This window comes from Ranitomeya variabilis, chromosome 2 (genome assembly GCF_051348905.1).
Source record: "Ranitomeya variabilis isolate aRanVar5 chromosome 2, aRanVar5.hap1, whole genome shotgun sequence".
Lineage (NCBI taxonomy): Eukaryota > Metazoa > Chordata > Amphibia > Anura > Dendrobatidae > Ranitomeya > Ranitomeya variabilis.
This window is the reverse complement of record NC_135233.1, coordinates 462,494,743-462,638,921: the sequence shown is the minus strand read 5'-3', so window position 1 is coordinate 462,638,921 and position 144,179 is coordinate 462,494,743. Positions and strand designations below refer to the sequence as shown.

General features: G+C 45.4%; 4 protein-coding genes across 9 annotated transcripts; 1 reads left to right on the top strand and 3 right to left on the bottom strand.

Annotated features, from left to right (window-relative positions):
• Positions 1-13,790: 13,790 nt before the first annotated feature.
• Positions 13,791-24,883, top strand: ROM1 (retinal outer segment membrane protein 1). Its single transcript, XM_077287517.1, has 3 exons — positions 13,791-14,459; positions 16,434-16,680; positions 24,152-24,883. The coding sequence occupies exons 1-3, from the start codon at positions 13,879-13,881 to the stop codon at positions 24,353-24,355; spliced, it is 1,032 nt and encodes a 343-aa protein (XP_077143632.1). The 5' UTR covers positions 13,791-13,878; the 3' UTR covers positions 24,356-24,883.
• Positions 24,786-41,591, bottom strand: B3GAT3 (beta-1,3-glucuronyltransferase 3). Its single transcript, XM_077287518.1, has 6 exons — positions 41,326-41,591; positions 40,983-41,093; positions 39,605-39,728; positions 30,066-30,396; positions 28,889-29,179; positions 24,786-27,165 (listed from the first exon to the last, which is right to left on the bottom strand). The coding sequence occupies exons 2-6, from the start codon at positions 41,062-41,064 to the stop codon at positions 27,067-27,069; spliced, it is 927 nt and encodes a 308-aa protein (XP_077143633.1). The 5' UTR covers positions 41,065-41,093; positions 41,326-41,591; the 3' UTR covers positions 24,786-27,066.
• A 27,636-nt stretch (positions 41,592-69,227) lies between these two features.
• On the bottom strand, positions 69,228-97,706 carry GANAB (glucosidase II alpha subunit). Of its 4 annotated transcripts, none has more exons than XM_077287513.1 (25): positions 97,571-97,706; positions 94,255-94,353; positions 93,012-93,120; positions 92,258-92,385; positions 91,999-92,178; positions 91,739-91,804; positions 90,393-90,480; positions 90,003-90,069; positions 88,451-88,547; positions 87,995-88,175; positions 87,754-87,907; positions 84,702-84,937; positions 83,792-83,918; positions 83,641-83,720; positions 83,428-83,571; positions 83,255-83,351; positions 83,070-83,171; positions 82,529-82,772; positions 73,658-73,722; positions 72,800-72,876; positions 72,646-72,720; positions 71,753-71,866; positions 71,520-71,629; positions 71,129-71,229; positions 69,228-70,116 (listed from the first exon to the last, which is right to left on the bottom strand). In XM_077287513.1, the coding sequence occupies exons 1-25, from the start codon at positions 97,585-97,587 to the stop codon at positions 70,007-70,009; spliced, it is 2,868 nt and encodes a 955-aa protein (XP_077143628.1). In that variant the 5' UTR covers positions 97,588-97,706; the 3' UTR covers positions 69,228-70,006. The 4 variants fall into 4 exon arrangements, with proteins under 4 accessions (XP_077143628.1, XP_077143627.1, XP_077143629.1 ...); XM_077287512.1 differs by lacking the exon at positions 97,571-97,706 and adding an exon at positions 97,445-97,557; XM_077287514.1 differs by lacking the exon at positions 91,739-91,804.
• Positions 97,707-112,263: 14,557 nt separating this feature from the next.
• Positions 112,264-118,591, bottom strand: INTS5 (integrator complex subunit 5). 3 transcript variants are annotated; one of them, XM_077287507.1, is made up of 3 exons: positions 118,473-118,591; positions 116,780-116,866; positions 112,264-115,127 (listed from the first exon to the last, which is right to left on the bottom strand). In XM_077287507.1, exons 2-3 carry the CDS (start codon positions 116,818-116,820, stop codon positions 112,346-112,348), a joined length of 2,823 nt encoding a protein of 940 aa, XP_077143622.1. In that variant the 5' UTR covers positions 116,821-116,866; positions 118,473-118,591; the 3' UTR covers positions 112,264-112,345. The 3 variants fall into 3 exon arrangements, with proteins under 3 accessions (XP_077143622.1, XP_077143621.1, XP_077143623.1); XM_077287506.1 differs by having other exon boundaries at positions 118,460-118,589; XM_077287508.1 differs by having other exon boundaries at positions 118,390-118,477.
• Between the last annotated feature and the right edge of the window lie 25,588 nt (positions 118,592-144,179).

Sequence of the window (144,179 nt, the reverse complement as noted above, 5' to 3'; positions counted from 1 at the left end):
GTAATATAGTTACTGAGGTATTAGCCTGTGTACAGGGCTATACCGTGTTTATTTAAACGACCCTACTTTCTCCCTGACTCTGTGCCCATTTTACTATTTAATTCTTGCATATTGCATTTGATTGTTGTATAATATGGCGTCGGTGATGGACAGCACCGTTAGTTTGGTCTGTGCTACCTAACTCACCTGACATTTTCTATATATGTCTTTAAGGGTTTTGATACATGTGTTTTTGTTTATCTATGTAACTTAATAAATTTTATACAAATTATGGGCATGTACTCCAATTTTTTCTGGTTCTCTTTGTAGTAGGAGTGTCCTTTATCAATTATTCGTGTCCCCCATATCTTGAGGCTCCCCCACTGGGGTTGTGAGCATGTGGAGGGACAGTGGATGGTTATTTTTCTTCTTGGGTTTGTTCTATTATGTTGTTCTCTATTGGTTTACAAAGTCACAGAAGAGTATATCACACAACTTTTCAGTCCTTATAAAGCCATTTTATTCCTATATAGTCCTCCATACAGTATTATCGGCACCACACAGTCCTCCATACAGTATTATGGGCTTCAGACAATCCTCTACACAGTATTATGGACACCGCATAGTCCTCCATATAGTATTATGGGCACCACATAGTCCTCCATACAGTATTATATGTACCATTTATTCCTCCATACAGTATTATGGGCACCACACAATCCTCCATACAGTATTATATGTACCACTTAGTCCTCCATAAAGTATTATATGTACCACTTAGTCCTCCATAAAGTATTATATGTACCACTTAATCCTCCATACAGTATTATGGGCACCACATAGTGCTCCATACAGTATTATGGGCACCACAGTCCTCCATACAGTATTACAGGTAATGCAATTGTCCTCTATACAGTATTTTGGGCACCACACAATCCTCCATACAGTATTATATGTACCACTTAGTCCTCCATACAGTATTATGGTCACCACATAGTATTCCAAGGAACACTCCCTCTCCCATTATTGCCTCATAGGGGCCTCGTGCTCTGCCGCCATTGGCTGTACACCACTGTTTACAGGACTCTTACCTCCAAAAATCAGCATTCTATTGGTTTGCAAAAATTCCTGAAACACAATTTAGATTCTGAAGCCCATTGTGGACAGCAATGATAATGTAAATCGCTGTGGAATATGATAGTGCTATATAAGAAAAGTATAATTATAATGTTGATACTGAGTTTTTTTTTTTACAAGCATTTAAAATAAGATTCTGCTCCTAAATCCACATCAAAAAACGCATTAAATACTCTTTAAATAAGTTTATTACTAATTTTAATGGGAAAGCCCCTTTAGTGCACATAGTTCTGTTTTTTTTTCATGTTATTTTGAACATTTTGCAGTAAAACTCATAGGAAGCTTATTCAAAGAGAATTTGAAGCATTTGTTATGTGGATTTACAGTCAAATCCGCTTCTAAATCCTCATAAAAACTGTGTGAATAGGCCGTAAGGAGGAAGAGGGGATGACTGCACACGGCTCTCCACAATATATATTGTTTTTTTTTTTGCCTACTGACTAATAAAACAGGACTCCCATAAACCACAGTGCAGCGAGCACAGACATGGAAGACCCTCTGTCTAAGGCCACGTTCACTATTTGGTCAGTATTTTCCACCAGCCTTTGTAAGCCAAAATCACAAGTGTGTGAAAAATACAGAAGTGGTGACGTGTTTCTATTAGACTTCTCCTCTGATTGTTCCTCTCCTGATTTTGGCTTACAAATACTGATGTAAAATACTGACAGAATACTGAATGTGTGAACGAGGACTAATTCACATACTGCCTTCTGGAGCCAAATGGATGACAAACCCCTATTCTCCTGATGTGTGCGGCATCCAGAGGCGTCTACACGGTACACCATTAGTACTTGCCTGTTCCTCAGCTACTGCTCTTCTGTGTATGGCCGCTCACATATAGATAGCCTGTGAGACAAACATTTTTCTTTCCATATGGTTGACGGCCGCACAGAATGGCATCTTAGGGCCACAGGCGATAAATCTATATCTCCTGAGGAAGCCGCTCATGCTGTCAAACACAGGACTATGTTTACATTGTCTTTATGTTCTTCAGTGCTCAAATTCAATCAGAAAAAAAAAAACAAGCGTGTCTCTGCATAAGATTTCTGAAAACTCCTAGCTTTTGCCGCCTCTGTAAAATGCAGCTTCTTTTCTGCAGAAAAGATAAAGCAGCAAACAAACGCTGCAAAAAAAAAAACGCTACGTTCCCATGTTGGCTATTTGGTGTCTTTTTGATGTTCCAGATTTTCTGCAGCACTTCTGTATCTATTAGATAAATGTGGTTACTTGATTTTTTTCTCTTATATGCATTTTTATATCTTTTTGGTATGTCATGTTTTAAATAAAGCTGTATTGTTTTTTATTTTTGGGTACATGTGCTATCCGTTCTTTTTATGGATAGATCATGGATCCATTACAATAAATGCATCCTTTTTTTGCGTATTGACTGAATTGAATGCCTTTTTAGAAAACACCAGTGATTGTCTTACCGCTGTCTCTAACATCATGTCCTCCCTCTATCTTAAACTGAACCCTGTCTAAAACTGAACTCCTCGTGTTTTATCCCTCTACTAACCTACCTTTGCCTGACATTGCCATCTCCGTGTGCGGTTCCACCATTACTCCCAAGTAACATGCCCGCTGCCTTGGGGTCATCCTTGATTCCGAGCTTTCATTCACCCCCCACATCCGATCACTGGCTCGCTCTTCTTATCTGCATCTCAAAAACATTTCCAGAATTCGCCCTTTTCTTACTTTCGACTCTGCAAAAACTCTTACTGTTTCACTCATTCATTCTCATCTTGACTATTGTAACTCTCTACTAATCGGCCTCCCTCTTACCAAACTCTCCCCGCTCCAATCTGTCCTGAATGCTGCTGCCAGGATCATATTCCTCACCAATCGTTACACTGATGCCTCTACCTTGTGCCAGTCATTACACTGGTTACCTATCCACTTAAGAATCCAGTACAAAACTATTACCCTCATCCACAAAGCACTCCATGGCTCAGCACCACCCTACATCTCCTCTCTGGTCTCAGTCTACCACCCTACCCGTGCTCTCTGTTCTGCTAATGACCTGAGGTTAGCATCGTCAATAATCAGAACCTCCCACTCCCGTCTCCAAGACTTTTCACATGCTGCGCCAATTCTTTGGAATGCACTACCCAGGTTAATACGATTAATCCCCAATCCCCACAGCTTTAAGCGTGCCCTAAAAACGCATTTGTTCAGACTGGCCTACCGCCTCAACGCATTAACCTAACTAACCCTGTGTGGCCCATTCAAAAAAAGACAAAAAAAAAAAGCGTAATCAGGTTCCTCGCATCATGTTCTCATACACTGTATGCAGTTAATAGCCCTTGTTGTCTGTACTGCTACATACTTAGGCTGTTAACTGGTTCATGCAGCTTTACATGAACACCCGAGCCTTACACTATGGCTGGTCCAAATAACTAAAGCAATTGTTACCATCCACCACTCGTGTCTCCCTTTTTTCCTATAGATTGTAAGCTGGCGAGCAGGGCCCTCATTCCTATTGGTATCTATTTTGATCTGTGTTTTTGTTACGCTGTAATGTCTATTGTCTGTACAAATCCCCTCTATAATTTGTAAAGAGCTGCGGAATATGTTGGCGCTATATAAATAAAATTATTATTATTATTATTATTCTTATTAAATAACATTGATTAGTCAGATGAATCCAGATTTCCGCTGCTCCGTGCTTGTGTGGAGGTCAGAATTTGGGCCACACTACGTGAATTAAAGAGCTCTTTAACCCCTTTCTGACATTAGATGTACTATCCCGTCGAGGTGGGGTGGGCCCGTATGAGCACCGACGGGATAGTACATCATATGCGATCGTCCGCGCTCACAGGGGGAGCGCGGCCGATCGTGGGCGGGTGTAAGCTGACTATCGCAGCTGACATCCGGCACTATGTGCCAGGAGCAGTCACGGACCGCCCCCGGCACATTAATCCCCGGCAAACTGCGATCAAACATGATCGCAGTGTTCCGGCGGTATAGGAAAGCATCGCGCAGGGAGGGGGCTCCCTGCGTGCTTCCCTGAGTCCCCCGAAGCAACGCGTTGTGATCGCGTTGCTCCGAGGGTCTCTTACCTCCTCCTCCCTGCAGCAGGCCCGGATCCCGCGGGGCTGCATCCGGGTCCTGCAGGGAGGTGGCTTCACAGTGCCTGCTCAGAGCAGGCGCCGGGAAGCCTCCAGGAGTGCACGTCAGATCGCTGATCTGACACAGTGCACAGCAAAGTGTCAGATCAGCGATCTTACACTATAACATGATGCTCCCCCCTGGGGCAATGTTATAGAGTAAAAAAAAAAAAATTCACATGTGTAAAAAAAAAAAAAGAAAAAAAAAATTCCAAAAAAATAAATAAAAATATATTGTTCCTATAAATACATTTCTTTATCTAAATAAAACAAAAAACAATAAAAAGTACACATATTTAGTATCGCCGCGTCCGTAACGACCCGACCTATAAAACTGTCCCACTAATTAACCCCTTCAGTGAACACCGTTAAAAAAAAAAAAAAAAAAAAAAACGAGGCAAAAAACAACGCTTTATTATCATACCGCCAAACAAAAGTGGAATAACACGCGATCAAAAAGATGGATATAAATAACCATGGTACCGCTGAAAACGTCATCTTGTCCCGCAAAAAACGAGCCACCATACAGCGTCATCAAAGAAAAAATAAAAAGTTATAGTCCTCAGAATAAAGCAATGCAAAAATAATTTTTTTTTCTATAAAATAGTTTTTCTCATATAAAAGCGCCAAAACATAAAAAAATGATATAAATGAGGTATCGCTGTAATCGTACTGACCCGAAGAATAAAACTGCTTTATCAATTTTACCAAACGCGGAACGGTATAAACGCCTCCGCCAAAAGAAATTCATGAATAGCTGGTTTTTGGTCATTCTGCCTCACAAAAATCTGAATAAAAAGCTATCAAAAAATGTCAAGTGCCCGAAAATATTACCAATAAAAACGTCAACTTGTCCCGCAAAAAACAAGACCTCGCATGACTCTGTGGACCAAAATATGGAAAAATTATAGCTCTCAAAATGTGGTAACGCAAAAAATATTTTTTGCAATAAAAAGCGTCTTTCAGTGTCTGACGGCTGCCAATCATAAAAATCCGCTAAAAAACCCGCTATAAAAGTAAATCAAACCCCCTTCATCATCCCCTTAGTTAAGGAAAAATTAAAAAAATGTATTTATTTCCATTTTGCCGTTAGGGCTAGGGTTAGGGCTAGAGTTAAAGCTACAGTTAGGGTTGGGGCTAAAGTTAGGGCTAGGGTTTGGATTACATTTACGGTTGGGAATAGGGTTGGGATTAGGGTTAGGGGTGTGTCAGGGTTAGGGGTGTGGTTAGGGTTACCATTGGGATTAGGGTTAGGGATGTGATTGGATTAGGGTTTCAGTTATAATTGGGGGGTTTCCACTGTTAAGGCACATCAGGGGCTCTCCAAACGCGACATGGCGTCCGATCTCAATTCCAGCCAATTCTGCGTTGAAAAAGTAAAACAGTGCTCCTTCCCTTCCGAGCTCTCCCGTGCGCCCAAACAGGGGTTTACCCCAACATATGGGGTATCAGCGTACTCAGGACACATTGGTCAACAACTTTTGGGGTCCAATTTCTCCTGTTACCCTTGGGAAAATACAAAACTGGGGGCTAAAAAATAATTTTTGTGGAAAAAAAAGATTTTTTTTATTTTAACGGCTCTGCGTTATACACTGTAGTGAAACACTTGGGGGTTCAAAGTTCTCACAACACATCAACGATAAGTTCCTTGGGGGGTCTAGTTTCCAATATGGGGTCACTTGTAGGGGGTTTCTACTGTTTAGGTACATTAGGGGCTCTGCAAATGCAATGTGACGCCTGCAGACCAATCCATCTAAGTCTGCATTCCAAATGACGCTCTTTCCCTTCCGAGCTCTGCCATGCGCTCAAACGGTGGTTCCCCCCCACATATGGGGTATCAGTGTACTCAGGACAAATTGGACAACAACTTTTGGGGTCCAATTTCAACTGTTACCCTTGGAAAAATACAAAACTGGGGGCTAAAAAATAATTTTTGTGAAAAAAAAAAGAATTTTTATTTTCACGGCTCTGCGTTATAAACTGTAGTGAAACACTTAGGGATTCAAAGCTCTCACAGCACATCTAGATGAGTTCCTTAGGGGATCTACTTTCCAAAATGGTGTCACTTGTGGGGGGTTTCAATGTTTAGGCACATCAGTGGCTCTCCAAACGCAACATGGCGTACCATCTAAATTCCTGTCAATTTTGCATTGAAAAGTCAAACGGCGCTCCTTCCTTCCGAGCTCTCCCATGCGCCCAAACAGTGGTTTACCCCCACATATGGGGTATCAGCGTACTCAGGACAAATTGTACAACAACATTTGGTGTCCAATTTCTTCTCTTACCCTCGGGAAAATTAAAAATTGGGGGCAAAAAGATCATTTTTGTCAAAAAATATGATTTTTTTTTTATGGCTCTGCATTATAAACTTCTTTGAATCACTTAATGGGTCAAAGTGCTCACCACACAACTAGATAAGTTTCTTAGGGGGTCTACTTTCCAAAATGGTGTCACTTGTGGGGGGGGTTTCAATGTTTAGGCACATCAGGGGCTCTCCAAACGCAACATGGCGTCCCATATCAATTCCAGTCAATTTTGCATTGAAAAGTCAAACGGCGCTCCTTCGCTTCCGAGCTCTGCCATGCGCCCAAACAGTGGCGTACTCAGGACAAATTGTACAACAACTTTTGGGGTCCCTTTTCTCCTGTTACCCTTGGTAAAATAAAACAAATTGCAGCTGAATTAAATTTTTTGTGAAAAAAAGTTAAATGTTAATTTTTATTTAAACATTCCAAAAATTCCTGTGAAACACCTGAAGGGTTAATAAACTTCTTGAATGTGGTTTTGAGCACCTTGAGGGGTGCAGTTTTTAGAATGGTGTCACACTTGGTTATTTTCTATCATATAGACCCCTCAAAATGACTTCAAATGAGATGTGGTCCCTAAAAAAAAAAAATGGTGTCGTAAAAATGAGAAATTGCTGGTCAACTTTTAACCCTTATAACTACCTAACATAAAAAATTTTTGTTCCAAAATTGTGCTGATATAAAGTAGACATGTGGGAAATGTTACTTATTAAGTATTTTGTGTGACATATCTCTGTGATTTAATTGCATAAAAATTCAAAGTTGGAAAATTGTGAAATTTTCAAAATTTTCGCCAAATTTCCTTTTTTTTTCACAAATAAACGCAGGTAATATCAAAGAAATTTTACCACTATCATGAAGTACAATATGTCACGAGAAAACATTGTCAGAATCACCGGGATCCATTAAAGCGTCAGAGTTATAACCTCATAAAGGGACAGTGGTCAGAATTGTAAAAATTGGCCCGGTCATTAACATGCAAACCACCCTTGGGGGTAAAGGGGTTAAGGGTATGTGCACACGTTGCGGATTTGTGTGCGGATTTTTTCCGCGCAGATTCTGAAATAACCACAGGTAAAACGCTCTGCGTTTAAAATGCTGAGGAATCCGCACAAAAAATTTACAAGCTGCGGAAAATAAACCGCAGCGTTTCTGCGCGGAATTTTCCACAGCATGTGCACTTCGGATTTGGTTTTACATAGGTTTACATGGTACTGTAAGCTGCATGGAAAACTGCTGCGAATCCGCAGCGTCAAATCCGCTGCAGATCCGCAGCCAAATCCGCAACGTGTGCTCATACCCTAACAGTTTAAGCTGTGGAGGTAGAGTAATGGTCTGGGGAACGTTGTCTTGGCACGCACTCGGACCTCTAATACCTGTGAATAGATATTGGGACACTAGCGCCTCCCTAAACATTGTGGCCGACCAATTTCACTGCTTAATTGCAGCTGTTCACGCTCTCTGAAAGTCAATGAGAATATAATAAACACACTCCAATCATTGCTTTTTTGTGCCGTTTTTCTCACTGTTGGTGTTTTTTTTTCCAAATGTTGCACACTCAAGTTGTGGAATTCTTCTCTTCCAGGTTTCCCATACCCCTCTGTATAGGAATTAATATTGTTAATACTTTTGTGTTTATAAAAAAAACCCAAAAAAACAATATATAAATGTATTATAGGAGTAAAACCTCGTATTGGTGGCAGAAATTAAAAAAACAAATTTAAAAAAATTACATTTAAAAATTTCGGAATATAAGAAACTTCTGAAAAGAAAATGAAAACACAAAAAAATCCGTGAGTAGGAAGGCACAGCATGACTGAGAAGTGGTAGTGATACAGCTTAGGAAATATTCCAGGCAGATTTTTATTGTGGGAGTGCGGTGTATTTATTGGCATTTCTAACATTTTTCCTGGAGACATTTTTAGCGTATACTGACAATTAACAGAATAGCTGTGAGCTGCTCGGACCATCTGACTTCAGTAAGATAAGATGTGTTTTCCTGTCACAAGATAATGTGGTGGACAAAACTATTCTGTAGGGTTTATTCTGGCCAGTTTGGATGAGCGTCGTATAGAGAATCATTCCGAGGGCTCATTCAGATGTTGGTAGATTTCGGTTCGATCTCGCAACACTAATGCACTGACTGGTCGAAGGGTCTCCTGATCCGAGCGTTACAGCCTCGTAGAAATATATGAAGCTGTCACGCTCGGGTTGGGAGAGTTGCGGCCAGTCCATGTGTTAGCGGTATGATCCTTAACTGCGATATAACATAATTTTAGGCATATTGGTTAATCGCCCCATTCTGCCTGGCATGGGCACGTCTGTACTAATGTTGCTTGCATTTGTTCATGAAATGTGAGCAGGAAATAACCAACGGCTAGACACCTGTGTTAAGGATTGGGCATGTTGACATCCAACTGCCCAATCCTGCTCTACTCCAACACATACGATCGGAAGAGACTCAGCAGATTTCTATGCACATTAGATGATCAGTCTGATTTGCTTATCATACTTCACAAGTGGCTGCCAATCACCTCTGACACTAAGGACTGTGCAAGGAAAACTTAACCTGGCATCATGTCTCTACTTGTCTGCCAGACCCTATAGGCCAAAAATTATTTGTTAAAGTAATTTTCTTGTGTTCATTCTCTACCTCACTTCTTTCCAGGGGTCAGTGCTCTCCTGCTAGATTGACAATAAGAAAAGAGGCATCATCATGTCACTGGTCTGAGCTGTGCCCCCTCCGATGCTGCAGGAAGACGCGGCTTTACCTCTTCTGCAATGAACAATGATGGGGACGGACACAAGCCGGATCAAGGAGTTCCAACAGCTTCAGAGAAGCACTTACTAGTAGGGATGAACAGACCCATGGAAGTTCAGGTTCTGGTACCTGATCTGAACTTTATTCCAAAGTTTGGTTCGGGTACCAGAACTATACCCGAACTTGAACCAGAACCCAAACCGCCATTGCAAAAGAATGGGGACCAAAACTTTTCAGCTGGAAAATTCTCTCAACGGACGACGGGGAGAAGTCTGTGTTCGGTGTCTAGCACTGGACACTAACAATCCAGTACGAACGCCAGACTTTTAAGTTCGGGTTCGCTCATCTCTTCTTACAAGCTCTATAGAAAAGATCTTGTAAGCACTTCGCCCATTGCCTAGGAGACTGACCACCTCTAATAAACTGCAGTGGTGGCTGGTAACCTAGGTAATGAGCAATAACATTTGAAATATTTTTGTTCTTGAGAATACAGATTATATTCGTAATAAAAAGTAGATTGATAAACTGCTTGTTTTTACAAGCACTTTGCAATTTTAACTCTTTATGATGGTTAGAAAATCCCTTTTAAGTACCAGAATCTGCAGAGAAAATTCTAACGTTACAGCTTTTTACTTCCCAGCTTCAAGCAGACTCAACAGGCTTTGTAATATATATTTTTTTGTTGTTGTTGCCAGTTTCCTCCACCCCTTATGCCACTTTTGTTATGATAAATTCTTTTCAGTACGTGTCAGTAGGTCAGGTTGGCACATGCAAAGGAAACGTATGTGACACATACACTCACTGGCCACTTTATTAGGTACACCTGTCCAACTTCTTGTTAACACTTAATTTCTAATCAGCCAATCACATGGCGGCAACTCAGTGCATTTAGGCATGTAGACATGGTCAAGACAATCTCCTGCAGTTCAAACCGAGCATCAGTATGGGGAAGAAAGGTGATTTGAGTGCCTTTGAACGTGACATGGTTGTTGATGCCAGAAGGGCTGGTCTGAGTATTTCAGAAACTGCTGATCTACTGGGATTTTCACGCACAACCATCTCTAGGGTTTACAGAGAATGGTCCGAAAAAGAAAAAAAATCCAGTGAGCGGCAGTTCTGTGGGCGGAAATGCCTTGTTGATGCCAGAGGTCAGAGGAGAATGGTCAGACTGGTTCGAGCTGATAGAAAGGCAACAGTGACTCAAATCGCCACCCGTTACAACCAAGGTAGGCCTAAGAGCATCTCTGAACGCACAGTGCGTCGAACTTTGAGGCAGATGGGCTACAGCAGCAGAAGACCACACCGGGTACCACTCCTTTCAGCTAAGAACAGGAAACTGAGGCTACAATTTGCACAAGCTCATCGAAATTGGACAGTAGAAGATTGGAAAAACGTTGCTTGGTCTGATGAGTCTCAATTTCTGCTGCGACATTCGGATGGTAGGGTCAGAATTTGGCGTAAACAACATGAAAGCATGGATCCATCCTGCCTTGTATGGAGCATCTTTGGGATGTGCAGCCGACAAATCTGCGGCAACTGTGTGATGCCATCATGTCAATATGGACCAAAATCTCTGAGGAATGCTTCCAGCACCTTGTTGAATCTATGCCACGAAGAATTGAGGCAGTTCTGAAGGCAAAAGGGGTCCAACCCGTTACTAGCATGGTGTACCTAATAAAGTGGCCGGTGAGTGTATTTCTTCGCTCTAGCGAAGTGTTTTAAAACAAGACGCCTAGTGTTCACTTCAAGGACTTCTACAGCACTTGTAATAAAAAGTGACAGCCCTGCAGATTCTTCACAACTCATTAAATTCATGTTACCATAGCGTCTACCCTAACTATGTAACAACAGCCATGAATGTGATTGTTAGATTTGCCCAAGATACCCAATTCAGTAGGTCCCTGGACTTATTAAGATCTGTGAAGCCACTCGGGAGGGGAGTGAATGCCCCCCTCTCTAGTGGCTTCAGAGATCTCAATATTTTTTATTACACAGTGTAAAAAGCATGTGCTTGCTGGTAGCCCTCTGTGACAAGGACTTTATGAAAGATACAGTACTTTGAAAAAGTATTTTGTATCTTTTCCACAATTTTTTTTTCATGTTATACCCACAAATTTAAATGTATTATATTGGGATTTTATGTGATCTACCATCATTATATAAGAGGAATTTATGAAGTGTAAAGGAAATTATGGTTTTCTAAACATTTTAAAAATATAAATCTGAAAATTGTGAAGTGCAATTGTATTCACGCCCCCCCGAGTTAATACTTTATGAAACCTACAATGATAGAAAGTATTAACACAAAAAGGCAATATTTAAAAAAAATGTATATCAAATTTTATGATATAACATCAAAAATATTAAACACCATATAATGATACCGTTTGGATTGGATCAATGGTGAAGACACAAAACATACATGAAGGCAATATATGGGGTACAAAGAGAAAATAGTACAAAAGGGTAGCAGAATATTGGAAAAAATGTGGATAGAAGTCAAGCTTAATAGAACCAATAACAAAAATTAATGGATAGTCATTTCCAGTATATAGTTGCGGTGGTGAGTTGAAGGGTTTGATGAAATCTTGCCAAGACTTGGTGTTTCCATTGTAGATTCCAGATCTATGAATATAATAATAGGAATCAGGGATCATCACACCATTTTATTTTTCCTTTCTTTTGCAACTTTTAAGTGACAACATGCACGAGAAAAATGGACCGATTATGATCAGACTATGATCAGAGAGTGGCACGAGTGTCGTCCCATTTTCTCGTTCATGGAGAAATTAAAAGAAAAAAATGTCTCCATCTTCTCCTTTCTGACAGTGAAGTAAAATCGGACCACACTCAGATATCGTGTGAATGGGGTCCGACTTTTTTTTTTTATTATTTTTTTTTGCTCACCCATTGACTTGCAATGCAGATTTTGACCCTCGATCCGACTCTTGGATCAAAATCGGACATGTCTCCACTATTTTCTGTGGTCCTCTCGTTCTGCGACAAATCTCGGACATGTGAACGGCCCCATAGACTATCACATGTACGAGTGCTATGTAAACGAGACCTATTTCACATGTTGTATCGTTGCATCTAAATTCTGGAGCCGCTTTTATACACGGATGCTAATTCAGGGGTCTTATCCAGTTGGATTAACAGCCTTCACATCACTTATAATTAAGTAGATTGTTGTATTAATGAATCATAGGGACTTCCCTGAGTGGCTGTCCTGGTGAAGTGTAGCAGTGAAAGTGATGGAGGAAATGGCAATCACGGGGTGTGGTAGTTATGGGAGTGAAATAAGCAGGCTGCTAACAGGGTCATTATGGTATTAGAGAGCTGGCATCTGTTAACAAGATTGCGTCCCTGCTAATCAGGGAGGAGATACCTGTCAGACAAGCTGGATGCTTATAATAGGATGACTATAGGATGAAAGACATAATGGCTGCATGTATGCACAGTAAAGGCTAATGTAAATAATATACTATTCTGGGGTATCAAAGCGTTCATCGACATCTTTGTCATTAGTCGCCCTATCATTGCTCATGGCACAAAGGAACAAGCAAGACAGCTGCTCACGGACAGAAAGTAAATGTCAACCCATTGTTTAATTGCAACTTTTTTCCTATTTAGTTCATCCAACAATGTCAAAACTTCATCCATATCGTCAAAATAGTTGATAGCGGATTGTAGCATAAAGTTCAATTTATGGCAACTAACGCTACTTTCACACATTAGTTTTTTGCCGTCAGGCACAATCCGGCAATTTTTTAAAGAAACGGATCCGTCGGAAATTGTGAAAAACTCATGCGACGGATCCGTTTTTTTGCCGGATCCGAGTTTATGGATCTGCCAGATATTTTGAGTGAGAGAGAGAGACCAGAATGGAAAATGCATGATTTGTATGGAGTGGAAAATGCATGATTTGTTTAAAAAAAACAGAATCCATTGCGGGATTCCATCATTTCACCTTGCGTTTCATCCGTTTTTCGCCGGATCCGTTGCTGTCCGTTTTTTCGACGGACATAAAAAACGTTCCTATGTCCGTTTTCTCCAGCAGCCAGAAAACAAATTTTCGATGGATCCAGCAAAAAACGGATGAAACGTGAGGCCATCCGTCGCAATCCGGCGCTAATACAAGTGTATTAGCCGGATTGTGCCTGACGGCAAAAAATGATGTGTGATAGTGACCTAAGTGGTCGTCCATTCAATTGTCATCCTGATACCCAAAAATGCTGGGAATCTCTTGCCTTAAAAATGATGGCTGTTGCTGAATTAAAACCTTGGTAATCCTGTACTTTCCAGGAAATATTGGTCATTCGAAAAGTATGGACGTGTGATGGAAACATGGACAGGTCACTAACTAGAGAGGAGGTTAACAAAGAGACAGCAGGACAGGAGGAAAAAGCGCTAATAAGCCATTGTCTGAGTGCTGGATTATGGATTGACTAATCCGATTCTCTTTCCACCTCGAACTCTCCCTTGCTTGGACACTAGGAACCTGTGGGTGATTGTCTCTATCACCCCCCAGAACAAGGGATAACACAAAGGGGCTCTTTAATTCCCTTTTCCAGGTCCCATTTTTAGGATGGCGCTCTTCAAGACCAAATTTACCTTCCAGAAGCGGGTGAAACTAGCTCAAACTCTATGGCTTCTATCATGGGTCAGTGTTCTTATAGGGTGTGTGAGCTTTGGATTGGGGATCTTCCTAAAGGTACAGCTATGGATACACAATGAAGTGATGGACAACACCGTGGCCCATGCTGTTCCCAACACAGTCCTAACAGCTGGACTTGTGGGAGCCATTCTTGGTCTGATGACAGGGAAAATGAGTCAAGATTCACTCGATATGGCCAAATACCCACGCTGGAAGACTTTTTTGCTCCCTTATTTTTTTATATCCATCCTGAGTTGTTTGCTTTGTTTGGCAGCTTTGTTCCTTAGCATTGTAATGAGGGGAAGTCTGGAAGAATCTCTGAAGATCGGTTTGAGAAATGGGATCAGGTTCTACAAGGACACCGATATTCCGGGCCGCTGCTACCAGAAGAGGACAGTGGACAAATTACAAATGGAATTCCAATGCTGTGGAAACAACCACTACAAAGATTGGTTCGAGGTGCAATGGATCAGCAATCGTTACCTGGACTTCTCCTCCAAAGAAGTAAAAGAGTGAGTGACAATATTAATAAAGTTATCCTTTAATATGATTAATGTTGTGTTGGCCTCAGACTGCAAATGTCCCCAAAATATTGATTTTTTTCTTCTGCAGGAGCTATCAGCATGATAGGAGTCATGGTTGCCAACTCCCAAGAAATTCCAGGACAGTCCGCAAAAATTAGACACTTTTTTGCTCAATCCGTTAAAAAAAAATTGAAGATTTCCATGATTTTATTGAAGCTGAAGAAATGTATATAGATTTTATTTACTATAATTATCATCATTTTACAGGTCACAGTGAACGCAGCTAATGTCGTCATGTCAGTATTATGGGCTGTAGACATGTATCACTGCTAATCATAATAATTTCTTATGGTTTTCCCAAAAATATTGTCTATCCATGATTTTTTGGGCCAGAAAATAATAAAAAGCTAACCCTAGTAGGAGTTATTGACTAGGTTTAAACTTTTGGCTCATTTATATGCAGAGCCATTGGAAAAAAAAGTAAAAAAGTAAACTTTCATTACCATCATAAAAAGTTAGAAAAAGTTATAATAAAATATATGTAATCGATAACTGTGGAACCGAACATGAATTTAGGCCTCATTCTGGCTTCCGTTTTTTTTTTTCACTTGTACTTGAAAAAAACCCTAAATTTTCATTAATCTTTGATCAGCAAGTCCATTTTTACCATCAATGATTTTTCTAATTGGAAAACAAATTGCAAAGCTTCTCCTACTGATTACAATTTTAGAGCCCGCTTTGCACAAGCGTATAACTCGGAAAATTGCTATCCAATGTTTTATCGGATAGTACTCGGGCCAATGTTGATTTTTTTTTTCTCATGAGAAAAAAAATCGAGTGGCTCCACAAATTGGATCACGTGCACCCATTCAAGTCTATGGATGCGTGTAAAACATCAGACTGCACTCGGATGTCATCAGAGTGCAGTCCAATTTACGGTAAGCGGACACAAACCATGGAGAAGATGGAGAAATAAAGTTATCCGTCTTCTCTGCACCTCTGATACGATTCGCTCATCCGAAGATAATCAGATCACAGTAAACTGACACTCGGAAACTCTGAAAGAGTTTGAGCCAAATGCCGTTTACATAATTGATCTGATTCTCTCGCATCCTTATGGACCGCACACAGACATCATCCATGTGCTGTCTGTAATTTCCACGGACTCGTAGACTATTATGAGTGAATTTAGTCCATGCCTCGGATTAAAATCGGACATGCCTCCATGTTTTTTTGAGGACACACAGTCCGCAAAAAAAAAAAATAAAAAACCCCACACTCATGCGTATATGCTCATAGACTACAGGCACATGTTCAATCAGCAAAAAAAAAAAGGATAAAACACGTAAGGGAAAAGTGCATAAGGGTTTATTTGAACAGTGAATCGATCAAGTACATCAGGAAATATTTGGTGAAACATTTTCCTTATTTATTTACATTTTTTCCAATATTTAGTGTTTGTATCACAAGCTGCACTCTTATCTCCAAACTTAAGCAATTCATGGAGAACATTCTAAAAAAGTGTCACTTTTCACAACAGGCGATATTTGACGTCTTATAATTAATATTTGCCTCTTTTATGAAACATGTAACCACATTAACTTTCAGGTTCCTCATTTCACCATTAATTCCATTAGGAGGGCCGGTTGCCAGAAACACCACGTCTGCTTTGTCTGGCAGCCCTGGGAATGTAAATTCAGTCCTGTTATTTCAATATATGTCAGAGGTGAAAGACTACGACACATTTGACTACATGTCAATAGGATAACTATGTCTGTTACTAAAATTTGCAAATGAGGAAGTGGAAAAATGGCTACCCCTGCTATCTGGCAGAGATGCCCTATTGTGCAATTAGTCAATATTTGTAGACTGTTACTATAGGAACTAATGCAGAAATCGAACCCGCTTACATCATTTGCTTCCATTTTATATTGTCCCCTCATTTCTATCTTCATTGTGCAGCCGCATTAAGAGCAACGTGGACGGCAAATACCTGATGGACGGCGTCCCATTTAGCTGTTGTAACCCGAACTCTCCCAGACCTTGTATCCAAATGCAGATCACCAATAACTCAGCCCATTACAGCTACAACTATCAATCGGATGAACTGAACATTTGGGTGAAGGGCTGCCGTGAAGTCCTGTTAAGCTACTACACTGGAATTATGGCCACAAATGGGGCAGCTGTAACTTTATATTTCCTTATTCAGGTAAGGAAAATGATTTTCAGTACCGTATATCAATATAGAAAAGAAAAAAATACACTTCTCATAGTTAAAAGGGCTCTCTGGGAAAAGAGGAAAACTAGAGAATGAAAGAAAATAACATTATAAATAAATTCCTACATACCTTTAATTAACAATTCACACTTATTTTGTCAGGGAGGGCAAACACTATAGAATGAAGATGGACGCCGTCTTGTTACACTGATAAGAAATTTGTTGTTAGAGGTGTCAGTGAGCATGTGCAGTAGGAAGCTCTGCCTTCTTCTAGCATGTGATAGGCTCCCAGTAAATATTCTGATCTAATAGTGGTGATGCCAGGGGTGCAAAGGTAAGAAGATGCTGCTCACACTGCTGTCCATCATGTCTATCTGATCTAATCCTGGAGATACCAGGAGTACTGAGGTAAGAAGATGCTGCTCACACTGCTGACCACCCTGCCTATCTGATCTAATACTGGATATATCAGGGGTGATGAGGTAAGAGGATGCTGCTTACACTGCTGTCCACCCTGTCTATCTGATCTAATTCTGGAGATACCAGGGGTGCTGAGGTAAGATGATGCTGCTCACACTGCTGTCCACCCTGTCTATCTGATCTAATACTGGATACCAGGGATGCTGAGGTAAGAAGAGGCTGCTCACACTGCTGTCCATCCTGTCTATCCAGCCGCTTCTTACCTCTGCACCCCTGGTATCTCCAGTATTAGATCAGACAGACAGGGTGGACAGCAGTGTGAGCAGCCTCTTCATACCTCAGCATCCCTGGTATCTCCAGGATTAGATCAGATAGACAGTATGGACAGCAGTGTGATCAGCCGCTTCTTACCTCTGCACCCCTGGTATCTCCAGTATTAGATCGGATACAGGGTGAACAGCAGTGTGATCAGCCGCTTCTTACTTCAGCACCCCTAGTATCTCCAGTATTAGATCAGATAGACAGGGTGGACAGCAGTGTGATCAGCTGCTTCTTACCTCAGCACCCCTGGTATCTCCAGTATTAGATCAGATAGACAGGGTGGACAGCAGTGTGAGCAGCCGCTTCTTACCTCAGCACCCCTAGTATCTCCAGTATTAGATCAGATAGACAGGGTGGACAGCAGTGTGATCAGCCGCTTCTTACCTCAGCACCCCTGGTATCTCCAGTATTAGATCAGATAGACAGGGTGGACAGCAGTGTGAGCAGCCGCTTCTTACCTCAGCACCCCTAGTATCTCCAGTATTAGATCAGATAGACAGGGTGGACAGCAGTGTGATCAGCCTCTTCTTACCTCAGCACCCCTGGTATCTCCAGTATTAGATCAGATAGACAGGGTGGACAGCAGTGAGAGCAGCCTCTTCTTACCTCAGCACCCCTGGTATCTCCAGTATTAGATCAGATAGACAGGGTGGACAGCAGTGAGAGCAGCCTCTTCTTACCTCAGCACCCCTGGTATCTCCAGTATTAGATCAGATAGACAGGGTGGACAGCAGTGTGAGCAGCCGCTTCTTACCTCAGCACCCCTGGTATCTCCAGTATTAGATCAGATAGACAGGGTGGACAGCAGTGTGAGCAGCCTCTTCTTACCTCAGCACCCCTGGTATCTCCAGTATTAGATCAGATAGACAGGGTGGACAGCAGTGAGAGCAGCCTCTTCTTACCTCAGCACCCCTGGTATCTCCAGTATTAGATCAGATAGACAGGGTGGACAGCAGTGAGAGCAGCCTCTTCTTACCTCAGCACCCCTGGTATCTCCAGTATTAGATCAGATAGACAGGGTGGACAGCAGTGTGAGCAGCCGCTTCTTACCTCAGCACCCCTAGTATCTCCAGTATTAGATCAGATAGACAGGGTGGACAGCAGTGTGATCAGCCTCTTCTTACCTCAGCACCCCTGGTATCTCCAGTATTAGATCAGATAGACAGGGTGGACAGCAGTGTGAGCAGCCTCTTCTTACCTCAGCACCCCTGGTATCTCCAGTATTAGATCAGATAGACAGGGTGGACAGCAGTGAGAGCAGCCTCTTCATACCTCAGCAGTACTAGATCAGAATATCCACTGGGATCACATCTTCCTACAAATGGGTAGTGATTACCTCTATAGTCAAAACAAGTATGATTTTCTTCTTGAAGGTATTTTGGAATCTATTTATACTGGCATTTCCTTTTTGTTATGTTTTTTTTTCTATTCCTGGATTACTCCTTGAAATACATTCCCAAAGGCTTATATAAAGTTTCAGATTATAATGTAAACAAGCTTGTGCCGTGTAAGAAACAGTAAATTAAAAGCAGAAAAAAAGAAGGGACCACATTTTTTTTAAGATCTTTTGTGTTTTGCTTTTCCTGAATAAAGTATCACTATTTACTTTAAGGCTATGTGCACACGTTGCAGATTCGTGTGCAGATTTTTCCGCACCATTTTTTCAAAATCTGCAGGTAAAACGCACTGCGGATTACCTGCGGTTTTTGTGGGGATTCCACCTGCGGATTCCTATTGAGGAGCAGGTGTAAACCGCTGCGGAATCCGCACAAAGAATTGACATGCTGCGGAAAATACAACGAAGCATTTCCGTGCGGTATTTTCCGCAGCATGTGCACTGCGGATTTCATTTTCCATACGTTTACATCATACTGTACACCGCATGGAAACCTGCTGTGAATTCGCAGCGGCCAATCCTCTGCGGATCCGCAGCAAAATCTGCAACGTGTGCACCTAGCCTTAAAGTTTTCAGAGCTTATAGATGACACTGATTTAACTCTTCGGTTGGGGCTAGACAGCAACTTTCAGACTCCATACATGTCGCACATCCAAAACTCACAGTATGGCAATGCCAAATTTTTAGCATAAAGAAATTAAATGGGGTCACTTTTGATGTTGTATACCACCAGCCAAGGATGTGTTCATATCACCTAATTGGGAGCCACAACATAAGTGTGCTTTCAGACTGCCATATTATTAGTGCGAGAATCGAATCTCAACGTATTGTATTGCAATGCTTGGACTGGCCATCAGCTCTCAGAACCTGCGCGTAATAGCCTGTGTCTCTATGCAGCTGTCACACTCAGGTCAGGATAGCCGATGGCCAGTCCGAGGATCACAAAACAATACAATCAAGCCACCAGGATGGCATCCAGTTCCCGATTATGTTCCTTTACAGCTGCAGCATCATGCAGAAAAAGAATTTTAAAGGCTCTAATCCCAAACCACCTCCAGAAAGTAACACATCCCCCAGAGATGGTTTATGATGACCTCTGTGGTATGTTAATCAAGCCAGTATGGCTTCTGCTCGATAACAGCTGTATACAGGTTTAGGAACGTAGCCTTCGAGGTTCTTTTTCCGGATGATGCCAGAAAGTAAACCATCATTGTGAACCAGTTACCACCGTGCATAACTGATGGTGGGTTGGGACCCTAATGACTGATGGCAGGTTCCCATTATACCTGCAGGACCACTGTTTTGTTAGTCAGGCAAGGCCGGTCATCAAGGATCGATTGCCATCTGTCTAGTGTGAGGCTCCAGACAAACAACACCCCATATGTCAACTTCCCGCACCTCCGTCATCATAGTTTTTTTTCAGGTTAGAAGTGCAGTCTGATATTGATTACCTGCATGTCGCAAAATGTCTCAATGGTCATATAAAAGGGCGACTTTATAGCGCTTTGCTGAGATCACACGCTCTGGGTTACTTGGCAGCATTGATAAAAAGCTCACTGTGATTGAGCAATCTCCCCCTCGGCTGTAATGTCTGCAGAAACCACATCCTGTATATTTAGGACTTTGTCCGAAAGTCCTTTTTATCAAAAAACTGAACTGTAAAACAAAGTTTATTAATTGCATGGCTGTGTAAAGCATAGAAAAAAGGTTTTGTTCATGCAAGACCTTATGCAAATGTCTTTTCACATGTACCCATTATAGTCTATGGGTCTGGTCTGTTTTTTAAAAAATTTTTTGCAGACTTAGGCTACGTTTACACTTTGCATTTTTTCTTCTGCAGACAAAACCTGCTCTCTTGGCAGTAAAGAAGATGCTTATGAAAAAAAAATGCTGCAAAAACACTGAAAGTGACATGCTGCGCCAATGTGTGTGCATAAGATTTCTGAAATTTCATAGATTTTTTACTGTAAAACGCCACTTAAAATTTGCAGAATATAAAAAAAACGTAACTTGTGAGCATAGCCTAAGGCTTTATTCACAAAAAAAAGTGTAGAAAATTCCAAAAGGTAAGAAAAAAGCCAAATAACAATAATGATCCTCTGTGAATAATTTCTCCAACAACGCTGTCCTCCAATGACATGGAATGGAGCAACGATCGTGGCATCTGTTAGTACAGGAGCAGACACAGACAGAAGAGGCCCCTGTGCAGGAACAAGATATGGGCCCCTGCATTCTAAGGCTACTTTCACATTTCCGTCTTTCTGCTACCGTCGCAATACGTCGATTTTTGAAAAAAATTTGCAGGATCCTGCATTTTCCCATAGACTTGTATTAGCGACGTATGGACTCAAGTTTTATCCGCTGTGCACTGGATCCTGCAAAATGTGACGGCCCGTCTTTTGCAAAAAACGTTCAAGGGAACGTTTTTCAGTACGTTGTATCCTGTGTTTCCGACTGCGCATGCCCGGCAGGAAATCTCGCTGTCTCTTTCCTCCCCGGGACTTTAGACTGGACAGCGGACCAGTTGAAAAACTGCATCCGCTGCTCTCGATATACACTATTTCACAAACGTCCATCGGTACGTCGCGCCGACACTTTGTGACGGATGACTACTGACGGAAATGTGAAAGTAGCCTAATAGATCACCATAATGCACTATTCCACCTGCTTTGGAGGCAGTAGTGGCCCTCTTATCTCTTGGGCCCCTATGCAGCTGCACAGGTCGCACCAATAGTTTGCCCATCCCTGTAGTATATATTTTTTTCTTGCACTGATGAACTGGTATGATAGTCAGCAAATCAATGTAATTGGTGCTTGCCACATGCTTTATTTGCTAAAAAAATGAATGAAACTAGCGCCTAAAAAACTTTTAGGCCTTTCTATACATGAAGCATAGAGCCGAGCATTGCACTTGGGACGGTGTATTAGTATTGCTTTAAATCAGCAAGGAATTATCAATAACGCGCAGAGCTCTTGGCTTTCCCAGGACTTGGAGACTTTACCCGCCAGGCATTAGCTCTACTTTTCCTCTATAACAATACATGGCACATATCCAGACTGCAGATATCTTCATGGAGCAGTATTGTGAGGACATGTTGTACAAATCAATTGACGATTGCTGTGTTTGGCCGGTCACAGACATAAATGTGTAGTACAAGTTCCAACAGTTTAGGTGTATTACAATTAGTCATGGTTGTGTACATAGATACTGGGAGAAATGCAGAATATTGCTGCGTACGGCCCTAGTGTGCAGGCTGCCAGCTAGAAATCCCACAAGATTCGCTTTATAAAACAAATGGCGGTATATTACCATGGTGGTATAAATGTATTTATGTTGCTCACTTATATAGCGCCATTGATTCCGCAGCACTTTATAGACATTATCATCACTGTCCCCATTGGGGCTCACAATCTAGATTCCCTATCAGTATGTCTTTGGAGTGTGGGAGGAAACCCACGTAAACACTGGGAGAACCATACAAACTCCTTGCAGATGTTGTCCTTGGTGGGATTTGAACCCAGGACCTCAGCACTGCAAAGCAAATGTATAATACCCCCATGTCTGAATTGGCGCATAGTATACACTGATGCATGAGACATGTTACTTAAAGAGTAACTAAAGGCTGGCAAAAAAAAAAAAAAATTATATATATACACATACATATACACACACACATAGTACAGAGCAAAAGTTTGGACACACCTCATTTAAAGATGTTTCTGTATTTTCATGACTATGAAAATTGTACATTCACACTGAAGGCATCAAAACTATGAATTAACACATGTGGAATTATATGCTTAACAAAAAAGTGTGAAAAAAACTGAAAATATGTCTTATGTTCTAGGTTCTTCAAAGTAGCCACCTTTTGCTTTGATGACTGCTTTGCACACTCACCTGGAATGGTCTTCACTTCACAGGTGTGCCCTGTCAGGTTTAATAAGTGGGATTTCTTGCCTTATAAATGGGGTTGGGACCATCAGTTGTGTTGTACAGAAGTCTGGTGGATACACAGCTGATATTCCTACTGAATAGACTGTTAGAATTTGTATTATGGCAAGAAAAAAGCAGCCAAGTAAAGAAAAACGAGTGGCCATCATTACTTTAAGAAATAAAGGTCAGTCAGTCCGAAAAATTGGGAAAACTTTGAAAGTGTCCCCAAGTGCAGTGGCAAAAACCAACAAGCGCTACAAGGAAACTGGCTCACATGAGGACCGCCCCAGGAAAGGAAGACCAAGAGTCACCTCTGCTTCTGAGGATAAGTTTATCTGAGTCACCAGCCTCAGAAATCACAGGTTAACAGCAGCTCAGATTAGAGACCAGGTCAATGCCACACAGAGTTCTAGCAGCAGACACATCTCTACAACAACTGTTAAGAGGAGACTTTGTGCAGCAGGCCTTCATGGTAAAATAGCTGCTAGGAAACCACTGCTAAGGACAGGCAACAAGCAGAAGAGACTTGTTTGGGCTAAAGAACACAAGGAATGGACATTAGACCAGTGGAAATCTGTGCTTTGGTCTGATGAGTCCAAATTTGAGATCTTTGGTTCCAACCACCGTGTCTTTGTGCGACGCAGTAAAGGTGAACGGATGGACTCTACATGCCTGGTTCCCACAGTGAAGCATGGAGGAGGAGGAGGTGTGATGGTGTCGGGGTGCTTTGCTGGTGACACTGTTGGGGATTTATTCAAAATTGAAAGCATACTGAACCAGCATGGCTACCACAGCATCTTGCAGCGTCATGCTATTCCATCCGGTTTGCGTTTAGTTGGACCGTCATTTATTTTTCAACAGGACAATGACCCCAAACACACCTCCAGGCTGTGTAAGGGCTACTTGACCAAGAAGGAGAGTGATGGGGTGCTACGCCAGATGACCTGGCCTCCACAGTCACCAGACCTGAACCCAATCGAGATGGTTTGGGGTGAGCTGGACCGCAGAGTGAAGGCAAAAGGGCCAACAAGTGCCAAGCATCTCTGGGAACACCTTCAAGATTGTTGGAAGACCATTCCTGGTGACTACCTCTTGAAGCTCATCAAGAGAATGCCAAGAGTGTGCAAAGCAAAAGGTGGCTACTTTGAAGAACCTAGAATATAAGACAATTTCAGTTGTTTCACACTTTTTTGTTAAGTATATAATTCCACATGTGTTAATTCATAGTTTTGATGCCTTCAGTGTGAATGTACAATTTTCATAGTCATGAAAATACAGAAAAATCTTTAAATGAGAAGGTGTGTCCAAACTTTTGCTCTGTACTGTATATATTATATTTATAATTGTTTTGTTTTCTTACTCTTTGTCTATGGATTATTTCTCTTTTTTAGGGATCTGTCCTAGTAAGCATGCGGTTCCTCCAGACGTCCATGGATAAGATTACTGGTGCAGAGGATGTGGGGACGGATTCGGAAGGATTTCTTCTGGAGAAAGGTTTAGGGGAGACCATCAATAGTGGTCTGGAGAAAACGAAAGCCCTCTTCAAGTTGTCCAGTTCTGCGGAGGCAGGAGGTGGAGAGGCCACATCCGGGTAAATGGAGTGTTGAGATGTAGACGGCGCAGAGGTTGTATAGGCTGTAGAGATAACGCAGGCCTGTTCGTTTAATTACCCTATATATGTATGTATGTCCTTTATGTATACAAGGCTACCGAGACGAGGCACATATAATCTTAGAAGGAGAGTTGGGGGGAGACCTCCACCTACGTTGTAGCTGCTGAAACGTAGAGACAAAAATAAAAAAGACAAATGCAGGGTTTTGTGCTGTGGAGGGGTGGGCTGTGATAACCACACGTAGGGAGAACGACAGAGGTTCTCTCTGCAGACCTTTATCGCTATCCTCTTTATAAAATATGTTCATGTAGTAGCTAAAACAAAGAAAAGATGAAAAACCACGTAAAATGTAATGTGCGCCCCTGACATTAAACACATAGCAAGCACAATGCAAATAAAGAAAAGCCACGAGATTATGTATGTTGTAAAATGTTTATTCGCTGCGTGAACCCACAAATGACATGGCCTAAAATAATAAAAGCTCTCTGAATAAATTATGAGACATTTGTACAAAAAGTAACATGGAACAAAGCGTCTAAATAACATTAATATTACATGCACAGCAGATGTCCTCATTTTATATCAATGGATAAACCCCTAAAGGGGGGTCTATGGAGATGATCCACAGATAGGTGAGAATTACTAGATTGGAGTGTGGATCCCACCGCTGGGATGAAACCAATCTCTCACGGCTATGACACCGTGGCCAGCAGGAGTTGAATGGAGCAGTTGGTCACATATGTGGCTGTGATACCCGGGATGTGAAGATAGCTGAGCGCAGCCCTACAGGGGATTAGAGATGGAAGAACCCGAACAGAAATGTTCAGTGTTAATACGAGAGACTGAATTTTCTTTTCTTCGCAGTTCGGGTATTCATTATTTATATTGGTGTTTGAGTGGAAGTTCGGGTACTGTTCTTGTACCCAAACCGGACTTTTTAAAAAGTTTGGGTCAGGTACCAGAACTTCCACAGGTACGCTCCATCCCAACAGGGAACACATCATTGGGTCAATTAGAAATTATTATTTTACTATAAAGCCGGGGTCACACTTGTAACTCCAATGTGAGAAACTCGCGCTAGTCTCTCGCCTCAATACCCGGCACTGCCGCCAGCGGTTCGGACCAGAGCGTTCAGCTGCATAGAAATACATACTCCAGTCCCGAGTATCGGCGGCAGTGCCGGGTATTGAGGCGAGAGACTAGCACGACTTTCTCACATTGCAGTTCCAAGTGTGACCCCGGCCTAAGGGCTCATTCAGACATCAGTTTTTCACAGGCGAACACTATCTTTTATTTTTCTTTCCCTCTCCTCTCTACTAATGGCACTTGTACCTATGATAGTCCATGGGGCTATCCACAGATCAGATTATTTTCCTGGGACTAAGCAAAATTACGGAGATTGGTCAGATATTGGTCTGGGTGTCAGATCAAAATCAGTAATGCAAGCCTATGGGTCTGTGCAAAAAAAATAAATAAAAAAAAAACGGACCGCACTCAGGTGCCATCTGTATATTATCTGATTTTTCCAACTGATAGCTTCAGAATTTTTTTTTCCTAAACAATGGAAAAACAAAATTGATGAAACTCTTTTCTTGTACGTGAAAAAAACCCCAAAACTGAAGTCTGAATGAGGCCTTACACACATCAGTGAAATTTGTTCAAGTCTGGACCGGCTCTGTCTGGATCGGCTGTGGGTCTCCTGACAGTAGAGTTCTGAAATGTGTCTGGGATGGATATACATAGCTATATGTGTTGTTATCTTCTAGGTGGTTTCTATATACAATTTGATCTGCCACTTTGGGTAAATCAGGACAAAGTTCCGATGCCCTGATTTCCAGCAGCATCTAATATACAGATATACTTTGAGTCCATGTCTCTTAACAGTGCCTAGTACAACAGGAACAACAATACCGACTTTGATAAAACACATAAAAAAAAAAAGATTTATTTGACCGTGTTTTGTAAAATAACAAGTAACATTTACAAAAACTGCTCAGAAAAGTTGTCATCTGAACACACCAGTGCTTGAAAAATATGTTCGAGTCCCCGCGGCTGCATGTCGCATGGCTGTCCAACAGCCGCTACACATGCAGGGATTGCCCAACAAACAGGAAATCCATACGTGTTGCTGCTGTCGAACAACCATGAGACATGAAGCTGCGCGACTCCAGCATATTTTTTTCCGATCACACCGAAGACACTCAGTTAAGCACGATAATGTCCGGATAGCACTTTATCCGGGCACTCTCGCTCATCACTGCTGCTGCTTCGTCCAGCACATGACCGCTGCGGACAGTCAGTGAGTGACACCTAGAAGTAAGCAGAGACCAGCAGGGATAGGAGAAGCAATAAATCGGTATTATTTTATAATTTACCCATTTTCTGCCCTGGTCTAAACTTGCATAGATTTTGTAAATCCCCTTACATACTGTATTGCAGACAATGTGGACATGGCCATATTGAGGCTTAGATTGATCTGCAGATGTTCTCTACCATAAGTCTAGAGGACGAAGTGTAATGCACAGAGATCCTAATAGGAAAGACCCTGCATGTGTATGATTTCTATACATACGATTACAGATATTAGAGCATCTGATGAAACGATCGATCACAAAAGGGTCCAGAAATAAGTCACTTGCCCCATTACAGCGACAGCTGCTCATATGGTATAAAACAGTCTCGTTTGTGCTCGCATTACACAAGGATTTTGGGGTCCGATCCCTTTCCCTGCTTCTCCAGTAACTCTTCTTGCTTGAGTTTGGGTTTTTCAGTTCGTGTGTGCCACACCCAGATCTGTAAAAACAAAAAGTATATGTCATGCACACGGCATCAGAAGTGACAGGTGGCCGGCAGTAATGTGCTTTATGTCCATATACCGGGGCTAATCTGCTGCCACACATGAATATAATATAGCAACGTACACTGCTCAGGTATACTGGGCGCGACATCTGAGCTCCGGCAGAGGTTCCCGGCACTGGACAGGGCGCAACATCCGAGCTCTGGCAGAGGCACCCGGCACTGGACAGGGTGCAACATCCAAGCTCTGGCCGAGGTTCCCGGTACTGGACAGGGCGCAACATCCGAGCTCCGGCAGAGGCTCCTGGCACTGGACAGGGCACAACATCCGAGCTCCGGCAGAGGCTCCTGGCACTGGACAGGGAGCAACATCCGAGCTCCAGCAGAGGCTCCTGGCACTGGGCAGGGCGCAACATCCGAGCTCCGGCAGAGGCTCCTGGCACTGGACAGGGCGCAACATCCGAGCTCCGGCAGAGGCAGCCGGCACTGGACAGGGCGCAACATCCGAGCTCCAGCAGAGGCACCCAGCTCTGGACAGGGTGCAAAATCTGAGCTCCGGCACAGGTTCCTGGCACTGGAGGGGTCCGTGTGCTGCATCCGAACCCCCGCAAAGGCTCCTGGCACTGGACTGGGTGCCATAACCCATTTTCTGGAAGCTCACTTCTGCTCTGTTTCGTGTAGTTTCTATGGTGCGACATCCCATCCCTCTATTCACAAACGACGCCGTCATGTGACTTCATGGACATAACATCTTGTTGCGATATGGCATATATGGGCAAAACCTATGCGAAAAGTACGGTTTTGTAAAAATCTCTTAATTTCTTCTAGTGTTTGTGCTGAATGACAAACACATAGGGACCTGATTCAGCATTTGCAATTTATTGAAGTTGCTTTTTTTTTTTCTCTTGAGGTATTCGCTGTGGGTTATTTTGCACCAGATTATTCAAAATCTTCAAAGACCACAGACTTTCTATTTAGACTGTACCCCCCCCCCCCCCCCCCTCTGCTTGCGGGTAAGCCCCTTGGCTCCAGCGATCAGTGCGGGACTCCCCTGTTCTCTAGCTGCTCCTGATAACAGTGGATCGGCAGAAGTTTCATTAAGCTTTGTTTAGGCCGACCTCACATCTCGTGGCCATGGTGCGGTACTTGCTGCAGTTGCCCAAAAGTACTACAAAACTATAGCACGCAATCGCAAGTGCAAAAGAAACCCAAAAACACCACGAACGTAAAGTAAGAATCCAGCCTTGTAATGGACAAATTCCAGGGCGTGCATCAAATTGATGACCATGAGTGGCTCTACTTGAGATTCATTGCTTTCTAGTGATGGGCCGGAAGTAATACAGGAAGGAAAGCTGCAGAGGCTTCATTTTTTGATAGTGTGGATACCAAGGATCAGGTCCCTTACACAGATGGTATATCGAATATGTTTCTGATGCCTTATACTCTAAGTCTGACATGCAGGATCCGAGCATGGACAGCAATGAGAACTGGCCATAGATCTCATGACCCGATATAACAACCTCATTTATGCTTATAACACTGCTGAGTTCAGGTAAGGAGACCCATGGCCAGTTCGTACTCAGACCGTGAACGTGGGATGTGTGAAATCATCCTAAATGTGCACATTTGGAGAGACGTGACCAAGTAAGACAATTTTTTTTTATCACCTGGGAAACAAATCCATATCAGGAACATAGCATTTGTAAGTACACATACAAACCTTAGTGCAATTATCCGCTTTGGGCTCCAATTCCCCGACGGTCACCAGTGGTCCTAGAAGGCTGCTCTCCAAAAAACCTCTCTCTGCATTTGGGTCAAACTGTGCCTTTGGGTGATTCAGAAGTAGTGTCAAAGACACCGCAAATCCAGCCATGTCTATGGGAAACGGTCTGTGTGTCTTCCAGGATGTATGAAAGCTCACTACTTTGCCTCCAGTGACCAAAGGACCTTCATAACGAAGTCCTCCAACAAGCCCAACTGGCCAGACAGATACTTTGTGTGTGTTACGCATCTGTAGAAGGGAAAAGAAAATTCACAAGAAAATAAATAAAAAAAATAAAAACAAACAACGAACATTTCCTCTGTGGCCTCTCATGTTAAAAATGTCTGCATGTAGTAGAGATGAGCGGGACACCGGCCCACCGATCACGTCTGTAGTCTACAGCCTGCCAGTCAGGAACTCCGCAAACCTCCTACTCACAGGCATCCTCGGTTAGTTGGCTCAACGCGACATTTTGTGCGCATCACTTTGGGAATCCTCTTCTTCCTCTTGAAAAGGATGGGGGCAAGGGCTCCAACAATTGCACGCACGCACCCTGGGTCTCCAGCGATCACACACTTACGCTCATCCTTTGCATAAGTGATAAATGTATTTATTGGGAAAACCTTATAATAATGTCCTTAAATAAATGCATGTATTTTACGCAAATATCATCAACTGATTGTCAGCACAAAATGACTGTTCAAGCCAAGCACAGGTGATCGGTACTCCCTTGGGGTGGATGAGCAGGTCAACGTTCCTTCCTATTTGTTTTACATCTACACCCTCTTCTTCCTTGATTGACAGTTCTGGTTTTACAGTAGTCAGTGGATGGTGGAGATTGATGCAAAACAATAAGGTGGGAATGTGCACTGAACAGCTCAGCCACGCCAAGGGTGCACCAAGCGCCCGTGCATGGTTTGAATAGTCATTGTGCACTGATGGAATTGCTTTAACTGTGGCAATCGTCACCAATAATTATTAATCTTCAACATTATTAATTTCACCTGCCAATCGTGCAATATGATGCTGTAAACCTATATGTAATACACATATAATAGTATATATATTTGAGAGATAAGGCGATAATGGCTTCAAACATCCCAAAAAAGTTGAAAAGTAGTGGAACACAACTCACCTCCTGAAAGATCTTAATACTGTATGTGTTGTCATCATCAGCAAAATAGACGACCCCATGGTCCTTGGGTGATCTGTTCTCACGCAGCCAATGTAAAGCCTCGTTTCGCTGTTCCACACCACGCGGTTTCAACCAGTTGGGATCAGAGTCCTTCAATTTCATTGCTGGTGGGGTCTGCACATGAAGGTGGGTGTATTGCAACTCACTCTGGGCCAGCAGATCGGACACTAAACTAGTGCGCTGTGCTGAGTCTTCCACCACAATCCAGTGAAGAGCAGGGACGAGAAGTAATGTTTGGGACAGGCGAGTAAGTTCAGCCCGCTGATGAGGTCTGACCAGGACAAAAAGAACGCAACTTAGGTATCCGATGCTATGCAAACGCCACTTTATGTACAGGTAAGGCTTTGTCTATACTTGTGTGATGGCAGATTGATATGGGTATAAAACTTAGGAAAACTGCACTTATGTCCCATTTTAAGACCACCTCTCCTAGTCCTGGAAGTGCCAGTTCTGAAATCAAGAGACGGCTTACTCCTCCTATTTGTGTCATTATGTGATAAGGACACTCCCGAGTTTGGCTCTGTTTAGCAACAAAGTCAACCCTCTTCAACATTACGACTGAAGCAGAGTCACAGGAGGCTGGCTTATCTAATAAACTGAACCACAAAGCCAGCCCCCCTTCATCACATGCTGGCACAGAAGTAGGAGAGTTTTGTCGCTTTAAGTATTAGAAAATGAGACTTTCAGGACAAGAGGAAAGTAGGGATCTATACAAAAGTGCAAGTAATTTCCAGGAATAGGTCCACAGACTTGCTCGGGTGTGAAAATGACAAACTAAGCTTTGCTCAATCACTGCTGCACCTGGTTGGTCTGACATGGCTATAGCAGTGACAATGCGGCTTCAGTATGCGATTGGTGCGGGCACACCACTGAGTCCTTTGTTATTTTTACAGTGGGCAAGCTTATGGACAAAAAAAAAAAACTTATTCATGAAAAACCTATTGAATGTATATTAAAAGATATGTATATATTTGCTAAGCATCTATCTCTCTGAATGGAACTTTTGGAGTTAGAGATCTTTATTAATTTTTCCTTTAAAAATGAGGGAGGCACAAGATGCTAAATACATAGAAAAATAAATAAATATATACAGTAGAGATCAAAAGTTTGGACACACCTTCTCATTTAAAGATTTTTCTGTATTTTCATGACTGAAAATTGTACATGCTCACTGAAGGCATCAAAACTATGAATTAACACATGTGGAATTATATACTTAACAGAAAAGTGTGAAACAACTGAAATTACCGTATATACTTGAGTATAAGCCGAGATTTTCAGCCCATTTTTTGGGGTTGAAAGTCCCCCTCTCTGCTTATACTCGAGTCATACCCAGGGGTCGGCAGGGGAGGGGGCGCGGGGGCTGTCTAATTATACTCACCTACTCCTGGCGCGGTCCCTGCTTCTCCGGCACCGCAGCTTCTTCCTGTACTGAGCGGTCACATGGTACCGCTCACTACAGTAATGAATATGCGGGTCCACCTCCCATAGGGGTGGAACCGCATATTCATTACTGTAATGAGCGGTAACGGTGACCGCTCAATTCAGGAAGAAGCTGCGGCGCCGAGGAAGCAGGGACTGCATTGAGCCAGGAGCAGGTGAGTATAACAAGGAGGGGAGCGCAGCGCTGCGCGATATTCACTTGTTCCTCGTTCCAGGTGCCGCTCCGTCTTCAGCATCTTCTGCAGTGACGCTCAGGTCAGATGGCGCGGTGACGTGGTTAGTGCACGCCCTCTGCCTGAACGTCAGTGCAGAAGACGCTGAAGATGGAGCGACGCCGGAACATGGAACAGGTGAATATTGAAAGCGCCAGGGGCCTGAGCGACAGAGAGGTGAGTATGTGATTTTATTTTTTTTATCGCAGCAACAGCAAATGGGGCAAATATCTTTATGGAGCATCTTATGGGGCCATAATCAACGTTTGTGCAACATTATATTGGGCAAATGTGTCTATGGAGCATCTTATGGGGCCATTATTAACCTTTATGCAGGATTATATGGGGCATATTTTAATATGGAGCATTTTATGGGGCCATCATAAACTTTATGGAGCATTATATGGGGCTCCTGATTCAATATGGATATTCAAAAACACAACCTACTGATGTCTCAATTAATTTTACTTTTATTGGTATCTATTTTTACTTTTAACATTTACCGGTAGCTGCTGCATTTCCCACCATAGGCTTATACTCGAGTCATTAAGTTTTCCCAGTTTTTGTGGCAAAATTAGGGGGGGGGTCAGCTTATACTCGAGTCGGCTTATACTCGAGTATATACCGTATGTCTTATATTCTAGGTTCTTCAAAGCAGCCACCTTTTGCTTTGATGACTGCCTTGCACACTCTTGGCATTCTCTTGATGAGCTTCAAGAGGTAGTCACCGGGAATGGTCTTGCACTTGTTTGCCCTTTTGCCTTCACTCTGCGGTCCAGCTTACCCCAAACCATCTCGATTGGGTGCAGGTCTGGTGACTGTGGAGGCCAGGTCATCTGTCGTAGCACCCCATCACTCTCCTTCTTGGTCAAATAGCCCTTACACAGCCTGGAGGTGTGTTTGGGGTCATTGTCTTGTTGAAAAATAAATGACGGTCCAACTAAACGCAAACCGGATGGAATAGAATGACGCTGCAAGATGCTGTGGTAGCCATGCTGGTTCAGTATGCCTTCAATTTTGAGTAAATCCCCAACAGTGTCACCAGCAAAGCACCCCCACACCATCACACCTCCTCCTCCTCCATGCTTCACGGTGGGAACCAGGCATGTAGAGTCCATCCGTTCACCTTTTCTGCGTCGCACAAAGACACGGTGGTTGGAACCAAAGATCTCAAATTTGGACTCATCAGACCAAAGCACAGATTCCCACTGGTCTAATGTCCATTCCTTGTGTTCTTTAGCCCAAACAAGTCTCTTCTGCTTGTTGCCTGTCCTTAGCAGTGGTTTCCTAGCAGCTATTTTACCATGAAGGCCTGCTGCACAAAGTCTCCTCTTAACAGTTGTTGTAGAGATGTGTCTGCTGCTAGAACTCTGTGTGGCATTGACCTGGTCTCTAATCTGAGCTGCAGTTAACCTGCGATTTCTGAGGCTGGTGACTCGGATAAACTTATCCTCAGAAGCAGAGGTGACTGTTGGTCTTCCTTTCCTGGGGCGGTCCTCATGTGAGCCAGTTTCTTTGTAGCGCTTGATGGTTTTTGCCACTGCACTTGGGGACACTTTCAAAGTTTTCCCAATTTTTCGGACTGACTGACCTTCATTTCTTAAAGTACTGATGGCCACTTTTTTTTTTTTTTTTTAACTTAGAATTTGTATTATGGCAAGAAAAAAAGTAGCTAACAGTCTATTCAGTAGGACTATCAGCTGTGTATCCACCAGACTTCTGCACAACACAACTGATGGTCTCAACCCCATTTACAAGGCAAGAAATCCCACTTATTAAACTTGACAGGGAACACCTGTGAAGTGAAAACCATTCCCGGTGACTACCTCTTGAAGCTCATCAAGAGAATGCCAAAAGCAGTCATCAAAGCAAAAGGTGGCTACTTTGAAGAACTTACAATATAAGACATAATTTCAGTTGTTTCAGACTTTTTTTTGTTAAGTATATAATTCCACGTCTGTTAATTCATAGTTTTGATGCCTTCAGTGTGAATGTACAATTTTCATAGTCATGAAAATACAAAAAAAAAAAAATCTTTAACCCCCTTCACCCCCAAGGGTGGTTTGCACGTTAATGACCGGGCCAATTTTTACAATTCTGACCACTGTCCCTTTATGAGGTTATAACTCTGGAACGCTTTAACGGATCTTGGCGATTCTGACATTGTTTTCTCGTGACATATTGTACTTCATGATAGTGGTAAAATTTCTTCGATATAACTTGCGTTTATTTGTGAAAAAAAACGAATATTTGGCGAAAATTTTGAAAATTTCGCAATTTTCCAACTTTGAATTTTTATGCCCTTAAATCACAGACATATGTCACGCAAAATACTTAATAAGTAACATTTCCCACATGTCTACTTTACATCAGCACAATTTTGGAACCAAAATTTTTTTTGTGACGGAGTTATAAGGGTTAAAAGTTGACCAGCAATTTCTCATTTTTACAACACCATTTTTTTTTTAGGGACCACATCTCATTTGAAGTCATTTTGAGGGGTCTATATGAGAGAAAATACCCAAGTGTGACACCATTCTAAAAACTGCACCCCTCAAGGTACTCAAAACCACTTTCAAGAAGTTCATTAACCCTTCAGATGTTTAACAGGAATTTTTGGAATGTGTAAATAAAAATAAACATTTAACTTTTTTTCACACAAAATTTATTTCAGCTCCAATTTGTTTTATTTTACCAAGGGTAACAGGAGAAAATAGACCCCAAAATTTGTTGTACAATTTGTCCTGAGTACGCTGATACCCCATATGTGGGGGTAAACCACTGTTTGGGCGCATGGCAGAGCTCGGAAGGAAAGGAGTGCTATTTGACTTTTCAATGCAAAATTGACTGGAATTGAGATGGGACGCCATGTTGCATTTGGAGAGCCCCTGATGTGTCTAAACATTGAAACCCCCCACAAGTGACACCATTTTGGAAAGTAGACCCCCTAAGGATCTTATCTAGATGTGTGGTGAGCACTTTGACCCAACAAGTGCTTCACAGAAGTTTATAATGCAGAGCCGTAAAAATAAAAAATCATATTTTTTCACAAAAATGATCTTTTCACCCCCATTTTTTTATTTCCCCAAGGGTAAGAGAAGAAATTAGACCACAAAAGTTGTTGTGCAATTTGTCCTGAGTGCGACGATACCCCATATGTGGGGGTAAACCACTGTTTGGGCGCATAGCAGAGCTCGGAAGGGAAGGAGCGCTATTTTACTTTTCAATGCAAAATTGACTGGAATTGAGATGGGATGCCATGTTGCGTTTGGAGAGCCCCTGATGTGCCTAAACATTAAAAACCCCCACAAGTGACACCATTTTGGAAAGTAGACCCCCTAAGGAACTTATCTAGATGTGTTTTGAGAGCTTTGAACCCCCAAGTGTTTCACTACAGTTTATAACGCAGAGCCGTGAAAATAAAAATTCTTTTTTTTTCCCACAAAAATGATTTTTTAGCCCCCAGTTTTGTATTTTCACAAGGGTATCAGGATAAATTGGACCCCAAAAGTTGTTGTCCAATTTGTCCTGAGAACGCTGATACCCCATATGTGGGGGGGAACCACTGTTTGGGCGCATGACAGAGCTCGGAAGGGAAGGAGCGCCATTTGGAATGCAGACTTAAATGGATTGGTCTGCAGGCGTCACGTTGCATTTGCAGAGCCCCTGATGTACCCAAACAGTACAAACCCCCCACAAGTGACCCCATATCGGAAACTAGACCCCCCAAGGAACTTATCTAGATGTTTTGTGAGAACTTTGAACCCCCAAGTGTCTCACTACAGTTTACAACGCAGAGCCGTGAAAATAAAAAATCTTTATTTTCCCACAAAACTTATTTTTTGGCCCCCAGTTTTGTATTTTCCCAAGGGTAGCAGGAGAAATTGGACCCCAAAAGATGATGTCCAATTTGTCCTGAGTACGCTGATACCCCATATGTTGGGGTAAACCCCTGTTTGGGCACACGGGAGAGCTCTGAAGGGAAGGAGCACTGTTTTCCTTTTTCAACGCAGAATTGGCTGGAATTCAGATCGGATGCCATGTCCCGTTTGGAGAGCCCCTGATGTGCCTAAACAGTGGAAACCCCCCAATTATAACTGAAACCCTAATCCAAACACACCCCTTACCCTAATCCCAACAGTAACCCAACCACTCCTCTAACCCAGACACACCCAACCCTATTCCCAACCGTAAATGTAATCCAAACCCTAACCCTATCTTTAGCCCCAACCCTAACTGTAGCCCCAACCCTAGCCCTAACCCTAGCAATAACCCTAGCCCTATCACTAGCCCTAACACTAGCCCTAACACTAGCCCTAACCCTAGCCCCAACCCTAGCCCCAACCCTAGCCCCAACCCTAGCCCCAACCCTAGCCCCAACCCTAGCCCCAACCCTAACCCTAACCCTAACGGGAAAATGGAAATAAATACATTTAATTTTTTTATTTTTCCCTAACTAAGGGGGTGATGAAGGGGGGTTTGATTTACTTTTATAGCGGGTTTTTATGATTGGCAGCCGTCACACACTGAAAGACGCTTTTCATTGCAAAAAATATTTTTTGCGTTACCACATTTTGAGAGCTGTAATTTTTCCATATTTGAGTCCACAGAGTCATGTGAGATAGATAGATAGATAGATAGATAGATAGATAGATAGATAGATAGATAGATAGATAGATAGATAGATAGGGGTCATTCCATGTCAAGTGAACCAATGATTTTTACCACTATATTTTTAATTCTTTTGAGATTTTGTTATTTGGTAATAGTGTGTCAGAGAATGCAAAATGTGAAGAAAAAAAAAATTATAGATTTTTTTTTTATTTTTTATTGATTTTCAAAGTTCGGAAAAAGTGCAAATTTCGGTGTTGCCTGCCTTTACATTTCTCCCCATAACTCAGGCTAGAAAAGAGATAGAGAAACAAAATAAACACCATTCTTCTCAGAACAGTACAGGCTTTCACCAGATATGTCACAAGAGTATCTTTGATAATAATTTACCTATGCGAACGCAAGCGCAAAACTTTAAAATGCATTTCCGAAAAAAACGTTTAATTTAAAAATTTCAAAAACTGCACATGCGCCTGCTATGCTCCTATTCACATCTGTACCAAAATACAAGATGGGATCATGATGGGATCATATTTTAAAAAATAAAACTATTACAGTGTCAGTTCAAAAATCTTGATTTCAGATCTGTTCAGCCTGTGGTCTAACAGTGTGGGGTGTAGATTTATCAAATAATCCATGATTGTTAGATATTCCTGTATTATTTTATTATGTTACAGATTAGAAGCAGGAGAGGACAGAGGAGAAGCTTTGTTAGGGCTGAGGATGACCAGGGGTAGACAGTGACTGCAGAGCAGATGACAGGCCGGCAGCTCGGGCCGTATTCACACCAAATCTTATCACCCAGGCAACTCCTCAAATGGAGGGAGAAAAGTACTCTTAACATCCAGTCCATGTACTGTACAAACCAGGACTACGGGGGGGAGGAGAGTTTGTTATATCATCGGTTACAGGAAGCAGAACCCATCACAGGGACTCAGCAATACCGGACTATCATTCCATGTAGTGGAAATAAAGACAGTGACGTCCATGAAGTGGTAGAAGGCGGCACAAGATCGGCAATGGATGACAACTGGTGATGTGACCTGTGAATATGATCGGCGCTGGTGGCGGCTACTGGACTCTCCAAAGATTGTGAAAATGAAGACGTAGAAAGGACTTTTCTGCACCTTCTGGTCCAGCGCCATCCTTTGTGTATCCAAGAAAAGCAGACATTGTAAAAGTGAACAAAAATCAGATATAACTCAGGTGGAGCCGAGCACCATGACAGGCCGCACATACTCTGACACAGAAGGAAACGGCCATTGCTAGTGAGCGCTGATGGGCAAGATGACATTTCACCCACTAGAAGGGACACATTGATGATAACAGGCCAGTGTAAAAACCTACTATTAATTGTTTGATTAGTTCATATTTTATAGAAAGAGGATTTAACTACTGTACTATTCTTCTTAAACACTTCAGAAATGACATGTTTAGTGATATAGTAGAAAAAAAATTGTTCCATGTATAAATAGGTGGTAGAAATATTGGTTCTTTTCATCTTGTTTTTAACATAATTAGGACGAGACTGTATTTAGAAAACCACACTTGAGGATGTGATCACCTTTTATCTTTTGGCTTGTTCAATGAATTCAGGTTGAAAATGCTGAGCAAGTTGTGTTATGATGATTAAGATGTATTTATTCTGTCACTTCGGTATTTGTTTTTTGTGTTTCTTTATTGTTACATATAAATGTTGAATTCAATAAGTTGTAATTTGAAAAGAAAAAAGGAAGAAACTCACACAAACATAAAATCAGATGATTCAAGGCTTAAAAAAAAATACAAATGTGATAGATCCCAAGTTGAATCCCTGTACAAATATAAACAAGGACACAAGTAACACACATGCATGTTTTCACAATTTTAAAACATACGTTTTTTTCAGAATTGCGCATCAAAATTTTTAATTTGATTTCTCCAAAACAAAATATAAAGAAACATAGTCTTGTGACATATCAAATGAAAGCCGGTACCGTTCTGAGAAAAATGATGCCTCTCCCACCTCTATATCTTAATTCTAGCCCGAGATATGATACAAAATGTAAAGCTATACCAGGCCAAAATCCACGCTTTTTCAAAACTTTAAAAATCTGTAAAAAATTAACTTATGAAGAAAAAAATTCTAAACTTTTAATTTGTAATTAACTAAAGTTGTACTTCATAAAAACAAAAAATCAAAACAATCTAAAGATGTAAGGTAAAAAAAATATTCATATTTGGATCACTTGATATGGAATGACCCATAGATAGATAGATAGATAGTTTTTGGCAAAGCCAGCTTGCCGCTTTGAAGAAACCGGAATGGAATACATCCAACCTGTATTTTCGAACGGAAAACGGATTGGGACAAATCCACACATGTAAAGAAAAAACTTTTTGTTTCTCCAGCGATCAGTCCAATGGTAGAGTAAAATACACCTTTTATTTATCCATTAAAAAGTTCCAGATTTCTTCAGTTACAATATTGCATACATTCAATCCCTTATGGACGATATGTTTCTATATATATATCTATATATATATATATATATATATATATATATATATATATATATATATATATATATAAAAATCAGTTTTAATGCTGCTAGACAAAGTCTGCAAGTCTGACTGCTTCTGTAGATTGAGGTGTGTTTTTTTTTTTTATTTTGTTTTTAATATGTGTTTGTACACCGGAAAAGCTAGACAATTGTGACGCCAAGTGCCTCCTACAGACACTAAGCAAGAACTGGTTAGCTGAGAGCCAGCAGGAGGGTGTATACTGCAGGGGAGGAGAGAGCTTTCTTTGTATCACTCAGCCTCCTAGTGGCAGCAGCAGCATACACCCACGGTCTGTGTCCCCCAATGAGGCGTAGGAGAAATCACATTAAGGGTAAGTCTCCACGTTCAGGATTGCATCAGGATTTGGTCAGGATTTTCCATCAGTTTTTGTAAGCCAAAACCAGGAGTGGAACAATCAGAGGAAAAGTATAATAGAAACATATGCACCACTTCTGTATTCATCACCCACTCCTGGTTTTTGCTTACAAAAACTGATGGAAAATCCTGACCAAATCCTAATGCAATCCTGAACGTGGAGACTTACCCTAATAAACTATTGTGACGCCATGTCATTTGTTTAAGGTACAATGATATGGGGTGGAGGAAACCTTCTACACCTGCTCTGTACTCAGTTTTCCAAGTCATATACTGCAAAATTAAACAGCTTACCTTGTATGTGTTGGGGTTACTACATATATAACAGGCATGTTTTCCCCACCACGACGGTGCGGGGTTTCCCTCCTGTGAATATTATTGCCAGGGTTTACCTGACGTGTACAGTCACATTGCTGACCTGCAAACAATCATAGTACAAAGGACCAGATGTGAAGGAAACAGCACTTGGCATATCTAAAAGACTAATCACACAACTCAGACTCAGCCATAAAAAAAAACAAAAAAAACAAAACAAAACAATGGGATAGGTCATCAATCTGAGCTCAGTGGGGTAGAACAATCAGTACATCTATCGATTAGCTAATATTTGCTGGGGCAGCGTCCAGATACAAGCAGAGAATGAAGTGAAACACAAGTGCAGTACATTGTTTGGTGGCCGCTGCCAGGCTCTCTCCCAAACTATATTGGTTGCTGCAAGATCAGATATCAACAAATCAATAGGGAGGCCGCATATAAAGACCCAGATCTTATCCTAAAGATAGATCATCAATATGCAGTCCCAGATAGCCCCTTTAAAGATAATCTGTCACCAGGTTTTTGTTACATCATCTGAGAGCAGCAGAATATAGGGAAAGAGACCCTGATTCCAGTTATATATATCACTTAGTTTACTTGATGCAGAGGCTGTGATATAATAAGAATTTTTAGATGTAGCAGAGCTTATAAAGCTAACCCACACCCAAATCCCTGATTAGAAGTTTTCTGTGTACATTGTATATTGACAGTACGCTGCTAATCAGTGCTGGGGATATGAGTTTTGTGGGCAGCTGGTCCTGCAGTGATAATCTGCTGATAGAACACGCATTGTATTGAAACAAGAGCATACAACCTAATAAGTGACTCATCATGTCTCAGCCTGACCTCAGATTACATAGCAAAGACCTGCAGACAGATTCCTTTTAAATGGGTTTTCCAATTTCAGAAAACTCCTATTCTCCAGTTGCAGTTTTTTTTTTTGTTTGTTTTTTTTACACTCACCCTTCCTGGGTCCAGCGCGGAGTCTCCACCACTGTTTCTGGTATCTGTTATTGGTGGCAGCGTCGACACAACACCACCCAGCCAGTCTGTAATCTCAGCCCATCAACTTGAGCTCAACAATTGGCTGCAGTGCTGTGGACGTGACGTCAGCACTGCAGGGAAATAGGGCACTGGGAGCAACGGCTGAGACTCAACATTGGACCCGGGGAGGGTGAGTAAAGTCGTTTTTTTTTTTTTTTCAAACTGCATCAGTGGGGACAAGGGTTTTCTTAAACTGGAAAACCCCTCTAAGTTCTAGTTCTTGCAAAACAAAGGCTAGCTGACTGCCTGCGTCCGGGGGTGAGATGTAGTTTTTTGGCTTCGAGTATAAGATGTAGGTCGGGTTAATACGTACCGAGCTGCAGTAACGCGTACAGGAGACCGGTGCTGGACACCACGAAATACACCAGAAAGACGTTCCTCAGCTTCAGCCTCATGGTAGAAAGAGGAAATCAGACAGGAACATCTGCAGGGAGAACAGTGGTCAGCCATAACGTCTAGTATCAACACGGGGCATGAGAGGAACTACAACTCCCAGAAGACATTCCCAGCTGTGCAATACTAACTAGGATACTCAGTGCCTGAGATAAGTAAATGCTATAGATGATGTAAGCAATGATGGCATGCTGGGACTTGTAGTTTACACGGCAGTATAATAGGGAGAACATAGAATACACCATATACAGCTCCTTACTCACATTATTAGTGCTGACATCAAAGCCAGAGCTGAACACGACGAGCTGAGCATCCACCGAGCGCCATCACTCCCCTTCACTGAGCACCGGCAGGCAGGTACCGCAGAAATGACTAGAGGAGGCGGCGCAGACTGATGACGTCACCGCTCTACTACTAGGGAGCGCCACGTGGTACAATGTTGTGCGGGGAGGAGGCTGGGGGGGTCACGTGACCAGGGATGTGTGGCTGGAAGAAGGGGGGCGGCCGGGGACTCTCTTGTCCTGTAGGGACACCGTGCAGGAAGCAAGGGAGGAAGGAAAGGGGGGGTCGTGTTGGCCACATGTCAAAATATCACGACAGGCGACATATATCAATTAACCCCTTCATGACCTTGCCGTTTTTTGCAATTCTGACCAGTGTCCCTTTATGAGGTAATAACTCAGGAACGCTTCAACGTATCCTAGCGATTCTGAGATTGTTTTTTCGTGACATATTGGGCTTCATGTTAGTGGTAAATTTAGGTCGATAATTTCTGAGTTTATTTGTGAAAAAATCGGAAATTTGGCAAAAATTTTGAAAATTTCGCAATTTTCACATTTTGAATTTTTATTCTGTTAACCCCTTAGTGACAGAGCCAATTTGGTACTTAATGACCGAGCCAATTTTTACAATTCTGACCACTGTCACTTTATGAGGTTATAACTCTGGAACGCTTTATCGGATCCCGCTGATTCTGAGATTGTTTTTTCGTGACATGTTGTACTTCAAGTTAGTGGTAACATTTCTTCGATATTACTTGCGATTATTTATGAAAAAAATGGAAATATGGCGAAAATTTTTAAAATTTTGCAATTTTCAAACTTTGTATTTTTATGCCCTTAAATCAGAGAGATATGTCACAAAAAATAGTTAATAAATAACATTTCTCACATGTCTACTTTACATCAGCACAATTTTGGAAACAATTTTTTTTTTTGTTAGGGAGTTATAAGGGTTAAAAGTTGACCAGCAATTTCTCATTTTTACAACACCATGTTTTTTTTAGGGACCACATCACCTTTGAAGTGATTTTGAGGGGTCTATATGATAGAAAATAACCAAGTGTGACACCATTCTAAAAACTGCACCCCTCAAGCTGCTCAAAACCACATTCAAGAAGTTTATTAACCCTTTACGTACTTCACAGGAACTAAAACAATGTGGAAGAAAAAAATTAACATTTTACTTTTTTTTGCAAACATTTTACTTCAGAACCATTTTTTTTAATTTTCACAAGTGTAAAAACAGAAATTTAACCACAAATTTTGTTGTGCAATTTTTCCTGAGTACGCCGATACCCCATATGTGGAGGTAAACCCCTGTTTGGGCGCACCGCAGAGCTTGGAAGTGAAGGAGCACCGTTTGACTGTTTCAATGCAGAATTGGCTTGAATTGAGATCGGACGCCATGTCGCGTTTGGAGAGCCCCTAATGTGCCTAAACAGTGGAAACCCCCCACAAGTGACACCATTTTGGAAACTAGACCCCCCAAGGAACTTATCTAGATGTGTGGTGAGCACTTTGAACCCCCAAGTGCTTCACAGAAGTTTATAACGTAGAGCCGTGAAAATAAAAAATCGCATTTGTTTTCACAAAAATGATTTTTTCGCCCACAAATTCTTATTTTCACAAGGGTAACAGGAGAAATTAGACCACAAAAGTTGTTGTGCAATTTCTCCTGAGTACGTCGATACCCCATATGTGGAGGTAAACCACTGTTTGGGCGCACCGCAGAGCTTGGAAGTGAAGGAGCACCGTTTGACTTTTTCAATGCAGAATTGGCTGGAATTGAGATCGGATGCCATGTCGCGTTTGGAGAGTCCCTGATGTGCCTAAACAGTGGAAACCCCCCACAAGTGATACCATTTTGGAAACTAGACCCCCCAAGGAACTTATCTAGATGTGTGGTGAGCACTTTGAACCCCCAAGTGCTTCACAGAAGTTTATAACGTAGAGCCGTGAAAATAAAAAATCTCATTTTTTCTACAAAAATGATCTTTTTGCCCCCAAATTTTTATTTTCACAAGGGTAACAGGAGAAATTAGACCACAAAAGTTGTTGTGCAATTTCTCCTGAGTACGTCGATACCCCATATATGGGGGTAAACCACTGTTTGGGCGCACCGCAGAGCTTGGAAGAGAAGGAGTGTCGTTTTACTTTTTCAATGTAGAATTGGCTGGAATTGAGATCGGACGCCATGTCACGTTTGGAGAGCCGCTGATGTGCCTAAACAGTAGAGACCCCCCACATATGACACCATTTTGGAAACTAGACCCCTTAAGGAACTTATCTAGATGTGTGGTGAGCACTTTAAACCCCCAGGTGCTTCACAGAAGTTTATAACGTAGAGCCGTGAAAATAAAAAAATCGCATTTTTTCTACAAAAATGATCTTTTTGCCTCCAAATTTTTATTTTACCAAGGGTAACAGGAGAAAATGGACCCCAGAAGCTGTTGTACAATTTGTCTTGAGTACGCCGACACCCCATATGTGGGGGTAAACCACTGTTTGGGCGCATGGCTGAGCTCGGAAGCAAAGGAGCGCCATTTGACTTTTCAATGCAAAATTGACTGGAATTGAGATCGGACGCCATGTCGCGTTTGGAGAGCCCCTGATGTGCCTAAACAGCAGAAACCCCCCAAAAGTGACCCCATTTTGGAAACTAGACCCCCCATGGAACTTATCTAGATGTGTAGTGAGAACTTTGAATGCCCAAGTGCATCACAGAAGTTTATAATGCAGAGTCGTGAAAATAAAAAATATATATTTTTTAACAATAAAGATTTTTTAGCCCCCAAGTTTTTATTTTCACAAGGGTAACAAGAGAAATTGGACCCCAAAAGTTGTTGTCCAATTTGTCCTGAGTATGCTGGTACCCCATATGTGGGGGTAAACCACTGTTTGGGCGCATGGCAGAGCTCGGAAGGGAAGGAGTGCCATTTTGAAATGCAGACTTTGATAGAATTGTCTGCGGGCGTTATGTTGCCTTTGCAGACCCCTAATGTAACAAAACAGTAGAAACCCCCAACAAGTGACCCCATTTTGGAAAATAGACCCCCCAAGGAACTTATCTAGATATGTGGTGAGAACTTTGAAAGCTCAAGTGCTTCACAGAAATTTATAATGCAGAGTAGTGAAAATAAAAAAATATATTTTTTTCCAACAAAAAAGATTTTTAGCCCCCAAGTTTTTATTTTCACAAGGGTAACAGGAGAAATTGGACCCCAAAAGTTGTTGTCCAATTTATCCCGAGTACGCTGATGCCCCATATGTGGGGGTAAACCACTGTTTGGGCGCACGGCAGAGCTCAGAAGGGAGGGAGTACCATTTGACTTTTTTAGCGCAAAATTGGCTGTCGTGTTTGGAGACCCCCTGATGTACCTAAACAGTGGAAACCCCCCAATTCTAACTCCAACCCTAACCCCAACACAGCCCTAACCCTAATCTCAACCCGATCCATAATCCTAATCACAACCCTAACGATAATCACAACCCTAACCCCAAAACAGCCCTAATCTCAACCCTAACCATAACCCTAATCAAAACCCTAAATCCAACACACCCCTAACCCTAATCCCAACCCTAACCCTAATCCCAACCCTAATCCCAAACGTAACACTAATCCCAACCCTAATCCAAACCCTAACCCTAATCCCAACTCTAACCCTAACTTTAGCCCCAACCCTAACTTTAGCCCCAACCCTAACCATAACTTTAGCCCCCGTCGTCACAAAAAAAGTTCAATGTAACCTTTTTTTTGTACGTCGCGTCCGCCATTTCCGCGGATGCGTGGCCGTAACTCTGCCCCCTCCTCCCCAGGACATAGACTGGGCAGCGGATGCGTTGAAAAACTGCATCCGCTGCCCACGTTGTGCACAATTTTCACAACGTGCGTCGGTACATCGGGCCGACGCATTGCGACCGCCCCGTACCGACGCAAGTGTGAAAGAAGCCTTAGGCTACTTTCAGACATAGCGCATTTTTGAGCGCTATTTTGCGGGCGCTTTTCAAAAATGCGCAATGTCATTTTCGTCTGCCGGCAAAGTGAATGAGAAATTCACTTTGCCGTTCAGACACACCGCAAAAAAACGCGGCGCTTTTGTCTGCAAACACGCCGGCGTAAAAAGAATTGACGTGTCAATTCTTTACGCAGCGGCGTGTCTGCGTATCCCCCTAGGGCCCCATATTACCTTCCACACACAGCGCCTTTGTCCTGGGTGTCGGCGTCTTTGTACGGAGGGGTTGACACCCAGGACCGGACGTGACGTCGGACAGGAAGAGGGAAGCCCCCGCCCCCCAGTGAAGCAGCATGGAGTCCTTCTGTGTGTGTGTGTGTGCGTGTGTGTGCGTGTGTGTGTCCCCATGCGACGCTAGTGCCACCATTGTGCTAAGTCGCCGTATGGGACTACTACTCCCATCCGGTATTAGGATGGGAGAGTTGTCCCTGTGTCCGGCGACTTAGCACAATTGTAAAGTTACACAAAACACCTACACACAATACACATACATGACACACAGTACATACAACATATAACACAGAGTATATACTCACCAACAGCACACTTGTAGGCGAAGCCCTCGATCCTCCAGGAAAAAATCCAAAAATAATAAACCAAATTCATACTCCCTGTCCGCAGAATCCATAAAACGAGTGTCCCACGCCGATCGGCTGCTCTCCGGCGATACACTGCCAGGAGCGAAGCTCCTGGCAGTGTATCGCGTACTGTTCCGGAGTTCAATGACTCCGGCGTCTCGGTTAACAGCAGTACAGCTGCGTTGAACTTTCCCACGCAGCACTGCCGTTAAGCGAGAGTGCCGGGGTCAATGACCGCCGGTAAACTCGCTCGCGCATGCGCAGTGACACACCGACAGGAACTATGGCTCCTGTCAGTGTGTTGCTGCAGCCGTGGAGAGCAGACATATCTCTGGATGTGTCTGTTCTCCATGGAAAATCTTGATACGTGGCACTTAAATATGTGGCAATTAAATACGTGACACGTGGCACTTATACGTGATACGTGTCACTTAAATACGTGGCACTGAAATACGTGATACGTGGCACTTTGATACGTGGCACGTGTCACTTAAATACGTGGCACTGAAATATGTGGCACGTGGCACTTTGATACGTGGCACGTGTCTCTTAAATACGTGGCACGTGGCACTGAAAGATGTGGCACTTTGATACGTGGCACGTGGCACTTTGATACGTGGCACGTGGCACTTTGATACGTGGCACGTGGCACTTTGATACGTGGCACGTGGCACTTTGATACGTGGCACGTGGCACTGAAATATGTGGCACGTGGCACTTTGATACGTGGCACGTGTCACTTAAATACGTGGCACGTGGCACTGAAATATGTGGCACGTGGCACTTTGATACGTGGCACGTGTCTCTTAAATACGTGGCACTGAAAGATGTGGCACGTGGCACTTTGATACGTGGCACGTGGCACTTTGATACGTGGCACTGAAATATGTGGCACGTGGCACTTTGATACGTGGCACGTGGCACTTTGATACGTGGCACGTGGCACTTTGATACGTGGCACGTGGCACTTTGATACGTGGCACTGAAATATGTGGCACGTGGCACTTTGATACATGGCACGTGTCACTTAAATACGTGGCACGTGGCACTGAAATATGTAGGACACGTCGCACAAAAAAGTTACATGTAGTTTTTTTTGTGTCGACGGTCCGCTGAAGCACGACGCATCCGTCGCACGACGGATGCGACATGTGGCAATCCGTCGCAATGCGTCGCTAATGCAAGCCAATGGAGAAAAAACGCATCCTGCAAGCACTTTTGCAGGATGCGTTTTTTCTCCAACGACGCATTGTGACGGAAGCCAAAAAACGCTAGTGTGAAAGTAGCCTAACCCTAACCCTAGCCCTAACCCTAAATTTAGCCCCAACCCTAACCCTAACCCTAACCCTAACTCTAACCCTAATTTTAGCCCCAACTTGTCTTCTCCTGCCGGCCGGCAGATGGCAGCAGATGGCGGGCGCACTGCGCATGCGCCCGCCATGATGAAAAAGCCGGCCGGCAGGAGAAGACAGAAGAGGACCCAGTGAGTATGATAGGGTCCCCGAATCCCCCTATTTCTCTGTCCTCTGATGTGTGATCACATCAGAGGACAGAGAAATAACTGATCGCTTTTTTTTTTTTTTTTGCGGTCGCCGGTAAACTGTTAATTACCGGCGACCGCAAAGCAGGGGTCGGTGCAAATCGACCCCGATCATGTTCTTTGGGGTCTCGGCTACCCCCGGCAGCCGAGACCCCAAAGAACATCCGGGTGCCGGGCGGCGGGCGTACTGCGCGTGCGCCCGCCATTTTTTCCCGGAAAAAAGATGGCGGCGCCCATGGGGAGACACGAGGAGCACCGGGGGAGGTAGGTAAGTATTGGGGGGCTATTGGGGGCCATCGGGGACCACATTTCTCTGTCCTCCGATGTGCGATCACATCGGAGGACAGAGAAATTAAACGGCAAATCGCGTTTTTTTTTTTTTTGTTGCGACCGCCGGTAAACGGTTAATTACCGGCGATCGCAACTCGGGGGTCGGTAAAAACCCCCCGAATCATGTTCTCTGGGGTCTCGGCTACCCTCGGCAACCGAGACCCCAGAGAAAATCCGACTCTGGGGGGCGCTATTCACTTTTTCCACAGCGCCGTTAATTAACGGCGCTGTGGTTTAAGTACCCTTAGCGGCCGCCGTTAAAAGGCGTATCGGCGGTCGTTAAGGGGTTAAACCAGAGAGTTATGTGACACAAAATAGTTAATAAATAACATTTCCCACATGTCTACTTTACATCAGCACAATTTTGGAAACAACATTTTTTTTTGCTAGGAAGTTATAAGGGTTAAAATTTGACCAGTGATTTCTCATTTTTACAACAAAATTTACAAAACCATTTTTTTTTAGGGACCACCTCACATTTGAAGTCAGTTTGAGGGTTCTATATGGCTGAAAATACCCAAAAGTGACACCATTCTAAAAACTGCACCCCTCAAGGTGCTCAAAACCACATTCAAGAAGTTTATTAACCCTTCAGGTGTTTCACAGCAGCAGAAGCAACATGGAAGTAAAAAATGAACATTTAACTTTTTAGTCACAAAAATGATATTTTAGCGAAAATTTTTTTATTTTCCCAAGGGTAAAAGGAGAAACTGGACCACGGACGTTGTTGTCCAATTTGTCCTGAGTACGCTGATACCTCATATGTGGGGGTAAACCACTGTTTGGGCGCACGGCAGGGCTCGGAAGGGAAGGAGCGCCATTTGACTTTTTCAATGAAAAATTGGCTCCAATCTTTAGCGGACACCATGTCGCGTTTGGAGAGCCCCCGTGTGCCTAAACATTGGAGCTCCCCCACAAGTGACCCCATTTTGGAAACTAGACCCCCCAAGGAACTTATCTAGAAGCATAGTGAGCACTTTAAACCCCCAGGTGCTTCACAAATTGATCCGTAAAAATGAAAAAGTACTTTTTTTTCACAAAAAAATTATTTTAGCCTCAATTTTTTCATTTTCACATGGGCAACAGGATAAAATGGATCCTAAAATTTGTTGGGCAATTTCTCCTGAGTATGCCGATACCTCATATGTGGGGGTAAACCACTGTTTGGGTGCACGGCAAGGCTCGGAAGGGGAGGCGTGCCATTTGACTTTTTGAATGGAAAATTAGCTCCAATCGTTAGCGGACACCATGTCGCGTTTGGAGAGCCCCTGTGTGCCTAAACATTGGAGCTCCCCTACAAGTGACCCCATTTTCGAAACTAGACCCCCCAAGGAACTTATCTAGATGCATAGTGAGCACTTATAACCCCCAGGTGCTTCACAGAAGTTTATAACGCAGAGCCGTGAAAATAAAAAAATAATTTTTCTTTCCTCAAAAATGATTTTTAGCCCAGAATTTTTTATTTTCCCAAGGGTAATAGGAGAAATTGGACCCCAAATGTTGTTGTCCAGTTTGTCCTGAGTACGATGATACCCCATATGTGGGGGTAAACCACTGTTTGGGCGCACGGCAGGGCTCGGAAGGGAAGGCACGCCATTTGGCTTTTTGAATGGAAAATTAGCTCCAATCATTAGAGGACACCATGTCGCGTTTGGAGAGCCCCTGTGTGCCTAAACATTGGAGCTCCCGCACAAGTGACCCCATTTTGGAAACTAGACCTCCCAAGGAACTAATCTAGATGTGTGGTGAGCACTTTGAACCCCCAAGTGCTTCACAGAAGTTTATAACGCAGAGCCATGAAAATAAAAAATAATTTTTCTTTTCTCAAAAATGATTTTTTAGCCCACAATTTTTTATTTTCCCAAGGGTAATAGGAGAAATTGGACCCCAAAAGTTGTTTTCCAGTTTCTCCTGAGTACGATGATACCCCATATGTGGGGGTAAACCACTGTTTTGGCACACGTCGGGGTTCGGAAGGGAAGTAGTGACGTTTTGAAATGCAGACTTTGATGGAATGCTCTGCGGGCATCAGGTTGCGTTTGCAGAGCCCCTGATGTGCCTAAACAGTAGGAACTCCCCACAAGTGACTCCATTTTGGAAACTAGACCCCCAAGGGAACTTATCTAGATGTGTGGTGAGCACTTTGAACCCCCAAGTGCTTCACAGAAGTTTATAACGCAGAGCCGTGAAAATAATAAATGTGTTTCCTTTCCTCAAAAATATTTTTTTAGCCCAGAATTTTTTATTTTTGCAAGAGTAACAGGAGAAATTGGACCCCAAAAGTTGTTGTCCAGTTTCTCCTGAGTACACTGATACCCCATATGTGGGGGTAAACCACTGTTTGGGTACATGCCGGGGCTCGGAAGGGAAGTAGTGACGTTTTGGAATGCAGACTTTGATGGAATGGTCTGCGGGCATCATGTTACGTTTGCAGAGCCCCTGATATGCCTAAACAGTAGAAACCCCCCACAAGTGACCCCATTTTGGAAACTAGACCCCCCAAGGAACTTATCTAGATGTGTGGTGAGCACGTTCAACCCCCAAGTGCTTCACAGAAGTTTACAACGCAGAGCCGTGAAAATAAAAAATCATTTTTCTTTCCTCAAAAAAGATGTTTTAGCAAGCAATTTTTTATTTTCACAAGGGTAACAGGAGAATTTGGACCCCAATATTTGTTGCCCAGTTTGCTGTGAGTACGCTGATACCCCATATGTGGGGGTAAACCACTGTTTGGGCACACGTCAGGGCTCGGAAGGGAAGTAGTGACATTTGAAATGCAGACTTTGATGGAATGGTCTGCGGGCGTCACATTGCATTTGCAGAGCCCCTGATGTGCCTAAACAGTAGAAACACCCCACAAGTGACCCCATTTTGGAAACTAGACCCCCGAAGGAACTTATCTAGATGTGTGGTGAGCACTTTCAACCCCCAAGTGCTTCACAGAAGTTTATAACGCAGAGCCGTGAAAATAAAAAATAATTGTTCTTTCCTCAAAAATTATGTTTTAGCAAGTAATTTTTTATTTTTGCAAGGGTAACAGGAGAAATTGGACCCCAACAGTTGTTGCCCAGTTTGTCCTGAGTACGCTGGTACCCCAAATGTGGGGGTAAACCACTGTTTGGGCGCACGTCGGGGCTTGGAAGGGCGGGAGCACCATTTGACTTTTTGAACGCAAGATTGGCTGGAATCAATGGTGGCGCCATGTTGCGTTTGGAGACCCCTGATGTGCCTAAACAGTGGAAACCCCTCAATTCTAACTTCAACACTAACCCCAACACACCCCTAATCCTAATCCCAACTGTAGCCATAACCCTAATCACAACCCTAACCCCAACACACCCCTAACCACAACCCTAACCGCAACACAACCGTAACCCTAATTCCAACCCTAATCCTAACCCTAATCCCAACAGTAACCCTAATCCCAACCCTAACCACAACTGTAACCCCAACACACCCCTAACCCTATCCGTAACCCTAACCACAAGCCTATTCTTAACCCTATTTCCAACCCTAGCCCTAATTCCAACCCTAACCCTAAGGGTATGTGCCCACGTTGCGGATTCGTGTGAGATTTTTCCGCACGATTTTTGAAAAATCTGCAGGTAAAAGGCACTGCGTTTTGCCTGCGGATTTACAGCAGATTTCCAGTGTTTTTTTGTGCGGATTTCACCTGCGGATTCCTATTGAGGAACAGGTGTAAAACGCTGCGGAATCCGCACAAAGAATTGACATGCTGCGGAAAATACAATGCAGCGTTTCTGCACGGAATTTTCCGCACCATGGGCACAGCAGATTTGGTTTTCCTTAGGTGTACATGGTACTGTAAACCTGATGGAAAACTGCTTCGAATTCGCAGCGGCCAATCCGCTGCGGATCCGCGGCCAATCCGCTGCCAATCCGCTGCGGATCCGCGGCCAATCCGCTGCAGATCCGCGGCCAATCCGCTGCCAATCCGCTGCGGATCCGCGGCCAATCCGCTGCGGATCCGCGGCCAATCCGCTGCCAATCCGCTGCGGATCCGCGGCCAATCCGCTGCAGATCCGCGGCCGATCCGCTGCGGATCCGCTGCGGATCCGCAGCCGATCCGCTGCAGATCCGCGGCCAATCCGCTGCGGATCCGCTGTCGATCCGCTGCGGATACGCTGCCAATCCGCTGCGGATCCGCTGCCGATCCGCTGCGGATCCGCTGCCGATCCGCTGCAGATCCGCGGCCGATCCGCTGCCGATCCGCTGCGGATCCGCGGCCGATCCGCTGCCAATCCACTGCAGATCCGCGGCCAATCCGCTGCGGATCCGCTGCGGATCCGCGGCCGATCCGCTGCGGATCCGCAGCCGATCCGCTGCGGATCCGCGGCCGATCCGCGGCCGATCCGCTGCCGATCCGCTGCCGATCCGCTGCGGATCCACGGCCGATCCGCGGCCGATCTGCTGCGGATCCGCTGCCGATCCGCTGCGGATCCGCGGCCGATCCGCTCTGTGTGCACATGCCATAACCCTACCCCTAACCCTAACCCTACCCGTAACCCTAACCCTACCCCTAACCCTACCCCTAGTTCTAACCCTAACCCTAGTGGAAAAAGAGAAAAATATATTTTCTTTATTTTATTATTGTCCCTACCTATGGGGGTGATAAAGGGGGGGGTTTATTTATTATTTTTTTATTTTGATCGCTGTGGTAGAACCTACCACAGCGATCAAAATGTACCTGTAACGAATCTGCCAGCCTGCAGATTCGGCGGGCGTACTGAGCATGCGCCCGCCATCTTGGAAGATGGCGGCGCCCAGGGAGAAGACAGACCGACTTCGGGAGGATCGGTAAGTATGAGGGGGTGGTGGGGGGGTGGATCGGAGCACAGGGGGGGGGATCGGAGGACGGGGGGAGCGGACAGGAGCACGGGGGAGCGGGCAGGAGGACGGGGGAGCGAACAGGAGGACGGAGAGGACCGGGCCACATAACGGACGACTGGGGAGGAGATCGGGGGCGGTGGGGGGGGCCAGTACATGATTTCCAGCCATGGCAGATGCTATTGCAGCATCGGCCATGGCTGGATTGCAATATTTCACCATTTTCATAGGTGAAATATTGCAAATTGCTCTGATTGGCTGTTGCACTTTCAACAGCCAATCAGAGCGATCGTAGCCACGTGGGGGCAAAGCCACCCCCCCTAGGCTGAAGTACAACTCCCCCTCTCCCTGCAGATCGGGTAAAATAGGAATTAACCCTTTCACCCGATCTGCAGGGATGCGATCATTCCATGACGCCGCATAGGCGTCATGGGTCGGGAAGGGGTTAATAAGTGTCCTCTTTGTACTGTCATATGGATGGAAACGTGACAGAGAGAGTAAAAATAGAGAAAAGTGTAAAAAAAATAATTATATATACTCTGAAGAAAAAGGGGGATGTTTATGTCAAAATATAAATATGGTCCCATGCGCCATAACTGTGACCCTGACAAAGTCCTGTCAGTCACATAGACCTGTAGCCAAGGAGCGGACAGCCCCTGTAACTGCTGCCATGTGTACAGGCCTTTGGCCTAATAAATGACTTTTTATTCTGGAATTATGGTATAAAACACCTTGACATGGCGCAAAAATGAATCTTTTAGGGATATTTTGCCAGTCCCGGCCATCTCCGCCAGAGCCGCCATACCTGGGACCAAGCATGGCAGAGCCCACCCTGAAATTCGGCAAAATGTACACCCCTTTAGTGAGGTAAACTGCAGCAGAAATGTCCTTAAGTCCCCGGCTGGAGTAACATTTGTGATGGAGGCGCCTTCATCAAGACTGGCGCGTACAACTGCAGTAATAATGAATCGGGCCCCTGGTGTTCGTACACCTATGGAGCCCCATGTGTCTGCTCTTCATGGGAGACGGGTGTTGTAAAATCATATTGCAGTGTATTGTACAAGTCACAGGAAAGGTTCTAAAAAAAAAAAAAAAAAAAAAAAAAAGGGTGCCTCCCAGCACCTCTCCTTATCCAGAACGCAGATAAAATCGTTATAAAATAATATATTTGTTATTACCGCCCACGTAATGGGTCTGAATGACAAACACCAAGAGGAAAATAAAGCCAGAATCGGCCTTTTTTGATCACCTTGCCTCTAAAAAGAAGGAGAAAAAGCAAATCAGAAATGCAGAAAAGTAGATCCCAAAATTGTAAGAAACTAGTTAGAACTTTCAAAAAAAAAAAAAAACAAGCCTTGACACAACTCACAATGACCACTTTAGCATTCCCTATTCTTTAATAATAATCTTTATTTTTATATAGCGCTAACATATTCCGCAGCGCTTTACAGTTTTCACACATTATCATCACTGTCCCCATTGCGGATCACAATCTACATCCTCTATCAGTATGTCTTTGGAATGTGGGAGGAAACCGGAGAACCCGGAGGAAACCCACACAAACACGGAGAGAACATACAAACTCCTTGCAGATGTTGTCCTTGGTGGGATTTGAACCCAGGACTCCAGAAAATCCCTTTTAAAATAACCAAACAATTCTCATAAATATCACGTAACACCCAGCTGGGAGTGGGCACGCGTCATTGTCTGCTGATCAGAGCGCAGGGAGTGCATTGCATTATAACTGGTGGCACTGCTATTCTGATTAGATCTGCAGATCTTGGTGGGTAATGAAACCGCAGCTTGTTTTACAGAAGTTCCAGCATTAGACCGCCTAGAAATCTGCGCCCATCACCCACAAGAAACCACTTTGCATCCTTTGAGACACGAATGAAACAATGGCGATTACGTCAGTTGACCATAAGCGCTTCCTAAGCACGCGCCCTCCAGCTCCAGAATTCCTCTTCGGAGTCTTGACCTGCTCTTTGGAGGGGATGCCTCCTGGCCCTGGTGATATCATCCATGCAATGTTTAGGGTAGGAGCTTTTATTTTAGGGTTATACAGCTCACTAGCGGCCTCTTATGTCTGTAGGTGAGCACTGTCATCTGCATTCTGACTTCACCGCTTCCAACTTCAGTTTTTTCCATGATAGAAAATAGTTGAAAAAAATAAATGCTAAAAAAAATAAATGCTAAAAAAAATAAATTGAAACCAGTCACCTCAAAAACTTGCAAATAGAGGGTTAATGTGCAGGTAAATGCTGCCTAAGGGCTCCTTTTCACTTGCGAGACATACGTCCAAGTCTCGCAGGTTAAAACCCTCCTTTGGCACCGGCACTCCGATGCGGAGCTTGCAGCTCCATGTATTGCTGTGCAGCCGCACGCTCCGCTCTGGAGTGCCGGCGCCAGAGGAGGGTTTTAACCTGCGAGACTCGGACGTATGTCTCGCAAGTGAAAAGGAGCCCTTAAGGTGTAACTGGGAGCTGCCGGCTTTCAGTCAAGGGGACAGACATGCAGCAACTAGTCACTGCTCCGTTCCTCAGCGGCTGTGAGCACGCCCCAGTGCTTTGATTGAGAGCTCTTTACAGATACACTACATGACTGAAAGCCGGAGGCTCCTGGAAAGAAATAAGTTTGTTTTTAGCGATAAGCGAACATGCTCAGATAAGGTGTTATCTGCGCATGCTTATGTGCCGAGTGTGTATAAAGGGTGATCGAAAAATGTGTTCGAGTCCCTGTAGCTGTCGATCATCAGTGAGACTTACAGCTGCAGGGACTAGAACATATTTTTCAAGCACGCTGAAGACCCTTGGTTAGCACCCGAGCATGCTCAGATAACACCTTATTCCCAGCACGTTCACTCTATTCATTTTCTCCCAGTGGTCACACATGTCAACATGTAACCCCCAGTTTTAGAAACATTTACCATTCTGTATTGCAGCAGACTGTAGCTCAATGCAACACCATAGGAAAATCATTGAGACGTAACGTGACACCTTGACATGAATTCCTAGAATCAGGGCTCATTCGTCAAGTTTTTTTGCGTACGAACGCTATCCCTTTTTTTCCACTGCCGGCACTTGTAGCTGTGACAGTCTATGGAGCTGTTCATAAGTCCATGATTTTCACAAAGTAAGCGATCTGCACAAAACCGCATAGGCTGTCCGATATGGTTCCACGTGTTGGATTAAAATCAGCAATGCAAGTCTATTGGTCCATGAAAAAAATGACCGTAGACAATTCAGAAGCAATCAAAGTGCTGTCCATTGTCCACAGACTTCTAGATGGAAGGTAGAGAAACTTTTCTATTTGTTTCCCCATCCAAAAAAACTGATGAAACTCAGCCCAAACTCTGACTGCTTTTTTAAGCAGAGTTTTTGTCAGTATCCATTTTAACAAACAAAAACAAACTTGGAAAATCACCAACATCTGAATGAACTTTTATTGGGAGTCTTGTACTCCAGAGGGGAGAGATACTTTTTGGCAGCTCTCTATTAAGCTTCTTCCAGATGTGCCTTTTCTGGGGTGGCTGGGGGCAGATGTTTGTAGCCAGGGGGGGCCAATAACCATGGACCCTCTCTAGGCTATTAATATCTGCCCTCAGTCACTGGCTTTACCGCTCTGGCGGAGAAAATTGCGCGGGAGCCCACGCCAATTTTTTCCGCCATTTAACCCTTTATTTTAGCAGCTACAGAAACCAAATTTTGCACATACACACTACTAACATTAGTAGTGTGGAATATGCAAAAAAAAAAAGGGGATATGAGATGGTTTACTGTATGTAAACCATGTCTCATATCCTGTCGGGTTTAGGCAGGAGAAATGAAAAGCCGGCAATTGAATAACCGGCTTTTCACTAACACCGCTGCGTATTTCTCGCAAGTCACACTGCTGGTCCGTGTGGAATCCATATTTTTCTCGCTCCCATAGACTTTCATTGGCGTATTATTTGCGCAATACGCTGACAAACGCAGCATGCTGCGATTTTGTACGGCTGTAGAAAGCCGTATAATACGGATCCGTAATATACGGCTGATAGGAGCAGCCCCATTGAGAATAATTGTGCCGTTTGGCGAGTTTTACGGACGTATTTTCTGCGCTCTTACGTCCGTAAAACTCGCTAGTGTGACTCCAGCCTAAGGGTATGTGTCCACGTTCAGGATTGCATCAGGATTTGGTCAGGATTTTACGTCAGTATTTGTAAGCCAAAACCAGGAGTGGGTGATAAATGCAGAAGTGGTGCATATGTTTCTATACTTTTCCTCTAAATGTTCCACTCCTGGTTTTGGCTTACAAATACTGATGGAAAATCCTGACCAAATCTGATGCAATCCTGAACGTGGACACATACCCTTAGGCTATGTGTCCACGTTCAGGAAACGCTGCGTTTTTGACGCAGCATTGAGCAGCATGCATAAAAAACGCAGCGTCCAGATGTTACAGCATAGTGGAGGGGATTTCATGAAATCCTGTCTCCACTATGCAGTAAGACGCATGCGGCACACACGAGAAAACTCACATGCAGCGCGTCTTAAGAACGCAGCATGTCCTTACACTGCAGAAAAAACTGGTGCAGATTTGGTCAGGATTTTACCTGCATAAAATCCTGACCAAATCCTGAAGCAATCCTGAACGTGGACACATACCCTAAGGAGGTGTGAATCCAGCAAAACAGACAGCAGGTTTACTTATATAGTGTAATATATAGTGATCAGCGCATTCTCGGCTTAGCAGCGCCACTCCATTACTCTTCTAACCCACATGATGTGCAAATAGACTAACCTAGGCCACACAGGGGTTCATGTGTGGATCGGGGGGCCACTTTCTCAGTGTAATGCTATGGAGCCACATGGGCTTACACTGGAGGACGTGGCATTGCCCTATAGAAGATCCCTGTGTGAGCCAGCAAAGAAGTGTGTAAACATGGGACCGGAATGGCACTGGAAACCAGAGAACACCATGATTAGTAAGGGCGCTTAAGTCATTATTACTAAAAGCTACAGGGAGCAGTGTGATGGAGAGGTGCCAGCCAGCCTCCATGTAAGCAACTTTTTTCTTCTGACATGCCGCATCCCCGGTTTGGGTATTTATAGCTGTAATTAAAGGGTTATTCCATTCTTTAGAAGTGATCGCCTATGTGACCCTACAGATCAACACAATGGGGCTTTGCAAAGCTGCATCTGAATGGACGGGTGGGCAGGCACAAACCTCTGCTAAATTCATTCCCTATGAGGTCACACAAAAAAGTTAAGTACTCAAGTAGTTCATACAGTCCTGTAGGGAATAAATGGAGTGGTGGTGCAAGTGGAGCGGACAAGGTTTTCTTAGGCAAAAGCTTAACAACAAAAGTGGGATTTTTGGTACTTACCGTAATTTCTCTTTCTTGGAGCCTTCATTGGGGGACACAGGACAACCATGGGTGTATGCTGCTGCTGCTAGGAGGCTGACACTATGCAAAAAAGGAAAAAGGCGTAGCTCCTCCCCGGCAGTATACACCCGCCGACAGGCACCAAGCACCTCAGTTAGTGCAAAAAGCAGTAGGAGAAGCGACAGAACTCATAACAGTAAAAGTACCAACTCAACTAGGGTCTCCAGGCCCCAAACACGGTACCAGAACAAACCAGTAGGGAGGGTGCTGTGTCCCCCAATGAAGGCTCCAAGAAAGATTTTACGGTAAGTACCAAAAATCCCTCTTTCTTTATCGCTTCATTGGGGACACAGGACAACCATGGGACGTCCAAAAGCAGTCCCGGAAAAGGGTGGGTAGAAAGGAAGAGAGAAAAGGTCTCAGGTCGGCCGGTGTGCGACCGCCGCCTGCAGTACCTTCCTACCAAGACCTGCATCGGACGAGGTTTGGGTATGAACCCGATAGAACCTCGTAAACGTGTGCAAAGACGACCAGGTTGCGGCCTTGCAAACTTGTAAGGCGGAGGCCTGGTGGCGAACAGCCCAAGAAGCTCCGACAGCTCTGGTGGAGGGAGCTCGCACCCCCGGGGGAGGACAAGCCTCATGAACACGGTACGATTCTGAAATTGCCGAGCGAATCCAGCGCAAAATGGTGGATTTAGACGCTTGAAAGCCCTTCCGTCGACCTTCAGAAACGACAAGGAGAGAATCGGATTGACGGAAGGGAGCGGTTCTAGAAAGATAGACCCGAATGGCCCTGACCACGTCAAGCTTGTGAAGAGACTTCTCCAAAGGATGAGCCGGAGAAGGGCAAAATGATGGAAGGACAAGGTCTTCGTTGATGTGAAAAGCCGAGACCACCTTGGGAAGGAATTCAGGAACCGGTCGAAGAACGACCTTATCCTGATGAAGAATCAGGAAAGGGGAACGACATGACAGGGCTGCCAACTCGGAGACCCTCCTGATGGATGTAATGGCAATGAGGAAGGCGACCTTCCAAGAGAGAAGAGAAAAGGGCACGTCATGAAGAGGCTCAAAGGGAGCAGCCCGAAGAGCGCCAAGGACCAGGTTAAGGTCCCAAGGTTCCATGGGAGGACGGAAAGGAGGGGCGATATGCGCAACTCCCTGTAGAAAAGTCCGATCCTGGTGAATGGTGGAAAGGTCACTCTGTAAGAGAATCGACAGAGCGGACACTTGTCCCTTGAGTGTGCTGAGGGATAAGCCCGAATTGAGACCAGACTGGAGGAAACCGAGAAGATCAGGAAGAGAAAAGGACATTGGAAAAACTTCATTGGTTTCGCACCAGCGAAAGAACGCTTTCCAGTACCTATGGTAGATACGGGAAGAAGCCGGTTTTCTGGCTCTGATCATGGTCTGTATGACCTGGGAAGAGAGACCAGAGTTTTTCAAGACTGCGGCCTCAACGGCCATGCCATTAAACTCAGCGACTGAGAACTCTGGTGGTAGAGAGGTCCGTGCGAGAGGAGATCTGGCCGATCCGGGAGTCTCCAAGGAGTGTCCGCGAGCATGTTTACGAGCTCGGCGTACCACGGCCGCCTTCGCCAGTCCGGCGCTATCAGTATGACTGGAATCCCTTCCAACTTGATCTTCTTTACCACCCTTGGAATCAAGGGGAGGGGTGGGAACAGGTAGGGAAACTGAAACTGGGACCATAGAATTACCAGGGCGTCGTGGCCGACGGCAAGAGGATCCCGGGTCCTGGCGACAAACTGAGGGACCTTGTGGTTCATCCGGGACGCCATAAGATCGACGTCTGGCGTACCCCAGTGGAGGCAAATTTGATTGAAGACTGCGGGGTGGAGAGACCACTTGCCCGATGCTAGGCCCTGGCGACTGAGAAAGTCGACTGCCCAGTTTTCGACCCCGGGGATATGAACGGCTGATATGGCCGGAACGTGGCGTTCCGCCCACCGAAGAATCTTTGCCACTTCTTCCATTACTTGGCCGCTGCGAGTCCCGCCTTGGTGGTTTAAGTACGCCATGGCCGTGGCGTTGTCCGACTGGATACGGACGGGAAAATTCGACAGAAGAGACTGTCAGCGGATTAACGCAAGGAAGATTGCCCTGATCTCCAGAAGGTTGATGGGAAGGAGAGCTTCCTGGGTGGTCCAAAGGCCCTGAGCCGTGTGTTGTCGGAAGACTGCTCCCCACCCGAGAAGGCTGGCATCGGTGGCGATGACCTGCCACTGAAGGGGAAGAAATGATCTTCCTCTCAGGAGAGAGGAGGACAACGTCCACCAGGTTAGGGACTGACGGACCTGGAGAGGAAGGTGGATGGGACGGTCCAGGGAGTCCAAGGACCTGTTCCAGGTTGATAGGAGGAATAGTTGGAGGAGGCGGGTGTGGAACTGGGCGAAAGGAACAGCCTCCATGGAGGCCACCATCTTTCCCAGGACTCCCATGCAGAAACGAAGTGACTGAGGGGCTGGGCTTTTGAGAAGGCAGACCACCTTGAGGAGTACTGAGAACTTGTCCTCTGGGAGGAAGACCCGAGCTAAGTTCGTGTCGAACACCATGCCCAGGAAGGACAGTCGTTGGGATGGAATGAGAGAGGATTTGGTCCGGTTGATAATCCAGCCGAGACGGGTCAGAGTGTCCAGGGAGACCTGGAGACTGTGGGCACAGTCTAGACGAGAGGACCCCTTGATCAACAGATCGTCCAGGTAGGGGATAACGAGGATCCCCCTGGAACGAAGGAGGGCCATGACCGCCGCCATGATTTTGGTGAAGACCCTGGGGGCAGACGCTAAACCGAAGGGGAGAGCCGTGAACTGGTAGTGATTGTCCCCGACAGCAAACCGAAGGAATCTCTGATGCCGTACGCAGATGGGGACATGAAGGTACGCATCTTGGATGTCGACCGAGCAGAGGAACTCCCCGGGTTCCATGGCAGCGATCACTGACCGCAGGGATTCCATTCTTAAGTGGCGAGGTCGGACGTGGCGGTTCAGAAGCTTCAAATCCAGGATAGGGCGAAGAGACCCGTCCTTCTTTGGGACTACAAAAAGGTTAGAGTAGAACCCTCAAAAACGGTCTACGGAAGGAACGGGAATCACGACTCCGGCGGCGACCAGAGACGTTACGGCTTGAAGCGAGCCGGGTAAATGGGACGGTTGCTTTGGGGGGGGGGGGTGAGAGAGAAAGAAGCGATTTTCCGGGAGGGTAGAAAATTCGATCTTGTACCCGGAGGTGATAATCTCTCTGATCCAGGCGTCGCTGATCACTGACAGCCAGGTGTCTTTGAAGAGAAGAAGCCTGCCTCCCACCCTGGAAAGACTCCCAGGTGGGGGCGACCCGTCACTTGGAACGGTATCTGTTGGAACGAGGTCCGGAAGACCTGGGAGGTGGAGCCCTGGATCTCCACATGGGAGCTGGCTTGTAAGAGGGTTTTCTACGTTCACCCGTGGTAGCGGGTCGCTCTTGTTGCGAAGAGGAATCGGAGGCTGCAAACGGACGAAAGGGGCGAAATGTTCGAGGAGCCTTTGGGTTAAAGAAGCGTTTTGGCTTGGACTGGGGGAGAGAGGTACTCTTGCCCCCAGTCGCGTCTGAGATAATTTGATCCAGACGAGCGCCAAAAAGCCTGGAACCTTGAAACGCCAAGTTGGTGAGAGACTTTTTGGAAGGAGCATCTGCATTCCATGCTTTGAGCCAAAGACTGCGGCGCATAGCGACAATGTTGCTGCTTGCCCTGGCTGAACAGGCTGCTGCATCTAAGGAGGCAGTGAGAAGGTATTTCCCTGCGTGGTTAATCTGGTCGGCGAGGTCAGCCAGCTCGGTAGGGGAGGCCGAAGCCAAAATGCCTCGGCGGAGAATCTTGGCCCAGGCAGATATGGCCTTAGCCACCCATGTGGAAGCAAAGCTGGGGCAGAGGGAAGGACCCGTTGCCTCAAAAGCGGATTTGGCCAGCGCCTCAATTTGTCTGTCCGATGCGTCCTTAAGCGACGCACCGTCCGGTAAGGAGAGAAGTCTTGGAGGAAAGACGGGAGATCGGTGGATCGACCTTGGGAGATTCAGCCCACTTGGAGAGAAGATCGGCGCTAAAGGGATAGAGCACGTCCAGATGTTTTCTACCTGAAAAACATTTTCAGGATGTTCCCAGTGTTTAGACAGGGTAGACTCAAACTCCTCATGGGTAGGAAAGGAGCAAGAGGGACGCTTCACCCGCTTAAAGGAGACAGAGGAATCCTGGGGGGAAACCTCGTCTTGTTTTAGTTTGAGGGTTAGCGATATAGCCTGCATGCTAGAAGTCTGGTCTGAATCTGAGTCAGAACCGGACTGGGAATCCACATCAGACCCAATGTCCTCCTCCGAAGAGAGGAATTGGGAGGAGGAGAGCAGCTTGAGCGCTGCGGAGGGACCTGGAGAACCAGACGAAGAGCCAGACAGAGTCCTCATTCTAGAGCGGCTGGCTGATTTGTCTCCCTGTGGTTCAGGGTCAGGTGCGGCCGACTCGCCATGGAAGATGGTTGGAGCGCTGGTGGCTGAAGGCTGTGGAAGACGTTCAAGCGCCTGGACCAGGGACTGAGATACCTTAGTCAAATCAGAGACCGACTGCGAGATAGCAACGGCCCACTCAGGGGGAGGGAAAGCGCCCCCATCCTGAGATTCGGAAGCTTCCTGCGGGGCAGACATGGCAGGAGGACTGCAGGACTGGCAGAGAGGCGACGATTGGCCTACAGACCACTTTATCTTACAACGAGCACAGGCGTAGTGAGTTATGGTAGGTTTGGTAAAGAAGGCTCCAGAAGAGTTGGACATAAGGATATTCTGCAGCACTATACTACAGAAAAGGCTAAAGGGCCTGCAGTGGTATGGATAATACCGAGGGAGGGGCCAATATAGCGTCACAATCCTACCGCACCGCAGAGCAGAGCTGTTCGTGTCCCCCAACACACGATGTCTGCTGTGCACGGAGCTGCTGAAGCAGGAAGTGCCAGCAGAGAAGAAGGGGCGGTGCTGTACTGAGAGGAATAAGCCAAGGCTCCTGATAGGGCCGCACTGAAAGGGAAGGGTGTGCCCGGGATGTAAAAACCCCTCTGAGTGGAGGAGGAAAAAAGCACCAAAAAAGGAGGGGGCGTGGCGGGCTGCAGCGGTGAAAGTGAAAGTAAAAAACCGGCAGTGACTGTGTGAAAGCACTGTACATTTAGACAGGGAAATACTGCTGCGGGGAAGCGGCTGCTGAAGCGCTGGTACCTGCATGTTCCGGTTCCACAGGTAGAGGGAGAGAGGATCGACCTGGGGCCCGATGAGAGAGGGGTCGCTGGAACAGAATCCTTCGTCCAGAAGACGGCCTCGACCCCAAAACAAGGGGGAGGGTCACCGCTGGTGACCACCGTCTTCCTCTCAGCCCTCTCCGAGGAGAGGGGTGAGGGGGACTGTTTGGCAAGGACCGCAACCATAAAGACCCTGGAGCACCTGGGAGGGTGACAGGGGATAATGTCCTGCCGGCGGTCTGAGAGCTGCGATGCGGACGACACCACACTGCTCGCTCAGCCGCCCTCCTGGGGAGGCAGGGTGAAAGATTGCACCCTGAATGCTGTATCTGAAAAAGAAAAGCCAAAATGTTAATAAAAACAACAAAACCTGTAAAGGAATCAAGATTAGCAGCGGATCTGAAGATCCAGGTCCACCTCCTACAGACACTAAGCGCAAACTGAGGTGCTTGGTGCCTGTCGGTGGGTGTATACTGCCGGGGAGGAGCTACGCCTTTTTCCTTTTTTGCATAGTGTCAGCCTCCTAGCAGCAGCAGCATACGCCCATGGTTGTCCTGTGTCCCCCAATGAAGCGATAAAGAAAAAATAATTTAAGCCGACTTTTTTCCTAAAACTGCTACGTTGGTGCTTTTGCCCACTTTTTTTTCTTCTAAAGCAGCATCTTCCCTATACTTTCGCCTACAGTTTCCAAACAAAGCCGCCCAAAGAATGAGCATGTTTTTTTTTTTTTATAACTGCTTCAGAACCCTGAAGAGGTTAACAGTAGTAATAAAAAACTGAACATGTGCACAGCATGGTTGTTTTGTACATTGCTGTGCAATTATTGCAGCATTTTTTTCCCCCTTTTATAAAGGTGGATTCCAGGCAGACTCCACCTGAAAGCATTAAGCTACTTACGGGTAGCGGCATTTTTCGGAGGACCATGACAGCACTACGAGAGAGGGGATCCGCCCTTAAGGAACAGGAAACCTACAGATACAAAAAGGGCGGCACCTCTCCCATGCATCAGTTGTATTTCAGAGCCTTGAGAGGACTACCGCGGTTAGTGGCATACAAACATACATTATATACATTTTGAAAACGAAAAATTATTTATTAAATTGAAGCTAGACACCATACGTGAAATCTACATACTATATACAAATTAGGAAGTGCAACCCCCACGTGAAATAGGGAGGGAACTAAGGGTGCTGTCATGGTCCTCCGAAAAATGCCGCTACCCGTAAGTAGCTTAATGCTTTATTCGGACTCCCATGACAGCCCTACGAGAGATTTACAGAGATGTAAGCTACCTTAGGGAGGGACTATAGCCTGCAGCACCCTTAACCCAAAGGTGAGATCAGAGGAGGACCCCAAATCCAACCGATAGTGCTTAAAGAACGTGGAAGGGGATGACCAAGTGGCCGCCTTACATATTTGTTCCACCGACACTCCAGATCTTTCTGCCCAGGATGACGCCATGGCTCGGGTGGAATGTGCCTTTAGATTCTGCGGAGCTGGCCCCCCACCCGCTGTATAAGCCATAGTAATAGTTTCCCTAATCCATCTAGCCAGTAAATATTTTGACACTCTACACCCTTTCTTTGGACCTTGGAAGGAAAGAAGCAGTGCCTCATCCTTCTTCCAACTATTGGTGACTGAAATATACTGTAGGAGAGATCTCCTAACGTCTAGAGTATGAAGCTCCTGCTCTTTAGGATTGGATGGATTAGGAACAAAAGATGGTAAAACTATTTCCTGCGACCTATGAAACCTTGTTGCTACCTTCGGTAGATATGCTGGGTCTGGTCTAAGGACTACTCTGTCAGACAGGAACTCTGTATATGGGGGAAGCCTGGAAAGTGCCTGGATATCCCCTACCCTGCGAGCTGAGGTTATGGCAATCAGGAAGGCTGTTTTAAGTGTCAACATTTTAATCGAGGCCTCATGTAGAGGTTCAAAGGGGGGTTTTGTTAGTGAGGATAGAACTAAATTTAAGTCCCACGGAACCGATCTATCTTTATACACTGGTCTAGTTCTACAGACCGCCTTCATAAACCTCGCTATCCAATAGTTGTTAGCTACATTACAGGAAAACAGGGCACCCAGAGCTGAGACCTGTACTCTAAGGGTACTAGTAGAGAGTTTTAGCTCAAACCCCTTCTGTAGAAACTCTAAGATTTGTTGTATTGGCACCCCTTCTTGGATATTAAATTTAGAAACGGACAAGAACTTCCTCCAAGTCCTAGAGTAGATTTTTGTAGTTATTTGCTTTCTACTCTTTAGGAGCGTTTCTACCAGGTTTGGAGAGAAGCCTTTATCTATTAACAGTGACCGTTCAAACTCCACGCCGTTAAATGGAGCGCTGCCACTTGTGGATGGGAGATTGGTCCCTGAGAGAGTAAATTCGGGATCTCTGGCAGTACCCAGGGATCCGATACAGACATCGTCCTGAGCCAGGCAAACCAGGCTCTTCTGGGCCAAAAGGGGGCAATAAGGATAACCTTTGCTCGATCTTCTCTGATTTTTCTCACCACTAGAGGAATCAGATTCAGTGGTGGGAAGGCATAGGCTAGCGGAAAATCCCATTTTATTAGAAAAGCGTCCACCGCCAGGGGATTTTCCCTGGGATTCAGAGAGCAAAAAAGTTTTACTTTCCTGTTGTCTCTGGTGGCGAACAGGTCCACCACTGGTTGACCCCATCTGTGGCTGATACGGTTGAAAATGTCTTTGTTGAGAGACCATTCTCCTTGTCTTAGAGTGTTTCGACTTAGGAAATCTGCTGTTATATTTTCCTTTCCTTTGATGTGGAGAGCCGTCAAAGATTGAAAATTGAGCTCTGCCACCTGGAACAAGCGATCCGTGATCTGCATTAAAGTCTCGGAACGTGTTCCCCCTTGCCGGTTTATGTAGGCGACTGCCACTCTGTTGTCCGACAGAATTCTGACGTGCTGGCCCTGTAGATATATGAGGAATTCTTTAACAGCCAATTCAATTGCCAACAATTCCCTCTGATTGGATGAGAATGTTGTGAAGGGTTCCCATTGTCCCTGAACCACCATGTCCCCCATATAAGCTCCCCACCCCGAAGAGCTGGCATCTGTGGTTATTACTTGGGTGACATTTACTATCCAGGGCACCCCTGCTGACAAATTCTGTATGTCTAACCACCACCTGAGGGAGTTCAGTGTTATAGGCCCCAATGTTAATTTCCCATTTAATACGCCATTTAGGGCTCTGTCATGGAATAAAACTTCTTTTTGCAGGGATCTGGTGTGTAACTGAGCCCACTTAACAGCGGGGATGCAAGATGTGAGTGACCCCAGTAGGGACATTGCTTGCCTAAGTGTCATGGAGGGTGTTTTAATTGCTTTTAACACATAACTCTGGATTAGCGCTATTTTTTCCCCAGGGAGAAGACACTGCTGTGTTACCGAATTCAAAATTAACCCCAGGAATTTTTGCATATTTAGAGGCTGTAACTTAGATTTTTCAAAGTTTATGATCCAACCTAGACGTTCTAGTTTAGCTTTAGTAATTTCCCATTGTGACAGACAGTGATCCACTGAGTTCCCGACAATGAGAAAATCGTCTAAGTAGGGGATTATAAGGACATTTGACTCCCTTAAATGCGCCATGACCTCTGCAATTATTTTAGTGAACACTCTAGGAGCAGAGGTTATCCCAAAGGGGAGTGCCCTAAACTGAAAATGTTGAATCCTACCCTCCATTATCAGTGCTACTCTCAGGTATTGTTGAAAATCAGCATGAATGGGTACATGATAGTAGGCATCTTTCAAATCCACTACTACCATAAGACAATTTTCAAAGAGCATTTTTATTGTTGAATTGATGGACTCCATTTTGAAAGTATGCTTTACCAGAAACTTATTGAGACCTTTAAGATTAATAATGGTTCTATAAGTATTATCTGGTTTTTGGATTAGGAAGAGGGGGGAGTAAAACCCCTTCCCTGTCTGAGAATATGGTACTTCCACCAACACATTTTTAGAACAAAGAGTCCTCACTTCCTCTTCGAGGGCAAACTGTTCAGTGGGAGATGAGCGCCAGGGTGTAAGCTTGAACTTGTCCCGTGGAGCCTGGACAAACTCAAGTTTGAGACCATGGGAAACAGTGTCTGTTATCCAAACGCTGTTTGTGATTTCTGACCATGCTGCTGAGAAATGCAACAGTCTCCCTCCCACTGGGATTGCTAGTCATTGTTCTTGTTTTTTGTTTTCCGTTGGGTTACGGCGAAACATGAGACCTGTACCTCGTTTTCGCTTATCGTCCCATCTGGATCGATCTCTGCCCGGTGAGAAGGCGCGTTTCCCTCCCCGACTGAACCTTCTTTTGTTGAAGGGACGACGGTATGCATTGAAGGTATTGGGAAACTTTTTCTTATCGTCACCTGCCTTCTCCAGGAGTTCATCCAGGGTAGGCCCGAATAAATACTCGCCTTTACAAGGGATAGCGCAGAGCTTTGCTTTCGCCTGCATATCCCCAGGCCAGCATTTTAACCATAGGGCTCTCCTTGCAGCATTAGACAGCCCCGCTGCTCTAGCTGCTAATTTAACGGAGTCAATTGAGGCATCTGATAAAAAGGCCGCCCCCTCCTGGATTACTGGTAATGCTGCGAGAATAGAGTCTCTAGAGGCCCCTTGTCTTAATTGGGTCTCTAACTGGTCTAGCCAGACCATCATTGACCTCGCCGTGCATGTTGACGCCACCGCAGGTCTTAAGGAACCGGCTGCCATTTCCCAGGTTCCCTTTAAGAAGGTATCCACCTTCCTATCTAGGGGATCTTTAAGCGTTCCCATATCCTCAAACGGGAGAGAGGATCGCTTCCTGTCAGCGCTGTGAACAGCGTGGGACGCCGAGGCTTCGCCAGGAGACTCCGGGCGGCGCCACTACGATGCCGCCGGTCCCACAGAGGCGCCCACAGTATTACAGGGAGGGGAACCGTCATACTCACCACGCGCCGGCTCCGGAGACAGGACACCCCCTGGCGACCGCTCCACGCTGAATAGCCACCGCCATGCCGCCCTGCCAGGGCCACCGTGACTACTACAGGTACTCCGCACCGGCCGAGGTAGGAGACCCCCTCGCTACCAGAATCGGTCCGGCCGGCCTGGAAATCCTCATAAAGAGATCTTCTGTAGGATCCAGTCCCTTCAGGAACAGGAAACCAACTGATGCATGGGAGAGGTGCCGCCCTTTTTGTATCTGTAGGTTTCCTGTTCCTTAAGGGCGGATCCCCTCTCTCGTAGTGCTGTCATGGGAGTCCGAATAAAATGAGATTCCTGTGCACAAACCCTTAGACTCCTTAGCGCCCATGCGTCACTGATCTCGCATGACTCAACTGGTCTGATCCCTCAGAAGCACAAATTGCTGAAAAAGCGAATGCATGCGGTGGCAGAAAGAGGTCAAAGTGCAGTGCAGCTTACTGTGTAGCCACAGACCACTCTGGTTGCTCCTGCTGACCCCTCATCCACCAATAAAATTGCCTACAATGGGCATTTGAGCATCAGAACTGGACTGAAGGTCCCACCTTCCAACTTATGAAGGCCTACACTCATGCCTATATTAAGCAGATGGTTTAAAGTGGTTGTCCATTACTGACAACCCCTTCTTAACCACCATAGTCCCCCCCAGGTAAAAGTTATACTCCCATTGGGTACACGTGCCTGCACTCCTGGGATGATATTGTGCTATGTGAACCCTGCAGCCAAACCATGTCACACGAGCCTGGGAGAGGAGGCGCTGGAATGGCACCAGCAGCGGAGGCGAGTACAGCTGCTATTATTTTACATGGAGGAGCTATAAATGGTTGGGAGAATGTGTTGTCCGAGTAGTGGACAATCCCCTTTAAGTGTTCTGGATGATGTATTATTGGAAGGTTTGTTTGGTTTATTCTGTATTTATCTAAAAGGCGAAAAATGATTTGTATACAATATTCATCCTACATCATCCTTTATTAAAAACATAAAACAAGTTTCTTTAGAACGTTTATTTTTCATTTTATCAAAACATTTTCCGACTGGGACATGGATCCACTTTCACAAAAAAAAAAAAAAAAAAAAAATAGAAAATCCTTGACAGGTTGTTATCTTTCTTATATGCTCACTAGCAGAACGAAAAAGATGTAGACAGAAGCCTCCCCAATCGTAGCTACACAGGGTGTCACATTAGTGGGCTAATCTTTGCACCTCCACAGGTACGAGCTCAGGGGGGGAAAGAAAGGGCAGTTACCTGTCGACAATTTACTTTTTATTAATTCATGATCCGAACATTCCTAATAATGGCTGCAGCCCTGAGAATTATTTACTAGTCATTTATGTATCACGTGAAAATCTGATCACCCCTCCAACCACACTAAGATCGGGACAGTGGGGAGTGTTGTAAGATAGATCAAAGGGAAAAAAATGGTCTCAAATCTGAGAACGAGTGATCCAGTGCCTTACTGTTAATTGTGACAGTACATGATCCATACACACAAACACACACACCGTAAGTGCAGCAGGGCAGTGCCCAGAATCGTGGTCGGACATTCACTCACACACACACACTCAGCGCTCGGACACTTTCCCCGATCTCTTTATTCTCACATTTGGTCCATGGGGGGGGGGGGGGGAATAAAAAAATCCACCTTACAACATCCCTTATGTGGGGCAGATCACCTGCCCCTTCTGTCCTCCCCAACCTTTTCCCTGAAGACTTGGTAAATCAGTGGTGTTATCGAAGAGATATTGTAAAATCTGAAGCGATGTTGACGCCTGGTTTTCGTACAGTTATCACAGAAGTCTGTGCATCGTAGTCAAATTCCAGCTGCACTTCTGAGCCTCCTACAAAAAAAAGAAAGAAAAAAGGATAATAAATGTGCAAGTGTTCTGGCCGCAGGCCCACAGGGGGGGGCATACTCCACAATGGCGGCTTAGGCATATAACCCGCAATAGGAATAGGTTTCCCTCAAAACCATAATTTAAAGAGGTTGTCCACTACTTTAGCATTGATGGCCTATCCATAGGATCAGTCAGGGTCTGAGACCCGGCAACCCCACTGAGCAACTGTTATCAGTGGCCGAATATACTCAATCAGTTGTAGAGCTGCGCCGTCTCCTGATCGTGGCCGCCTCCAGGTACTGCACATCTGCCTACTGATTTGGCTAAAAAGGTAAATGTGCAGTACCCTGCATTGGGATTCTATGAAGGATGTCAATCATGTCCAGGGAGATGTGATTAGAAACTTGGCGGCTGTCTACTCCTGTAGTGTAGGCCGTAAATGTACACAAGGAGGATTTGGGGTACACACCGTAAAACCTCTATTGCTTCATTGGGGGACACCGGTAACCATGGGGCTACTCAAGATCAGCAGGACAGGAATCATAGGGGAGCAGAAATTGATTAAAGAAGAGGAATCTTTATTATTGAGGAGAGATTTTTATTGAGGACATCTGAATCGGAGAAGTTATTAACAAAAAAAACAAAAAGCTTTCCCTTTATAATAGGATTCTTCTTTGTCATCAAGAAAAAGCTCTCGCTTCTCCTTAATAAAGATTCCTCTTCTTTAATCCATTCCTGCTCCCTTGATTCCTATCCTGCTGATCTTGGGGAGCCCCACAGTTACATGTGTCTCCCCCCAATGAAGAGAACTACCCCTTTAAATCTCACTCACACTGCCCATCTGCTGTATGGAGCCAGAAGGCTCATGCCCTCTAATCCTAAATACATTTTTCGGTCCATTTCATGCAGCCATCATAAAGCCCCATACACACCATGCTGTACTGTCTATGCAGAAAGAACAGAAAAAATATATATACACATTTTAAGGAATACTTTCCTACAGATGAGCACTCACCTGGCTGATGGAGGGTTATGTTCTTTGGCTTGGTTGCTCCAATTATAACGACGCGCTCCAACCAACTGGGAGTCTCAAACTTTCCATTAAGATCCAGGGAGCTGGTAAGAGACAGATTATGTTACAGACATACCAATTAGGCCACATTCACACCATCAGTATTTTCCATCAGTATTTGTAGCACAAAGCCAGGAATGGAACAATCAGAGGAAAAGTATAATAGAAACACGTCATCACTTCTGCATTTATCACCCACTCCTGGTTTTGGCTTACAAATACTGATGTAAAATACTGACCAAATCCTGCTATTGTGAACATGATCTTACTCAAACTCAGATTCCGTCATTTCGTCTGATCACATCTCCATCCGGACGACGTTATTGAGCCTCACCTTGATGTCAGTTCTCCATGGCTATAGCTGAATTTTCTGTACAAGAAGTCATTTTGTTGGTAATTGAAGCTGTGACCATCATCCAGGTACAGTTCACCTTGGGCTTCTCCCTAAAAGAGGAGATCTGTTTCATATCTAAAAAGGCTTATAGGAATGTCAGAGACAATGCATCTAAGAAGTTCCAGTAGGTGAGGGCATCAGCCGTAGAAGGATCATCCAGAAAGGTCACTCACCTGCAGATTCAGAGCCACGTACAGAGTAAACGGATCATCTTGCATACAATCTGAGGAACGTCTGGCTCGATCCTTCCGAGGGATTATAGACCCACCGCGCTGAAACACTGGGATCTGGAAGAGTCACAAGAATGACAAACACAAATTAGGAGGATATCTGAAAGCCAAGAAAGCACACGTTCATGTTTGACTAGTTAATAATAATTAAAAAAAATATAAATAAAAAAAAAAAAACCAAAATATTTTGCTTTCAGTCGCCATATTCTGACATAATTTTTCAGACTCTTTATTCCATTTCTTATTTAGGGGTGGAATTTGATGTGACCACAGATTCTGCCATTTTTATTTTGTTTTCCATTTTGATGTTCATTGTATGCGATAACTAATCTAATAATTTATAATTTCAGGAAATATATAAACAATGATAGCAAGTCTTGTTTATTTTTTATATTTTGCTATTAATGTTTAGGGGAAAAGAGCATATGAAAGGGAATCCGTCAGCAGAACATCACCCCTCCAGACTATTTTTATGTGCATGTAGCTCTTTTAAAGACAAGTCCAGCAATACCTTGACATGGCCAGTCCTTTCCTCTGTTACTGGGAAATCAGTGTTTGAATTGATAAGCAAATGAGGCTGAAGAGCTATGGTAGCTAGTAAAGAGCTATGGGTATAGTAACATGGCAGAAATAGGACCATGGTAATCCATCAACACCCTCCGATCATGTTGCACAAGGGCAGACAGATTGGAGAGCCGCCATATTAGTAGCTTTCATTGTCTCTACTGACTGTGGCATTTAAGATGTTTTAACTGTTGTGATCAGAGTTAGCTATATACAGAAGATGTCGTTAAGGGCTTAAGAATCAGCTCATCCATCATGGTAATGATACTCACTGAACACATGGTGACCGACTGGTAGAACTTCTGTGGAGACTTGTACTGCTGATACGTGTGGACATCATACCAGACCTGTGAAGAGTTACCAGGGGTCAGCAACATGTGTGTGATCATGGGAGACTACAATCACAATGAGGGACGGTGTACTCACTTCTCCGGTCCCAGGAAGATAGATCTGCACTCCGCGAGCATTGCTCTCCGTTACCGGATGCACCAGAAGTCCAGAGCCTGCACAATGTTGATAAGAAGAACCACACATTACAGGCACTACCGAAATAGTATAATATCTACAAATAATAATGACGTCCATTTCTATTCTCACAATCATTATAGGGGTTTTCCACATACAAATAAGTGGTGACCACATGGTTACAAAACACAAATAGAACCTCTCCCCGAGTCCATCGGTGACATCTTGACAAAGGTGAACATCACCGCTGCATTCAATCACATGGCTCAGCTTACATGTCATGAGCCGCTTACCTCAATGATTGGCTGCAGCAGGGCTGTGGGCTTCAGTCGGTGCATCACCGCTGCATTCAATCACATGGCTCAGCTTACATGTCATGAGCCGCTTACCTCAATGATTGGCTGCAGCAGGGCTGTGGGCTTCAGTCGGTACATCACCGCTGCATTCAATCACATGGCTCAGCTTACATGTCATGAGCCGCTTAGCTCAATGATGTGCCGTGGGCTTCAGTCGGTACATCAACGCTGCATTCAATCACGTAGCTCAGCTGCTGTGCTGAAAAAAAAACAGGAGCCGCATAGCTGAGTGATTGGCTGCAGCAGTGCTGTGAGCTTCAGTCGTGACGTCACCGTTGCAGCCCAGAGCAGCAGTGCAAAACCAGTGATGGACCCGGAGAGGGATGAATATTGTGCTTGTTGGCTTCCAACTATGCAATTGATTGGGCACCACTTTTAGTGAAAAACCCCTTCAATCGTCAAAATAAAGACTCCTAGAACTGATAGAGAGGTACATATGCACAGACGTGGATAATCGGCTCACCCAATAAATACTGGTCGTCCATCGCAAATGTGGAGACGTCTGATGGAAAGTCGATCCAGAGAGCCCTAAAATATGAAAAGACTCCATATTTAGCTAACTAGTGACATCTGATTTCCAATGTTAACCCCTTCACCCCGGAGCTTTTTTCGTTTTTCGCTCCCCTCCTTCCCAGAGCCATAACTTTTTTATTTTTCCGTCAACATGGCCATGTGAGGGCTTATTTTTTGCGGGACGAGATGTACTTTTGAACGATACCATTGGTTTTACCATGCCGTGTAACAGAAAACGGGAAAAAAAAATTCCAAGTGCGATGAAATTGCAAAAAAAGTGCAATCTCACACTTGTTTTTTGTTTGGCTATTTTGCTAGGTTCACCACATGCTAAAACTAACCAGCCATTATGATTCTCCAGGTCATTACGAGTTCATAGACACCTAACATGACTAGGTTCTCTTTTATTTAAGTGGTAAAAAAAAAATTCCAAAGTTTGCTAAAAAAAAAAAACACACACAAAAAAGAAAATTGCGCCATTTTCCAATACCCGTAGCGTCTCCAATTTTCGTGATCTGGGGTCGGGTGAGCGCTTATTTTTTGCGTGCCGAGCTGGCATTTTTAGCGATATCATTTTGGTGCAGATACGTTCTTTTGATCGCCCGTTATTGCATTTTAATGCAATGTTGCAGTGACCAAAAAAGCGTAATGTTGGCGTTTTGATTTTTTTTCTCGCTACGCCATTTAGCAATCAGGTTAATCCTTTGTTTTTATTGATAGATCGGGCAATTCTGAATGCGGCAATACCAAATATGTGTAGGTTTGATTTTTTGTTTGTTTTATTTTGATTGGGGCGAAAGGGGGGTGATTTGAACTTTTATATATATTTTTTTTTTATATATATTTTTAAACACTTTTTTTTTTTTATTTTGGCATGCTTCAATAGCCTCCATAGGAGGCTAGAAGCATGCACAACTCGATCGCCTCTGCTACATAGAGGTGAAGCACAGATCACCTCTATGTAGCAGAAATGCAGGGTTGCTTTGAACGCCGACCACAGGGTGGCGCTCAAAGCAATCGGCCATCAACAACCATAGAGGTCTCAAGGAGACCTCTGGTTGTTATGGCAATGCACCGATGACCCCCGATCATGTTTGGACCCGTTGAAGTGCTGAGGCACGAAACGATCGTTGTCCGCATTTTTTCTACACTCTCCCTGGCTGTTATTGTAATGTCGTCCGAATAAAGTTGTGACTTTACATACACGGGTAAGTGCACTTTTTTATCTTTCCATGGATTGTTATGTATTACTTCGCAAGTCGCACCCCGTTGTATAAAAAGGATATAATATCGGCTCACTGATAAAGGGTGATAAAAATAACAGAGTAGCCAAAAAAAAAACAAAAAAAAAAACAACAAAAAAAAAACAGCAGTGAGGAGGTCTATTGTTTCCTTTGTTCGTTTGAAATACATTTTTTTAATTTTATTTTTCCCTAACTAAGGGGGTGATGAAGGGGGGGTTTGATTTACTTTTATAGCGTTTTTTATATCGGATTTTTATGATTGGCAGCTGTCACACACTAAAAGACGCTTTTTATAGCAAAAGGAGATTTTTGTGTACTCACCGTAAAATCTTTTTCTCCGAGTCATCATTGGGGGACACAGGACGAATGGGTGTTATACTGCTGCCACCAGGAGGACACTAAGTTAAACACACACAAAAGATTAACTCCTCCCCTGCAGTATACACCCACAGGCTGGACAATCCAGAGCCAGTTCGGTAACAAAGCAGTAGGAGTAAGCCAATTAACAAACAGACAACATGTCATAGTCAAAACACAGACTGAAAAGAACAATTGAGCCAACTAGGCTAACAGGGAGGGTGCTGTGTCCCCCAATGATGACTCGGAGAAAAAGATTTTACGGTGAGTACACAAAAATCTCCTTTTCTCCTACGTATCATTGGGGGACACAGGACGAATGGGACGTCCCAAAGCAGTCCCTGGGTGGGCCAACAAGAAGTTATAAATGCTGTGCGTGCCTACGAGCTACAGATGAGACACTGCCGCTTGTAGGATTCGCCTACCGACGGACGCGTCTGCCGAGGCCTGAGAGTGCACATGATAGTGCTTCGTGAATGTATGCAGGCTGGACCATGTAGCAGCCTTGCAGACCTGCGCTGCCGACGCCTGGTGCCGGATGGCCCAGGACGCGCCGACTGACCGGGTAGAATGAGCCTTGATCCCCGGAGGTGCGGCGTGACCCTTGACACGGTAGGACTCTTGGATGGCGGAACGAATCCACTTGGCAATGGAGGCCTTGGAAGCAGGTAGTCCCTTCCGTGGTCCCTGCGGAAGAACGAACAAGGCGTCTGACCTACGGAGAGACGCAGTTCTGGAGACGTAACGTCTAAGACCCCTCACTAAGTCCAGAGTGTGGAGTGCCCTTTCCGTGCGGTGGGAAGGAGCAGGGCACAGTGAGGGAAGGACAATCTCCTCATTAAGATGGAAGGAGGAAACGACCTTCGGAAGAAAAGTCGGACATGTCCGCAGAACCACCTTGTCCTGGTGGAACACAAGGAAAGGAGGTCGGCACGACAGAGCTGCCAGCTCAGAGACACGTCTAATAGACGTGACAGCCACGAGGAAGGCAATCTTCCAAGACAAGAATAGCAAATACACTTCATGCAAGGGCTCAAAGGGGGGCTCTTGAAGAGCACGGAGAACTAGGTTCAGGTCCCAGGGTTCCAAGGGCATCTTGTAAGGCGGAGCCATATGAGAAACACCCTGGATGAAGGTCCTGACCTGCAGTCTGTTTGCAATCTTTCTCTGAAAAAGAACCGAGAGAGCAGAAATTTGGCCCTTAAGAGAGCTGAGAGCAAGACCCAAGTCTACGCCTGATTGGAGAAATTCCAAAATGTGAGGGATAGAAAAACGGAGGGGGAAACGTCCCCGCTTCCTGCACCAGGTGAAGTATACCTTCCAGGCGCGGTGGTAGATGCGCATAGAAGAAGGCTTGCGTGCGCGGAGCATGGTAGATATCACCGTCTGGGGCAACCCCTTCTGCCTCAGTACCCAGGACTCAACGGCCACACCGTTAAACACAGGGCCTCTGAGTTCGGGTGGTAAATGGGCCCTTGAGACAGGAGGTCTGCGCGACTCGGCAGCCTCCAAGGTACGTCTGAGACCAGTTGAACCATCTCGGCATACCATGTCCTGCGCGGCCAGTCCGGAGCGATGAGAAGTACTGGGATCCGTTCTGCCTTGATCTTCCTGATCACCTTTGTCAGAAGAGGAATTGGGGGAAAGATGTATGGGAGTCTGAAACCCTGCCAAGAGAGGACGAGAGCGTCGGCTCCGAAGGCTGAGGGGTCGTGAGACCTGGCCATGAAGACGGGAACCTGGCAATTGAGGCGAGATGCCATTAGGTCCACGTCCGGGGTCCCCCATCGAGAACATATCTGGTGAAAGATTGCGGGATGGAGAGACCACTCTCCGGGATCGAGGCTGTGGCGACTGAGAAAGTCTGCTTCCCAGTTTTCCACGCCTGGGATATAGACTGCTGAGAGTATGGAATGATGTGTCTCGGCCCAGCGGAGAATTAGCGTCACCTCGACCATGGCCGCCTTGCTGCGAGTGCCCCCTTGGCGGTTGATGTAGGCTACCGCAGTGGCGTTGTCGGACTGGACTCTGACCGCACGGCCGGAGAGGAACGGCTGAAAATGATGGAGAGCCAGTCTGATTGCCCGAATCTCTAGGATATTGATGGGCAGCTGGGACTCCTGCGGAGACCAGCGACCCTGAGTCGAGTGACGCTGGAACACTGCACCCCAGCCGAAGAGACTGGCGTCCGTTGTGACAACCAGCCAGTGCACCGGAAGGAAAGACTTCCCCCGAGTCAGGGAGGACCTCTTGGTCCACCACCTGAGGGACTGTCTGATTGGGCGAGAGAGAAGGAGACGGCGGTCGAGCGAGGCGGGATTCCTGTCCCATACTGCCAGAATGGCATGTTGTAAGGGACGGAGATGAAAAACCGCAAAGGGCACTGCCTCCATTGCCGCCACCATCCTGCCGAGTACCCTCATGGAGAAGCGTAGGGAGTGAGAGCGAGGTTGAGTAAGCTTCCGGACTTCTCTCTGAAGAGTGGATACCTTTTCCAGAGGCAAAAGTACTAGACCCTGAGAGGAGTCTAAGATCATTCCCAGGTAGGATATGGTTTGGGCCGGGACTGGGGAAGATTTTTTGAAATTGATTTTCCAGCCCAGGCGCAAAAAGGTATTTACAGTGACGTCTACCGCTTCTGAACAGGACCGGAAAGAGGGGCCTTTTATGAGGATGTCGTCCAAGTAGGGCAACACCACTATGCCCCGAGCATGTAGAATGGCCACGGCAGCTGCCATGACCTTGGTGAACACCCGAGGAGCAGTGGCCAGCCCGAAAGGTAGGGCGACAAACTGAAAATGGTGCCCCTGGACCGCGAAGCGGAGGAAGCGCTGATGAGACGGTAGGATGGGAATGTGCAAGTAAGCGTCTTGAACATCTAGAGATGCAAGGAACTCGCCTTCTTCCAGAGAGGCAATTACAGAGCGGAGGGACTCCATACGGAATTGACGTACACGGACGTACTTGTTGAGGAGCTTGAGGTCCAATATTGGACGTACTGAGCCGTCCTTCTTTGGTACAATGAAAAGATTGGAATAGAAACCTTGGTACCTCTCGTTCTGAGGTACCGGGATGATGACCCCGTCTTCCCATAGCGATCTTATGGCCTGAAAATACTGACGGACCCTTGCTCTGGGAGGAGGGGACTGGAAGAAACGAGATGGGGGAAGAGAGACAAACTCTATCTTGTAACCGAAGGACACCAGGTCGCGGACCCATCGGTCGGGAACTACCGAGAGCCACGCGTCCCGAAAGAAGAGTAGGCGGCCGCCAACTCTGTCGGTGTCCTTTGGCGTCTGCCAAGAGTCATTGAGGTGGAGACCTGTTGGGTCTGGGCCCCCTGGACCCCTGTTGTCTGGGTCTGCCTCTCCAAGAGGGAGAAGGTTTGTAAGATGGCTGGGAGGTTCTGTCCTTGCGCTGACCTCTCCCGGCGCCGGGTGGCGCGGAGGGAGAATTGGACCAATTGGAGCCGAAACTGAAATATCGGCCTCGGCCCTGTTGGTTGCGAAAGGGACGAAAGGTCCGTTGCTGGGGAAGGAATTTGCTCTTTCCCCCTGTGGAGTCTGCGATAATTTTATCTAGTTTGTCCCCAAAAAGGCGTTCGCCCTGGTATGGAAGGGACGTGAGAGATTTTTTGGATCCTGAGTCCGCTTTCCAGTCCCTGAGCCAAAGGGATCTGCGGATCGTGACAGCATTGGCCGCTGCCTGTGAGGCACAGTTGGCCGCGTCTAAGGATGCGGAAACTACAAAGTCCCCCGCTCTGGCAATCTGAGTGGCCAGGTGTGAAACCTCGGGGGGTAAGTCGGCGTGTAGAGCTGTAGAGGCTAAAGACTCGGCCCAATGGGTCATGGTTTTTGCAACCCATGTGACGGCAAAAGAAGGAAAGAGAGAAGCCGAAGAAGCTTCAAAAGCCGAGCGAGCCATCTGGTCAATTTGTCTATCAGTGGGATGCTTGATGGACGCGCCCTCGGAGGAGGATAGAACCGCCTTGGTGGCTAGCCGCGACACTGGCGGGTCCACGGAGGGTGACTGAGACCACTCCTTAGCAAGGTCCTGAGCAAACGGATACTTCAATTGCATAGCCTTCTGACCTGAGAAGCGTTTATCCGGACGGACCCTGTGGAGATCGACAATGTCCTTAAATTGAGGATGAGTAGGAAAAAAATCTATGAGCCTTTGTGGTTCGCCCGAATGACACGGGATGAACCGCCTTGGACGGGGTTTCCTCCTCTAACTGTAGCGTCTGACTTACCGATTCTATGAGAGAATCTAGGGTCTCTTGGTCGTGACGAAACTCAGGGGAACAGGACACGCTGGATGCGTCGTCCAGAAAGGATTCCCTGCTATGAGCTGGGGATGAGTGACGAGAGACTTCGCTCTCTGAGCCGGAGGGCTGATCACGGACCGGAGATATTACCCTGGACTTCTTTCTAGATGAGAGAGGGCTTCTGGAAACGGTACGACCTCTAGGCCGAGAGGGGTTTTTAGGCCGCGTTACATCATCCGTGGAAGCGCCCTGGGTAAGGGACGGGTCACGGAGGGACTGTATCGTCCTTTCCAAGGATGCCACAGATCGAGCGAGGGAGGACGCCCCATGCGGGGGTACTAGGCTCACTACATTCCGGGTCAGAGGCCGGAGTATCCTGTGCCGCAGACATTTCGCAGGCGGAGCACAGCGGGGTAGAGTGACCTCGGGGCAGAGATACCTTGCAGGAGGTGCACACAGCAAAAATAACAGAGTGGGTCTTTCCAGTCCGTTTTTGCCTAGACTGTGACATCTTTGCCATAAAGTGAGCGTACTGGCAGGGGAAGAGACAATCCTAATGAGTGCGTCTCACCAAGTTCCGCGGTGCTTGGCAGAGAGATCCTGAAGTCCTGTGCGCTGTGGTGCTGCAGAGCCGCCAGCGCACTTCCTGGTCCAAGATGGCCGCCGAGATGTGAGAAGGGCGCTTCTCGGGAACGAGAAGCGCCCAGAGAGGGAGAGAGAGAGGGAGGGGGGCGTGTCATGGGCGGGCGGTGGATTCCCTGCTATGCGCGTCGGAACGCTGCCATTGCCACAGAATGTCCGTGGTGGAATCCGGACCAGGGACGGTAAACAGTGCCACCGCCCTAACAGCGCGCCGAATTGCCCGTGCTCCGCGGCTGCAGCGCCGCATTAGAAAGTGGATCCCTGAACGGGCGGTCCCCTGTCAGCTGGTCGGCCCCCGCACTTACCTTGTGCGATGGGGCCGATGCTCCATCCACCTTCACCTTAGTAGGGAGAGGGTGGAGAGCTTCTGCCGCCGTGCAACATCCGCTATGTTCAGTGGTGGTGCAGTGGGCGGCTGCACGGACGCCATGGCATTCTGTCCGGCTGTGCCCTGGCTCCAGGAGACTTAGGTGGATGATTAGTCCCCGTGGTCGCCTGACAGGGAGGGAGGGAGATCGGAACGCTAGGGAACCGTCGCCACACTGGAAAGTGAGCCAGGGCTGGCATCCATCGTCGCGGGAAAGGATACAGGAGGAACGCTCCATGTACTTGCCCGTTGTTGGTGCGGGAGAGATCAGAGCTGAAAATTTGCCTGTCGCTCCCTTCCGTTAAAAACAAAAATTGGTGGGGTCCTGAGGACCCAAGTGCCTCCTGAGACACTAAGTAAGAAACTGGCTCTGGATTGTCCAGCCTGTGGGTGTATACTGCAGGGGAGGAGTTAATCTTTTGTGTGTGTTTAACTTAGTGTCCTCCTGGTGGCAGCAGCATAACACCCATTCGTCCTGTGTCCCCCAATGATACGTAGGAGAAAAAAGTTTTTGCGTCTCCACATTTTGAGAACTATAATTTTTCCATATTTTGGTCCACAGAGTCATGTGAGGTCTTGTTTTTTGCTGGACGAGTTGACGTTTTTATTGGTAACATTTTCGGACATGTGACAGTTTTTGATCACTTTTTATTCCGATTTGTGTGAGGCAGAATGACCAAAAACCAGCTATTCAGGAATTTCTTTTGGGGGGAGGCGTTTATACCGTTCCGCGTTTGGTAAAATTGATAAGGCAGTTTTATTCTTTGGGTCAGTACGATTACAGTGATACCTCATTTATATCATTTTTTTTATGTTTTGGCGCTTTTATACGATAAAAGCTATTTTATAGAAAAAATAATTATTTTGGCATCGCTTTATTCTGAGGACTATAACTTTTACTTTTTTGGTTATGATGCTATATGGCGGCTCGTTTTTTGCGGGACAAGATGACGTTTTCAGCTGTACCATGGTTATTTATATCCGTCTTTTTGATAGCGTGTTATTTCAGTTTTTGTTCGGCGGTATAATAAAGCGTTTTTTGGCTCGTTTTTTTTTCCTTACGGTGTTCACTGAAGGGGTTAACTAGTGGGACAGTTTTATAGGTCGGGTCGTTACGGACGCGGCGATACTAAATATGTGTACTTTTTTTTTTCTTACTTTGTCCCAGGGGGGGACATCACAGATCGCCGATCTGATAGTTTGCATAGCACTATCAGATCGGCGATCTCATTCACATCGCCGCAGGCTTACCTGCGCCTGCACGGCACCCGGAAGTACTCCCTGCAGGACCCGGATGCAGCCCCGCAGCCATTTTGGATCCGGGGCCTGCAGGGAGGAGACGCTCGGTACAAGGCGAGTACATTCCCTTGTACCGATCGTCTCAGGGAAGCCCGCAGGGAGCCCCCTCCCTGCACGATGCTTCCCTGTACCGCGATCATGTTTGATCGCGGTGTGCCGGGGGTTAATGTGCCGGGGGCGGTGCGTGACCGCTCCTGGCACATACTGTGAGCGCGGCCGATCGCTATGACGTACTAACCCGTCACTGGGAATTAAGTCCCAGGTCACCTTGACGGGATAGTACGTCATATGGGATTAAGGAGTTAACTAGTTAATGGGCGCGGGCAGATCGCGATTCTGCTCGCGCTCATTGCGCGCACATGTCAGCTGTACAAAACAGCTGACATGTTGCGAATTTGAGGTGGGCACACCGCCAGAGCCCACCTCAAAGCAGGGGATCTGTCAGCTGACGTACTATTCCGTCAGCTGGCAGAAAGGGGTTAAAAGGACGTCGACATCTTCAGCGCTGCACCCAATCAGCGATGTCGGCTCTGTCTCGGCAGACAAGTGATCAGTTCGCAATCTTAACTCTTTAAATGAGATTACTCTAAACCCCACATTTTTATTTTTTTCCCCCAGTTTCTCGGCATTGAACAATCCCCTCACCTCATTACAGGCTCGCCATCACGATGTGCAGCATAGAACAGTGTATACCAATATGGAAGGAGCGCGTATCTTTCCTGTAGGGCTTCACGTATAATATCTGCATTGGTTTCTCCGTGTAACCAGGGCTCACGTCGAGGGGTGTCCAAGTGCGCGTGAGCACGGAAGAAAGGCTGATATGCTCCGGTCTGGTACCAGCGGACAAGCAGTTCCGTTTCGGGGGTCTTGAAAAAACCGCCAACATCCGCTGTAAAAGGTTGAACCAGAATATAGTTTAAAATCACTTTTACTACTCATATACCGCTAGGATAACCCAGGGCAGGACTGAGGTGACCCCACTGATTACAATGCTGATGACCTAGTAGTGATGTCACTTGTAGGCTACACTCTGCTTTAACCGTGCAGCCACATGGACTACACTGTGCCATGAAGCAGATTTGTTCTATTGATTAAAGACGGTCACAGCAGTCAGACCCCGGACAGAATCAAGCATTGGTGGCATTATCCCGGCAAACGATAAAGATAATGATGAAATGGCACAAACCTCCACAGAATGAGATCCCAACAAGAGCCAGACTCAGGCACATGGGGACAGAGATCTTCAAGTGTTCCCACTCCGCAGCATTGTCACCCGTCCACACCGCACCTGGATAATGACAGGAAAGTTCTCCTGTAACCATCGTATGTCCGGTGTACAGGAGCAGCACCGTACTTCACCGTTACTCTTACCATAACGCTGTGACCCTGCAAAGAAGGCTCGTGTCAAGACGAACGGTCTCTCCTTCCCACCAGAACGATGGATCAGACCCTCGGCAGTGGCTTTGTGCTGTAGGCATGAAATAGCAGAAGGTTGGATCTATACCGCATACCTACACCATATACACGTACTATACAGTACTCACCACATACAGCCCATACAGGTTGTGAACCTCTCGGTGCTCCCAGCCACCCCAATGTATGGCATCTTTGTGCATAGTCACTTCAGGGCCGTTGAATACAGACGGTTCGTTCATATCGTTCCAAACAAACAGATTATCCATAGATCCCTGACGAGGAAACAAGAACATAAGCAACAGCACAAAATAAAGACCGACGAACAATGTGCAGCACTTCACCTCATACTGGTCATAGGAGAACATACTGGACCACCAGGCTCGCATGTCTGGATTGGTGAAGTCGGGATAGGCGGCAGAACCTGCAAAGGAAGAGCGTGAGAAAACATGGCGATCCGAGACGTGACCGCAGCCTGCGATGGATCAGACCTACCTGGCCAGCACCATCCCTCATAGTCACTCCCGTCTTTGGTTTTAATATAGAAATTTCGAGACCGGATCTCGCTGTGAATCCGATAAGCGCTGTCTATTTTTATGTGCGGATCAACGATCGCCACCATCTGCAATGCAGTAAAAGAGCAATATATAAAAAAAAGTTACACCAAGTAAAAATACTGATCCTCTGCTCTAGAAGAAAGGATTGGAGAGGGGTGCGCTTTCCTAGTTTGAGCTTTTTTCTTTTTATAGTTTGGAAAACCTGGTCACTCGGCTAAAAGTTTAATACAAAGAAAAATATAAAACACTTAAAAGATTTTCCATTTTGAAAAACCCATCACCAGGCTGCAGAATTTTTTTCAAAGAAAAAAAAAAAAAAAAGTTTTACTCACCCTCCTTGGGTCCAACAAAGTCTTTGCCGCTGTCCCTAGTGTGTTATAGTCGGCAGCACCGACCTGCTATCAACTCAATTATGGACGGCAGTGCTGTTGATGTGATGTCAGCGCTGCAGACAATCAGACACCAGTAGCAGCGGCAGAGACTCAAAGAACACACGGAAGGCTAGTAAAATACAGTTGCGTTTTTGTTTTTTTTAAATGCAAAATTGCATCCCAGGGGATAGTGATATTCCAAAAGTGGATAAACCCCTTTAAAAAGTTGGTTATATTGACTCTTGCGCTTACATTTGTGTTAGGAATTCTGAACTCATGTTCTGCCATTGGAACAGAAAAATAAAGTTTCTATCAAATGACAAAAACAAATGGCAAGTAATTAATGGGGTTAACGGGGTCAGTCATTACTGGAGGGATCGATACTGTGCCATCTCTTTGGATAAATATGAAGGCTGCCCCACCAGTGCAGACGTGAGCAGAGCCTCATGCCGTCTTGATGCAAGCTGACCATCTTACCTTCCTCCGCTTCGCTTTCAGTCCAGTAAGCATATTTTTGGGAGTGGGGAACTTGTGAGGGTCCCAGGTGAAATATCTCTTTCCATCAGCATGCTCAATATCTAACCAGATGACATCATAAGGCATATCGTGCTCGTCAAAGCCGGCATCCACGTTACGCACATCCTCCTCATCATTGTAATTCCATCGGCACTGGTGGTAGCCCAAGGAGAAGTATGGGGGCAGAGCCTGGGTGCCTGTATAAGGGTGGAGAAAAAGAAAAATGTAGCAAAAATAATCATTTTTAAGTTCTGTTCCTGAAATCAATATATGCAATCTGGGATGCTAAAGTGGTTGGTAAGATGAGGAATGTTCGAGGATGCGCCGCTCCTCCTGCAATCTCCAGGGTGTATAATAATGATGGTTGCACATGGTCAGCAGGTGATACAGCTGCCTACTACGGGGCGTACTGCTGAAAAATAGTATGGATTAACTGGTGTAATGTCAGCTGGATGCTACTAAAACCTCAGAACATCAGTTGAGGGGATTTGTAAGGTTTACTAAGGGCAGTAAAAATTTGTCTATTAGTGCAAGACAAGAAGCTGCTGCTCTAATGGGAAAAGCAGTGAGCAGTCATGTTACCTTGTATAAAAACATCAATTCCTACTCCATTCCTGCTTTTTGGCACTCCGCCCTTTTCAAAAGACACATAGAAGCCTCCATGCTGTGCCAGTCATTGCACTGGTAGCCCATGCACCACAGCATACAATATAAGCTTCTCCCCCCCACAAAGCTCCCCTCAGTGCTGCACTGCCCTACATCTTCTCCCTCGTTTTCCCTGCTCTCCCGCCCTACATTCTTGCTCAGAATCTGGCCCTTTCCATCACCTATTCCGGCATCCTCCGTACATTCAGAGGCATATTGTATCTGGACATATACAGATACCAGCTGCTGATCTGTTCGTGCAGCTGTGCATGAATACCTGGGCCATACACTACAAGCACTTTGTGTCACCGCTATTTTCTCGTGTATTGGAAGCTCTTTGGCATTGGGCCCGCACTCCTTTAGAACAAAAAACCCCAAAACTAATTATAGACCTGTCTCTAATCTTCCCTTCATCTCTTAACTCCTCGAACGCCTGGTCCACTCCCATCTTATCTGCTATCTCTCAGATAACTCTTCTCGACCCACTACAATCCGGTTTCTGCTCTTTTCACTACTCAAACTGCCCTCACTAAAGTCTCTAATGATCTACTAACAGCTAAATCTAATGGTCACTACTCCATGCTAATTCTCTTGGATCTCTCCGCAGCACTCGATACTGTGGATCATCAGCTCCTCCTCACTATGCTCCGCTCCATCGGCCTCAAGGACACTATTCTCTCTTGGTTCTCCTCCTATCTCTGACCGATCCTTCACTGTATGTTTTGCTGGTTCCTCCTCCTCTCACCTTGCCCTTACTGTTGGGGTTCCTCAAGGATAAGTCCTAGGCCCCCTCCTCTTCACTTTGTATACTGCCCCATTGGACAAACAATCAGTAGATTTGGGGTCCAGTACCATCTCTATGCTGATGACACCCAATTATACACTTCTCCTGATCTCACGCCTGCCTTTTTAGAAAACACCAGTGATTGTCTTACCACTGTCTCTAACATCATGTCCTCCCTCTATCTGAAACTGAACCTGTCAAAAACTGAACTCCTCGTGTTCTCTCCCTCTACTAACCTACCTTTGCCTGACATTGCCATCTCCGTGTGCGGTTCCACCATTACTCCAAAGCAACATGCCCGCTGCCTTGGGGGTCATCCTTGATTCCGAGCTTTCATTCACCCCCCACATCCGATCACTGGCTCGCTCTTCTTATCTGCATCTCAAAAACATTTCTAGAATTCGCCCTTTTCTTACTTTTGACTCTGCAAAAACTCTTACTGTCTCACTTATTCATTCTCGTCTGGACTATTGTAACTCTCTACTAATCGGCCTCCCTCTTACCAAACTCTCCCCGCTCCAATCTGTCCTGAATGCTGCTGCAGGGATCGTATTCCTCACCAACCGTTACACCGATGCCTCTACCTTGTGCCAGTCATTACACTGGCTACCCATCCACTCCAGAATCCAGTACAAAACTACTACCCTCATCCACAAAGCACTCCATGGCTCAGCACCACCCTACATCTCCTCTCTGGTCTCAGTCTACCACCCTACCCGTGCCCTCCGCTCCACTAATGACCTGAGGTTAGCATCTTCAATAATCAGAACCTCCCACTCCCGTCTCAAAGACTTTTCACGTGCTGCGCCGGCTCTTTGGAATGCACTACCCAGGTTCATACGATTAATCCCCAATCTCCACAGTTTTAAGCGTGGCCTAAAAACTAATTTGTTCAGATTGGCCTACCGCCTCAACGCATTAACCTAACTGTCCCGGTGTGGCCCATTTAAAAACAAAAAAAACCTTAATCAGGTTCCTCACATCATGTTCTCATACACTTTATGCAGTTAATAGCCCTCTGTGTCTGTACTGCTACATACTTAGGCTGATAACTGGTTCATGCAGCTTTACATGAACACCCGAGCCTTACACTATGGCTGGTCCAAATAACTAAAGCAATTGTCACCATCCACCTCTCGTGTCTCCCCTTTTCCTCATAGGTTGTAAGCTTGCGAGCAGGGCCCTCATTCCTCCTGGTATCTGTTTTGAACTGTGATTTCTGTTATGCTGTAATGTCTATTGTCTGTACAAGTCCCCTCTATGATTTGTAAAGCGCTGCGGAATATGTTGGCGCTATATAAATAAAATTATTATTATTAAAAAGGTTACCTTGGAAATTGCTGTCTCCCTGCAGATGTAGGGTTAATCTGCAAGTAATTAATATAACAATGTTGCCCGTCCACCTTATAGAAAGTTCGGCTATAGGGAGAAAGGGAACTTATTTCCTCCCAGGAGCCGCTGGCTTTGTCACTTCTCAGTACACTGTGAGCGGCAGATGTATGCACAGCCCAGCTCGCTCTGCACCGATGCCAGTTGTCAATCAACATGGCGAGCACGATGTATCAAAGAAGTATTGTTAGCTACCTGTCAGACTGGCATACTGCTTAAAGATGTCGCTCGGTGAAGGCCCAAGTAAAATGAACACGTCGATGATCCCGCTCTCCGACATCCAGCGCACGTCTGTCTGTGGCGTCTCATCACCTCCTTGCATGTACTGCAACATCTTCCCCAGAAGAGTCTGCCAGGAATACAAGCATATTAACAACCAGCTATCCCCCCCCCCCCGATGTGCCATGCATCACTTTCGGGCCCACGTTGCCCTCACCTTGCCAGCTGTGTTGGAGCTGATATCTACCCAGGTCTCAGCTGCGTTGAGCCAAAATATCCCTAATGTGCGCTGAACGTTGTGAGCTAGCAATAGGGGCACAGCGCCGTACAAAGCCATGGTGTTGTACAGCTCGTACTGAAAGACGTCCAGGTTATAGAGTCGATAAGGATCTGTGCTCCTACAAGGACAAAATGGTCAATTCTAAATGTGATCACAGACGCAGAGAAAAGGGGCATAAAACAAAGAGAAAAAGACCACCACCACCATGGTTTCAAGAGACAGTCCCTAAAGTATGCTTCCATGGCTTCACAATGCCGGGTCATTAAGGAGAGGATGGGCAGGATATATTGAGAACAGGTGACATTGAGGGTCCAGAATTATGGGACATCAGTAAGAGGCGACGATGGATCTAATGCAATGTGAATCGGAAAGAAATGCACAAGTTCTCCTCACTCTGTTGTCCGGAGTCGGAGGTTGTCCGCGTGTTCTGGAATCCCGTAAACATGTTCAAATCCCGGTAAAGAGAAATCGAGACCCACAGAAGAAGGACCTGCAACAAAATGAACACCTTACAGCAGAGTCACATTTTGGCTGGTTTCAACGAGTCCATCATTGACGGTCCAGAAACGGGCTAGGGCTGGACCCTCAGCAGGTCTACTGACCCAAATGTAACAGTGTCACATGAGGCTGATGAGTTTGGGTCAGATGAGCTGTGACCGGTACAGACAAAGCAGTACTCAGACCACAAATGTATGACTCAACCATATCAATGGGAGTAATATGAGGATAACAGTACAGCTCCAGGACCCAGTACCTGTGGAAGAGCTCAGCGTGCGCTGGATGTGCAGCACAGACCACACACGGTGCTGCTGGAATACTTTTTACAGTACAAGGATATCTGCTAGAATCAAACGTTTAAGATTTCCCAGGCCTCTGCTTCAATATGCAAGAGACATTTCAGGATGAAGTGCTTTTTGCAAAAAAAAAAAAAGGAGGTCATGTTTATCACAGCATTTCCTTGCAGTACAAAACCTTGCAGGTAAATGGTAGAAAGTAGATTTTTGGTACCAATCGTAAAATCTGTTTTGTTCGTCTCATTGGGGGGACACAAAACCATGGGATAGTCTGCTGCCACCTGGAGGCTGACACATTGCATTTAATTAAAACTGACTGTTCCCCAGCAGACTGTACCTCGCCTGCTGGAGTCAGGCTTCCTCGGTTTTTGTGGTCTCAGCTGGAGGCAGTGTCTTCATTTGGGTGCTAACAATTTTGCTTGTGTGTTTCAGATGGAGGTCTCTGGGTAACGGAGTGTAATTGAGCGCTGTTTCACCCACATAGCGACTGCCTGCACATTGCTCACATGCTGAGATGTCCAGCAGTCCTACCATGTATTATGCCAGACTAGTTTGGGGTAAGATGACCCTCCAAGTCCTGCAGCATCAGCATATGGCATTGGGCAGAATGAAAGAAGCAAAGTTCGTCTGCAACATAAAAGACCAGTATAGACACTACAGAGGTGGATGGAGACACTCCGGGACCTTATAACTCGTTACGGGAACCTGTCTCATGACTGACAGCAGCGGCATATCCACAGGGTATGCCATTAATGAAAAGGTGCCCAACACAGAGATCCGCACTCACCTATGACCTCCAGTTATAACTGGTGCCTCGGCCGCAGTGACAGGAGAGAGGGCTGCCCAGGAGCAGCATTCTCCATTTACCACTAAGGTCTGCTTGTACGCCAACCTCCCATCTCTAATTGTGACCAGTCCGCACCAGCTCACTATGCCATTAAAATGGCTGATAGTTTGTGATTTTAGGGCAACCAGGGCATCTCCTAAGTTCGCCAAAGCCTCCGATTTTGGGGATGGCACAGAAACTAGTTCTTAAACCATCTGCAGACATTTTATGGTCACATTTGAGTTGTAATGTCGAGCGGAAACTTCACCGACTTGCCCTCCACTATCGCCCTGGGATTTCCATTTGTAGTCACTATAGCCCTTACCATTGGGTTTGCTGTCCGTGTGAGTTTTAAAGGTTTCTTCCCATGTTCCTGGCTCATCCTCCTCTTCCTGGCCAAAAACAAAACATATTGGAAGTGTTATTACATTGAGTAACCAGACCACCCCCAAAGGGGGTCCTGCAACAAGTCTATCATTGCAAGGCAACTGTCTGATGTATCACGCAAGTCTGAGATGCGTACGGTACCCGCCGGCATCTAAATGTTGCCCATCTTGGCAGGCGCACATCAGGTAAATGAGAGCCACTTGCACAATCCCTAGAACCACTGGGCCCGAATATCAGACGCACATTAGCATTCTCCCTCCCTTGTACATGATCTCATAAAATGTCATTTTGTTTTCCATTAATTTTTTGGTCATCCCCCCTTCCTCACCTTCTTGCTTTCCTCTTCCTTTGCCACTTCCTCCTCTCCTTGGTTTTCATCATCACTTCCAGTGGGTTCATCCGTCTTTTCTGAATCACTACAAGCCGAACAAAGACGAGGGGTGAGGAGTGACGCTTCCAGGAGGATGGGACATATAGAAACAGAGGCAAGGTAGAGAGGAGGGAGAGGGTTAGAAGATGAGGAGGGCATGTGGTGATGAAGGGGCATGACGTCTAAGGCTATGTGTAATGGGTTACTGCCGTCATCCTCTGAAGCCCGGACATGGCCCTTACTACAGTCATCCCAGGAAGATGCACAGAAATGGCAGCCAAGGAACAAGTTAAAGTTCCTCCTGACCTGGAGAAAAATGACTATACTACTGGAGTGTGCGCAGTAATCGTGTCTCTAATCTGCTTTCATTAGCCGCACGGACCGGCTGCCGTCTCCAGCACTGAACAGCCATATTACATTCTGTAGCACTGGGTCTGGCGCCTCTCCAGCACTCTCCTATGGAGCTGCCACACGAAAAATGTACATGAAATGCAGAAATTACCTTGTAATATTCTCCGCTTCTCTACTGCTATGAATTCTCAGACAAGAGATTTTTTTTTGGCCAAATGTTATACGTGTCCCTTCTCAACAGCGGCCTTACACCTAGCAGGGGATCGCTGTGGGACTAATCCCTGCTCCATAACGGCTAGACCCATCTGGATGAAACTCATCTCCAATGGGGGATGGATAAGGGGAGAATTGGGAGACCCCAAAACACATTGTATAGTTGGCAATCCAAGTCTGCAGTGTATGTGTATGGGCACCCTGAACTAAGGTAACTGCTGCTGCAAAAAGGGCTGTTAGAAAACCATTGTCTCTCTGCTGCAGCTTGTAAAAAAAACAAAAAAACAAAACACAACTCTGCGATACTCATCCTTCCCAGGTCAACCAAAGTCTCTGCATGCGCTGACGTCACTTCAAAAAAGCTGCCGCCAATAAATGATCTCAGCGGCTTGTGCTGAAGTTCACAGCTGAGTTCAAAGTAACGTCAGTTCTGCAGACACAGGGAGCAGCAGTGGAAACTACGATATGGACCTGGGGAGGGCGAGTAAAGCTCGTGTGTTTTTTAACCAAACGGCCACTGGGGAAACTAGGTCCTCTGAAACCAGAAAACTCATTCTAACCAGTGTCTCCCTTGAAAAGGGAAACCACCATAGAAAAAGTAACACTTGGTCCTCTACTAGAGTTCTACCTGCCGCCTTTAGTTCCCAGTTAAGTCTCGCCTGTGTTAATCTTAAGTCAAGGCTCCAGGATGTCAGTCGTGTGTGTGTCAAGTCAAGTTTGCAAGCGGGATCAATGATTACCTAGAGAAAAGATTCTTCACTTTATGCCACATGTTACCGACAGCGCTACTAACTTTAGCCGAGAGACTGGGAGGTGATGGGGCACGAGAGGAGAGGGCAGAAAGAAAAAAAAGGGATGGGGCATAGAGCAAAAAAGAAAGAAAAACACATTTCAGTTTCAATTCCCAGGTAAAAATAAGGCCAACCCATCCCCCCAATAATTCACCGATTCATTCCCAGAATTACACCCCAATCACTCGGGAGCGCCCTCCATTACTTACGTGTCTTTCCTTTCTCTAAACTCCTCGAAGTAAAGCAAGCCACGAGAGTTTACGCTCAGGACCAGATCTCGCCCGGCCAGGATGTCCAGGCGGAAAGGCGATCCGGTGACCAGAAGCTTGTGCTCCTCGCTTCCCAGGGACAGCTCCAAGGTATTATCGTCCTGTCCGGTTACCTGCAGACTGTCGGAACATTCGTGAGTACACCTGTGTGCAAAGATGGCTGGAAGGACGTAACGTACACCGCCGTGGGTTCACTTACTTATCAGGGGTGGGCGTCCCAAGCAGCACATCGGGAACCTCATAACGGGGTTTTAGAGGCTTGATCTCATTGATCTTTATGCGGGTCATGTTCCCATGGAGCCCAAAGACTTCCAGAAGGAGGGAAACCTAGGAGGACATGAAATGAATGGAGTAAGAACCACTACAGAAATAAACTAAGACGTAGGCCTCATTCAGACGGCATTTTTATTGCATTCCAAAAATGGATCGATTTCCATCAGTATTATAAAAAAATATATATATACGCACATTATATATATATTATATACATACATATATATTTTATTTTATTTATTTTAAAAATTTTAAGTTATAGCACAAGGATGCAACTAAGAAGACATCAGTAAGCTGTACGAGGCCATCACGGACCGATAGGTTTGAATGGAGGAGATTGATCTGCAACTTTGAAAAAAAAAATATATATATATATATATATATATATATATATATATATATATATATATATATATATATATATATATATATATATATATATATATATATATATATATATATATATATATATATATATATATATATATATATATTTTTTTTTTTTTTTTTTTTTGAGGGGTGGGGGTGTCCATCAAACAGACATGTGAAAAGCCCCGTAGACTTTACTGGTTAGGCTTTCGATCCATGAAAAACAGATGTGTGAATTAGGCTTAATACAGAACTAAAAATTACCCAGTGCATACACTGGGAAAGGATGACTGATCCTGCCGAAATCTTACCTGGGTCTTGTCGTTAATCAGCTGGATTTCAAGTTTATCCGCAGTTAGTTTTGCGCTTCCCAGCAAAGCCCGGTATTGAGAGGGTCCCGGCTCCAGCTTCCGCTGACGTCTACAAGAACATCGAGGATAAAAGACAAGTACTCCTCCCAACTAAAGGCAAATAACAGATGGAGGGGGCGGAAAATAAAAAAAATCTGCTCTACTCTCCCATCAGGGATATTCTCAAAACAGATCTCCCCAACTATAAGATTAGAGGAGATCTAGTGGATCACAGGACCCCCCTTAATAATTGAGAACAGTGACTGGAAACTGTAGAATCGAATTCTGCAGAGACCCTTCTTGAAAGAATCGGGGAGGTGCTCACGTTCAGGCTCTGTTCTATTCATTGTCTATGGAACTGCCAGAAATAGCCGAGTGCTGGACTTCCATAGACAATGAATGGAGGTTAAACATGAACTTTCGTCAACAAGGTGCTGTGCAGAACCCTATTTTTGGGCTCATTTCCTCCTCCCTATGGAGCTGGAGGTTAGAAGGTGTGAGATCTGGAGTTAAAAATCAATCCCCCCGATGTCTCCGACTCCTCCATACTGACACTGGAGTTGGCCGCCCCTGCTTATTCAGTGTCTATAGGGATTTCTAGGAACATCTGAACTTTAAATTCACATCTTTCTCAGAATCAGTGCGGAACCTCAGACATCATGATTATAAATTAATGGCGCATCCTTGCAAGAAATCAATTAATGAAATGCGATCGGCCCTTTTTAATTTCTAACATCAACTAATTATTAGCGGACCTTTTACTTAAGTGCAGTGGTATGGACTGTGTATGACCGCGGAGGGAAAGCCTGCAGCTGAGGTCTGGATTAGAGCAGATCACATCTACATTAGTGGAATTATTAATAGGATCGCTCCAATAATGGCTGCATCAGTCAGCGAAGGCTACAAATGGAGGCCATAGCTGCAGTCTGCCACTCACCAGCCCTGCGCTGCAGCTTCAGCCTGTGGTTTGTCATTAGGTAACTCGTCACTTAAACAGCAGATTCCTGGGAATCCAGAGACGAGATTTATGATGCCTTCTGCAGAAAAGGGGACCGGCGATCCCCCAGTATTTTCCATAGAAAGATCTAATTAGCCACATGGTGCACAATGCATCAGGACTCCGGGCACCGCACCTCCTCTAGGGGATGCAGATATTGTGGGCATGAGAACGTGCACAGGCACATGAAATATTCGGGTCACTTACTTGCAGAACGAGCTCTGTTCACATGTCTTGAAGTTGCTCCTATCGACACTCAGGCCAGGAGTAAGACAGACCGAGAACACGAGAGCGAGCCCAAGGAGCCTAGAAGAGAGAGGAGGACGAGATCAGCCAGGAAATAATGACGGGGAAGTGATGCGAAGAAAGTAATCGGAAGGATCAGAATGGGGGATCGGTGAGGGGCTTACTCTTTATCACCCCCCCCAAGACTATCTTACGCTGGGACATCTCAGCCCTGAAATATGGCAAGATGCATCCAATGACACCCAATATGGCTGACCGGTATTTCCCGTGGCTAGAAGGAGTGTTTCTGACAACAATACAAACAGATCTTCCCCTATAAACCTATACGGCGATTACAAAAGTAAGAAAATAAATGTAACGTGCTGCCAAGACACACAGGAACAACATGCCAACACCGTCCGAGTATGGAAAGCGGATCTGTCATCACTCCTGACGCTTGTAATCAAATATTTTATTACCATTTCTTATAAATCTGCATTAGGTGGGTCCTCTGTTATTCCTCCTGGAAACGGACGCACCCTTAATAGTGATGCCCAGCTGTCAAAGTATTCAGAAACTTCCAGGAAGGATAACAGAGGAACAGGGGTTCCATCTCAGCTCTAAGAAAAGAAAGGGGAAGAAAAACTGACAAATCCTGGGAACACTGGAGATCAATTATTAACCATCCTGCATACAATTCATGCCCCCCATTGCAGAGACCCCACTGATCACTAAAACAGTCATCCCGAAGCAGAGGTTGAAGCCCCCAAATGATAGTAGACAGGTGGGTGGGAACCAGTAGCAGAGGGGCGTTGCGATCTAGCACCACCCAGGATGATTAGGCACAACCAGTAAAGTTCGGGACAATCCTTTTAAGGGACCAAAAAGTTATGGTTAAAAAACTTTTAAGTTAACCATTTGTGCCCCCACAAAGAAGCCAATGGAGTCAGAAAGTTGGAAAAGCCGAACATTTCCTCAAACTTCCCACCGTCACTGTATATCGGGCAGGTTAGAGATAAGGCGTGCGCTCGCTGAATGAGAGGACATGGGGCTTGTGTGCAGGCTGTTACCATGGAAACTCATGGGCCAGCACAGGAGCTGCGGACCCAGCCGGTGGAAATCTTGAGCTCGCTTCACTTTCCTCATTTTTCACTGCACTGGAGCGCACGATTCCTACACAATAAGTCTCTGAATCCCATTTACTGAAAAAATGTTTAATGGATAAAAGAAAAATGAGAAACACAGAAAGGAATCGCTGATCTGTAACTGGAAAAGTCATGAACAAAGACCTGCCGGCACGTTATGTACTATGGTAACATGCCACAGGGGAAGGGGAGGCCTAAAACTGAGGCACGACTGCTAAAAAGCTCTGCAGACACTGATACAGTAATATCCTACAGTACATGGCGGATGCTGGGGGCAGTGATCCATCACCGTCACACTGTATATTGCAGATGCTGGGGGCAGTGATCCAACACTATCACACAGTACATGGCGGATGCTGGGGGCAGTAATCCACCGCTATCACACAGTACATGGCGGATGCTGGGGGCAGTAATCCACCGCTATCACACAGTACATGGCGGATGCTGGGGGCAGTGATCCATCAGTATCACAGTATATGGTGGATGATGGGGGCAGTGATCCATCACCATCACACAGTATATGGCGGATGCTGGGGGCAGTGTTCCACCACCGTCACACAGTATATGGTGGATGCTGGGGGCAGTGATACACCACCATCACACAGTACATGGTGGATGATGGGGGCAGTGATCCATCAGTATCACACAGTATATGGTGGATGATGGGGGCAGTGATCCATCAGTATCACACAGTATATGGTGGATGATGGGGGCAGCGATCCATCAGTATCACACAGTATATGGTGGATGATGGGGGCAGCGATCCATCACACAATATATGGTGGATGATGGGGGCAGTGATCCATCACACAGTATATGGTGGATGATGGGGGCAGTGATCCATCAGTATCACACAGTATATGGTGGATGATGGGGCAGTGATCCATCACTATCACACAGTATATGGTGGATGATGGGGGCAGTGATCCATCAGTATCACAATATATGGTGGATGATGGGGGCAGTGATCCATCACACAGTATATGGTGGATGATGGGGGCAGTGATCCATCAGTATCACACAGTATATGGTGGATGATGGGGGCAGTGATCCATCACACAATATATGGTGGATGATGGGGGCAGTGATCCATTACACAGTATACGGTGGATGATGGGGGCAGTGATCCATCACTATCACACAGTATATGGTGGATGATGGGGCAGTGATCCATCACTATCACACAGTATATGGTGGATGATGGGGGCAGTGATCCATCACACAATATATGGTGGATGATGGGGGCAGTGATCCATCACTATCACACAGTATATGGTGGATGATGGGGCAGTGATCCATCAGTATCACACAGTATATGGTGGATGATGGGGGCAGTGATCCATCACACAATATATGGTGGATGATGGGGGCAGTGATCCATCAGTATCACACAGTATACGGTGGATGATGGGGGCAGTGATCCATCAGTATCACACAGTACACGGTGGATGATGGGGGCAGTGATCCATCAGTATCACACAGTACACGGTGGATGATGGGGGCAGTGATCCATCAGTATCACACAGTATACGGTGGATGATGGGGGCAGTGATCCATCACTATCACACAGTATATGGTGGATGATGGGGGCAGTGATCCATCAGTATCACACAGTATATGGTGGATGATGGGGGCAGTGATCCATCAGTATCACAGTATATGGTGGATGATGGGGGCAGTGATCCATCAGTATCACAGTATATGGTGGATGATGGGGGCAGTGATCCATCAGTATCACAGTATATGGTGGATGATGGGGGCAGTGATCCATCAGTATCACAGTATATGGTGGATGATGGGGGCAGTGATCCATCACTATCACACAATATATGGTGGATGATGGGGGCAGTGATCCATCACTATCACACAGTATATGGCAGATGCTGGGGGCAGTGATAGCACTCGTCTATGTGCTCGCAGTAATCCCCTGATGTTCCCCTGTGCAGGGTGTATAAAGTTTCCTACGGACAACTCCCTCGGCCGCCGCTGACCCGACTACCGCCAGGCCACATCATCCTGCCGCACACCTGTGTGGTGTAAGCTCGTACATCCGGCACACTCGCAGCGCCCCTGCCCTCCACCTCAGCCTCCATGCCAGGTACCGTGTGTGCACAGACATGTGCTACCTCCCACTGACGACGGCCCGCTCTCACCTCCGCGCCAGCGCCATCTTGGATCCGCTCTAACCTCCGACCCCTCGGTAGCCGGCTCTCTGACAGAGGCCACGCCCAACGCGCCAACGTCACCCAAAGATCTATAGCACAGGCGGAGACACGTCACCGCTTATCATTGGCCAGCGACAGCCAGGCGTGTGATGCCACGCCCACAGCAGACGCTGGCGATGACGTCACCACCCGGCAGTGTTTACAGCGAATGGGAAAAAGAAATCATATCATGTGACTGTGAAGCCAACGGGGGCGGGGAAAATGGAGACAAAGAGGGGAGGAGCTGACAAGCGGCGGGAGTGTGTTCAGTGTGGGGTCTGGGTCACATCCCTGCTGGCTGCTATTGTGTGTCCTGTACAGCTGCCACGTCCCTCACACTCATGTCATCACTAATGACTTATCGAGGTCACGGACAAAACTGTGCAGGAATTGCGCTCCAGAGGAATGGAGCGGGAAAAATACTAAGGAGGCATCCGTACGGGAGATAAAATACTGTGGGGGATCCGTACAGGAGATGAAATACTCCGGGGATCCGTACGGAAGATGAAATGCTCCGGGGGATCCGTACGGGAGATAAAATGCTCCGGGGGGGATCCGTACGGGAGATAAAATGCTCCGGGGGGGATCCGTACAGGAGATAAAATGCTCCGGGGGGGATCCGTACAGGAGATAAAATGCTCCGGGGATCCGTACGGGAGATAAAATACTGTGGGGGATCCATACAGGAGATGAAATACTCCAGGGGATCCGTACGGGAACTAAAATGCTCCGGGGGATCCGTACAGGAGATAAAATGCTCTGGGGGATCCGTACAGGAGATAAAATGCTCCGGGGGATCTGTACGGGAGATAAAATGCTCCGGGGGATCCGTACAGGAGATAAAATGCTCCGGGGGATCTGTACGGGAGATAAAATGCTCCGGGGGATCCGTACGGGAGATAAAATGCTCCGGGGGATCCGTACGGGAACTAAAATGCTCCGGGGGATCCGTACAGGAGATAAAATGCTCCGGGGGATCCGTACAGGAGATAAAATGCTCCGGGGGATCCGTACGGGAACTAAAATGCTCCGGGGGATCCGTACGGGAACTAAAATGCTCCGGGGGATCCGTACAGGAGATAAAATGCTCCGGGGGATCCGTACGGGAACTAAAATGCTCCGGGGGATCCGTACGGGAGATGAAATGCTCCGGGGGATCCGTACGGGAGATGAAATACTCCGGGGGATCCGTACGGGAGATAAAATGCTCTGGGGGCATCCATACGGGACATGAAATACTTCAGGGCATCCGTACGAGAAATGAAATACTCCAGGGGCATCCGTACGGAAGATAAAATACTCCGGGGGATCCGTATGGAAGAGAATATACTCTAGAGAGATCTGTATGGGAGATAAAATACTTTGGGGGATCTGTAGAGAGAGGCAGAGTCTCTCACAAGGAAAGATGGTCGGAGGTTTGTCAATGTGTGTACAACTTAACGCTAATAATTGTGGAACAATTTCCTAAAAATTCCTCAATGTAAAATTGTAAGGACTTTGACTATCCCACCATCTATACCAAGGGTGGGGAACCTTTTTCTGCCAAGGGTTATCTGGATATTTAAACCATCCTTTCGGGGGGCCATACAAATTGTGCACTAACTCCGGCCACAAAGTAAGTCTTGACGCCGGCCCTGGTGTAAGGACGTAATCTTTCATTGGATGTGCCTCGGTATTTAGTAGTGAATGCTGTGTGCGCAGAGCAAAAAGATATTAAAAGGCCGGTGGCCATCAAAAGGCATCTGCTGGCCCAAGCACTGTGGTCCCCAGGAATCTGCCCGAGGGCCAGAGAAAAGGCCATTGCGGGCCGTAAATTTGCCCATGGGCCTGAAGTTCCCCATCCCTGATCGATACCATAGCAATCATCAATATTTCATGTGTCCGTATGCAAAACAGCATCAATTCCTCTAGGTACTGGTACTTGCGTACAGGTTTTGAATTAACTCAGCAGGAGGTTGCTCCAAACATCTCGGAGAACCAACCACAGATCTTCTTGCTTCTTCTTTGCTTGTGCCAATCCTTCGGTCTCTTCATCTAATCGCAGACAGACTGGATGATGCCGAGATCAGAGCTCTGTGGGGCCTGATCATCATTTTCAGGATTCTTACTGATTGGTGGCAGTCACTTGTTGGGCTGCTTGCTGTCAATTTGATATCACATAAATATGGAACAAATTTGACAGTTTCATAGTTTGGGTTGTTCAGGACACGACAGTATTAATTATGTGTACTTTTTTGTATGTTTTTACTTAAAAAGTTGCACTTTTCGGTGTTTTTTGTGCTTTTGATTTTACAAATTTTATTGAACTTTTTTTTTTTTACTTCGTTCCACTTGACTTGAATATTTTACACTTACTGTTAAGCAATGACACAACATGTCTCACAGACCATTGTACCCCAAGGCCATGGCGATTATTGTGATCGTGGACTCTCAATAGGTTAATGGAAGAAGCTGTCTCTCTGTTAGCCATCGATGCTGCTGTCACGACTGACAGCGACATCTATGGGGCTAAATGTCCACAATCAGTGCTAAAACCAATTGTGGCCAATGCAGCGGGGTGTAAGCTATAGTATACAGATGTAACGTGCGGCATTATCGCCTGTCGTGGACACTACTGAAACCTCAGCACTGTAAAAAAGTGTCACTGAGGATTGAGGCCTCTAAAAAAAAATATGTAAAAAGTCATATCAGTAGTCGTTATACTGGTATTTATTTAGTTAATTTTTATATTATAAACTTAAGTGTTAAAACTGGCCAAAATTTCTTAATAACAACAAAAATATATATAAGTTTGGTGACCAAAAAATTCCAACTTAAAGGGAACCTGTCAGCAGGATTGTGCCCAGTAACCTACACACGGTGTCAGGTCAGCGCCGTTATACGGATTACAGTGATACCTGGTGATGAAATCCATCTTGTGGTTGTTGTGTAATCTTTATTTTCAGTTTTGAGTTAATGATAAGCTTGTGCTCTGGGGCGGGCTGTGGAGGTTCTTCATGTGGTGCTCTGATTAGCTATTCAAACTGATCTCTCAGTGACCTGCCCAGTTTTACATAATGATTATATATAAAGAAAAAAAAAGTGCAGGCGCGACCGCCGCCATTTTGAGACTTTTTTTTGTATGAATTTATTTATACCATCAAATAAAAGAATTAAATGCACATTATACATGCGATAATGCTGCAGATGATTTTTTTTCTCAATATATGTAATATTCATTATGTAAACTAGGGAACAGGTCAGTGAGGGATCAGATACCTGTCAGAGGCCATCAGTATGAATACTGAGCACCACATGAAGACCCCACAGGCCGCCCCAGAGCACGAGCATATCAAAACTGAAAATAAAGATTAAACAAGAACCACAAGACAGATTTCATCACCAGGTATCACTGTAATTAGTATAACGGCGCCGACCTGACACTGTCTGTAGGTTACTGTGCACAATCCTGCTGACGGACACTTTAAAGAGGTTGTCCCCTATAGTCAATGCCCTGCCTGCAGTTTGTTGAAAACAAACTGTGCTGTACTCACTGTTCCTGGGTCCACTGACTAGTCTCCGCTGCGGCTTTCAGTGTCTGGCATTAGCTGCGGTCACTTTGACAGCGCTGCAGACAATCAGTGAGCTTGGCGGCGCTGTCCACGTAGACTGAACGCTCCCTTTGCATGCTTTGCTGACACCGTGACGTCAGCGCCGACCCCAACGTCAGACACTAAGAGCAGCAGTGGAGACTCGCTGAGGGATCCGGGAATTCGAGTACAGTGCAATTTGTCTTTTTTTTTAACAAACTGCAGCCAGGGCAGAACAATGTCTAAAAAGGGACAACCCTGTTAATGCTTAGAGAGCGGAATGAATCCTCACCCCTCTGGGGTCGCTTACCTTCTGGGTTCACAATACAATCAGACAACTGGGCCCTGTTCACACTATGTGAGGGCTTCATCTGAATCGCCAAAAATTCAGACAGAACCCCTGAAGGAGCGATAGACTACAATGACATAAATATAATACAAGAGAACGGAGTAACAAAATCCCAAATCTCATGTTAAAAGTAGTATAAATTTTATTCAACCAATACTTACAACTCAAATAACAGTACAAAACAGGCACATAGCCAAAAATAAGGTGTGGAGGAAACTAATGGTATGCATGAGGAATAGGAGGGAACAATCAAAAATTAGCACCCTGGGTTGCTGAACAAACATGTGCTGATCGTATTATGGGTGTGTGCCACAATCACACAGTCCCACATGACTCCATACAGAGTCCATTGTACCATCAGGACTATTGTACTTAAAAATCCAGTATCTCAAACTCGTATGTGAAGGCACAATTGTTAATACAAGTGAATCAGCTTACCCATAATGGTGGATGGTTCCCTCCGGTTCCACAGGCGGCCCCCTGACGCACGTTTCGCGGTCTGCTTTCTCAAAAGGGGTATGTCTATTGGTCACTCATATGGGTTTAAATGGGGAAGAAACCGGAAGTGTATTTGGCATGTCGGCGCGTGCGCACTTGAGATCGGGCTCCTGTCTCCATAGCAGCCGTCATTGCCGTGTGCGCATAGGGCGGAAGTCCGCCTATTGACGTCATGTTTATATGCGCACACAGCTGTGTCAGATAGCCCCACAGGAGAGAGGAGAGGTATGGATCCGAAGCGCGCACGCGCACAGCCAGTGGCCATCTTGCCGAAGACCATACAAACCGCCATATTGCCAGGGAGATTTTTACAGAAGCGATATAAAGTAAAAACGCTATTATAAGGTAAGGTAATGAATTATACATAACAGCAGGTTACTATATCACACTATTGGACCACAATTAGTAAACAAATAATAAAAGAATCCCCCAGCTCATATACATAATCAGCGATCCTACTCTCATGACCGCAACAATAGTACTATCAACAAAATACGTGCCAAAATAACATGGTGTTACACTGTAGTATCTGATAGCGAAAGGGCAATACAGATTGTGCAAATAAGACGTATATCTAAAAAAGTATACAGCATACATGATTAATAAAACATTTTTCCCCCATGGTGCTTATCCGTATACTACAACAACTAAAGTGTACAGATGCAATATATGTGTAAGAAAGTGCAAAAGTGCATAATATATAAAACATTTTTTCTCTAAAGGCAAAAATACACATAACACAAATGATAGTACAATATTAAAATATTGAAAAGAGGTCCATTTCATCCATAGGAGACATGTAGGATGTCAATCTCTGTAGTCCGGCGGTTGAAGACAAGACTAAAGGCCCGATATCATTAACCCCATATAGTCAGGATAGCTAAAAAGAAAGAACAATAAACATTAAAAACAAATTAAAACCAAAGAGGGAGGAGAAATATACAGGGGAGGAGAAGTCATCAGAAGTCAAAAAATGAGGACGAAAAGTCCCCACCAATATCGCAAAAAAAAATAGTTAGAGGACCAAGGAAGTGGTGGAACATAGTGGGAAGCCCCCCATCTACCACCCATCACAAGAAAGGAACAAAACTAAGTTGTTCATTTAATCCTTTGGGGGATACAGTATCAAGGGTGACAATCCACCTACACTCACGTTGTGCAAGTAATTGTTTTAGATTGCCACCCCTGATACCCCCATGCCCCTGATACCCCCATGGACTCTATCAATCCCTCGTACTTTTAAACCGCTAGGATCGGATCCGTGATGTGTATAGAAATGCCTTGGTATGGTCTTGAGTGTAGACACGCCCAAAACCTCTTTTGAAGCCACTATATCCCGAACGTGTTCGCGCGTCCTAACTTTCAATTCCCTAGAAGTGAGACCGACATAAATGAGGGAGCAGGGACAAGTGGCATAATACACCACGTATGTTGAGTTGCAGGAAATATACTCCCTAATCTTATATTCCCTGCTCCCATCAGATGACTTGAAGGTCCCACTTCTAAGGATGTTAGGACACGCGACACAGGATCCACACGGGAAGCAGCCTACTCTAGGGTTAGTTCTAGTGAGGAAGGTGTTATGCCTGGCCACATAATGACTGGCGACCAAGTTATCCTTCAAATTCTTACCTCTACGTTGTACCATACAAGGGGAGGACGGCAGATGTTTTGCCAAGGCATTATCAGTGAGTAAAACAGACCAATGCTTGGTCATAATTTCACGGATCCGATCCCAGCGGCAATTAGCCGTAGAAACAAATCTGGTCACACTATCTCTTGAGGTGTCAACTTTCTTTAGTGATGGTAGCAGTAGGTCCTCCCTACGGGCCTGTTTGGCTCGTCTGTACCCAGCCCTAATGCACCGATTGCTGTACCCCCTGGCTCTAAACCTATTCATAAGGGTCATGGACTGTCCCTCGAAGCGGGCTTCTGTTGAGCAGATACGCCTATTCCTCAAGAACTGGCCAACTGGGATGGCCTTAATAGTTGAATAATTGTGTGCCGAGGAGGCATGCAGTAATGCATTAACTGCTGTCTCTTTGCGATAGAGATCTGTCTCAATAGATCCATCCTCGGCAACACAAATGGTAATATCCAAAAAATTAATCCGACTGTAATCATAAACATACGTAAATTTCAAATTAAAACAATTGGTGTTGAGGTACTGCATAAATTGGGTCAGGCTGGTCTCGTCACCGTTCCAGATCATAAGCACATCATCGATGTACCGAAACCAGCCCACCACTTGGTCCGCGGCATGTGCTCCGTCTCCCTGGAAGATGGTACGTTCCCAGTAGCCCAAAAATAAATTAGCATAAGACGGAGCACATGCCGCCCCCATGGCAGTACCCTGTATTTGTAAATAAAATTTATCTTTAAATACAAAAAAATTGTGCATCAAAACAAATTCCAACAATTCCAAAATAAATTCAGAAAAATGTCCATCCCAGTTGGCTGTCTCGAGGAAGAAGCGTGCCGCCAACAGACCATCACAGTGCCTGATTGAAGTGTACAATGATTCTATATCAATCGTAACCAGGAGCATGCCCGCCTCAAGTGACAGGCCATTGACCCTTGTAAGTACATCAGTAGTATCCCTGACATAGGAGGGGAGTGTTTCTACAAGTGGTTTGAGATAGAAATCAATAAACTTACACACATTATCACTCAACCCCCCCTATGCCAGAGACTATAGGTCTGCCAGGGGGGTTAACAGCATCTTTGTGCACTTTGGGCAATAGGTAGAAAGTAGCAATTTTTGGTGATTTAGGTAAAAGACCATCCAAAACTTTTTTGGGAATCAACCCTGACTCATATGCATATGATAAGATGGATTCCAACTCCCTGGTGAAGCCCTGTAAGGGATTACTCGTCAAGATCTGATATGTAGTTTTATTTCTCAGTTGACGGAACGCCTCTCTTTCGTATTTATCGGTAGGCCAGATGACCACATTCCCTCCCTTGTCCGCCGGTTTATATACCACTGAGTCCAGAGATTGTAGGTCCCTCAGGGCCTTCCTCTGTACACTTGTAAGATTGTCATTACATATGTATTTTGGTATTTTTTTAAGATCCTCTGTAACCAATCGACAAAAGATCTCTACCTGAGGGCAAAGGGACAAGGGAGGGAATGTGAGAGATCTGGGTACAACCGATGCAGGAAAATTACCTAAAGGTTCGGGTTCTTGTTCCCTCAATAGATCCTCCAGTGCATTTAACGCTTGACGTTCCACATCCTGTGGAACCGGAGGGAACCATCCACCATTATGGGTAAGCTGATTCACTTGTATTAACAATTGTGCCTTCACATACTAGTTTGAGATACTGGATTTTTAAGTACAATAGTCCTGATGGTACAATGGACTCTGTATGGAGTCATGTGGGACTGTGTGATTGTGGCACACACCCATAATACGATCAGCACATGTTTGTTCAGCAACCCAGGGTGCTAATTTTTGATTGTTCCCTCCTATTCCTCATGCATACCATTAGTTTCCTCCACACCTTATTTTTGGCTATGTGCCTGTTTTGTACTGTTATTTGAGTTGTAAGTATTGGTTGAATAAAATTTATACTACTTTTAACATGAGTTTTGGGATTTTGTTACTCCGTTCTCTTGTATTATATATGTGTGGGAGTTTCCTGAATGGTCCTTTAGATTTGGACAGCATTACTGGAGGGGATATACGACTGAACCCCTGGCCACAAAACTATTGTAGGTTTTTTGAGTTTTCTGTTGAAAATAATTTTTCTGTGCTTTTCACAGCGTCAAACTCTAAACAAATGGATTTTCGTACCCGGGACCAGACATGGCTTTCCCGGTTGCAAGAGGTGTTTAAAGAGGACTCTGGTGGTATTTTAACACTAGACGGAGGAGACTCAGGGGAGAGGATTAGTCGTTTAAAGTCGCTCTTAATACAGGAGGACGAGGCTGTGGTGGAACAGGGCCTCTTTGGGTCAGTATCTGGCCCGTAATCTAATACCCAGGGGTTTGCGCATCCAAATCTTCCCGTCATTTGTAATTGAAGATGAGGTCTTTAAAGGGAAGTGGGAGGAGCTGGCCACCCAATGTTCTAGAGGTTTCATAGAACTGTTAATGGGATTGGATGAAACCAAATTGAATGATACTGAGAAAGAGATTGATACTCTACAGATATTAATCAAAGAAGACTTGACACCAGAAGCCCTGGTGAAACTCAATGGTGATCTAGATAAGGATTTCACTAAATGGGAGCAAGAAATAGGTGCAGTCAAGACTAAAAAACTACAAAGGGATAACACTGATTATCAAGACAATAAAGTCTATCGGTGGAGAAATCATTCTAAAAAGGCACGCCCTCCATCACAACCTAGGTCCGGTTCCATTACATCCCTGACCTCGGTTGAAGAATCGAGTGCTGCATCTGATCAATCAAGATCCACTGATAGAGCAACAAATAGAAAAATTCAACCTGGAAGAGCAGCAAAAGGACGATACAATCATAAAAGAAAATTTACATCTTCAATGCAATATGATTGTAAAGTGAAAAATACCAATTTGGAGGTAATCAATCTATCCTCCCATGCTCTTTCTAAAACACAGATTGAATTGTTAAAACTGGGTCTGAATTTTGTACCTTGCAATAATTTTGATTTCTTCACAGTCTTAAAAGATGTACATCTCTTTTGTCGTAAGCTGATACTTAAGAAATTATATAGCAAGAGAGAGCCGGACCTAGGCCCACTTACGGATGTGGAACGTCAAGCGTTAAATGCACTGGAGGATCTATTGAGGGAACAAGAACCCGAACCTTTAGGTAATTTTCCTGCATCGGTTGTACCCAGATCTCTCACATTCCCTCCCTTGTCCCTTTGCCCTCAGGTAGAGATCTTTTGTCGATTGGTTACAGAGGATCTTAAAAAAATACCAAAATACATATGTAATGACAATCTTACAAGTGTACAGAGGAAGGCCCTGAGGGACCTACAATCTCTGAACTCAGTGGTATATAAACCGGCGGACAAGGGAGAGAATGTGGTCATCTGGCCTACCGATAAATACGAAAGAGAGGCGTTCCGTCAACTGAGAAATAAAACTACATATCAGATCTTGACGAGTAATCCCTTACAGGGCTTCACCAGGGAGTTGGAATCCATCTTATCATATGCATATGAGTCAGGGTTGATTCCCAAATAAGTTTTGGATGGTCTTTTACCTAAATCACCAAAAATTGCTACTTTCTACCTATTGCCCAAAGTGCACAAAGATGCTGTTAACCCCCCTGGCAGACCTATAGTCTCTGGCATAGGGGGGTTGAGTGATAATGTGTGTAAGTTTATTGATTTCTATCTCAAACCACTTGTAGAAACACTCCCCTCCTATGTCAGGGATACTGCTGATGTACTTACAAGGGTCAATGGCCTGTCTCTTGAGGCGGGCATGCTCCTGGTTATGATTGATATAGAATCATTGTACACTTCAATCAGGCACTGTGATGGTTTGTTGGCGGCACGCTTCTTCCTCGAGACAGCCAACTGGGATGGACATTTTTCTGAATTTATTTTGGAATTGTTGGAATTTGTTTTGATGCACAATTTTTTTGTATTTAAAGATAAATTTTATTTACAAATACAGGGTACTGCCATGGGGGCAGCATGTGCTCCGTCTTATGCTAATTTATTTTTGGGCTACTGGGAACGTACCATCTTCCAGGGAGACGGAGCACATGCCGCGGACCAAGTGGTGGGCTGGTTTCGGTACATCGATGATGTGCTTATGATCTGGAACGGTGACGAGACCAGCCTGACCCAATTTATGCAGTACCTCAACACCAATTGTTTTAATTTGAAATTTACGTATGTTTATGATTACAGTCGGATTAATTTTTTGGATATTACCATTTGTGTTGCCGAGGATGGATCTATTGAGACAGATCTCTATCGCAAAGAGACAGCAGTTAATGCATTACTGCATGCCTCCTCGGCACACAATTATTCAACTATTAAGGCCATCCCAGTTGGCCAGTTCTTGAGGAATAGGCGTATCTGCTCAACAGAAGCCCGCTTCGAGGGACAGTCCATGACCCTTATGAATAGGTTTAGAGCCAGGGGGTACAGCAATCGGTGCATTAGGGCTGGGTACAGACGAGCCAAACAGGCCCGTAGGGAGGACCTACTGCTACCATCACTAAAGAAAGTTGACACCTCAAGAGATAGTGTGACCAGATTTGTTTCTACGGCTAATTGCCGCTGGGATCGGATCCGTGAAATTATGACCAAGCATTGGTCTGTTTTACTCACTGATAATGCCTTGGCAAAACATCTGCCGTCCTCCCCTTGTATGGTACAACGTAGAGGTAAGAATTTGAAGGATAACTTGGTCGCCAGTCATTATGTGGCCAGGCATAACACCTTCCTCACTAGAACTAACCCTAGAGTAGGCTGCTTCCCGTGTGGATCCTGTGTCGCGTGTCCTAACATCCTTAGAAGTGGGACCTTCAAGTCATCTGATGGGAGCAGGGAATATAAGATTAGGGAGTATATTTCCTGCAACTCAACATACGTGGTGTATTATGCCACTTGTCCCTGCTCCCTCATTTATGTCGGTCTCACTTCTAGGGAATTGAAAGTTAGGACGCGCGAACACGTTCGGGATATAGTGGCTTCAAAAGAGGTTTTGGACGTGTCTACACTCAAGACCATACCAAGGCATTTCTATACACATCACGGATCCGATCCTAGCGGTTTAAAAGTACGAGGGATTGATAGAGTCCATGGGGGTATCAGGGGCATGGGGGTATCAGGGGTGGCAATCTAAAACAATTACTTGCACAACGTGAGTGTAGGTGGATTGTCACCCTTGATACTGTATCCCCCAAAGGATTAAATGAACAACTTAGTTTTGTTCCTTTCTTGTGATGGGTGGTAGGTGGGGGGCTTCCCACTATGTTCCACCACTTCCTTGGTCCTCTATTTTTTTTGCGATATTGGTGGGGACTTTTCGTCCTCATTTTTTGACTTCTGATGACTTCTCCTCCTCCCCTGTATATTTCTCCTCCCTCTTTGGTTTTAATTTGTTTTTAATGTTTATTGTTCTTTCTTTTTAGCTATCCTGACTATATGGGGTTAATGATATCGGGCCTTTAGTCTTGTCTTCAACCGCCGGACTACAGAGATTGACATCCTACATGTCTCCTATGGATGAAATGGACCTCTTTTCAATATTTTAATATTGTACTATCATTTGTGTTATGTGTATTTTTGCCTTTAGAGAAAAAATGTTTTATATATTATGCACTTTTGCACTTTCTTACACATATATTGCATCTGTACACTTTAGTTGTTGTAGTATACGGATAAGCACCATGGGGGAAAAATGTTTTATTAATCATGTATGCTGTATACTTTTTTAGATATACGTCTTATTTGCACAATCTGTATTGCCCTTTCGCTATCAGATACTACAGTGTAACACCATGTTATTTTGGCACGTATTTTGTTGATAGTACTATTGTTGCGGTCATGAGAGTAGGATCGCTGATTATGTATATGAGCTGGGGGATTCTTTTATTATTTGTTTACTAATTGTGGTCCAATAGTGTGATATAGTAACCTGCTGTTATGTATAATTCATTACCTTACCTTATAATAGCGTTTTTACTTTATATCGCTTCTGTAAAAATCTCCCTGGCAATATGGCGGTTTGTATGGTCTTCGGCAAGATGGCCACTGGCTGTGCGCGTGCGCGCTTCGGATCCATACCTCTCCTCTCTCCTGTGGGGCTATCTGACACAGCTGTGTGCGCATATAAACATGACGTCAATAGGCGGACTTCCGCCCTATGCGCACACGGCAATGACGGCTGCTATGGAGACAGGAGCCCGATCTCAAGTGCGCACGCGCCGACATGCCAAATACACTTCCGGTTTCTTCCCCATTTAAACCCATATGAGTGACCAATAGACATACCCCTTTTGAGAAAGCAGACCGCGAAACGTGCGTCAGGGGGCCGCCTGTGGAACCGGAGGGAACCATCCACCATTATGGGTAAGCTGATTCACTTGTATTAACAATTGTGCCTTCACATACGAGTTTGAGATACTGGATTTTTAAGTACAATAGTCCTGATGGTACAATGGACTCTGTATGGAGTCATGTGGGACTGTGTGATTGTGGCACACACCCATAATACGATCAGCACATGTTTGTTCAGCAACCCAGGGTGCTAATTTTTGATTGTTCCCTCCTATTCCTCATGCATACCATTAGTTTCCTCCACACCTTATTTTTGGCTATGTGCCTGTTTTGTACTGTTATTTGAGTTGTAAGTATTGGTTGAATAAAATTTATACTACTTTTAACATGAGTTTTGGGATTTTGTTACTCCGTTCTCTTGTATTATATATGTGTGGGAGTTTCCTGAATGGTCCTTTAGATTTGGACAGCATTACTGGAGGGGATATACGACTGAACCCCTGGCCACAAAACTATTGTAGGTTTTTTGAGTTTTCTGTTGAATACAATGACATAAATGCAGTTCAACAGACTCCATTTGTATCAGTGCGCTCCATCACGGGTTCTGTCTTAATTTTTGGGGATTCAGAGTAAAGGCCCCGTCTCACATAGCGAGATCGCTAGCGAGATCGCTGCTGAGTCACTAGTTTTGTGACGCAACAGCGACCTCAGTAGCGATCTCGCTATGTGTGACACGTACCAGCGACCAGGCCCCTGCTGTGAGATCGCTGGTCGTGTCGGAATGGCCTGGACCTTTTTTTGGTCGTTGAGGTCCCGCTGACATCGCTGAATCGGTGTGTGTGACACCGATCCAGCGATGTCTTCACTGGTAACCAGGGTAAACATCGGGTTACTAAGCGCAGGGCCGCGCTTAGTAACCCGATGTTTACACCCTGGTTACCAGCGTAAATGTAAAAAAAAAAAACAGTACATACTCACCATCTGATGTCCGTCAGGTCCCTTGCCGTCTGCTTCCTGCTCTGACTGACTCCCGGCCGGAAAGTGAGAGCGCAGCACAGCAGTGACGTCACCGCTGCGCTCTGCTCTCACTGTACGGCGGCTCAGTCAGAGCAGGAAGCAGACGGCAAGGGACCTGACGGACATCAGATGGTGAGTATGTACGGTTTGTTTTTTTTGGTAACCAGGGTAAACATCGGGTTACTAAGCGCGGCCCTGCGCTTAGTAACCCGATGTTTACCCTGGTTACCCGGGTGCTGCAGGAGGACTTCGGCATCGTTGAAGACAGTTTCAACGATGCCGAAGTCGTTCCCCTGATCGTTGGTCGCTGGAGAGAGCTGTCTGTGTGACAGCTCCCCAGCGACCACACAGCGACTTACCAACGATCACGGCCAGGTCGTATCACTGGTCGTGATCGTTGGTAAATCGCTATGTGAGACGGGGCCTTAAACCCTCAGACGCATTGCATAAATGCAGTGTGAACATGGTCTAAGACAACCTTCTGTTGTCTGTAGTAGGTGCAGTGCCTTAGGTTGTCAGATAGCTATATACCCAATATGTAAGGGGATGTGTCATCAAAAGTGACTTATTGTTTAAATCATGTTTTTGTATTTTTTTTTAGAAAATTTTGGCAATTTTTTTCCATATAACAATATACATAAAAAATAGAAATCTTGCATTTTCACACTGGTCACTGGTCAACTCCCTGTTGTTTCAGGAAATCCACATGTTCATTAGCCACAATAGTCAGACTCTATCTTTTGTATTAAAGCATCTAATAAGCGTGTACAAAGGTCATTGTGAAAGAAGGTGAGCTGTGACATTGCCTATTGTGATTGGTGGATCCTGTGTTATCAGCTGTGTATAGAGGTGTTACCTATCATTGTAATCCTGCCTCTGCTGATAACGAGCCTGTAGAAAATGAAGTGGGGAGGGACCCCCTACAGATCAGCTGTTTCGGTGCCGGCCTGGAAGTTCTCAGTTGTAGATCTGCGCAACACAGTTCCATAAAGTGCACCGTGGACATAGCCGGGTATGATATTGATTCAAATAGGGGCGGATTTGCCGTACCCGGTTGTGGCCATTTAACAGTTGACAGATCAGTGCAGCTCCACAACTGAGATCTACCAGGCCGACACCAGAAACAGCTGATCAGTAGGGGTCCCCACCGATCAGATATTTATGTCCTATCCTAAGGATAGTCCATCTATGTAAAAGTGCTTAACCACCCCTTTAAATGCTGCAATAGTCCTATAAATGCAGATCCGAAACACTACAGGCAAGGAATTTATTCAAAGCATATGTCTCCGATGGACAATTCACCTTAACTTAACAGACAGCTGTCAATGTGTCCCGTCACATCTGGAACCTGCCAGACAGAAGCCCGAGGCGATCGATATTACGGTGTAAAACGCTGTGTACAATGCCCATGTATTTGGCAGGGTCTCCTTCTCGAGTAAAGTCTCTACTGAATATCCCTTTGGACGCCTGAAACACAAACCTCTGTGGGAATGGGCCGTTTTCCCGAACAAAGTCCCAGACGCTGAGAAGGAGCAGGCGAACCTCGTAGGGTGCAAGAAGGGAGAACATCTCGTGCATGTTTGCAAGTGCAGGAGGCAGCAACTGTCCTTCACCCATGCTAGACACTAACTCCGAGGAGGCCATCAGGTGCCAGGGCGAGTCAGCAGTGGACGACTCACGTGATGCCTCCCAATATGCCAAAAGTGTAGCCAGAAGACCTCTAAGCAGGACTGAACAATAGCAGAGGGCAGGACAACCCTGAGCAACCAGATGGAGGAGCTGGAACAGTAATGGGTTTTGACGGAAGCACATGTAGATCAGCAAGTCTCTTTGTACTGTGGTTCGCGCGTGCTCCTCGGGAGGCCACGACAACTCGCTGTTTGTCACGTCAGGACAAGCACATTCTGCTATCGTTACCGCCAGCGTCTTGGCTGCCTCAGGGTCCAGTGTAATCAGCTCACCCCCATCCTCTTCTCCATTCTTAGCGCAGCAGGAGCATAAGAGAGAAAGCAAGCTTTGAGTATTTTCTGTACATTCTACTTGGCCACTTTGTCTAGGTTTTTCTTCCGGTTTTAACCCTGCGCCAATGACTCCTGCATGAAAGACGGACCACACGCTCCCCGAGAAGTCTACGGTGGAGCCCAGATGGCTGTTATTCTCCAAGAGAGAGGCAGACGGTCCTTCTAGTTTCGGAGCGGTTTGTTTCGAACTGTGCCCTCCGAAGAGCCCTACGTTTCCCTGATGCAGAGCTCCTTCTACTAGCTGGTGTAATACGGCTTTTTTACCGGAGTGAGAGACTTTACAGAGCTGTAAGAGGAGTCGAGAAGCGCTGCTTACTCCAGCGCTACTGCGAATATGCATGGAATGGAACAGGAGGTAAGAAGCTGAGCGAATAAGAAGATAGAGCTGGGCGGGAGGCAGAGATGGAGGCAAAGGGCAGCAGCATAACAGCACGCAGGCAGCTTCACACACCGCAGGACTGCTATGCAAAAGGAGCTGACCAAAATCAGATAAGTACTCTGAAAGCGCCACTCCGACCTCCCTACCCATGCCGCCTTCTTCAGTCTGAACGATTAGTGCCAGGTTTTGCAAGAGCTGAAGCGTTCGCTTATCGCTCAGGGCACCAGCATGGACCTGAGCCAGGCAACGTGTTACTGCAGCTTGAGCTAGCCCTTGCATTGAGGACGAGAGCACAGCATGAAGTTGGACCGCTAGACCCAACTCCTCAGAACTGTGGGCCAGGGTGAGTAACAGGCAAAGAGCCTCCGGGGCACAAGGCGTGTTACTATATATGCAGAGGAGACCCAGGAGTTGATGAAGCCACAGATGGCGTTTCCTTTCCAAGCGAAGCATTTCGGCACACAGCTCTGTCAAATGTACCCTCATTGCATCTAAGAAAGGCACAGCTTTTGGCGGAGCATCAGACGCTGCCCTTCCACCGGTTCTTCCATAGACTTGCTTCTGAAGACTGAGCAGTAGAAGCCTAACAATACGATCACAAGCGTCCCTCACAGAATCATGGACTGCAAGCCCTGGCGTTGTAATAACAGAGGCCGGCATTGCTGTATCCAGAAGAAAGCGCAGCAGTCGTGGGGCACCTGTGGATGTCTGACAAGCCAGGTGGATACATAAATTTAGCATATTGTCCAGTTCCTCTCGTGGAAGCGTAGAACAATGCTGCTGCAGCTGCCCAAGCGTGGAGGGCTTCAAGGAGTCGACCAGATCTTGGCATACAGTACCCAACAAAGACGGCGAGAGGGCTGCGAGTTGTAGGAGATAAGGCAATGTCGCCCTCTGTTGCTTGTTCCCAGGACGTAAGCTTTCATGAAACATCCTGAGAATCTCCTGACGGATGCTATGTCCATGACGTGAGCTTAGATGGCCCAGAATGCCAACCACAGACCCTAACTTTGGTACCCGTTTATCAGGAGTTTCAGAGGCCATGCTGTGCGCACAGAAATCCTTCAGACCACACGACAGCACTCTACTAATTATGGTGCTTGGAAAGGAATTACCAATGTGAGCTACCACCCAGTCAAAGTGCGGAGAATGTTGTACAGAGTTGTCCAACAAAGCATCTACACAAGCATCTGGGCAGGTGTCAATCATAGTAGACAGACAAAGGGTGTAGATATCCATAAGCACGCGGGTAGCCCCACAGGACATCCACAGTTGCAGCAGTTCATTCAGACTTGTAGAGTGCGGCATGCCCTGTCTGTTGGCATGTTTGCTGCTTAACTGTCCCATAAGCTCAATAGACCAGGCAGAAATTAGAGGTGCCCATGCCCGGGGATTCAGCTTTATAAACTCCTCTAAGACCTTCTGTACTTCCAGAGTTACTTCATCCAGACCTGGAGTAGATGGTGGTGGTGGTCCTCTCCTTTGGGAGGATGATGACTGAGGAAGGCAGTCTTGAGAGTCTCTCTCATGTAGGAATGACGAGACACTGTCATGAAAAACTGATCGCAGGTGTTCTAGCACAGCATGCCTGGCAGGAGGGAGGCAGCGTAACAGCAGCAGAGAGCATCTGGCGTGGTCACGGGGGCTGAGTTTCTGCCCTTGCTGGGGGTCAGAGCCACTTAAGAAGGATTTGATCTGAAGGGAAAGTTCCTGTGGACTGTATAGAAAGAAAAACAAAAGTGATTTAGAAAATTGCTCTGGTAATAAGACAAGCAGTTACTGTAGGAGGTATTCTAATGGTGCACTAAAATAATTATTATTATATTCGCCTATCAGACATTTATTGAAATATCCACAGGATGAGCCAGACATGTCTTATAGGTGTGTGTCCCCGACCTATGATGGGAACATTTTTGCTTATTCACCTACATATCTAAACACACTGAATAAAGAGATCTATACACATTTTCTTGTTGGAGCCACAAGATTGCATCTCCGTCAACCAAAACGCGTACCTATCAGATCAATGCACAAGTACAGTGTCACTCTCTCCAATTGTTTGGTGATGAGTATCATCTCTTAAAAAGGTTTAGCAAGACTAGAAAAAAAAAAAGAATTAACCACCCATTACTCTTCTGATAAATCTCGAGTGGATCCAGAGCCTGTGCTCCCTGGCAGTCTTTGTTTGCTATGCTGCCCAACTACCCACATGACCGCCGCAGTGACATCGCCAAAGACAATGCTTGGCTGCAGCAATTACGTGGGTGGTCGGACGCGTCCTTTGTTGCAGCACTGTAATAAAAAACTAGCAGGGAACACACTAATGAATACCAGAAGATTTAACAGGCAACTAAGGAGTCTAATTATTCTTTTGGGCATCCCTAATAGTGATGAGCGAGCATGCTCAGATAAGGTGTTATCCGAGCATGCTCGAGTGCTAATAATGCTTCTTCGGAGTGCTCGAATACTATACTCAAATTGCTGCAGCTGCATGTCTCGCGGCTGTTCGATAGCCGCAACAAATGCAGGGATTTCTTGTTTGTTAGGCAATCCCTACATGAGCATAGTATTTGAGCATGCCGAAAATGCTCTATTAGGACTCGAGCATGCTCACATAACACCTTATCTGAGCACGCTTGCTCAAAACTAATCCCTACCCCACTTTGGCCCCAATTTTATTTGATCTCAGAACAACACTTCAAAGTGGTTGTCTGGTCTTTGACAAAGTCACTCTATGCAACTGCAGTCTTCTGCATCTTCACAGTATGCACACTGTACACAATCAGTATTCTCTGGTGTCTGCAGCGAGAGTGGGAGGTCACGAGACCGTATGTATGTGCTATACATTTTTCAGGCCACATTCCGACTAGACGTATCCGGCCTCGCTCGATGCCAGTGATTAGAGCAAGCCCGTGCACGACTAGTGGGAATGTGGCAGGAAGTATGTATCACGTGATCTCCCGCTCTGGCCGCAGATACTGGAGAATCCTGATAGAGTACGGTGTGCGTGCTGTGAAGATCACAAGACTGCAGTCACAAAGAGTGACTGCAACCTTTTGGCAAAATACTGGGCAACCCTTTTGAATTTACAGTATTTCTGGATGTTTATTTCAATTCAGAAATGGGTTGTCATTCCACTTGCTATTTTAAGGCTATCTGTTCCCTCATGTAAAGAGAGACGGTCCACTTTCCTTTCAGATATTTCCACCTCAATTGGAGAATTGAGCAAACAAATCACAATACACTGAGCCCTGAGATCATGCGTGAGGTTTCCCATGGTTTCTGATGGACTCATGAGAGTAACAAGCAAAGTATTAAATTCATTGCGTTCCGTGGCTCGGATGATCGGAGATCAATAAGCAGCCGTACCTGAGCTGGGGAGCGACCCCCTGCGGCTGTGAAGAAATCATGAGGACAATAATCTCAGAAATAAGCTGTGTCCTGTACAACCATCGCCTGTGGAAACATAAAGAACAGAGATAGAATGGATTATTAAAATGTTCAGTCCATTTCATTACATTGTGTTCTTTTCTATTCACTTTACCAAATAATATAAAGGAAAAAAAATCCAATGCTGATTGAAACCCAATTACAAAAATGAATTTTAGCCCGATATATATGCATTTAAGTAAAAAAAAAAAGTTCCCTGAAGTGGCCAGCCCTTTTAAAGAGAATTAGTCCCAGGTTTTTGCTATATAATCTGAGAGAAGCATTATGTAGAGGCAGAGACCCTGATTCCAGTGATATGTCACTTACTGGGCTGCTTCCTGTCATTTTGATACAATCCCTGTTCTCTCTTCTGCAGATGTAGCAGAGCTCTGACTGCTGAGCCCAGTATAAGCCTGTCCGTACCACCAATTGGCAGCTTTCTGTCAATGCATGAGATTACACAGAAAGCAACCAATTAGTGGTGGGGGTTATACAGAGCTCATGAATATGGAGGACTACCTGTCAGCAGGGTTACTAGTCCTCTAGGGATAATCTCCTGCTGATAAAACTGTGATTTTTATGAAAACTACAGCAAGCAGTCCAGTAAGTGACACATTGCTAGAATCAGGGTCTCTGCCTCTACATTATGCTGTTCTCATACTAGTGGCAAAAAACCTGCTGACAGATTCCCTTTAAAGTCATCCTAACCTGGAGATTATGTGACCAATCTAACATGTTGTATTTTAACGGAGATCACATACGTCTCAGGGCTCTGGCCGCAGCTTAGACCCTTCTCTCCATTCAGATGTGAATGTGTACGACACGGCCAGGAGGAATAGCAGCCGTGCAAGCACCGCCACCTCAGGTTTGCACTCAGACATCAGATATTTTTTAAGCCATCTCATCTACTGGGTTCTAATAATAATGGCTCCCCTGGAGGGTTAAAGGGGTATTCCCATCTTCAAATCCTATCATAATGTGTAGTAGGTGGAATAATAATAATATTAGCAACTACCTCCAATTAGAAATATAGTATAGTTCTTCTGATTAGCTGTGTCACTTGCCCCATGTTTAAGGCATTGCTGTAGCTTAGGTATCCATGGCTACGACCGTTCATATTACATTGTGACAGTTGTTAGTGGTTGTAACCATGGATACCTAAGCTACGGCAATGCCCTGCACATGGGGTAAGTGACATAGCAAATCAGAAAAACTATTCTACATTTCCAACAGGAGGTGTTTGCTAATATTATTATTATTACACCTGCTACATGTTGGGACAGGATCTTGGAGATGGGAATACCCCGCTATGCAACATAACAGAATGCGTAGTCTTGCTGTAATAAAACTACAACTCCCAGCATGCTCTGACAGCTTGCAGGATGTACTGGGAGTTGTACTTTAACACCAGCAGGGTACAGACCCCTTGAATCCTTAGATTTCCCCCCGAGATAAGCAGCCAGCAGCCCCTACTGTGCTTTTTATCTCACACATAGGAGAAGCTGCATCTTCCTGATACACCACGGTAGCAACACACAGCAAGAACTTGCCTCTTTGCATACGCTGGAGAACCACAAGTCTCAGGATGTCAACAGTAATTCACATCCCCCACCCTCTCACCTGACACACGTACCCGCCCGGACTACTGTGCGCTGGACGCTTGTACGGGACTGAAAGTTCCGGCCATTGGCGATGACGTACTTCCGGCGATCGGCCATCTTGGTTGAGGGCAAGCTTCTACTTCCTGTTTTCCTCCTGCCAGTTATGGACATGAATTTGGGGGAAACTAGTGAGGAAAACTGGAGCTACACAGGGGCAGAGGGAGAAGGTATGGGCAGAGCTGATGCTGATAGCAACCAACTAAAAAAAATTTTTTATTTTTTTTTACCTCTATTTGCACCTTGGAAGCTGAAGTTTTGTCCTGTGCAGGCATGAGAATATTATATTATTGCAGACATAACATTGCTTTCAGTTTAAAACTTGTTGGGTGTAAAAGATGAAAATATTGGTGCCAAGACGAAATGAACTCTTCCGTCTCTTTAAAAAAGTGCATTTAAATATTTTTTTTAGGTAAAGCGGAGTATTTAGTGGTGAGAGAGAGTTTGCTGCAGACGCGTCCAGGACTCTGAACATTGGGTCTATTTTGTGTGTTTTATTGGGGTGTTTTGCATTTGTAGGGAGAGATTTTGTGCACAAGATACGCGGCCCGTCTGGGAGGTTGTTGTGCTGCACTGCGGCATTTGGGGGGGGGGGATTTTGTGCAGTCCTGATGTAGAAGTTGATTGGTATTATTGGGGGTGAGATGGGGGCTGCATGGTGGTCTCTGTTTGATGGTAGAAAAGTAGTCACCATAGAAAACGGTCATTTCTTACTGAAAAATGTAGGTAAAATGGAGGCTGAAGCCGAGATAAGTGTAAGGTCAGGCACTGGGGCAAAAGTAATTTGTACAATTATACATATGTTTATGGCCAAAAGTATTCACACTGACACAGATTTTATTTCTTAGATGTTTTTAGTTAGATGTTTCATTGACAAATACATGACGTTTATGCACAAACTCAATATTTCTAGTGATTACCCTTATTTTTCAAGACTTCTGCCCTTCTTTCTCCCCCTGACAACTGGATATGGGCTTCTGGGCCAAATCCTGACTGATGACCCATTCTTGTCTAATCAGCACTTGGAGTTTATCACGATTTCTGTGTCCTTCGTCTACACGCTTTTTGAGGATCAACCACAGATTCTCAATTGGATTGAGATTCGGGGAGTTTCCTGGTCATTGGCCCAAAATGTCAATATTTTGTTCACCGAGGCACGTACAGTACCTTACAGTACTTATCACTTTTGCAATCTTCTTAAAGCACCAATCCAGTGTTTTTTTTTTCTTAATTTCAGTGCTGTAGTGATTTCACTTATCTAAGTTCCCTGCACCTAGTCTTAGCCGTTGTCTTCATCTCTTCCTGGCGCCTCTCCATTCCTGTGCTGCCATCTTGTGACCTCAACTTCTGACTGAATAAATGTCAGAGGTAACGGTCGCAAGCTCTCAGTGTAAGTTTATGAGCGCCTCATTGTGGCCTCGTTCTGCTCTCATAGACTTACAGTGAGTAGTGACCTCCGGCTCGCCCAGCAAACACTGGAGCCATCCGACAGGTCACACCCAGCAGAAGAAGCACGGCGTCGATAAAAGAAGACAGTGGCTGGGGAGTATAATACCAAGGACAGTGAGCTTAGATTAGTCACACCACTCCAGCGGTAAAACATGTTCTGTTGCTTCATCTCCTACAGATCTGCAACTTTTATTTTTATTTGTATTTTTTTTAAGTGTGCTGAATCCATATTTCTATTCAGTGGAATCCTGAGCGTAAATTTTGGACAAACGCCTTACTCCTTCATGCACATTATATGGCATGACGTGCAACAGCACTACATTCAGTGGTAAAGTAAACCCCAAACACTCACAGACATGCAAAATAACAAAGCTAGATGATACTCACCCTGCCTGGGTCCAGCACCCACTCTCTGCCGCTGCTCTGGTCTATGTATTTTTTTACTGTACTGGTGATATCACGTTGACATCGTGCATCACCACTGCAGCCAATCATTAGACGCCACAAGGTGATATGTGCTGTAAAGATGACCGCTGCAGACAAACCACAGCGACTGGAGCAGTGACACAGAGCTGTTTTGCTGAAAGTAGAACGCCCCATTAATTCCTGTACATCAATGACGTCCATTGGTGGCTGATGGGATTTTTCTAAGAATGATCCCTCATTGCATCTCGGCTTCTGTTATCATGGAAGCCACAACCCAAACGTGAACACAGCTCAGATCTTCTCTATATTTCAGTTCCAGCACCTCTCACTGTTACTTATTCACCTGTAACTTTCCTGAACTTTGCACCTTTTAAGCAATATTACAGATCACATGTAATAAAATATGTGATATATATATAAGTAAATGACCAAAAAGTACATAAAGCAATAGTAACTCTACGTATAGTACAAAAGCCATGTCTGTACCTACAACTACGGCACAAAGTGCGAGGAGAAAAACAGTGAAGAAGAGAAGTTATTTCCTCCCAGATATTCATGAGATGAGGTATTTTATATGTTACTATATGGATAAAGCTGGAGCATTATGTTGGCGTATTTTGTGAATGTGAACGTATTGGCAATGTTTCCGTCACCCTTCCTTTCACGGCTCTTTATAGATTCAGATTTACAGTAACTCCTTTGTGTTGATCTATGTTATGGTATGGATTGTATAGAAAATATAAAAATTTACAGAGAAAATGAACATTGACATCACAGTACAAATCCATGAAAGGGTGATTAATGATGGAGCTTGGGCAGGTGAAAGCCCAGACCAATTAGGGCTTGTGAAAATAAATTACGTTAAGGTTTTTGATCCAAGGTAATCGAAAACCAATTGTATCGTGCTCTTTGTTCTTCCAATTCACCAATTTCTCAATGATTTATCGGGGTAAAACTGCTTCAAATGTCGCACAAAAATTTTGTGACTTCTGGCATTTTCATGCCAGCCCCAGCCAGCGTGATCAACTTTTTGAGAAGTTAGTGGTACTTACCTGATTGTGGACATAGCGAACAACTTCATCATCATTTATGCCAAAAAAAGTGGCCCAAATTAAAACAGACATGTGGTCTCTTACTATAATAAATTACTTGTGGTGCCACACGGCAGCTAAAAGATATTCCAAATTCATTAGGAGGTGCACTAATTTTTAAAGCAACACTCCAGAGATTTTTTTATTATCTCACCGCTGGAGTGATGCTTAAAATCCAAGTCCCCTGCCCCCTGTCTAATACTCGCATTCAGGCGTTTTCATATGTTTTTGTCACCACTCTGGTCCTTCTCCTGCAATTTATGACCTACTTTTTGCGACGGCGTGCGTCGGAGGACACTAATCAGTGTAAGAGAGCATCGTTCTGGCTCTCACAGACTTTCATTGAGAACTTCCGGACAGTCAGAACTTCTGTTTTTCAGTCCGGCGGTGCTATCTTATGAACGAACGCAGCGTTCGTTCATAAGATAGCGCCGCCGGACTGAAAAACGGTGAAGACGCCAGAGGGTTAAGTATATGACTAAGGTCAGGGGACTTATGTTTTAAAGCACCACTGCAAAGGTGGAAAAAAAAATGTTGGAATGGTGCTTTTCATGAATTTAGATCATTTTACTCCAGAGCGCTCTTGAAGATTGGTGTGTAAAATACCAGTTTTGATAAATCGAGAAGAAAAAATAGAGCCATTATTAAATACTATCACGGCATGGAACGTTTTCTTTTCCAGTAGCAGCGCGGTCAACGAGAAACATCCATCTCCTGTTACCCCTCAGGTCTGCTGAATCGGCATCTTTAATGGTCAAACCCTTTAATGAACATAGACTTGTTTTTGTCTCTATGATCTTTTGTCTTCTACAGTACTTCTAGTGGAAAGTCCCTCAAAGACAGACTGGAACGTTTGCAGTGCCAGTTCACTTGGAAACTAGAAATAAACGATAATATCAACATAGATGACATATTGCAGACATTGGAGAAGAAGATTCAGCACTCGACCTGCACATATCTATGGACGTTAGATCATCTAAAGGCTTATCTCTTGCATCAATGGCAGAAAAGCGTTGAGGCTCTGCAATGCCTCCAAGAGGCTGAGCTGCTTGTGGCTGGGGCTCGCGAGCCACTCTTTGACCACCGTATGATTACTTATGGAAACTACGCATGAATCTACTACCTTCTCAATAACTTTCAAGAACGTGAAGAATACCTTCAAAAGCCCAAGATTTATGTATCACAGATTCAGAAAGTATACCTCATTCATTCGAGATGTTTGCCGAACAAGGATGGTCCTTTCTTGAAGTAGGGCGGTGGGCGACCAAATACTTTACAAAAGCTTTGGAGGTTTCTCCTGATGACCGTTCCAGCATTGGCGTGGCTTTTTCCACTTATGCTCATGCACGTTACGCTAAAGATACGGAAGTAATAAATCGGGACATGGGTCTTCTGGATAAAATAGTGAATAGAGATCCAGAAAATTGGGAGTATACCTAGCAAAGTTGCTGCAAGGCACGGGACTTCGGAAAGACAAAAATAGGGCCCGTTGACTGATAGTTGGTGACTTCCAAGGATGTACGAACCCGGAAGTTCTACGAATTCTAGCAGGGCTTTGCCAGGTAATCACTTTTGAGAAAAGTTTTCAAATTTTGCAAAGGGTTATATAAGCATGGCGCCAAATTACCATAAACTGACTCATGAAATGGGCAATATTTACAGACATCGAGCATACCGCCTAAGAGGTAAAGAAGAGTCACAGGCAGTAGCCGAAGCTTGCCGATGGTATACGCTGGCCATTCCGCGGATGCCATGGAATGCGGACGCTCGGCTAGATTTGGCAAAGATGTTTTAGAAAAAGTATCAAGTATCAGACAGAATATGAAGGGGAAATATATGCACAGCTAGGTGCTGAGACTGAGCTTCTCAGCAAGCAGCGGTTCTTCTTACAGTACGGGGGATACCTGTTATATAAAATCCAACAGATGTCAAGAGGAATAGAAAGATTACAGAGCGGATTCAGAATTAAGCTAACATCAAAATGCAGCATAAAGTGTAAAAATTGTCTGACGTTCTGTACAATCTTGTACCGTTTAACGGAAGAGGAAATTGATGGATTTATTAATGACGTGGAGGATGCCAAAAGACTAAAACTTTTAAGGTAATGCTGATATGGCTTTTCTTAAAGGGGTTGCCCAACTTCTAAAAAAAAAACGTTTTTTTGTTTGTTTTTAGGTGTGGGTGGTTTTAAAACAATAGAAGCATGCTCACCTTCCAGCACCCCATTTTGGTAGCACCCCATTTTTGCAGCAGCCATTTCAGAACCTGCTATTTTCAAGAACAATCTAAGTCCTCAATTTCAGATCAGTGGTGCTTCATAGCCTATGCTTTCCATTGATGCCGTACCCCGCTCTATGTGCGCACTCGGACAACAGCATGTGCTCCCAGCATAGAAAGGAAAAGCTGACAGCACTCACTAAGTATGCACACCCGTTCTCAATCCAAGGAACCCACTTAGGCCGGGGTCACACTTGCGAGTGCGATGTGAGAACCTCGCACGAGTCTCTCGCATCAGTACCCGGCACTCGGGACCGGAGTGTGCGGCTGCATGTATTTCTATGCAAGTGTGACCCCGGCCTTAGAAAAGTAACCGCAGTCAAAGTAAATGGGCTGTGCTTTTATGGTGATTGGTGGGGACTGTGCCTCCACACTATATAAACCTGCCATTTTCAATATCCTGTATACTTGATAAAGACGCGGTTTAACAATGATAATTGTAAGGTTATACACATGGGAAGAAGGAATCAATATCACTATTACACACTGAATGGGAAAGCACTCGGTAAATCTGACATGGAGAAGGACTTGGGGATCCTAGTTAATGATAAACTTACCTGGAGCAACCAATGCCAGGCAGCGGCTGCCAAGGCAAACAGGATCATGGGGTGCATTTAAAGAAGTCTGGATACACATGATGAGAGCATTATACTGCCTCTGTATAAATCCCTGGTTAGTCCGCACATGGAGTACTGTGTACACTTTTGGGCACCGGTGCTCAGGAAGGATATAATGGAACTAGAGCGAGTACAAAGGAGGGCAGTAAAATTAATAAAGGGGATGGGGGAACTACAATACCCAGAGAGATTAGCAAAATTAGGATTATTTAATCTAGAAAAAAGACGACTGAGGGGCGATCTATTAACCATGAATAAGTATATAAGGAGACGATACAAATAGCTCTCCGAGGATCTGTTTATACCAAGGAAGGTGAAGTCACAAGAGTGATGATGTCTGTAAAGCTCTGCTGAAATGAATGGTGATATATACACGAGTAAAATGGATAAATAAGACGTATCATTTTTATTGATGTTTTACGACTTATATAAACATAGCTTGATTAGAAAAATCATCCTTAAAGGGAATCTCTCAGCAGGTTTTCGCTATGTAATCCGAAGACAGCATGCTGTAGGGGTTAAAACACAGATTTCACCGCTGCCTCTCTTATCAAGCTCTATGCTGTTGTTTACTTGTAGTAATTGTTTTAGCCTCAGGAGCTTTCATTGCTGGACAGGAGCAGCAATTTAGGTGGTAGTCTGACTCCTCCCCCTTCTGTGATAGGCAGCTCACTGTCTATAGAGAGCCTGGTGGGGGCAGGGTTAGCTTCATCAGCTCTGCTGCTTTGCTAAATCTAAAAACTGATTGTTTCAGAACTTCTGCACTCATTAATCTAAGTGATACATCGTTGGATTCAGCTTCTCTTTATCTACAATATGCTGCTCTCAGATGAGGTAGCAAAAAATCTGCTAACAGATTACTTTTAATGTATACTTTTTATAGGCTCATCTTAAGAAATCCATAAAATTTGATCAATTCTGCTGCACTGTAAGGAAGCTAGATCTAGTCTCTAGCACACAATGGTGTTGTCACTCATTTGTGCCTTTTCAACGCTAAGTGTGGCCAACAGGTGTAGTCTCTTCTGGATATTGGCTTGTCGTGGAAACCTGATGCAGTTTGATAATTTCATTCATATTGGTCTTTTAAACCCAAGTCAGGCAGCTGAGAAGGATGCCGTCTGAGCATTCAGGTAGTTGGTATCCTGCCACTTAGTTCCTCTGCTATTCCACGGTTCCATTACTGACACATCAGCCTCTGTTATTCCGTGGCTCCCGCGCTGCTACATCTGGTTATCAGTTCTACAGCTTCACAGACTAACCTCTGCTACATCAGTTCAGCAACTCCTCTACAACCACTCCTGGCTCCTGCTGCACATTAATTTCATCCATTCGATCAGCTGAAGATCGTCTTTGTTTCGGGATCATGGGCTTTGAGGATCATTCCCACCAGGTGAGACATAACAGGTGTTAATGCGACTTATCAGAAACTTTTTGTAATACCTAAGACGCTACATACTCCTACTTATGAACTTTGCCTAATGCTGCACAAAAACTAGCTTTTTACATTTTGGATAGGTGATGAATATCATCGATTGGAAAACCATTATTTGGGTGTGATATAGCACTAGTGTGTGGGTGCAGTGTAGTATTATTGAACTGTCAGGTTTTTCTCTTTGTGCACATGTGGAATTAGGTACAATACATTGGAATAGTATTGTAATTACTTGGAAACTGAATTTAGGGCACCGCAACGTCATTTGTATGTGATTTAGTATGCATTACTATTAGGGAATTACAGTATTGTGCAAAAGTTGTAGATAATTGCTAAAAATAAACTTAATTTAACTAAATGCAAAATGAAAAAAAAAAAAAAAACTAAATCATATCTAATAGTTGTTGTGACCGGTATTTGCCTTCAAATCGTCATTAATTTTTCTAGCTACTTATACACAGGTTTTGAAGGAACTCGGCAGGAGATTGTTCCAGACATTTTGGAGAACTGACCACAGATCTTCTGTGGATGGCACTTGTACAATTCCTTCTGTCTCTTCATGTGATCCCAGACAGACTAGATGATGATCAGATCAGGGCTCTGCGGGGGCCGGATCATCACTCCCATAACGTACAGCCAATATCATTAAGAACTATCTTCAGCGTAGAGAAAAACAAAAAAGTAAGAAGTTTGAGATAAAAACTCGTATTTTTGGACTATAAGACGCACTGGACCATAAGACGCACCCCAAAGTTTCAGAAGGAAAATGGGGGAAAAAATGATTGCATCAAATCCGTCTTACAGTCCTGAATTCAGCTTACCCGGGGAGATCGGCAGTGCTGGTGGAGCGGAGTCACAGGGGGTGTTTGGTGGTCTGGCGATATGACCCAGACTGGTGCGCAGGTTCGGCGGTGCAGGGGGCTACGGCGACATTTTGTGAAAGCCTGGAGCCCCCGCACATCCATTGCTGCGATGCAGTGGTCTCCGGGACATTTTCCCGGAGGCCACAGCATCAAGGCAATAGAAGTGCGGGGCCTTCAGGCTTTCACAAAATGTCGCGGCAGCCCCCCTGCACCATCGTGCACCGCCGAACGTGCCGCACCAGACTGGGATGGGAGCGAGTTTCTCGCCCTGCAGCGTCGGACCACCGGAAGAATTGCCTGACTCCTGCTGCCACCACGATAACTGCAAGTACATTCCGACAATAAGACGCACCCCCCGTCTTCCTCCAAAATTTTTTTTTTAGAAAAAAGTGCATCTTATAGTCTGAAAAATACAGTACATTGTACAAGGATTATTAAAGGATGGTGCTATTTGCACACTGTATTTAATGTCACTATTACTTGCACATTGTATTACTGCTTTTGAGCACTTCATGGCAGTGTTACGGTATTTTCAGTCCCTTTAGGGCAAGTTCACACTAGCTGTTTTTTCAGAGTGTTTTTTTTTTTTTGGGGGGGGGGGGGGTGCTTTTCCTATCAGATTTCAGAAATCTCATGCACACAGCTTGTTTTTCTTGTCATCAGTATTTTGTGCTTTATATGGTTTTTTGGACATAGAGAAGGTCACTTCTTTCAGCGTTTTTTCAATGTTTTTCACCCATTGAAATGACCGGATGGTGGTAAAACACTGAAAATCAGCAGCAAAGCCGCAGGTATCAGGTTTTGCTGCGTTTTTTGTGCCAAAACCTGATTCTATAGAATAAGACTTTTTTTTCTTCAGCACTAAACTTTTATCAGCATGCAAAAGAGACAAATCTAGCATGCCAAAACCGCCGCAAAAAAACATGTCTCAACCATCGTTTCTTATACTTTGTCTATAGTTTTACAACATAAAGTATCAAGGACTCAAGAACTGTGATTTAAGTGTTTAGCAAATAGAGTAGTGCAGCAGAAGTCAGCACGACTAGCGCACACTGGGACTGATTAATCAAGACTGGTGCTTTCTACATCAGTCTTAATAAAGAGTGCCAAATTCACTAAGAAGTGTGTCTTTTAAAAGGAATACATCAGTAAATGACTTATTGTCCAACCCCTTAAACCCCCCCCCCCCCCCCGGAGCTTTTTTTGGTTATGCGTTTTCGTTTTTTGCTCCCCTTCCCAGAGCCATAACTTTTTTATTTTTCTGTCAATATGGCCATGTGAGGGCTAATTTTTTGCAGAACGAGTTGTAATTTTGAACGACACCATTGGTTTTACCATGTCGTGCACTAGAAAACAGGAAAAAAAATCCAAGTGCGTTTAAATTGCAAAAAAAAGTGCAATCCCACACTTATTTTTTGTTTGGCTTTTTTACTAGGTTCACTAAATGCTAAAGCTGAGCTGCCATTATGATTCTCCAGGTCATTACAAGTTCATAGACACCAAACATGTCTAGGTTCTTTTTTATCAAAGTGGTAAAAAAAATTCCAAACTGTTAAAAAAAAATTGCGCCGTTTTCCAATACCGGTAGCGTCTCCATTTTTCGTGATCTCGGGTTGGGTGATGGCTTATTTTTTAGGCACTGAGCTGATATTTTTAATGATACCATTTTGGTGAAGATCCGATCTTTTGATCGCCTGTTATTGCATTTTAATGCAATGTCGCAGCAACCAAAAAAAATAAAATTTTGTTGTTTTTACTTTTTTCTCGCTACGCCGTTTAGCAAACAGGTTAATCCTTTTTTTATTGATAAATCTGACGATTTTGAACATGGCGATAGCGATACCAAATGTGTATGTTTGATTTTTGTTTTATTTTGAATGGGGCGAAAGGGGGGTGATTTGAACTTTTATTATTATTATTTTTTATTTTATTTAAATTTTTATATATTTTTTAATTTTTTAATTTTTTTTGCATGCTTCAATAGTCTCCATAGGAGACTAGAAGCTGCCATAACTCGATCGGCTCTGCTACATAGAAGCGATGGTCAGATCGCTTCTATATAGCAAATTTACTGACCTGCTATGAGCGCCGACCACTGGGTGTTACTCACAGCAAGCCGGCGCTGACAACCATAGAGGCCTCCAGGAGACCTCAGGTTGTCATGCCAACATACCGATGACCCGCGATCACGTGACGTGGGTCACTGGTTTGCGCATTTCTGGCCCGATGGCCAGAAACGCAATTTAAATGCTGCTGTCAGAGTTTGACAGCGGCATTTAACTGGTTAATAGCCGCGGGTGGATCGCGATTCCACTCGTGGCTATTGCGGGCACATGTCAGCTGTTCCAAACAGCTGACATGTCCCCGGAAAGATGTGGGTTCACCGCCGGAGCTCATATCAAAGGGAGGGACCCCGTCATCGGCGTACTGTTACGCCCAATGTCGGTACAGGGTTAAAACAGGGATTTTTTTTGTACTCACCGTAAAATCCTTTTCTCTGAGCCACTCATTGGGGGACACAGGACCATGGGTGTATGCTGCTGCCACTAGGAGGCTGACACTAAGTGAATATAAAAAAAATTAGCTCCTCCTCTGCGGTATACACCTACCACTGTCTCCAACCTGACCCAGTTCAGTGAAAAAGCAGTAGGAGATCATAACCATCAAATATAGGTACAACTTGTCAAACCAAAAGAGCAAACATAACCATCAGGCCAACAGGGTCAGTGCTGTGTCCCCCAGTGAGTGGCTTGGAGAAAAGGATTTAATGGTGAGTACAGAACAATCCCTTTTTCTCCTTCGCCACATTGGGGGACACAGGACCATGGGACGTCCTAAAGCAGTCCCTGGGTGGGAAAACCGACATTCCAGATTAAACCCCACATACCAACTGTCTAGAGATGCGCTACCGCCGCCTTCAGAGTCTGTCTGCCCAGGCCCACATCTGAAGTCTGAGTGTGGACATTGCAGTGATTCGAGAATGTGTGCAGGCTGGACCAGTTCGCTGTTTGCAAACCTGTTCTGCTGACACCTGGTGCCGAATGGCCCAAGAAGCGCCCAGCGACCGCGTGGAGTGTGCCTTAATCCCCGGTGGCATAGGCTTGCCTCTGACACGGTAAGACTCTTGAATAGCCGAGCGAAACCACCTGGCTATTGTAGACTTTGAAGCGGCTAGTCCCTTCTTGTGGCCCTCAGGAAGCATGAACAGCGCGTCCATCTGATGGAAAGACGCCATCCTTGAGACATAACTTCTGAAAGCTCTGACTAGATCCAGAGTATGAAGAGCTCTCTCCACCCTGAGTACCGGTGCCGGGCAAAACGAGGGTGGGACAATGTCCTCTTTAAGGTAAAAGGAGGAAACTACATTGGGCTAGAAGGGCGGGGACGGCCTTAGAACCACCTTGTTCCGGTGACAAATCAGAAAAGGAGCCCGGCAGGACACGGTAGCCAACTCCGAAACCTGCCTGATCGAAGTAACCGCGACAAGGAAGGCGACCTTCCATGAAAAGTGGGTTAGCGAGACATCCTGCAGCGGTTGGAAGGGAGACTTGAAGAACACCTAGGACCAAGTTGAGGTCCCAGACATCCAAAGGCGCTCTCTATAGGGGGAGGTACCACGTGGGAGACCCCATGAATGAAAGTCCTCACTTGCGGCTTGGAAGTGATCCTGCACTTGCACAGGACGGACAAGGCAGAAATCTGCCCTTTGAGGGAGCTCAGCGCTAGGCCCGATTCCAGGCCGGTCTGATGGAATTCCAAAATGGTGGGAATGGAGAAGACCAGAGGAGAACGACTGTGGTCTCTGCACCAAGCAAATAAGACTTTCCAGGTGCAGAGATATATGCGTGCCGATACAGGCTTCCGAACGTTAATCATTGTGTTAATCACCTCTTGGGAGAAACCTGCTTGGGTTAGAACCAAGGATTCAATGGCAACGCCGTTAAGCACAGGGACCCTTAGCTCTGGTGGCAAATTGGGCCCAGGTCTAGCAAGTCCGGTCAATCCAGTAGTCGTCAGGGAATGTCGGTGACGAGTTGCACCAACTCTGCATACCACGCCCGGCGTGGCCAGTCTTGAGCAACTAGAATCAGTGGGACCCCCTCTGCTTTGATCTTCCTGATGACCGTCGGGAGCAATGGCAACGAGGAAAACACGTACCGACGACGAAACTGATGCCATGGAAGAAAAGGAGCATATGCCCTGATGGCTTCTGGATCCCAGGACCGAGCTACTAACTCGGGCATCTTGGCGTTTAACCTTAAAGCCATCAGATCCACGTCTCGTGTCCCCCAGCGATGGCAGATCTGCTGGAAGACTTCCGGATGGAGAGACCACTCTCCCGAGGCAAACTTGACGACTGAGGGAGTCTGCCGCCCAGTTTTCCACACCCAGGATGTGAACTGCCGAGATGATTGAGTGGTTTCTCTCTGCCCAGCGGAGAATGTGTTCCACCTCTTGCATTGCTGCCCTGCTGCGGGTGCCCCCCTGATGATTGATATATGCCGTGGCGCTATCTGATTGAATTTGGATGGGGCAACCCGCCAGGAGGTGATGGAACCGCCACAGGTCGACCATCGGGTCGCTTGAAATTCCAGGACATTGAATGGAAGGCGTGACTCTCGAGGAGACCAACGTCCCTGGGCAGTGTGGTGATGGAAGACAGCTCCCCAGCCGAGAAGGCTGGCGTCAGTGGTGACCACCAGCCAATGGACTGGGAGAAAGGATTTCCCCTGAATGAGAGAAGACCGCAACATCCACCACCTGAGCGCCTGCTTGACCCGCGGGGACAAACGGCACAGTCGGTCGAGGGAGAACGGGCTGCTGTCTTCCCATGCTGCCAGAAGCATATGCTGTAGAGGACGGAGGTGTAGCTGGGCAAATGGAACCGCTTCCGTCGCTGCCACCATTTTGCCCAGGAGCCCCATGCCGAATCGGAGTGAGGATAAGGACGACACGGTGCCCAGGCTCCCTGTTGAAGGGCTAAGACCTTGTCCCGAGTGGAGAATCACCAACCCTCAAGAGGTGTCCAGAGTCATCCCTAAAAAATAAATCTGCTGAGCTGGGGTGGGGAAAAACTTGTGCAAGTTTATGAGCCAGCCAAGACGAAAAAGTGTATCCAGCGTGATCTGGACGCATTCCTTGCAGGCTTGGAAGGACTGCCCCTTGATCAGGAGGTCGTCTAGGTATGGCAAAACGACCATGCCCTGAGAGTGTAGAATGGACATGACGGCCGCCATGACCTTTGTGAACACTCTGGGAGCAGTGTCGAGGCCGAAGGGCAAGGCTGTGAACTGAAAATGTTCCTCGCGGACAGCAAAGCGCAGGAAGTTCTGGTGAGGGAGAAAGATCGGAATATGAAGGTAAACATCCCAGGTGTCAATGGAGGCTAAGAACTCCCCCTTTTCCATCGAGATGACAGAGCAGAGGGACTCCATCCTAAAGTGCCGGATCTTGACGAATTTGTTTAGAAGCTTTAGGTCCACGATGGGCCTCACCGTCCCATCCTTCTTTGGGACCACGAATAGGTTTGAGTAGAACCCTCGAACCTCTCGTTTTCTGCAACCGGAGTAATGACCCCGTCTTGATGAAGAGAAGCGATCGCTCGGTAGAAGGACCGTGACTGCGCCTCATCTTTGGGGTGTGAGAGGTGAGGAACCCTGCTGGAGGGCGAGAAGCAAATTTTATTTTTTATCCAGAGGACACCAGGTCCCTGACCCATTCATCGTGAACGACAGAGAGCCAGGCGTGGCGAAACCAGAGTAGGTGACCACCTACTCTGCTGGTGTCGCCCGGACAATGCCACGAGTCATTTAGCTGAGAATTTATGGGACCTGGAACTCTTAGATCTGGACTGCTTGGGTCGGTTCTTCCATGACTGGTTGGTCTTACACGAGGCCTGGGGACCTCTGCCCCCCTAAGGGGAACGTCCTGAGCCAAAAGAGTTGGCTGTGGTGGGTCACGCAGGATTGCTGCAAAGGATCGGAAACGTGTCTGTTGCTGGCGGCAAAAGGGTCTCCTAGAGAAGTTAGGGACTTCTTGGATGCAGAGTCCGCTCGCCATACCCTTAGCTATAGTGCCCTTCTGATCGCGACCGCATTTCAGGCCGTAAGCGAGGCGCAGTTAGCCGCGTTCAGGGATGCGTTTACCAAATAGTCCCCAGCCAAGGAGATCTGATTGGTCAAATCCGCTGTCTCCGGGGGAAGATCTCTGTCCTGTATGGCACTTCTCAGAGTATCTGCCCAGGCAACCATGGCTTTGGCTACCATGTTGTGGCAAAGGCGGGAGAGTGCCGTACCCGAGGCATCAAAGGCCGAACTGGCAAGCCTCTCTATCAGACCGTCTGTGGATCTTTAATGGTGGATCCATCCCACAAGGATAAGTGTTTTGGAGGACAAGTGAGATACAGGTGGGTCCACTGGATGGGATTCCACCCAATGCTTACGCAGATTAGATGAGAAGGGGTACCTGGCCTCAAGAGGCTTCTGACCTGTGAAACGATGTTCCAGCCGCTCCACTATGTTCTGAAACTCAGTGTGATACGGAGTTTTACAATGAGGACATTTAGTCCTTTTAAAGGACACCGCATGGTCTGGGGTAGAGGCAGGTTCTTCATCAAACTTCAAACTCTGGTTGACGGCCTCTATGAGGCTATCCACCATCGACTGATAACCTTGTGAGTAGTGATGAGCGAATATACTCGTTACTCGAGATTTCCCGAGTCCTCCGAGTATTTTTTAGTGCTCGGAGATTTAGTTTTCATCGCTGCAGCTGAATGATTTACATCTGTTAGCCAGCATAAGTACATGTGGGGATTGCCTGGTTGCTAGGGAATCCCCACACCTATGTTGTCCGGCTGTAAGCCTGGCTTCAGAAGGGGTACATGGAGGTGACACTCCATGTTCCAGTCTGTTGCTGGTGCTGGGAGAGCGGGGCCATGAAGGGACCCGCCACACCTAAAATAGCTCAGGCATGGCTTGAATGGTGCAGGAGGGGGTACGTGGAGGCAACACTTCATATTCCTGCATGTTGTTGGTTTGGGGAGATTGGAACCCTGAAGGGATCAGTCGCCCCTGTAATCCATGGAAAATACTCAAGCTACTTACTGGTAGCGGTGTTTTTCAGGAGCCATGACAGCACAGACGAGAGAGGGGATCCGCCCTTCAGGGACAGGAAACCTACAGACATAAAAGGGCGGTACCTCTCTCCCGCCTCAGTTGGATTACAGAGCATGAGAGAACCACCCCGGTTAGTTAGCACATAAATAATTTGTGGAATTCCTGGATGTCACGCTTAAGAAGGACCAGCTCGGTTTTTTACAAACCGACCTGTTCCGGAAGCCGACATCCACGAATTCCCTATTACATGCGACATCATGTCATCCTTCACATGTTGTTAGAGCGGTACCGGTAGGACAGTTCCTCCGTTTGCGGAGGATCTGCTCCACCGAAGCTGACTTTGAGCAACAGGCTAAAGAGCTTCAGATGAGATTCCTCAGTAGGGGCTACAGTAAACGGGCTGTTAAGAAGGCCTACAATAGGGCAAAATTTGCCCCTCGTGAATCTCTGATTTATGATCAGAAATCCAGCCGGTCTAGACAGCCTGATAGACAAATACGTTTTGTGACCACCTTTAATTCTCAGGCGCATAAAATTCGTGAAGCTCTATCTAAATCTTGGCCAATTCTTAGGGTGGATAAAACCATCTCCAAAATTCTACCGGATCGTCCCCTTATCTCCTTTAGGCATGCCAGGAACCTTAAAGATCATCTCACGAGGAGTCATTATGAGGGGATACCCAGGGTCACTTTCCTCGATAATACCCCCCCTCGTTTAGGTTCCTCACCTTGTGGCCACTGCGTGGCGTGCCCCAATGTGGATCGGACCCAGGTCTTTACCGATTCTAGTGGGGAGAAAACATTCAATATTAAAAAGACGATAAATTGTACAACGCGCTGGGTCATTTATTATGCCACATGCCCGTGTGGCCTAATATACATAGGCCTCACATCACGTAATTTTAAAATTCGTATACGTGAGCACGGCATTTTAGGGAACACCACGGATGTGATGGTAAACTAATTAGATTTAGAGGTATTGATAGCTTGGATATCGGTATTAGGGGTGGTAAATTAACAACGAGGCTTGCACGCCTAGAGACAAAATGGATTTGGACTTTGCAGACACTTCACCCCCTCGGCCTTAATGAGAACTTAAGTTTTGTCCCATTTTTGTGATCATCTGACTGTTGAGTGCTCTCGCTGATAGCATATTCTTACCCAAACGTTTTTTAACCTTTTTTACCTCTGTTTTTAGTTCTTGTGTATTTAGGCTAGTTCCGTGTCTGTTCCCATGATGGTCCGTTCATTCATGCTGCACATTTCTGGAGGAGGTCACCTGTGGAGGTGGAAGATATAGGAAATAGAATTAGAAAAAGAAGAAAAAGAGGAAAATGAGAAAAAGTATATGAATAGAAGTGGAAAACTGTTCCACTACTACCATCTAGTGGACATTATCTGTGTGACATTCAAATTATGAAGGCTCTTCATGAACTATTACTGCATTAGTTCAATATATGGACTTACTTTATTGTTTTTCCTTCTTTCTATATATACATATATATTACTTTATTATTATGGACATATGTCTTGCACTAAGGAGATTACCATATGTGGCTAATTGCAATATTATATGCATATACATGACATAGAATAATCTGCTGTCATTTTATCTTTATATTTAATAATTCATTATTGTTTTGCGTATATGCATGTGAATGTTAATTGTCCACACTCTGAGAATCGCCGATAGCTGCGGCGCTACTAATCCATCGATTGCCGCGCCACTGTCTCTCTTTATTCCTCATTTCCACCTTTTGGTTGTCCCCGTACCTTATATTACCTTATATTATGTTGCGCATGCGTCCGCCTGCTGTATGGTTGGTGAATGGCGATCCAGTGTTTATTGTGGGCGGATCACGTGGGGCCCCACGTGTACCGGCCCACATGACCTGGATGACTACATCTCCCTTCACCGTACTAGCGGTTGCTATGATACGTACGGCCGTTTCCGGGTCACGGCCGGTGTTTACTTCCGGTTCCTGGCCTATTCATACAGCACATGTTTTATCGGTTATTATGCGCCCCCTGACGAAGGGTTCCGAAACGCGCGTCGGGGCGGACACCGGGACTCTGCAGCTGCCTAGCACAAGACCTTTAGGGTGATGTATTAATCTATTACCTTTTTGCCTTCTCAAAGTCTCGTTCTGTGTTCATATTAATGTGATACTAGCTGGTATGTTATACTGTGTTACTATTTTACGGCTTTGAGTTATTTTGTAAGACGGGCCATTGTGCCATTGGCCATTTAACCCTGTTGGTAAAAATTGACCCTTAATGTAAACGGCTATACCAAACATTTACTTGCTTTGGGTCAGCAGCTGCCTTCTCCTGGTGTCTTTGTGTGTTACTTGTTTTTAGACATTAATTGGGTGACTGTGTTGTCACCATTGCCTCCTGATATTTGCACTTTAATAAAGCAATTTTATATAAGACATAAAGTTATCCTTTTGGATTTATTTCCTCTCTCTTTGCTCCCATGTTGTTTATGATAACTGTCTTAAATCCAATACTAGGGCAAAAAATAGTTTTTGCTGGGAAGTACTGTTAATTAATATATGATTTGAATAATACATTCCCAGATGGTACATTACAGGTATATTTTGCCGTTGGCTACCCCCTTCTTTTTTCAATGGCTTGAATGGTGCAGGAGGGGGTACGTGGAGGCAACACTTCATATTCCTGCATGTTGTTGGTTTGGGGAGATTGGAACCCTGAAGGGATCAGTCGCCCCTGTAATCCATGGAAAATACTCAAGATACTTACTGGTAGCGGTGTTTTTCAGGAGCCATGACAGCACAGACGAGAGAGGGGATCCGCCCTTCAGGGACAGGAAACCTACAGACATAAAAGGGCGGTACCTCTCTCCCGCCTCAGTTGGATTACAGAGCATGAGAGGACCACCCCGGTTAGTTAGCACATAAATAATTTATACATTCCACCCATGTGACTAAAGAAAAATTTCTATATAAACAAGTGGTGTTAAGCCATAATAGCATAAAGGGAGGGAATATAAGGGTGCTGTCATAGCTCCTGAAAAACACCGCTACCGGTAAGTAGCTTGAGTATTTATTCAGTCGCCATGACAGCACAGACGAGAGATTTACAGAGAAAGAGAATCTTAGGGAGGGACTACTGCTTCCAGCACCCTTCTACCAAACGTGAGATCGGAGGAGCCACCCAGGTCTAGTCTATAATGCTTAAAGAAAGTAGATGGAGATGACCATGTGGCCGCCTTACATATGTCCTCAATCGACACCTCCGACCTTTCCTCCCAGGATGTCGCCATGGCTCAAGTTGAATGAGCTCTTATACCTTCCGGAACCTGTAGGCCACCTGCTGAATAAGCCAAAGAAATCCCTTCCCTAATCCATCTACCTAAGGTGTTTTTAGACACCCTACATCCTTTTCTGACTCCCTGAAAAGACACGAATGAAGAACTATCCTTTTTCCAAGGGTCTGTGAATGTAATATATCTAAGTAGACATCTTTTAACATTTAATGAATGAAGTTTGAGTTCTTTCTGATATGAGGGATTAGGACAAAAGGTGGGGAGATTTATCTCCTGCAGTCTGTGGAATTTTGACGCTACCTTTGGAAGATAAAGGGGATCAGTCTTTAATACTACTCTATCGTCTCTAAACTGAATGTATGGAGGTTGTCTAGAGAGGGCCTGTAGGTCACTAACTCTCCTTGCTGATGTGAGGGCGACTAAAAGCACTGTTTTAAAGGACAGGACTTTTATAGGAGCAGAGTCAATCGGTTCAAATGGGGCTTCAGTTAAAGCTGTAAGTACCAAGTTTAAATCCCACGGGGCTAGTTTTTTCCTAACCATGGGTCTCGACCTAGCCGCTGCCTTGATGGATCTAGCGATCCAATAATTGCTAGCTAAATTACGATTGTATAGTGCCCCCAAGGCCGACACATGGACCCTAAGAGTGCTTGTAGCAAGACCCATTTCTAGACCTCTCTGCAGGAACTCCAGAATCTTAGTAATACAGATTTTTTGACCAATCTCTGATCCTGAATTAGTCAAGAATCTTTTCCATATTTTAACATAAATATTTGTCGTGGAAGCCTTCCTGCTTTTCAGTAAGGTATTAACCAGTTCTTGCGAAAAACCTTTCTTTTTTAGTAATGCCCCTTCAAATTCCACACCGCCGGATGTAAATTGGACACTCGTGGACGGAGGATTGGACCTTGGGAGAGAAGGTCTGGAAGTTCTGGGAGAATCCAAGGCTGAGAAATGGACATCTTCCTCAGCCAAGGAAACCACGGCCTCCTGGGCCAGAATGGCGCTATCACGATTACCCGAGCTTTGTCCTCCCGTATCTTCCTCAGAACTAACGGGATCAAGTTCAATGGAGGAAATGCATAGGCTAGATTGAAATGCCATGGGATTAAGAGTGCGTTCACTGCATACGGGTTTTCTCTGGGGTTTAGGGAGCAAAACCGGTGAGCCTTTTTGATTTCTTTGCTGGCGAAGAGGTCTATGTCTGGACACCCCCATAGAAGACTGATCTGATTGAAGACGGTCTGATTGAGAACCCAATCCCCTTGTCTGAGCTTTCTGCAACTTAGATAATCGGCCATGATGTGTTTTCCCTTTATATGAAGAGATGTGAGTGACAGTAGATGAGTCTCTGCTATCTGAAAGATACGACCCGCCACTTCCATTAAAGACCTGGACCGAGTTCCCCCCTGATGATTAATGTAAGCTACCGTTACCTGGTGGTCTGAGAATAGCCTGACGTGTCGGCCCTGTAAGGACATAAGGAAATGACTTAGAGCTCGTTCTACCGCTAATATCTCTTTAAGGTTGGAAGAAAAGGTTTGCTTGGAATGTGACCAAACCCCCTGGACCCACATATCCCCCATATGTGCCCCCCAGCCCCTGGGACTGGCATCTGTTGTCACCACTCGAGATATATGATTTATCCAGGGAACACCTCTACGCAGGTTTGGTATGTGTAACCTCCAACGTAGGGATTGTATAGAAGCCTCAGACAGGGAAAATTTATTATCAAGGTGGCCTTCTAACCGACGAGTATTGCACAGTACATCCCACTGCAGGACTCTGGTGTGGTACTGGGCCCAAACCACCGCTGGGATGCTAGACGTGAGTGAGCCTAAGGCTACGTTCACATTAGCGTCTTTGGGCGCAGCGTCGTCGACGCAACCCAAAACGCAATACACAACGCAGCGTTTTTTGATGCATGCGGTCAACGTAGAACAACCCAATAAAAATTAAATAAACCACCATAAATTGCAAGGAAAAAAAAAAAAAAGTCACACACATAAGAAAAAAACCCAAACAACAAACATTGCAAAGAATAAAAAAAAAAATGGGCAGAGAAATTATATACTTACATCTCTTGAAGGCAGAGCTGTGTCTCGTGTACTCTCTGTTTCCAGACGTGCAGGCAAGTGAAATACAATGCAATCACCCTTTTTTTATATCTATGGGGTGGTCTTGTCACTGTCTAGACACTTCATCACTTGTTTTTTACTCAAAAAGCGCATGCGTCGAACAACGCTGGTCAACGCAGGCACCTGCGCCCTATGCGTTGTACATAGACAGTAATGTGGTTTTTTGGCTCATTTACGACGCAAGTGCGTTGCATGCGTTGTTTACCGGAAATTTGGTGCAGGAAAAATGCAATATGTAGCGTCGGCTGCGCCCTGTCTGGTGCGCCCAAATGACGCATGCGTCGTACAACGCTTGACAACGCATATCGGCGCATGTCCATGCGCCCCCCATGTTAAAGATAGGGGCGCATGACGCATGCGTCGGTATCCGTCGACGATGCTGCGCCCAAAGACGCTAATGTGAACGTAGCCTAACAGTGACATTGCACCTCTTAACGTGACTGACGGATTATTGACTACCTTGAGTGTTTGTCATCGAATTTTTTCCACCTTTGCGTCTGGCAGACGGCATTCTTACAACCCCGAGTCTAGGATGAGCCCCAGGAACTCCTGCACCCTTAAAGGCTGTAAACGTGATTTTTTAAAAATTAATAATCCATCCTAAATTCTGCAAGGTTGAAATTACTTTCGCTAGTTGGGTCGAGCAGTGTGAATCTGAGTGTCCTATGATCAACAGGTCATCCAGATATGGCACCACTAGAATATCCTGTTCATGAAGATGTGCCATGACCTCCACCATTATTTTTGTAAAAACACGGGGGGCCACTGCAACTCCAAAGGGGAGCGCCCTGTATTGGAAGTGTTTTATTATCCCCCCCCAGTGAAACTGCTACCCTTAAGAACTGTTGGTCATCTGTATGTATGGGAACATGATAATAGGCATCTTTAAGATCTAAGACGACCATGAAACACTTGTCAAACAATAGCTTTATTCCTGTTTTTACAGACTCCGTTTTGAATGATTGGACCAGTAAGAATTTATTCAAGCCTTTAAGGTTGATAATAGTACGAAAAGAATTGTCTGGCTTCTTAATCAAAAAGAGGGGGGAATAGAACCCTTTACCTCTTTGTGCTTCCGGAACTTTTATCAATACACCTTTCCGTTGGAGCTCCTGAACCTCAGATTCTAATGCCAGCTGTTCTGTAGGTGAAGAACGGATAGGCGTCAAAAGAAACTTACTCTGAGGAATTTCGTGAAAATTTAATTTTAATCCTGACCTAATAATGCTTAGGACCCATGGACTATTGGAAATCTTTACCCAAGCCGGATAGAAGGCTAAGAGTCTGCCTCCCACCCGGTCTGGCAGTCATTGTGGTTTTTTGTTGTCTTGACAGGAGTTGAACATAAACCTCTACCTCTCTTCTTACTGGTGTCATATCTGGGTCTTTCTCTATTAGATCTTGTACGGTCAAACCATCTTCTGTTAGTACCCCGTCTATAGAAGGGTCTTCCCAGGTAAGGGAATCGCTTTTTACTATCCCCTGCTTTTTCCAGAAGCTCATCCAGAACTGGCCCGAATAAATGCGCCCCTTCACACGGAATGTTGCACAGTTTTGACCTGGCCTGCATATCGCCCGGCCAACATTTCAGCCAAATGGCCCTACAGGCTGAATTAGAAAGGGCCGCAGATCTGGCCGCTAGTTTCACAGAGTCTGCCGATGCATCAGCAAGGTAAGCCGCTGCTCCCCGAATCATAGGAAGAGAGGATAAGATCTCATTCCTCGGAGTTTTGTTCCTACGTTGATCCTCTAAACTGTCCAGCCATACCATCATAGAACGTGCTGTACAGGTGGCTGCAGTTGACGGCCTGAGAGCCCACGCTGATGTTTCCCAAGCTCCCTTAAGAAACACATCGGCTCTCCTGTCCAGCGGGTCTTTTAAAGCTCCCAAATCCTCAAATGGTAGAGAGGATTTCTTGGAAGCCTTAGCCACCGCAGCATCGAGTTTTGGGGCTTTATCCCATGCTGAAGATGCCGCCTCCTCAAAGGGATATTTTCTCTTAAATGATGGTGGAAGAGAACCTTTCCTCTCAGGTTTCTTCCATTCTTGTGTAATAAGGGAGCTCACTTTGTCCACCACCGGAAAACATCGACGAGCTTTCCGGTCTAGTCCCTTAAACATGACATCCTGCATAGATTTCTCTGATTGGGTTTCTTCAATCCCCATGGTATTATTTACTGCTTTGACCAGCCAGTCTATCCGGTCAAAAGAAAAACATGAATGACTGGCTTCAGTCTCTGAAGATGATGATGATGAATGAGAAGAAACTGATCTTAGCTCTCCTGAGTCACTGTCCTCAACTGAAATCGGGGATCTAGGCTCTCTTCCTCTACTTTCTCTATCCTGAGACAGGGATTTAACTGAACCCCTGACCTCTTGTCTGATCATGTACCTTAGGCTGGTAGCGAAGTCTGGCGTCTCCTCCGCTATTAAACATTGAATACATGGTCCACATAGCTTCTTTATGTGGTCATCCGGGAGAGGAACTCCACATCCTGCACATTGTCTATGCTTAGATTTAGTGGACCGTTTTTTCCCGATAGACATGGAGAGAGGGAATATAAGGGGACACACACATCACTAAGTGAACTTTCTCAGCGATCACTTAACCCCTACATAGAAACTGATTGGTACCGTAGATTGCGGGGGGTCCCTCTCAGCCGGTGTTTGACCCGGTGTTTGATCTTTGACCCGATCTGTCTCCTGCAGGCCGACTACTGCCACTAGATCGCCGCTGGGTACTCATTACTTGGGGCTTCTCCAAGAGCTGATCCTGCTGCTCTGGCTGCAATGGTTCCTACTCCTGTGACTCCATTACGGATAGGAAGCATGTGGCCGCTGATTAGGATTCCTTAAAAAGCCGGCTTCCCCCTCAGGTACCTCCCCCGGCTGGGGTCAGCAGGTTTAATCCAATTTAATTGTCTGGTACACCTGCCATTGGGAGGCCCCTTCCCCACGAGACCCGCCCCCTAATTAGGCCACCGACCCCCGACTGCTGCATTACCTGCCTCCTGTACCTCGATCGCGTCAGCGTCATCTTCGCCCGTACGCCGTTTCCTCCCACCATGAAACCGCCCCCTCTGGTCATCTGCGGCGTCCCACAGAGACCTTCACTCCTGCTCACCGCCGTGGCCCGTACCACGCACGTCTTGCGCGTCATCAAGCCGTGCCACCCGCCACGTCATGAGGGACCGTCCCTTCCGGTGCATCACTTCCTCTGCCCGAACCGCTGGTTTGTGTAACACGCTGGCCAGTGCCGCCATACACACCCCGCCGGCATGCGCTCGATACGCGCAACACGCCGGCCTGCGTCTGACACACGCCCCATGCCGGCATGCGCCTGACACGCCGGCCTGGGACTCTCCGGCATGCGCGACACGCCAGCATGTGTGACATGTGCGATACGCCGGACATCGCCCAGAAGCCAGTCCGCACGGTCCCGGAGAGCAGGGCCTCCCACGGCCATACATACCTGTACCGGAAATGGGACGCCCAAGTCAGCACTCCCCCTGAAGGCTGCTTTCTCCTGCTGCTGCCTAGCCCCACAGCCCTCTGTGGTGCGGCACCTCCAGCACACCGGACCCAACCGAGGAAGGGGCCTTCCCGCTTCCTGAAAGGGCCTGCCGAGCCTGGGTACCTCTTCTGTCGTCACCTTCTTAAGGTAAGTCTGCAGGGTCCCCTGTCAGGGACAGAAAACCAACTGAGGTGGGAGAGAGGTACCGCCCTTTTATGTCTGGGTTTCCTGTCCCTGAAGGGCAGATCCCCTCTCTCGTCTGTGCTGTCATGGCGACTGAATAAAATAGTAAAAAGTAAACAGAATAAAATAAATTGTGGTCTGAATAGAGCAGACTCATGTGCCTCCTACGGACACTAAGCATGAACTGGTTCGGGCTGGAGCCAGTGGTAGGTGTATACCGCAGAGGAGGAGGTAATTTTTTTTATATTCACTTAGTGGCAGCAGCATACACTCATGGTCCTGTGCCCACCAATGAGGCGAAGGAGAAATAGCGTTATGTTTTTTTTTTTTTATTTAATCTCAATTTTTATTAAATATATGAACTAAAAATCAAACTGACCAGTTGAGAGCTTTTTTAGACCCCCAACTTCCTGTTCTTTAAAGGTAACTTGTCGATAGGATCTTCCCTCTGAAACAGTCTGTATGTGCATGTAGGTCATAAGAAGCTGAATAAATTAACACCTTGATATCTGCGATCTGATGTCTTATTCAAGAGATATCAACGTTTCTCTTAATATGTAAATGAGCTGTTAAGATCTATTGGCCAGACATAGATCTCCCGGAGAATCTGCCTCCAGATCTGGCTTTAAAGGGAACCTGTCACCCCGTTTTTTCCGTATGAGTAGCCGTTTTCGCCTGTCAATCAGGCTGGTCTGGTCGGATGGGCGTGGTGACATCTCTGTTTCTTCCCCCAGATCTTGCTTATTTTTCCGTTGGTGGCGTAGTGGTTTGCGCATGCCCAAGTGCCGAATCCACTGCAGAGTTGTGAGGAAAAAGAGCGCGATCTGCGCTATTACCCTGGTGATCGGTGGGGGCGGCCGAACTCTGCTTCAGGAAAATGGCCGCCACCAACGGAAAAATAAGCAAGATCTGGGGGAAGAAACAGCGATGTCACCACGCCCATCCGACCAGACCAGCCTGATTGACAGGCGAAAACGGCTACTTTGGTAACGTATTTCGGCAGCATAGGTGGGGATTCAGGGTCCACAAAATACACTATTGTAATGCACAGCTCAGGCCCTATTTAACGGTATTTTTATCTCATACGGAAAAAACGGGGTGACAGATTCCCTTTAAATGAAAAGGTGGTGTTACCAGTGTGAGACATGTAATGACTGACAGTCTGCTTTCCTGATTTACGTGTCTCACACGGGTAACGCCGCCTTTCATTTTCAATAATCTCTGTAGATTCTCAGGGAGATCTATGTCCGGCCCAGAGATCTTAACAGCTCATTTACATGTAAGA

Bases quoted from the DNA above. Each gene is read 5' to 3' on its own strand.
- INTS5 (XM_077287506.1), bottom strand. From the start codon at position 118,557: ATGGCCGATCGCCGGAAGTACGTCATCGCCAATGGCCGGAACTTTCAG. The intron at 116,867-118,459 runs GTGAGAGGGTGG...ATGTTTCCACAG, and splicing joins CGGGCGGGTACGTGTGTCAG to GCGATGGTTGTACAGGACAC. The intron at 115,128-116,779 runs GTACGGCTGCTT...CTTTCTATACAG, and splicing joins GGGGTCGCTCCCCAGCTCAG to TCCACAGGAACTTTCCCTTC.
- B3GAT3 (XM_077287518.1), bottom strand. From the start codon at position 41,064: ATGAGGCTGAAGCTGAGGAACGTCTTTCTGGTGTATTTCGTGGTGTCC. The intron at 30,397-39,604 runs GTAAGCTGTTTA...TGTCCTGGTCAG, and splicing joins GTAACCCCAACACATACAAG to ACCTCATCAGCGGGCTGAAC. The intron at 27,166-28,888 runs GTTTGTATGTGT...TTGTTTTTACAG, and splicing joins AAGCGGATAATTGCACTAAG to ATCTGGGTGTGGCACACACG.
- ROM1 (XM_077287517.1), top strand. From the start codon at position 13,879: ATGGCGCTCTTCAAGACCAAATTTACCTTCCAGAAGCGGGTGAAACTA. The intron at 14,460-16,433 runs GTGAGTGACAAT...TTCATTGTGCAG, and splicing joins TCCTCCAAAGAAGTAAAAGA to CCGCATTAAGAGCAACGTGG. The intron at 16,681-24,151 runs GTAAGGAAAATG...TCTCTTTTTTAG, and splicing joins CTTTATATTTCCTTATTCAG to GGATCTGTCCTAGTAAGCAT.
- GANAB (XM_077287512.1), bottom strand. From the start codon at position 97,536: ATGTCTGTGCACACACGGTACCTGGCATGGAGGCTGAGGTGGAGGGCA. The intron at 82,773-83,069 runs GTTTGTGCCATT...AACCTTTTACAG, and splicing joins TGGGATCTCATTCTGTGGAG to CGGATGTTGGCGGTTTTTTC. The intron at 70,117-71,128 runs GTGAGTGCTCAT...TTTTTTTTGTAG, and splicing joins CATAACCCTCCATCAGCCAG to GAGGCTCAGAAGTGCAGCTG.